The 144,179-nt window shown below is 42.8% G+C and overlaps 5 long non-coding RNA genes and 1 pseudogene across 6 annotated transcripts; all 6 read left to right on the top strand.

The window, feature by feature from the left end:
• Nucleotides 1-1,706: 1,706 nt before the first annotated feature.
• On the top strand, nucleotides 1,707-3,986 carry LOC311130530. The gene is made up of 3 exons (XR_014613360.1): nucleotides 1,707-1,773; nucleotides 3,111-3,323; nucleotides 3,615-3,986. It is a non-coding gene; the product is annotated as an uncharacterized lncRNA (long non-coding RNA).
• Nucleotides 3,987-13,853: 9,867 nt separating this feature from the next.
• LOC311130670 lies at nucleotides 13,854-16,280 on the top strand. Its single transcript, XR_014613376.1, has 3 exons — nucleotides 13,854-14,062; nucleotides 15,403-15,615; nucleotides 15,907-16,280. It is a non-coding gene; the product is annotated as an uncharacterized lncRNA (long non-coding RNA).
• A 13,795-nt stretch (nucleotides 16,281-30,075) lies between these two features.
• Nucleotides 30,076-33,321, top strand: LOC311130669. The gene is made up of 4 exons (XR_014613375.1): nucleotides 30,076-30,701; nucleotides 30,904-31,112; nucleotides 32,451-32,663; nucleotides 32,955-33,321. It is a non-coding gene; the product is annotated as an uncharacterized lncRNA (long non-coding RNA).
• Nucleotides 33,322-43,626: 10,305 nt separating this feature from the next.
• Nucleotides 43,627-46,009, top strand: LOC311130870. Its single transcript, XR_014613402.1, has 3 exons — nucleotides 43,627-43,693; nucleotides 45,042-45,254; nucleotides 45,525-46,009. It is a non-coding gene; the product is annotated as an uncharacterized lncRNA (long non-coding RNA).
• Nucleotides 46,010-47,181: 1,172 nt separating this feature from the next.
• LOC311130337 lies at nucleotides 47,182-103,794 on the top strand (annotated as a pseudogene). The gene is made up of 5 exons: nucleotides 47,182-47,196; nucleotides 49,693-49,836; nucleotides 51,500-51,664; nucleotides 103,470-103,735; nucleotides 103,777-103,794. The product of its transcript is annotated as an uncharacterized misc_RNA (transcript).
• A 110-nt stretch (nucleotides 103,795-103,904) lies between these two features.
• Nucleotides 103,905-106,367, top strand: LOC311131206. The gene is made up of 3 exons (XR_014613419.1): nucleotides 103,905-104,113; nucleotides 105,321-105,548; nucleotides 105,858-106,367. It is a non-coding gene; the product is annotated as an uncharacterized lncRNA (long non-coding RNA).
• The last annotated feature ends 37,812 nt before the right edge of the window (nucleotides 106,368-144,179 follow it).

The raw sequence follows: 144,179 nt of genomic DNA on the forward strand, positions 1-144,179 counted from the left end.
AATCTTAAATGAATCATCGTCTGGCCACTCTACCATAAAGGTCTAATTGGTGGAGTGCTGCAGAGATCGTTGTCCCTCTGGAAGGTTCTCCCACCTCCAAAGAGGAACTCTAGAAGTCTGTCAGAGTGACCATCGGGTTCTTGGTCACCTCCCTGACCAAGGCCTTTCTCCCCCGATTGCTCAGTTTGGCTGGGCGGCCAGCTCTCGGAAGAGTCTTGGTGGTTCCAAACTTCTTCCATTTAAGAATGATGGAGGCCACTGTGTTCTTGGGGACCTTCAATGCTGCATAAATGTTTTGGTACCCTTCCCCAGATCTGTGCCTCGACACAATCCTGTTTCGGAGCTCCACTTACAATTCCTTTGACCTCATGGCTTGGTTTTTGCTCTGCACTCTCAACTGTGGGACCTTATATAGACAGATATAGACTGGTGTGTGCTTTTCCAAATCATGTCCAATCAATTGAATGTACCACAGGTGGACTCCAACCAAGCTGTAGAAACATCTCAAGGATGATCAACAGAAACAGTATGCACCTGAGCTTAATTACGAGTCTCAGAGCAAAGGGTCTGAATACTTATGTTTTTTATTTGTAATACATTAGCAAAAATATCTAAAAACCTGTTTTCGCTTTGTCATTGTGGGGTATTGTGTGTAGATTGATGAGGAAGAAAAATAATTTCATCCATTTTAGAATAAGGCTGTAACGTAACAAAATGGGGAAAAGGGTCCTTGTCTGAATACTTTCCGAATGCACTGTATATTCATACAGTTTCTTGATTGTGTCTAGCTTGCTAATAATCACCAAAATGACAGTCAGGAATTATGGAAAATTCCCCAAACTAAAATGTAACCCATTTTCAGTGCTGCCCTCTGGACCTCGTTGAAGACCGAATGCTGCCCATGGGGCAAAATAAATTTCACACCACTGCTCTAGAGCCTACCCCGCTTTTCAATGTAGGAGGACACATGAAAATAAAAGATGAATGGTCAGAATAATCAGATCAGATTGTGCAGGCATACTGTGGGACAAAAACTCCATCCCACCTAAACAGACTGAAATTCCATTTTTGACTGCACTGCCCCTTTAACTTAGTAAAAAATTGTGAACTTCCCCTTTAATACAGTATGTCCCCTCTGCCCTCTTATCCCAGGTAAGATGCCCCATGCATGCCAGGTGTGTGGCAAAGCCTTCAGCCAGAGCTCCAACCTCATCACTAGCAGCTGTCAGCACAATGGCAACCAGCCCTACCACTGACCCCGCTGCCTCTTCTTCCAATGCAAACTGGACCTGAGACAGCATCAGGAGAACCAATGCACATAAATGTTCAGGCTTCCAGCTGATCTGAGATCAGTTTTAACAAGCAAGTGAACCACTGCACATAGATAGCAACTCAGAGACTCTCACATGGTTGCTAATTTTTTCATTCTTAGGCTGATCATCAAACTCCATTGATTGTCAGTGATTTACCTGTCAGTGGGTAGTTAAAGATATGGCCCTTTGAGATGAAATACGTTTTAGTGCTTGACTTATCTAAATGTATTGCTCTTGTGACACCCACGTAGCTTCTCTGGAACTGAGTCCTCCTCTTCAGTTCTCTGGAACATCAACATTTACCTGGAATGGATTGGGCTGAGAACTCCCCACCCACCCTTCCTCTCTCTGTCAGCGCTACCCTATAAAAGCAGAGACATCTCTCCACTCTGCACTAGAACACCTGATTACTACAACCTTCAAGCGCGCCACTGCACCGAGGAAGAACACACAGACACAGGTAAATACATTATTTTAAATACATGCTTTAGGTTTTCTTTATTTTTTACATTGTAGAATAATAGGGAAGACATCAAAACGATGAAATAACACATATGGAATCATGTAGTAACTGTATTAGGTTCCGACACAATAAAATATATTGATCTCCAGATACAATTTGGCAGCTTGAACAGATGTGTGTCTCATGGCTGGAACAGTTACTCTGTAGCTCAGCTGGTAGAGCATGGCTCTTGTAATGCCAAGGTAGTGGGTTCGATCCCCGGGACCACCCATACACAAAAAAAAATGTATGACTGTAAGACGCTTTGGATAAAAGCGTCTGCTAAACGGCATATTATTATTATTATTAAATAGTGATCATTTGGCAGAGTTGAAAGATTTTGGTCGATATTACTTAACAAGCAGAGCTTTGGTTCACACAACACAAATGATATATAACACATTGGACATGAAACAAAGATACAAATGTAACAGCACAACAAAGTAGGAAAACTATTTTTTTTTGCAGGTGCCTTTTCATTTTAAACACCGAATAGTGCTTTCTAACGGTCGTCACTAGTTACCACAGTCACAAAGTGATAAACCCTGCCAAATCATTTAAAGACTTACAATTAGCATAAGGACCAAGACATCGCAAAATACATGCAATGCCACTTAGTGCAATGGTGAGAAATAATGATAAATTGCAGAGATAAACTTTGCTTATCGAGATCTGTGCTTTATGTGGACAGTTTTGATGAGGAATATTCTTTAATTTAATCAGTGGTATGAAGTACTTAAGTAAAAATACTTTAAAGTACTACTTAAGACATTTTTTGGGGTATCTGTACTTTACTATTTATTTTGACAACTTTTACTTGACACCCAAAAGTACTAGCTACATTTTGAACGCTTAGCAGGACAGGAAAATTGTCAAACTCATACACTTGTCAAGAGAACATCCTGCTCCCTCTGATCTGGCGGACTCAATAAACACACATGCTTCGTTTGTAAATGTTTTCTGAGTGTTGGAGTGTGCCCCTGGCTATCTGTAAATTAAAATAACAAAATGGTGCCATTTGGTTTGCTTAATATGAGGAATTTGAAATGAATTTTACTTTTGATACATACGTATATTTGAGCAATTACATTTACTTTTGATACTTCAGGATATTTAAAACCAAATAATTTTACTCAAGTATTATTTTACTGGATGACTTTAACTTGAGTCATTTTCTATTAAGGTTTCTTTACTTTTCCTCAAGACAATTGGGTAATTTTTCCACCACTGAATTTAATCAACTTAACCCTTAATTATCCTCTTTCTCTCCCCCTCTCTTTTCTCTATCGTTGCAGCAATGGATTGTGCTTCACATACCAACAGCCAAAATGACTGCAATAAAAAAAAACCTGTTGCCAAATGTCCTACAAAACCAGGCCAAGACATATCATGCCAAGACATATCAGGCCAAACCATATCAGGCCAAACCATATCAGGCCAAACCATATCAGGCAGTGTGAGCGGCAATATTGCCATTGGCAGCCAGACCAATAACCCCAGTCATACCGGTATGTAACCCTATCCAGTGGGAGGGAATCTATATATGAATGAATAATAAATACATTCATATTTTATTGTTTTGTGGCCATTCAACATGGGAATATAACACACATTGATATTAGACATTTCAAAGCATAAAGTAATTACATTTCACAGCTCAGTTCCAGCACCTGCGTAAATATAGATACAAATAGAAAATTGTTTATTGTTGCTCATAGCAGTGTTCTCAGCAAACTTCTAATACTGACAACCACATTTATTTCAGCACTGTCCAATGACTCTCTCTCTCGTTCCCTTAGGTTAACAAAAAACTCCCAGAAAAACTGTCGCACCCAGCATCACCATAGCCAACATAACAGGTGGCAGAGTGGGTCTCTACTACAAGGCAGAGAAGATGGCTCTGTGACCTCATCAAGGGGAGTCAACTCAAGGGCGAATCCATCCTTATCCTGGAAGACACCTTTAAGAAGAACCCTCTTCCTCAGAACCTCGATTTCACTGGCTTCCAAGTAGAAAGTGACAATACACACAGATTAAACTACATACAAATTATTGATTACAAATAAACTGAATAAATCACAGATATGTGAAAAAGTGCTGAGTGTATGGTCGAAATCAGCAATATAATCACTGTAGGTTTTTGATCAAATAATAAATGTTACCAAACTGAGAAAATGTGTTCTGTAAGATGTTAGGAGTGTGTGTGGGATTACATTACATGATTGGGGTTGCCACCAGATATCCTACATACTCATACTAATTTTAACAAAGGTCAACAACACAAGATTGTAATCAAAGTTTTATTTCTAAGGTTGTAGTCATGTTATTTCAAGCATACAGGGTGATGGTGCAAGACACGTACAGGGAGCACAAATATATATAGCAGAGAAAAAATCTGCACATTTCCTCATTACACTGGATTTAAAAACCATGTGATCTAGAATGTTAGATGCATGCAGTGTTTCCCAACTAAAGGTTTGATGATTAGTTGAATCAAGTGTTAGTGCTAGGGTAAAAACTGAAATGTGCACCCGTTTGGGTCCCTAGGACCAGGATTGAGAAACAGTAGATTAATGCATCATAATGAATGAACAATACACCAGACAACTACTTTCAAGCACATGGCTCTGTCCACCAAACCTACAATTCTGGAAAGAAACCATACAAACTAATCCACCCTTTTGGGTCACAGCATTCCACTCTCCCCATCTCTCTGCCTTCTTGGAGATCATCAGTCAATTTTAATCACCTTAAATATCGCCAAGAAAACAATATTACTCAACTAGAAAAACAGAAACCAATTGTGTTTGTCTGTCATGTTGTATAATGATTTGAAGACAAGCGCAGGAATACATATTAGGGGTTTTATTTACTCCTCCCAACACAAACACGTCTATATATACAAAAGGGATGTAACCCAAACAAAGAGCGAGGTGTAACCTCAACACAATACACGGGACGAGACCCGTAAACAACAAGACCACAATACATGGTACTCACGAGACCAACGGACATGGGACAATAATCAACAAGGACAATGAGGAACAGAGGGCACATATATACACATACTAATCAGGGGGATTGGGAACCAGGTGTGCGTAATGAGACAAGACAGTCCGGGGTTGGTGGTAACGATCCATGTCAGTGACGCCTAGAAAGCCAGTGACGAAGACCTCCGGAACTGGTGAACGGAATGAGCAGCAGTACCGGGGGGATCCGTGACATTGTCAACAGATTAACCTTCTCACAGACCACATCACAATGGAAAAAATTACAGCATCCACCAAAGACTAATTCAATCCTTCAATGAAAACTGGACCCCACTCCTCAACTCCACCGCTGAGCTGATCCCACCCTAGTGTTTACTCTACCACCCAAGTTGCTATTACTATTTATTTGTATACATTATATAGAGCAGCAGTTGAAAGGTACAACGTTTGATAGTTGATAGATGTTGTACAGTCAGGTCCATAATTATTGGTACTCTTGAAAAAGGTTAGCAAAGAATACTGAGCTATATTGAATGCAATTTTGGGGTGGAAATTGTATTATTTTAAACTAATACAATTGTTCAGTTAAAGAGGTTTTGTTTAACAAGTAAGAAAAAAAAAAATATATGTATATATTATGGTAAAAATTATTGCCACCCTTGTTTTGAATACTCCAGCACACTCCCCTTGCAAGGTTAATGACACTGAGCCAATAAATAGAGAGAAAACACGTTGGGAGGGATTTTGCAAATGCAAATTAATTACTTTAAAAATCATACAATGTGATTTTCTGGATTTTTGTTTTAGATTCCGTCTCTCACAGTTGAAGTGTACCTATGATAAAAATTACAGACCACTACATGCTTTGTAAGTAGGAAAACCTGCAAAATCGGCAATGTATCTCCCCACTGTATATATATATATATATACAGTGGGGAGAACAAGTATTTCATACACTGCCGATTTTACAGGTTTTCCTACTTACAAAGCATGTAGAGGTCTGTCATTTTTATCATAGGTACACTTCAACTGTGAGAGACGGAATCTAAAACAAAAATCCAGAAAATCACATTGTATGATTTGTAAGTAATTAATCTGCATTTTATTGCATGACATAAGTATTTGATCACCTACCAACCAGTAAGAATTCCGGCTCTCACAGACCTGTTAGTTTTTCTTTAAGAAGCCCTCCTGTTCTCCACTCATTACCTGTATTAACTGCACCTGTTTGAACTTGTTACCTGTATAAAAGACACCTGTCCACACACTCAATCAAACAGACTCCAACCTCTCCACAATGGCCAAGACCAGAGAGCTGTGTAAGGACATCAGGGATAAAATTGTAGACCTGCACAAGGTTGGGATGGGCTACAGGTCAATAGGCAAGCAGCTTGGTGAGAAGGCAACAACTGTTGGCGCAATTATTAGAAAATGGAAGAAGTTCAAGATGACGGTCAATCACCCTCGGTCTGGGGCTCCATGCAAGATCTCACCTCGTGGGGCATCAATGATCATGAGGAAGGTGAGGGATCAGCCCAGAACTACACGGCAGGACCTGGTCAATGACCTGAAGAGAGCTGGGACCACAGTCTCAAAGAAAACCATTAGTAACACACTACGCCGTCATGGATTAAAATCCTGCAGCGCACGCAAGGTCCCCCTGCTCAAGCCAACGCATGTCCAGGCCCGTCTGAAGTTTGCCAATGGCCATCTGGATGATCCAGAGGAGGAATGGGAGAAGGTCTTGTGGTCTGATGAGACAAAAATTGAGCTTTTAAGTCTAAACTCCACACGCCGTGTTTGGAGGAAGAAGAAGGATGAGTACAACCCCTAGAACACCATCCCAACCGTGAAGCATGGAGGTGGAAACATCATTCTTTGGGGATGCTTTTATGCAAAGGGGACAGGACAACTGCACCGTATTGAGGGGAGGATGGATGGGGCCATGTATTGCGAGATCTTGGCCAACAACCTCCTTCCCTCAGTAAGAGCATTGAAGATGGGTCGTGGCTGGGTCTTCCAGCATGACAACGACCCGAAACACACAGCCAGGGCAACTAAGGAGTGGCTCCGTAAGAAGCATCTCAAGGTCCTGGAGTGGCCAAGCCAGTCTCCAGACCTGAACCCAATAGAACATCTTTGGAGGGAGCTGAAAGTCCGTATTGCCCAGCGACAGCCCCGAAACCTGAAGGATCTGTAGAAGGTCTGTATGGAGGAGTGGGCCAAAATCCCTGCTGCAGTGTGTGCAATCCTGGTCAAGACCTACAGGAAACGTATGATCTCTGTAATTGCAAACAAAGGTTTCTGTACCAAATATTAAGTTCTGCTTTTCTGATGTATCAAATACTTATGTCATGCAATAAAATGAAAATGAATTACTTAAAAATCATACAATGTGATTTTCTGGATTTTTGTTTTAGATTCCGTCTCTCACAGTTGAAGTGTACCAGTTGAAGATTACAGACCTCTACATGCTTTGTAAGTAGGAAAACCTGCAAAATCGGCAGTGTATCGAATACTTGTTCTCCCCACTGTATTTGGGACAAGTCTCTGAATGTCCTTGTGTGGCCCAGCCAGAGCCTGAATTTGAACCCGATCAAACATTTCTGTAGAGACCTGAAAATAGCTGTGCAGCGACGCTCCCCATCAAACCTGACAGAGCTTGAGAGGATCTGCAGAGAAGAAAGGGAGAAACTCCCCAAATACAGGTGTGCCAAGCTTGTAGCGTCATACCCAAGAATACGAGGCTGTAATTGCTGCCAAAGGTGTTTTAACAAAGTACTGAGTAAAGGGTCTGAATATTTATGTAAATCTGATATTTCCGTTTATTAGTTGTAATACATTTGCAACAATTACATCAAAAAATTGCTTTGTCATTATGGGATATTGTGTGTAGATTGATGAGGGAAAAAACTATTTAATCCATTTTAGAATAAGGCTGTAATGTAACAAAATGTGGAAAAAGTCAAGGGGTCTGAATACTTTCCGAATGCACTGTAAATGCAGTGTTTTCCAACACACATGAGTGATGATGAGTTGAATCAAGTGTGTTAGTGCTAGGACAAAAACAAAAATGTGCACCCCTTTGGGTCCCTTGGACCAGGACTGAGAAACTCTGTCCACCCACCCTACAATTCTGGAAAGAAACCATACACAAACTAATCCACCCTTTTGGGTCACAGCATTCCACTCTCCCCATCCTTCTGCCTTCTCGGAGATCATCAGTCCATTTTAATCGCCTTAAATATTGCCAAGAAAACAATATTACTCAACTACAAAAACAGAAACGAACAGTCTATTTTGTCAACGAGTTAACCTTCTCACAGACCACATCACAATGAAAAAATTACAGCATCCACCAAAGACAAAACTGGACTCCACACCTCAACTTCTTGCAGCTACCACTGATCCCACCCTAGTGTTTCCTCTACCACCCAAGTTGCTATTACTATTTATTTGTATACATTATATGGAGCAGCAGTTGAAAGGTACAAAGGTTGATAGTAACCAGCCACAATAGGGACGCCCCTCAGGGGAAACAACATCTTTGATACAGCAATGCCCTCAGGTAAAAGGAGACCAATCTGCCCCAAACATTATGGTAAACATATGGGGGAAGGACATTCCTATGTTGGTAGATACAGGTGCTAACACATATGGGATTTCCTGTTCCCTGGTAATACATTTTGAAACAAAACCCATGTCCTATTCCATAGGACCTATTAATGTTGAAAATTATTTCTGTATTCACCCACCTAACTGTGTAACTTGTTAGGTAGAAACTTGTTAACTAAACTTATTGCTACAATGTATTGTACCCCAGGTGGAGTTTTAGTTGATATCCCAAACGATTGGATATTAAACCAATCAGTAAGCAGGCAAATTGAACCACTCCCCCAGGAGGAGTGGGGGTCTGACACTGTTTCCCAGTCTATCCTGTTTCAGGAGCCAGACTCATCATGGACAGAACACTCCAATAACAGTAGACTTATATGCAGTGCTAGCCCAGTTATAATAAATGTTGATCCCTGAAAGAAACTCTAGTGTTGACAGCTACATTTAAAAAAGCCCCTGTCTGGGTTGGCGCCCCCCCCTTGGTTTGTGCTGTGGTGGAGACCTCTGTGGGCTATACTCGGCCTTGTCTCAGGATTGTAAGTTGGTGGTTGGGGATATCCCTCTAGTGGTGCGGGGGCTGTGCTTTGGCGGAGTGGGTGGGGTTATATCCTTCCTGTTTGGCCCTGTCCGGGGGTTTCTTCGGATGGGGCCACAGTGTCTCCGGACCGCTCCTGTCTCAGCCTCCAGTATTTATGCTGCAGTAGTTTATGTGTCGGGGGGCTGGGGTTAGTTGGTTATACCTGGAGTACTTCTCCTGTCTTATCCAGTGTCCTGTGTGAATTTAAGTATGCTCTCTCTAATTCTCTCGTTCTCTCTTTCTCTCTGAGAACCTGAGCCCTAGGACCATACGTCAGGACTACCGGGCATGATGACACCTTGCTGTCCCCAGTCCGCCTGGCCTTGCTGCTATTCCAGTTTCAACTGTTCTGCCTGCGGCTACGAAACCCCTACCTGTCCCAGACCTGCTGTTTTCAACTCTTAATGATCGGCTATGAAAAGCCAACTGAGAGACCTGAGCCCTAAGACCATACGTCGGGACTACCGGCCGTGGTGACTCCTTGCTGTCCCCAGTCCGCCTGGCCTTGCTGCTATTCCAGTTTAAACTGTTCTGCCTGCGGTTATGGAACCCCTACCTGTCCCAGACCTGCTGTTTTAAACTCTTAATGATCGGCTATGAAAAGCCAACTGAGATTTATTCCTGATTATTATTTGACCATGCTTGTCACTTATGAACATTTTTGAACATCTTGGCATGGTTCTGTTATAATCTCCACCCGGCACAGCCAGAAGAGGACTGGCCACCCCTCATAGCCTGGTTCCTCTCTAGGTTTCTTCCTAGGTTTTGCCTTTCTAGGGAGTTTTTCCTAGCCACCGTGCTTCTACACCTGCATTACTAGCTGTTTGGGGTTTTAGGCTGGGTTTCTGTACAGCACTTCGAGATATTAGCTGATGTAAGAAGGGCTATATAAAATAAAATTGATTGAAATTGATTGAAAAGGAAGCTCCCTCTCTCCCGTTCTGAATTGGCCGATGTATTTGATCATTTCAGCGCATTACATATTCATCTCAAAATAATAGACATTTAATGAGTGTGAAGCAGAAAGTGAATATCCTACAGAAATTGGTAATAAATATTAAGAGTAACATTGTTAGGGTAGACTAAAATGCAAACAATGCCTTCCAATAAGGATAAATGTTTGTTTAGTTTATTTTTCAAACTTACAATAGGGGTAAAAGTAGAACATTGTTTGAGGGTGATCCCAACCCACCCTCACTCTCTCTGTCAGCGCTACCCTATAAAAGTGCAACCAGTCATTGAGTGTAAGGGGGCAATTACTTTTTCACACAGGGGAATTGGGTGTTGCATAACTTTGTTAATAAAATAAATAAAATAAGTGTACCTTTTTTTTGTTATTTGTAAACTCAGGTTCCATTTGTATAATATTAGGTTTTGGTTGAAGATCTGATAACATTCAGTATCAAAAAGATAACATTCAGTATAAAAAATATGCAAAAGTAGACAAAATCAGAAAGGGGGCAAATGCTTTTTCACAACACTGTACATTAGTTTGTTTTGTTTGGTATATTTGTAAAAAATAAATATATTATTATACTTCACATGAAACTGTGATTGAAATCAATGTGAAAACCCACTAAATAAAATGTTCCACAAAATATGTAGCCTATATAGTATGATGTGTTCTCGTGTTTCAGGAGCGTACGTTTGGCTGTAAGGTGTGTGTGGGAAGTGTTTAAGTACCCTATCCACCCACCTGCTAAACTAATTTCACCAGAAGTCTGACATGAAGAAACACACCTTCATTCATACAGGTGAGTCAACATGTATTCTATTGGAATAGAGATATTGTCTTTGTCATGGTCACAGTCAAAATGTCCAGCCGGAGGGTCAACCTGGCAGGGCATTAAGCGCTGCGGAAATACCTGGAAGATGTCAATAACTCCAAATATTTTGTTTAATTTATTTCCCTGAGCCTCAATATACTTTAAAAGGACTAAACACAAATCAAAACTGTGTAGAAATGACAATGGACCTATATACATTCATACAGTTTCTTGACTGTGTCTAGCTCGCTAATAATCACCGAAATGAAATCTAGACAGTCAGGGATCATGGAAAATTCCCCAAACTACAATCTTACCCATTTTCTGAGCGGCCCTCCATGTCTCGTTGAAGACCGAAGGCTACCTCTGGGGCATAATGAGTTTGACACCACTGCTCTAGAGCCTACCCTGCTTACACCTTCAACATAGGAGGACACATATTAAAATAGAAGATGACTGATCATTGCAATTGCAAAAATCTCTGAAGCTGGAGACTCTTATCTCCCTCACTAACTTTAAGCATCAGTTGTCAGAGCACCTTACCGATCACTGCACCTGTACACAGCCCATCCGAAATTAGCCCAACCAACTACCTCATCCCTATATTGTTATTTATTTTGCTCATTTGCACCCCAGTATCTCTATTTGCACATAATCTCTTGCACATCTATCATTCCAGTGTTAATACTAATTGTAATTATTTTGCACTATAGCCTATTTATTGCCTTACCTCCATAACTTGCTACATTTGCACACACTCTATATATATTTTCTGTTGTACTTTTGACTTTATGTTTTGTTTTACCCCATATGTAATTCTGTGTTGTTGTTTTTATCGCATTGCTTTGCTTTATCTTGGCCAGGTCGCAGTTGTAAATGAGAACTTGTTCTCAACTGGCTTACCTGGTTAAATAAAGGTGAAATAAAATAAAAAAATAAAAATGGATCAGAAAAATCTGATCAGATTGTGATGTCATACTGTGGGACAAAAACTCCATCCCACCTGAACAGGCTGAAAGCTCCTACACTAAAAAGGCATTATCCTAATTTTCACAATCTCAGAGTGTTATTTTTATTTTGACAATATAATGTGGAAGGAAAATCACATTTTTGACTGCACTGCCCCTTTAACTTATAAAATAGTGAACTTCCCCTTTAATACAGTATGTCCTCTCTGTTTTTCTATCCCAGATGAGAAGCCCCATGCGTGCCAGGTGTGTGGCAAAGCCTTCAGCCAGAGCTCCAACTTCTTCACTCACAGCCTTCAGCACAGTGGCAACCAACCCTACTACATAAACAAATATGTGTGCATTTATCAAGGCCTATATGCCAACAGTTCGCAACAATGTCTAATTTATCAGAACCATTAAAGATAACAAATCCTAATTGCTAAAATGACCCATATACAGTGTCTTCGGAAAGTACACACAATACCCCATAATGTTGAAGCAAAAAAAGTTTTTAGAACTACAACTTTGTCCCGAAGCCACTTGTCGTGGAAATTCTACACAGTGGACACTCTGTGTAATCTTAAATGAATCATCGTCTGGCCACTCTACCATAAAGGCCTAATTGGTGGAGTGCTGCAGAGATCGTTGTCCCTCTGGAAGGTTCTCCCACCTCCAAAGAGGAACTCTAGAAGTCTGTCAGAGTGACCATCGGGTTCTTGGTCACCTCCCTGACCAAGGCCTTTCTCCCCCGATTGCTCAGTTTGGCTGGGCGGCCAGCTCTCGGAAGAGTCTTGGTGGTTCCAAACTTCTTCCATTTAAGAATGATGGAGGCCACTGTGTTCTTGGGGACCTTCAATGCTGCATAAATGTTTTGGTACCCTTCCCCAGATCTGTGCCTCGACACAATCCTGTTTCGGAGCTCCACTTACAATTCCTTTGACCTCATGGCTTGGTTTTTGCTCTGCACTCTCAACTGTGGGACCTTATATAGACAGATATAGACTGGTGTGTGCTTTTCCAAATCATGTCCAATCAATTGAATGTACCACAGGTGGACTCCAACCAAGCTGTAGAAACATCTCAAGGATGATCAACAGAAACAGTATGCACCTGAGCTTAATTACGAGTCTCAGAGCAAAGGGTCTGAATACTTATGTTTTTTATTTGTAATACATTAGCAAAAATATCTAAAAACCTGTTTTCGCTTTGTCATTGTGGGGTATTGTGTGTAGATTGATGAGGAAGAAAAATAATTTCATCCATTTTAGAATAAGGCTGTAACGTAACAAAATGGGGAAAAGGGTCCTTGTCTGAATACTTTCCGAATGCACTGTATATTCATACAGTTTCTTGATTGTGTCTAGCTTGCTAATAATCACCAAAATGACAGTCAGGAATTATGGAAAATTCCCCAAACTAAAATGTAACCCATTTTCAGTGCTGCCCTCTGGACCTCGTTGAAGACCGAATGCTGCCCATGGGGCAAAATAAATTTCACACCACTGCTCTAGAGCCTACCCCGCTTTTCAACGTAGGAGGACACATGAAAATAAAAGATGAATGGTCAGAATAATCAGATCAGATTGTGCAGGCATACTGTGGGACAAAAACTCCATCCCACCTAAACAGACTGAAATTCCATTTTTGACTGCACTGCCCCTTTAACTTAGTAAAAAATTGTGAACTTCCCCTTTAATACAGTATGTCCCCTCTGCCCTCTTATCCCAGGTAAGATGCCCCATGCATGCCAGGTGTGTGGCAAAGCCTTCAGCCAGAGCTCCAACCTCATCACTAGCAGCTGTCAGCACAATGGCAACCAGCCCTACCACTGACCCCGCTGCCTCTTCTTCCAATGCAAACTGGACCTGAGACAGCATCAGGAGAACCAATGCACATAAATTTTCAGGCTTCCAGCTGATCTGAGATCAGTTTTAACAAGCAAGTGAACCACTGCACATAGATAGCAACTCAGAGACTCTCACATGGTTGCTAATTTTTTCATTCTTAGGCTGATCATCAAACTACATTGATTGTCAGTGATTTACCTGTCAGTGGGTAGTTAAAGATATGGCCCTTTGAGATGAAATACGTTTTAGTGCTTGACTTATCTAAATGTATTGCTCTTGTGACACCCACGTAGCTTCTCTGGAACTGAGTCCTCCTCTTCAGTTCTCTGGAACATCAACATTTACCTGGAATGGATTGGGCTGAGAACTCCCCACCCACCCTTCCTCTCTCTGTCAGCGCTACCCTATAAAAGCAGAGACATCTCTCCACTCTGCACTAGAACACCTGATTACTACAACCTTCAAGCGCGCCACTGCACCGAGGAAGAACACACAGACACAGGTAAATACATTATTTTAAATACATGCTTTAGGTTTTCTTTATTTTTTACATTGTAGAATAATAGGGAAGACATCAAAACGATGAAATAACACATATGGAATCATGTAGTAACTGTATTAGGTTCCGACACAATAAAATATATTGATCTCCAGATACAATTTGGCAGCTTGAACAGATGTGTGTCTCATGGCTGGAACAGTTACTCTGTAGCTCAGCTGGTAGAGCATGGCTCTTGTAATGCCAAGGTAGTGGGTTCGATCCCCGGGACCACCCATACACAAAAAAAATGTATGACTGTAAGACGCTTTGGATAAAAGCGTCTGCTAAACAGCATATTATTATTATTATTAAATAGTGATCATTTGGCAGAGTTGAAAGATTTTGGTCGATATTACTTAACAAGCAGAGCTTTGGTTCACACAACACAAATGATATATAACACATTGGACATGAAACAAAGATACAAATGTAACAGCACAACAAAGTAGGAAAACTATTTTTTTTTGCAGGTGCCTTTTCATTTTAAACACCGAATAGTGCTTTCTAACGGTCGTCACTAGTTACCACAGTCACAAAGTGATAAACCCTGCCAAATCATTTAAAGACTTACAATTAGCATAAGGACCAAGACATCGCAAAATACATGCAATGCCACTTAGTGCAATGGTGAGAAATAATGATAAATTGCAGAGATAAACTTTGCGTATCGAGATCTGTGCTTTATGTGGACAGTTTGGATGAGGAATATTCTTTAATTTAATCAGTGGTATGAAGTACTTAAGTAAAAATACTTTAAAGTACTACTTAAGACATTTTTTGGGGTATCTGTACTTTACTATTTATTTATTTTGACAACTTTTACTTGACACCCAAAAGTACTAGCTACATTTTGAACGCTTAGCAGGACAGGAAAATTGTCAAACTCATACACTTGTCAAGAGAACATCCTGCTCCCTCTGATCTGGCGGACTCAATAAACACACATGCTTCGTTTGTAAATATTTTCTGAGTGTTGGAGTGTGCCCCTGGCTATCTGTAAATTAAAATAACAAAATGGTGCCATTTGGTTTGCTTAATATGAGGAATTTGAAATGAATTTTACTTTTGATACATACGTATATTTGAGCAATTACATTTACTTTTGATACTTCAGGATATTTAAAACCAAATAATTTTACTCAAGTATTATTTTACTGGATGACTTTAACTTGAGTCATTTTCTATTAAGGTTTCTTTACTTTTCCTCAAGACAATTGGGTAATTTTTCCACCACTGAATTTAATCAACTTAACCCTTAATTATCCTCTTTCTCTCCCCCTCTCTTTTCTCTATCGTTGCAGCAATGGATTGTGCTTCACATACCAACAGCCAAAATGACTGCAATAAAAAAAAACCTGTTGCCAAATGTCCTACAAAACCAGGCCAAGACATATCATGCCAAGACATATCAGGCCAAACCATATCAGGCCAAACCATATCAGGCCAAACCATATCAGGCAGTGTGAGCGGCAATATTGCCATTGGCAGCCAGACCAATAACCCCAGTCATACCGGTATGTAACCCTATCCAGTGGGAGGGAATCTATATATGAATGAATAATAAATACATTCATATTTTATTGTTTTGTGGCCATTCAACATGGGAATATAACACACATTGATATTAGACATTTCAAAGCATAAAGTAATTACATTTCACAGCTCAGTTCCAGCACCAGCGTAAATATAGATACAAATAGAAAATTGTTTATTGTTGCTCATAGCAGTGTTCTCAGCAAACTTCTAATACTGACAACCACATTTATTTCAGCACTGTCCAATGACTCTCTCTCTCGTTCCCTTAGGTTAACAAAAAACTCCCAGAAAAACTGTCGCACCCAGCATCACCATAGCCAACATAACAGGTGGCAGAGTGGGTCTCTACTACAAGGCAGAGAAGATGGCTCTCTGTGACCTCATCAAGGGGAGTCAACTCAAGGGCGAATCCATCCTTATCCTGGAAGACACCTTTAAGAAGACCCCTCTTCCTCAGAACCTCGATTTCACTGGCTTCCAAGTAGAAAGTGACAATACACACAGATTAAACTACATACAAATTATTGATTACAAATAAACGGAATAAATCACAGATATGTGAAAAAGTGCTGAGTGTATGGTCGAAATCAGCAATATAATCACTGTAGGTTTTTGATCAAATAATAAATGTTACCAAACTGAGAAAATGTGTTCTGTAAGATGTTAGGAGTGTGTGTGGGATTACATTACATGATTGGGGTTGCCACCAGATATCCTACATACTCATACTAATTTTAACAAAGGTCAACAACACAAGATTGTAATCAAAGTTTTATTTCTAAGGTTGTAGTCATGTTATTTCAAGCATACAGGGTGATGGTGCAAGACACGTACAGGGAGCACAAATATATATAGCAGAGAAAAAATCTGCACATTTCCTCATTACACTGGATTTAAAAACCATGTGATCTAGAATGTTAGATGCATGCAGTGTTTCCCAACTAAAGGTTTTGATGATTAGTTGAATCAAGTGTTAGTGCTAGGGTAAAAACTGAAATGTGCACCCGTTTGGGTCCCTAGGACCAGGACTGAGAAACAGTAGATTAATGCATCATAATGAATGAACAATACACCAGACAACTACTTTCAAGCACATGGCTCTGTCCACCAACCCTACAATTCTGGAAAGAAACCATACAAACTAATCCTCCCTTTTGGGTCACAGCATTCCACTCTCCCCATCTCTCTGCCTTCTTGGAGATCATCAGTCAATTTTAATCACCTTAAATATCGCCAAGAAAACAATATTACTCAACTAGAAAAACAGAAACCAACTGTGTTTGTCTGTCATGTTGTATAATGATTTGAAGACAAGCGCAGGAATACATATTAGGGGTTTTATTTACTCCTCCCAACACAAACACGTCTATATATACAAAAGGGATGTAACCCAAACAAAGAGCGAGGTGTAACCTCAACACAATACACGGGACGAGACCCGTAAACAACAAGACCACAATACATGGTACTCACGAGACCAACGGACATGGGACAATAATCGACAAGGACAATGAGGAACAGAGGGCACATATATACACATACTAATCAGGGGGATTGGGAACCAGGTGTGCGTAATGAGACAAGACAGTCCGGGGTTGGTGGTAACGATCCATGTCAGTGACGCCTAGAAAGCCAGTGACGAAGACCTCCGGAACTGGTGAACGGAATGAGCAGCAGTACCGGGGGGATCCGTGACATTGTCAACAGATTAACCTTCTCACAGACCACATCACAATGGAAAAAATTACAGCATCCACCAAAGACTAATTCAATCCTTCAATGAAAACTGGACCCCACTCCTCAACTCCACCGCTGAGCTGATCCCACCCTAGTGTTTACTCTACCACCCAAGTTGCTATTACTATTTATTTGTATACATTATATAGAGCAGCAGTTGAAAGGTACAACGTTTGATAGTTGATAGATGTTGTACAGTCAGGTCCATAATTATTGGTACTCTTGAAAAAGGTTAGCAAAGAATACTGAGCTATATTGAATGCAATTTTGGGGTGGAAATCGTATTATTTTAAACTAATACAATTGTGTCACGGTTCAGACAGACGACCAGAGGACCACAATTGCGTCACACCAGAAAGTTTATTAAACTTAAGGGAAAAGGGAAGTAGGGAGTGAATGAAGGCTCCAGGGGTAACAGGGGTCCCGTCCAATGCGCTGGGTCTGTGCCCCCCCCAGTGGCAGCGGTGCGTCCTATGAAGCCGGTGGTGGGTGGTCCAGAAGTCCTGGGGGGGGGAGACACAGACACAACAGGGCGGAATGAAACCAGGCAGCAGTACAGTTCAAGGGAAATCCAAAATACGTAGTAGCAAGGCAGAAGGCTGGTCAGAGTTACCGGGATTGAAGAGTAGTCAGGAGTCGTAATGGCAGAAGCAGGTCTGGATCTCCTGAGGCAGAAGAGTATCCAAAAAACAGGCAGGTCCGGGGTCACAAAACCAGGGTGAGCCAGAAGCGCGAGCAAACAGGTTCCGGGTGTGAGCTTTGCAGACGATCTGACACCGGAGAGCTGAAAGACAGGGCCTTAAATACTGGGAGAGGTAGTGGGTAATGCAGCGCAGCTGGCAGAGTAATTAGAGCAGAGCAGAGCAGGGACAGGTGGAGCTAGTTAGGCTGAGTAGAGAGAGTGGTGAGCAGAGTGGAAGAAAATTAAGGTGGTAACCCGGTGGAGTGAGAGGCCCATGACAGAACCCCCCCCCCAAGGGACGGCCCCAGAAGTCCCAAGAGCAACACCACGCCGGGCGGGAGGAGGGGAGCCGGAGGAGGGCTAGAACTCCTCCGAACGGTCCGAGTGAACGTCCTCATCCTCGGAGGAAGCCGGAGGGCCGTGGTCGGGAGATGGGACAGGTCCCGAGACAGGATCAGGCACAGGACAGGAAGCCGAGCGGGCCGGACGGTTAGGGACCCCTCTGGGGCGGCCCCTACGGATTGCAGGTTGATCAGGATGCCGTTGGTGGAAAGCGGTGATGAGAGTCCTATCCACAATCCGACTAGCTGGCACCCAGGTCCTTTCCTCAGGTCCATAGCCCTCCCAGTCAATGAGGTACTGGAGACCCCTACCCCTCCGTCTGGACCGAAGCAGGCGGCGGACGGTGTAAACCAGACCACCATCGACGAGCCGTGGAGGAGGAGGACCAGGCGCAGCAGGGACCAGCGGACTCTCATGGATGGGCTTAATCTTAGACACATGGAAAGTGGGGTGCACCCTCAGGGAATTAGGCAGTTGGAGCCGGACAGCAGTTGGGCTAATCACTCTTATGATAGGGAATGGGCCAATGAACCGAGGTGCCAGCTTCTGCGACTCCACCCTGAGTGGCAGGTTCTTCGATGACAACCACACCCTTTGACCAACATGGTAGGTGGGAGCAGGAATTCTCCGACGGTTGGCCCCGGTAGTGTAGCTGGCAACGGATCTGAGGAGTGTGGCTCGGGCTTGTGACCAGGTGCGGCGACATCGACGGGCAAAAGCAAGTGCAGATGGGCAAGTAACCTCCTCTTCCTGGCTGGCAAATAGAGGAGGCTGGTATCCATAAACACATTGGAAAGGGGACATACCGATGGCAGAGCAGGTCAGAGAATTGTGTGCGTACTCCACCCATGTCAATTGCTGCGACCAGGAGTGGGGGTTGCGTGAAGTCATGCATCGCAGTGCCTTCTCGAGCTCCTGATTAGCCCGCTCTGACTGCCCATTGGATTGGGGATGGAATCCGGAAGTCAGACTGACTGTGGCTCCCAGCAGGTGACAGAACTCCTTCCAAAAAGCGGAGGAGAATTGTGGACCACGGTCAGAAACTACATCCTTTGGCAGTCCGTGGATCCGGAAGACGTGTTCCAGGACCACCTGGGCGGTCTCCTTGGCGGTTGGGAGCTTGGGGAGGGGAATGAAGTGTGCCATCTTGCTGAAACGGTCAACGATGGTGAGAATGACGGTCATGCCACTTGAAGGGGGCAGCCCCGTGACAAAGTCAAGGGCGATGTGAGACCAGGGACGTCTGGGCACAGGCAGGGGCTGCAGCAATCCGGCTGGGGGCTGGCAGGACGACTTGTGTTGGTTGCAGATGGGGCAGGCTTGGACGAATTCCCGTACATCCTTCCTCAGAGAGGGCCACCAGAACCTCTGGGCGAGCAGGTTGTAAGTGCGGGTGGAGCCAGGGTGACAAGCTAGGCGGGAGTCATGTCCCCACTGAACGACCTGGGACCTCAGGTCTTCGGGGACAAAAAGGCGGTCAGCTGGGCAAGTGCTGGGACCTGGCTGGTTACGGAGAGCCTCCAGCACCTGTTCCTCAACAGCCCAGGTCAGAGCTGCAACGATGCAGGGACTTGGCAGAATCGACACAGGGTCCTTGGAGGGGGTGTCATCCTTCTGGAAGTGACGGGAGAGGGCGTCTGGCTTGGTGTTGCGTGATCCAGGCCGGTATGACAGAGTGAAATTAAACCTGGTGAAGAACAGGGCCCAGCGGGACTGCCTGGAGTTCAACCGTTTGGCCGTGCGGATGTACTCCAAGTTCTTATGATCGGTCCAAACGAGAAATGGAATGGTGGACCCCTCCAGCCAGTGACGCCACTCCTCCAAGGCAAGCTTCACAGCCAGCAGCTCACGGTTCCCTATGTCGTAATTGCACTCAGAGGGGGACAACCGACGTGAGAAAAAGGCACAGGGATGGAGCTTCCTATCCTCCGCAGCCCACTGAGAAATCACAGCACCAACTCCCACATCCGAGGCGTCCACCTCCACAATGAATTGCCGGTCCACATCAGGCATCTGGAGGATGGGAGCGGAGGTGAACCTCACCTTGAGGGTACTGAAGGCTTTGTCGGCTGCTGGGGTCCAGGTGAAGGGTTGCTTGGTGCTGGTTAGAGCAGTGAGAGGGGCAGCAACGGTACTGTAGTTCCGGATAAACTTCCTATAGAAGTTAGCAAACCCCAGAAACTGTTGCAGCTTCTTTCTGTTCTCCGGAACTGGCCATGAAGTGACTGCTGATACTTTGGCAGGATCCATTTGGATACTTCCCTCTGCCACTATGTACCCCAGGAAGGCCACTGTCTTGACGTGAAACTCACATTTCTCTGCCTTGGCGTAGAGGGAATTCTCCAGAAGACGATGAAGGACTTGCTGGACATGGCGGGTGTGTTCAGACAGGTTTCTGGAGTAGATTAAGATGTCATCCAGGTAAACGAAGACAAACTTGTTTAACATGTCCCGCAGTACATCATTCACTAGAGCCTGGAACACAGCAGGAGCATTGGTGAGGCCAAAAGGCATAACCAGATACTCGTAGTGGCCTGTTGGTGTATTGAATGCGGTTTTCCATTCATCTCCCTCCCGGATCCGCACTAGGTGGTAAGCGTTTCTGAGATCCAACTTGGTAAAAACAGTGGCTCCCTGGAGCAACTCAAAAGCAGAGGTGAGCAGAGGCAGAGGGTAACGGTTTTTCACTGTGATGTCGTTGAGTCCCCTGTAGTCGATGCAGGGGCGAAGAGATCCGTCCTTCTTCCCCACAAAGAAGAAGCCAGCACCAGCAGGAGATGAAGATGAACGGATTAATCCTGCGGACAGAGAGCCATTGATGTAGTCCTCCATGGACCTTCTTTCAGGAGCAGACAACGAATAAAGACGACCCTTTGGAGGAGCTGTTCCAGGGAGGAGGTCGATGGCACAGTCGTACGGTCGGTGAGGGGGCAGAGATGTGGCTCTTGCTTTGTTAAACACCTCTCTGAGACCATGGTAGCATTCTGGGACATTGGAGAGGTCAGGAGCGGAGTTAGTAGGTACTGGCCGAGGGGGTAGTGCGGCAGCAAGCAGGCAGGTTCGGTGGCAGTCCTCTCCCCACTCCCTGATCACCCCGGTCACCCAGTCGAGCTGAGGGTTGTGCCGGCGGAGCCATGGGTAACCCAGGATGAGGGGTTGGCCTGGAGAGGGGAGCAGGTGAAACTGGATAGTTTCTTGATGGTTTCCGGACAGACCCATCGAGACCGGGGCCGTGACATGAGTGACCGATCCGAGTAAGTGTCCGTCCAGTGCCCGGGCAGGAATAGGAGGTGTCAAACGGAGGTTCTCCAGTCCCAGTTGGCGTGCCAGCTTGATGTCCATTATGTTGGCTTCGGCGCCAGAATCCACCAGAGCAGCCAGGGTGTGAGTTGAGTCAGAGAGGCGGAGGTGAACTTGCAGCAGGGGTTTGCGGTCGGAGGACTGGATGGTCATTGAACTCAACCGGACTCCCCCTATGCCCGGTGAGCTTCGGCCCTTTAAAGGGCAGGTTACCACACGATGTCCATCACCTCCACAATAGAGGCAGAGGTTTGAGGTGAAGCGGCGCTGGCGCTCTGCAGGAGTGAGGGAGGCTCGCCCAATCTCCATAGGCTCAGACTGATCAAGCTGACCTGGGTGAGTGGCAGTAGATGACAGGAGCCCAGTCGGATCTCTCCGAATGCCGGTAGTAGGTGGACCTTGGCGCCCCCTCTCACGACGACGGGTCTGTATCCTTCTGTCGATCCTGACAGTCAGTGCGATGGCTTCATCAAGAGTGGAAGGCAGTTCATGGGAGACCAACTCGTCCTTGATATAGTCAGCCAAACTATGGAAGAACGCGTCCACCAACGATGGTGTGTTCCAAGAACTTCGTCTAGCCAGGGTTCGGAATTCGATGGAATGGTCTGCGACTGTACGTCTGCCTTGTCGAATACTGAACAGTTCACGAGACGCCTCTGCGGTGGGTGAATCCAGGTCAAACACCTTCAGCATCTCCTCAGCAAACAGGTCGAAGGTTGCACATGCGGGGGTTTGACGTTCGAACTCTGCTGTTCCCCAGAGTCGAGCTCGGCCCGTCAGGTGAGTGATGGCATACCCAACTTTAGCCCCCTCCGTGGCGAAGGTCCTTGGCTGCAAGGAGAACTGAAGTCGGCAGCTAGTCAGGAATGGCCGGACCTGGGTTGAATCGCCGTTGAACCGCTCGGGGTTTCCAATCTTGGGTTCCGGAGCAGCGGCTGCAATGACCGGGGCAGGTAACTCGGGGGCTGGGCTGGTGGGCAGACTGGCTGGGGTAAGGTTGGTGAGGAGTTGAATGATCATGGCGAGTTGTTGTTGCTGCTGCTGGAACTGCTGCTCATGCTCATCGGTTTCCATGTCGGGGAAAGTGTGCGCTGAGTCCATAATGGTCAGATCGTACTGTCACGGTTCAGACAGACGACCAGAGGACCACAATTGCGTCACACCAGAAAGTTTATTAAACTTAAGGGAAAAGGGAAGTAGGGAGTGAATGAAGGCTCCAGGGGTAACAGGGGTCCCGTCCAATGCGCTGGGTCTGTGCCCCCCCCAGTGGCAGCGGTGCGTCCTATGAAGCCGGTGGTGGGTGGTCCAGAAGTCCTGGGGGGGGGAGACACAGACACAACAGGGCGGAATGAAACCAGGCAGCAGTACAGTTCAAGGGAAATCCAAAATACGTAGTAGCAAGGCAGAAGGCTGGTCAGAGTTACCGGGATTGAAGAGTAGTCAGGAGTCGTAATGGCAGAAGCAGGTCTGGATCTCCTGAGGCAGAAGAGTATCCAAAAAACAGGCAGGTCCGGGGTCACAAAACCAGGGTGAGCCAGAAGCGCGAGCAAACAGGTTCCGGGTGTGAGCTTTGCAGACGATCTGACACCGGAGAGCTGAAAGACAGGGCCTTAAATACTGGGAGAGGTAGTGGGTAATGCAGCGCAGCTGGCAGAGTAATTAGAGCAGAGCAGAGCAGGGACAGGTGGAGCTAGTTAGGCTGAGTAGAGAGAGTGGTGAGCAGAGTGGAAGAAAATTAAGGTGGTAACCCGGTGGAGTGAGAGGCCCATGACACAATTGTTCAGTTAAAGAGGTTTTGTTTAACAAGTAAGAAAAAAAAAATATATATGTATATATTATGGTAAAAATTATTGCCACCCTTGTTTTGAATACTCCAGCACACTCCCCTTGCAAGGTTAATGACACTGAGCCAATAAATAGAGAGAAAACACGTTGGGAGGGATTTTGCAAATGCAAATTAATTACTTTAAAAATCATACAATGTGATTTTCTGGATTTTTGTTTTAGATTCCGTCTCTCACAGTTGAAGTGTACCTATGATAAAAATTACAGACCACTACATGCTTTGTAAGTAGGAAAACCTGCAATATCGGCAATGTATCTCCCCACTGTATATATATATATATACAGTGGGGAGAACAAGTATTTCATACACTGCCGATTTTACAGGTTTTCCTACTTACAAAGCATGTAGAGGTCTGTCATTTTTATCATAGGTACACTTCAACTGTGAGAGACGGAATCTAAAACAAAATTCCAGAAAATCACATTGTATGATTTGTAAGTAATTAATTTGCATTTTATTGCATGACATAAGTATTTGATCACCTACCAACCAGTAAGAATTCCGGCTCTCACAGACCTGTTAGTTTTTCTTTAAGAAGCCCTCCTGTTCTCCACTCATTACCTGTATTAACTGCACCTGTTTGAACTTGTTACCTGTATAAAAGACACCTGTCCACACACTCAATCAAACAGACTCCAACCTCTCCACAATGGCCAAGACCAGAGAGCTGTGTAAGGACATCAGGGATAAAATTGTAGACCTGCACAAGGTTGGGATGGGCTACAGGTCAATAGGCAAGCAGCTTGGTGAGAAGGCAACAACTGTTGCCGCAATTATTAGAAAATGGAAGAAGTTCAAGATGACGGTCAATCACCCTCGGTCTGGGGCTCCATGCAAGATCTCACCTCGTGGGGCATCAATGATCATGAGGAAGGTGAGGGATCAGCCCAGAACTACACGGCAGGACCTGGTCAATGACCTGAAGAGAGCTGGGACCACAGTCTCAAAGAAAACCATTAGTAACACACTACGCCGTCATGGATTAAAATCCTGCAGCGCACGCAAGGTCCCCCTGCTCAAGCCAACGCATGTCCAGGCCCGTCTGAAGTTTGCCAATGGCCATCTGGATGATCCAGAGGAGGAATGGGAGAAGGTCTTGTGGTCTGATGAGACAAAAATTGAGCTTTTTGGTCTAAACTCCACACGCCGTGTTTGGAGGAAGAAGAAGGATGAGTACAACCCCTAGAACACCATCCCAACCGTGAAGCATGGAGGTGGAAACATCATTCTTTGGGGATGCTTTTATGCAAAGGGGACAGGACAACTGCACCGTATTGAGGGGAGGATGGATGGGGCCATGTATTGCGAGATCTTGGCCAACAACCTCCTTCCCTCAGTAAGAGCATTGAAGATGGGTCGTGGCTGGGTCTTCCAGCATGACAACGACCCGAAACACACAGCCAGGGCAACTAAGGAGTGGCTCCGTAAGAAGCATCTCAAGGTCCTGGAGTGGCCAAGCCAGTCTCCAGACCTGAACCCAATAGAACATCTTTGGAGGGAGCTGAAAGTCCGTATTGCCCAGCGACAGCCCCGAAACCTGAAGGATCTGTAGAAGGTCTGTATGGAGGAGTGGGCCAAAATCCCTGCTGCAGTGTGTGCAATCCTGGTCAAGACCTACAGGAAACGTATGATCTCTGTAATTGCAAACAAAGGTTTCTGTACCAAATATTAAGTTCTGCTTTTCTGATGTATCAAATACTTATGTCATGCAATAAAATGAAAATGAATTACTTAAAAATCATACAATGTGATTTTCTGGATTTTTGTTTTAGATTCCGTCTCTCACAGTTGAAGTGTACCAGTTGAAGATTAAGCGCTCAGGACCTCAGATTCACCTTCCAACAGTACAACGACCCTAAGCACACAGCAAAGACAACGCAGGAGTGGCTTTGGGACAAGTCTCTGAATGTCCTTGAGTGGCTCAGCCAGAGCCTGAATTTGAACCCGATCAAACATTTCAGTAGAGACCTGAAAATAGCTGTGCAGCGACGCTCCCCATCAAACCTGACAGAGCTTGAGAGGATCTGCAGAGAAGAAAGGGTGAAACTCCCCAAATACAGGTGTGCCAAGCTTGTAGCGTCATACCCAAGAATACGAGGCTGTAATTGCTGCCAAAGGTGTTTCAACAAAGTACTGAGTAAAGGGTCTGAATATTTATGTAAATCTGATATTTCCGTTTATTAGTTGTAATACATTTGCAACAATTACATCAAAAAATTGCTTTGTCATTATGGGATATTGTGTGTAGATTGATGAGGGAAAAAACTATTTAATCCATTTTAGAATAAGGCTGTAATGTAACAAAATGTGGAAAAAGTCAAGGGGTCTGAATACTTTCCGAATGCACTGTAAATGCAGTGTTTTCCAACACACATGAGTGATGATGAGTTGAATCAAGTGTGTTAGTGCTAGGACAAAAACAAAAATGTGCACCCCTTTGGGTCCCTTGGACCAGGACTGAGAAACTCTGTCCACCCACCCTACAATTCTGGAAAGAAACCATACACAAACTAATCCACCCTTTTGGGTCACAGCATTCCACTCTCCCCATCCTTCTGCCTTCTCGGAGATCATCAGTCCATTTTAATCGCCTTAAATATTGCCAAGAAAACAATATTACTCAACTACAAAAACAGAAACGAACAGTCTATTTTGTCAACGAGTTAACCTTCTCACAGACCACATCACAATGAAAAAATTACAGCATCCACCAAAGACAAAACTGGACTCCACACCTCAACTTCTTGCAGCTACCACTGATCCCACCCTAGTGTTTCCTCTACCACCCAAGTTGCTATTACTATTTATTTGTATACATTATATGGAGCAGCAGTTGAAAGGTACAAAGGTTGATAGTAACCAGCCACAATAGGGACGCCCCTCAGGGGAAACAACATCTTTGATACAGCAATGCCCTCAGGTAAAAGGAGACCAATCTGCCCCAAACATTATGGTAAACATATGGGGGAAGGACATTCCTATGTTGGTAGATACAGGTGCTAACACATATGGGATTTCCTGTTCCCTGGTAATACATTTTGAAACAAAACCCATGTCCTATTCCATAGGACCTATTAATGTTGAAAATTATTTCTGTATTCACCCACCTAACTGTGTAACTTGTTAGGTAGAAACTTGTTAACTAAACTTATTGCTACAATGTATTGTACCCCAGGTGGAGTTTTAGTTGATATCCCAAATGATTGGATATTAAACCAATCAGTAAGCAGGCAAATTGAACCACTCCCCAGGAGGAGTGGGGGTCTGACACTGTTTCCCAGTCTATCCTGTTTCAGGAGCCAGACTCATCATGGACAGAACACTCCAATAACAGTAGACTTATATGCAGTGCTAGCCCAGTTATAATAAATGTTGATCCCTGAAAGAAACTCTAGTGTTGACAGCTACATTTAAAAAAGGAAGCTCCCTCTCTCCCGTTCTGAATTGGCCGATGTATTTGATCATTTCAGCGCATTACATATTCATCTCAAAATAATAGACATTTAATGAGTGTGAAGCAGAAAGTGAATATCCTACAGAAATTGGTAATAAATATTAAGAGTAACATTGTTAGGGTAGACTAAAATGCAAACAATGCCTTCCAATAAGGATAAATGTTTGTTTAGTTTATTTTTAAAACTTACAATAGGGGTAAAAGTAGAACATTGTTTGAGGGTGATCCCAACCCACCCTCACTCTCTCTGTCAGCGCTACCCTATAAAAGTGCAACCAGTCATTGAGTGTAAGGGGGCAATTACTTTTTCACACAGGGGAATTGGGTGTTGCATAACTTTGTTAATAAAATAAATAAAATAAGTGTACCTTTTTTTTGTTATTTGTAAACTCAGGTTCCATTTGTATAATATTAGGTTTTGGTTGAAGATCTGATAACATTCAGTATCAAAAAGATAACATTCAGTATAAAAAATATGCAAAAGTAGACAAAATCAGAAAGGGGGCAAATGCTTTTTCACAACACTGTACATTAGTTTGTTTTGTTTGGTATATTTGTAAAAAATAAATATATTATTATACTTCACATGAAACTGTGATTGAAATCAATGTGAAAACCCACTAAATAAAATGTTCCACAAAATATGTAGCCTATATATTATGATGTGTTCTCGTGTTTCAGGAGCGTACGTTTGGCTGTAAGGTGTGTGTGGGAAGTGTTTAAGTACCCTATCCACCCACCTGCTAAACTAATTTCACCAGAAGTCTGACATGAAGAAACACACCTTCATTCATACAGGTGAGTCAACATGTATTCTATTGGAATAGAGATATTGTCTTTGTCATGGTCACAGTCAAAATGTCCAGCCGGAGGATCAACCTGGCAGGGCATTAAGCGCTGCGGAAATACCTGGAAGATGTCAATAACTCCAAATATTTTGTTTAATTTATTTCCCTGAGCCTCAATATACTTTAAAAGGACTAAACACAAATCAAAACTGTGTAGAAATGACAATGGACCTATATACATTCATACAGTTTCTTGACTGTGTCTAGCTCGCTAATAATCACCGAAATGAAATCTAGACAGTCAGGGATCATGGAAAATTCCCCAAACTACAATCTTACCCATTTTCTGAGCGGCCCTCCATGTCTCGTTGAAGACCGAAGGCTACCTCTGGGGCATAATGAGTTTGACACCACTGCTCTAGAGCCTACCCTGCTTACACCTTCAACATAGGAGGACACATATTAAAATAGAAGATGACTGATCATTGCAATTGCAAAAATCTCTGAAGCTGGAGACTCTTATCTCCCTCACTAACTTTAAGCATCAGTTGTCAGAGCACCTTACCGATCACTGCACCTGTACACAGCCCATCCGAAATTAGCCCAACCAACTACCTCATCCCTATATTGTTATTTATTTTGCTCATTTGCACCCCAGTATCTCTATTTGCACATAATCTCTTGCACATCTATCATTCCAGTGTTAATACTAATTGTAATTATTTTGCACTATAGCCTATTTATTGCCTTACCTCCATAACTTGCTACATTTGCACACACTCTATATATATTTTCTGTTGTACTTTTGACTTTATGTTTTGTTTTACCCCATATGTAATTCTGTGTTGTTGTTTTTATCGCATTGCTTTGCTTTATCTTGGCCAGGTCGCAGTTGTAAATGAGAACTTGTTCTCAACTGGCTTACCTGGTTAAATAAAGGTGAAATAAAATAAAAAAATAAAAATGGATCAGAAAAATCTGATCAGATTGTGATGTCATACTGTGGGACAAAAACTCCATCCCACCTGAACAGGCTGAAAGCTCCTACACTAAAAAGGCATTATCCTAATTTTCACAATCTCAGAGTGTTATTTTTATTTTGACAATATAATGTGGAAGGAAAATCACATTTTTGACTGCACTGCCCCTTTAACTTATAAAATAGTGAACTTCCCCTTTAATACAGTATGTCCTCTCTGTTTTTCTATCCCAGATGAGAAGCCCCATGCGTGCCAGGTGTGTGGCAAAGCCTTCAGCCAGAGCTCCAACTTCTTCACTCACAGCCTTCAGCACAGTGGCAACCAACCCTACTACTGGCCATAAACAAATATGTGTGCATTTATCAAGGCCTATATGCCAACAGTTCGCAACAATGTCTAATTTATCAGAACCATTAAAGATAACAAATCCTAATTGCTAAAATGACCCATATACAGTGTCTTCGGAAAGTACACACAATACCCCATAATGTTGAAGCAAAAAAAGTTTTTAGAACTACAACTTTGTCCCGAAGCCACTTGTCGTGGAAATTCTACACAGTGGACACTCTGTGTAATCTTAAATGAATCATCGTCTGGCCACTCTACCATAAAGGCCTAATTGGTGGAGTGCTGCAGAGATCGTTGTCCCTCTGGAAGGTTCTCCCACCTCCAAAGAGGAACTCTAGAAGTCTGTCAGAGTGACCATCGGGTTCTTGGTCACCTCCCTGACCAAGGCCTTTCTCCCCCGATTGCTCAGTTTGGCTGGGCGGCCAGCTCTCGGAAGAGTCTTGGTGGTTCCAAACTTCTTCCATTTAAGAATGATGGAGGCCACTGTGTTCTTGGGGACCTTCAATGCTGCATAAATGTTTTGGTACCCTTCCCCAGATCTGTGCCTCGACACAATCCTGTTTCGGAGCTCCACTTACAATTCCTTTGACCTCATGGCTTGGTTTTTGCTCTGCACTCTCAACTGTGGGACCTTATATAGACAGATATAGACTGGTGTGTGCTTTTCCAAATCATGTCCAATCAATTGAATGTACCACAGGTGGACTCCAACCAAGCTGTAGAAACATCTCAAGGATGATCAACAGAAACAGTATGCACCTGAGCTTAATTACGAGTCTCAGAGCAAAGGGTCTGAATACTTATGTTTTTTATTTGTAATACATTAGCAAAAATATCTAAAAACCTGTTTTCGCTTTGTCATTGTGGGGTATTGTGTGTAGATTGATGAGGAAGAAAAATAATTTCATCCATTTTAGAATAAGGCTGTAACGTAACAAAATGGGGAAAAGGGTCCTTGTCTGAATACTTTCCGAATGCACTGTATATTCATACAGTTTCTTGATTGTGTCTAGCTTGCTAATAATCACCAAAATGACAGTCAGGAATTATGGAAAATTCCCCAAACTAAAATGTAACCCATTTTCAGTGCTGCCCTCTGGACCTCGTTGAAGACCGAATGCTGCCCATGGGGCAAAATAAATTTCACACCACTGCTCTAGAGCCTACCCCGCTTTTCAACGTAGGAGGACACATGAAAATAAAAGATGAATGGTCAGAATAATCAGATCAGATTGTGCAGGCATACTGTGGGACAAAAACTCCATCCCACCTAAACAGACTGAAATTCCATTTTTGACTGCACTGCCCCTTTAACTTAGTAAAAAATTGTGAACTTCCCCTTTAATACAGTATGTCCCCTCTGCCCTCTTATCCCAGGTAAGATGCCCCATGCATGCCAGGTGTGTGGCAAAGCCTTCAGCCAGAGCTCCAACCTCATCACTAGCAGCTGTCAGCACAATGGCAACCAGCCCTACCACTGACCCCGCTGCCTCTTCTTCCAATGCAAACTGGACCTGAGACAGCATCAGGAGAACCAATGCACATAAATTTTCAGGCTTCCAGCTGATCTGAGATCAGTTTTAACAAGCAAGTGAACCACTGCACATAGATAGCAACTCAGAGACTCTCACATGGTTGCTAATTTTTTCATTCTTAGGCTGATCATCAAACTACATTGATTGTCAGTGATTTACCTGTCAGTGGGTAGTTAAAGATATGGCCCTTTGAGATGAAATACGTTTTAGTGCTTGACTTATCTAAATGTATTGCTCTTGTGACACCCACGTAGCTTCTCTGGAACTGAGTCCTCCTCTTCAGTTCTCTGGAACATCAACATTTACCTGGAATGGATTGGGCTGAGAACTCCCCACCCACCCTTCCTCTCTCTGTCAGCGCTACCCTATAAAAGCAGAGACATCTCTCCACTCTGCACTAGAACACCTGATTACTACAACCTTCAAGCGCGCCACTGCACCGAGGAAGAACACACAGACACAGGTAAATACATTATTTTAAATACATGCTTTAGGTTTTCTTTATTTTTTACATTGTAGAATAATAGGGAAGACATCAAAACGATGAAATAACACATATGGAATCATGTAGTAACTGTATTAGGTTCCGACACAATAAAATATATTGATCTCCAGATACAATTTGGCAGCTTGAACAGATGTGTGTCTCATGGCTGGAACAGTTACTCTGTAGCTCAGCTGGTAGAGCATGGCTCTTGTAATGCCAAGGTAGTGGGTTCGATCCCCGGGACCACCCATACACAAAAAAAATGTATGACTGTAAGACGCTTTCGATAAAAGCGTCTGCTAAACGGCATATTATTATTATTATTAAATAGTGATCATTTGGCAGAGTTGAAAGATTTTGGTCGATATTACTTAACAAGCAGAGCTTTGGTTCACACAACACAAATGATATATAACACATTGGACATGAAACAAAGATACAAATGTAACAGCACAACAAAGTAGGAAAACTATTTTTTTTTGCAGGTGCCTTTTCATTTTAAACACCGAATAGTGCTTTCTAACGGTCGTCACTAGTTACCACAGTCACAAAGTGATAAACCCTGCCAAATCATTTAAAGACTTACAATTAGCATAAGGACCAAGACATCGCAAAATACATGCAATGCCACTTAGTGCAATGGTGAGAAATAATGATAAATTGCAGAGAAACTTTGCTTATCGAGATCTGTGCTTTATGTGGACAGTTTTGATGAGGAATATTCTTTAATTTAATCAGTGGTATGAAGTACTTAAGTAAAAATACTTTAAAGTACTACTTAAGACATTTTTTGGGGTATCTGTACTTTACTATTTATTTATTTTGACAACTTTTACTTGACACCCAAAAGTACTAGCTACATTTTGAACGCTTAGCAGGACAGGAAAATTGTCAAACTCATACACTTGTCAAGAGAACATCCTGCTCCCTCTGATCTGGCGGACTCAATAAACACACATGCTTCGTTTGTAAATGTTTTCTGAGTGTTGGAGTGTGCCCCTGGCTATCTGTAAATTAAAATAACAAAATGGTGCCATTTGGTTTGCTTAATATGAGGAATTTGAAATGAATTTTACTTTTGATACATACGTATATTTGAGCAATTACATTTACTTTTGATACTTCAGGATATTTAAAACCAAATAATTTTACTCAAGTATTATTTTACTGGATGACTTTAACTTGAGTCATTTTCTATTAAGGTTTCTTTACTTTTCCTCAAGACAATTGGGTAATTTTTCCACCACTGAATTTAATCAACTTAACCCTTAATTATCCTCTTTCTCTCCCCCTCTCTTTTCTCTATCGTTGCAGCAATGGATTGTGCTTCACATACCAACAGCCAAAATGACTGCAATAAAAAAAAACCTGTTGCCAAATGTCCTACAAAACCAGGCCAAGACATATCATGCCAAGACATATCAGGCCAAACCATATCAGGCCAAACCATATCAGGCCAAACCATATCAGGCAGTGTGAGCGGCAATATTGCCATTGGCAGCCAGACCAATAACCCCAGTCATACCGGTATGTAACCCTATCCAGTGGGAGGGAATCTATATATGAATGAATAATAAATACATTCATATTTTATTGTTTTGTGGCCATTCAACATGGGAATATAACACACATTGATATTAGACATTTCAAAGCATAAAGTAATTACATTTCACAGCTCAGTTCCAGCACCAGCGTAAATATAGATACAAATAGAAAATTGTTTATTGTTGCTCATAGCAGTGTTCTCAGCAAACTTCTAATACTGACAACCACATTTATTTCAGCACTGTCCAATGACTCTCTCTCTCGTTCCCTTAGGTTAACAAAAAACTCCCAGAAAAACTGTCGCACCCAGCATCACCATAGCCAACATAACAGGTGGCAGAGTGGGTCTCTACTACAAGGCAGAGAAGATGGCTCTCTGTGACCTCATCAAGGGGAGTCAACTCAAGGGCGAATCCATCCTTATCCTGGAAGACACCTTTAAGAAGACCCCTCTTCCTCAGAACCTCGATTTCACTGGCTTCCAAGTAGAAAGTGACAATACACACAGATTAAACTACATACAAATTATTGATTACAAATAAACGGAATAAATCACAGAAAAAGTGCTGAGTGTATGGTCGAAATCAGCAATATAATCACTGTAGGTTTTTGATCAAATAATAAATGTTACCAAACTGAGAAAATGTGTTCTGTAAGATGTTAGGAGTGTGTGTGGGATTACATTACATGATTGGGGTTGCCACCAGATATCCTACATACTCATACTAATTTTAACAAAGGTCAACAACACAAGATTGTAATCAAAGTTTTATTTCTAAGGTTGTAGTCATGTTATTTCAAGCATACAGGGTGATGGTGCAAGACACGTACAGGGAGCACAAATATATATAGCAGAGAAAAAATCTGCACATTTCCTCATTACACTGGATTTAAAAACCATGTGATCTAGAATGTTAGATGCATGCAGTGTTTCCCAACTAAAGGTTTGATGATTAGTTGAATCAAGTGTTAGTGCTAGGGTAAAAACTGAAATGTGCACCCGTTTGGGTCCCTAGGACCAGGATTGAGAAACAGTAGATTAATGCATCATAATGAATGAACAATACACCAGACAACTACTTTCAAGCACATGGCTCTGTCCACCAAACCTACAATTCTGGAAAGAAACCATACAAACTAATCTACCCTTTTGGGTCACAGCATTCCACTCTCCCCATCTCTCTGCCTTCTTGGAGATCATCAGTCAATTTTAATCACCTTAAATATCGCCAAGAAAACAATATTACTCAACTAGAAAAACAGAAACCAACTGTGTTTGTCTGTCATGTTGTATAATGATTTGAAGACAAGCGCAGGAATACATATTAGGGGTTTTATTTACTCCTCCCAACACAAACACGTCTATATATACAAAAGGGATGTAACCCAAACAAAGAGCGAGGTGTAACCTCAACACAATACACGGGACGAGACCCGTAAACAACAAGACCACAATACATGGTACTCACGAGACCAACGGACATGGGACAATAATCGACAAGGACAATGAGGAACAGAGGGCACATATATACACATACTAATCAGGGGGATTGGGAACCAGGTGTGCGTAATGAGACAAGACAGTCCGGGGTTGGTGGTAACGATCCATGTCAGTGACGCCTAGAAAGCCAGTGACGAAGACCTCCGGAACTGGTGAACGGAATGAGCAGCAGTACCGGGGGGATCCGTGACATTGTCAACAGATTAACCTTCTCACAGACCACATCACAATGGAAAAAATTACAGCATCCACCAAAGACTAATTCAATCCTTCAATGAAAACTGGACCCCACTCCTCAACTCCACCGCTGAGCTGATCCCACCCTAGTGTTTACTCTACCACCCAAGTTGCTATTACTATTTATTTGTATACATTATATAGAGCAGCAGTTGAAAGGTACAACGTTTGATAGTTGATAGATGTTGTACAGTCAGGTCCATAATTATTGGTACTCTTGAAAAAGGTTAGCAAAGAATACTGAGCTATATTGAATGCAATTTTGGGGTGGAAATCGTATTATTTTAAACTAATACAATTGTTCAGTTAAAGAGGTTTTGTTTAACAAGTAAGAAAAAAAAAATATATATGTATATATTATGGTAAAAATGATTGCCACCCTTGTTTTGAATACTCCAGCACACTCCCCTTGCAAGGTTAATGACACTGAGCCAATAAATAGAGAGAAAACACGTTGGGAGGGATTTTGCAAATGCAAATTAATTACTTTAAAAATCATACAATGTGATTTTCTGGATTTTTGTTTTAGATTCCGTCTCTCACAGTTGAAGTGTACCTATGATAAAAATTACAGACCACTACATGCTTTGTAAGTAGGAAAACCTGCAAAATCGGCAATGTATCTCCCCACTGTATATATATATATATATACAGTGGGGAGAACAAGTATTTCATACACTGCCGATTTTACAGGTTTTCCTACTTACAAAGCATGTAGAGGTCTGTAATTTTTATCATAGGTACACTTCAACTGTGAGAGACGGAATCTAAAACAAAAATCCAGAAAATCACATTGTATGATTTGTAAGTAATTAATTTGCATTTTATTGCATGACATAAGTATTTGATCACCTACCAACCAGTAAGAATTCCGGCTCTCACAGACCTGTTAGTTTTTCTTTAAGAAGCCCTCCTGTTCTCCACTCATTACCTGTATTAACTGCACCTGTTTGAACTTGTTACCTGTATAAAAGACACCTGTCCACACACTCAATCAAACAGACTCCAACCTCTCCACAATGGCCAAGACCAGAGAGCTGTGTAAGGACATCAGGGATAAAATTGTAGACCTGCACAAGGTTGGGATGGGCTACAGGACAATAGGCAAGCAGCTTGGTGAGAAGGCAACAACTGTTGGCGCAATTATTAGAAAATGGAAGAAGTTCAAGATGACGGTCAATCACCCTCGGTCTGGGGCTCCATGCAAGATCTCACCTCGTGGGGCATCAATGATCATGAGGAAGGTGAGGGATCAGCCCAGAACTACACGGCAGGACCTGGTCAAAAGACCTGAAGAGAGCTGGGACCACAGTCTCAAAGCAAACCATTAGTAACACACTACGCCGTCATGGATTAAAATCCTGCAGCGCACGCAAGGTCCCCCTGCTCAAGCCAACGCATGTCCAGGCCTGTCTGAAGTTTGCCAATGGCCATCTGGATGATCCAGAGGAGGAATGGGAGAAGGTCTTGTGGTCTGATGAGACAAAAATTGAGCTTTTTGGTCTAAACTCCACACGCCGTGTTTGGAGGAAGAAGAAGGATGAGTACAACCCCTAGAACACCATCCCAACCGTGAAGCATGGAGGTGGAAACATCATTCTTTGGGGATGCTTTTATGCAAAGGGGACAGGACAACTGCACCGTATTGAGGGGAGGATGGATGGGGCCATGTATTGCGAGATCTTGGCCAACAACCTCCTTCCCTCAGTAAGAGCATTGAAGATGGGTCGTGGCTGGGTCTTCCAGCATGACAACGACCCGAAACACACAGCCAGGGCAACTAAGGAGTGGCTCCGTAAGAAGCATCTCAAGGTCCTGGAGTGGCCTAGCCAGTCTCCAGACCTGAACCCAATAGAAAATCTTTGGAGGGAGCTGAAAGTCCGTATTGCCCAGCGACAGCCCCAACACCTGAAGGATCTGGAGAAGGTCTGTATGGAGGAGTGGGCCAAAATCCCTGCTGCAGTGTTTGCAAACCTGGTCAAGACCTACAGGAAACGTATGATCTCTGTAATTGCAAACAAAGGTTTCTGTCCCAAATATTAAATTCTGCTTTTCTGATGTATCAAATACTTATGTCATGCAATAAAATGCAAATTAATTACTTAAAAATCGTACAATGTGATTTTCTGGATTTTTGTTTTAGATTCCGTCTCTCACAGTTGAAGTGTACCTATGATAAAAATTACAGACCTCTACATGCTTTGTAAGTAGGAAAACCTGCAAAATCGGCAGTGTATCAAATACTTGTTCTCCCCACTGTATATGGTCCATAGACTACTTTCAGGGTGAGGAACTGCTAACCTTGTTATAAAAGAGTGAACTTCCCCTTTAATACAGTATGTCCCCTCTGCCCTGCTATCCTCCCATGTGTGCCTCAGTGTGGCAAAGCCTTTAGCCAGAGCTCCAACGTCATCACCCACAGCCGTCAGCACAGTAGCAACCAGCCCAACCGCTGCCCTCGCTGCCTCTACGGCTTCCAGCGTAAACTGGACCTGACACAGCAGCAGGAGAATCACTGTGCATAGACCTTCAGGCTAAGACCCTGGCTAAGATCTGAGCTCAGTTTCCAAAAATCGGGAGAACCGCTGTACATACATAGCAACTCAGAGACCATCACATGATCACAGCTGACCCCAGTAAATTTTTTCATTATAAGGGGCACCACTGCACAAGCTGAATAGAAGCTGGGGATGGATGAAGGGATGGATGCTCCACTCAAAATTCTAACAAACATTTACCTTGACTGTAGTCGAATCCCGAATATACACTTTGCCTACATATATATTTGTGTTTTTTCAGTGTCATCATACGGTCATATCTGAAAATATGTCTAAAACACCTTAGAAACACTCCAATCCAATTTACACTGAACAAAAATATAAACGCAACATGTAAAGTGCTGGTCCCATGTTTCATGAGCTGAAAAAAAGATTCCAGAAATGTATCATTCGCACAAAAAGCGTATTACTCTCAAATTTTGTGCACAAATTTGTTTATGTCCCTATTAGTGAGCATGTGATCCTTTGTCAAGATAATCCATCCACCTGACAGGTGTGGCTTAAACAGCATGATCATTACACAGGTGCACTTTGTGCTGGGGACAATAAAAGGCCACTCTAAAATGTGCCTTTTTGTCACGCAACACAATGGCACAGAAATGGGAGAGCCTTCCAGAAAGAGAACCATCTCTGCAGCACTCCACCAATCAGGCCTTTATGGTAGAGTGAAAGGCACATGACAGCCCACTTGGAGTTTGCCAAAAGACATCTAATCGACTCTCTGATGAATCCAAGATTTAACTCTTTGGCCTCAATGCCAAGCGTCACGTCTGGAGGAAAGCTGGCACCATCCTTACCGTGAAGCATGGTGGTGGCAGCATCATGCTGTGGGGATGTTTTTCAGTGGCAGGGACTGGGAGACTAGTCAAGATCGAGGGAAAGATGAACGGAGCAAAGTACAGAGAGATCCTTGATGAAAACCTGCTCCAGAGCGCTCAGGACCTCAGATTCACCTTCCAACAGTACAACGACCCTAAGCACACAGCAAAGACAACGCAGGAGTGGCTTTGGGACAAGTCTCTGAATGTCCTTGAGTGGCTCAGCCAGAGCCTGAATTTGAACCCGATCAAACATTTCAGTAGAGACCTGAAAATAGCTGTGCAGCGACGCTCCCCATCAAACCTGACAGAGCTTGAGAGGATCTGCAGAGAAGAAAGGGTGAAACTCCCCAAATACAGGTGTGCCAAGCTTGTAGCGTCATACCCAAGAATACGAGGCTGTAATTGCTGCCAAAGGTGTTTCAACAAAGTACTGAGTAAAGGGTCTGAATACTTATGTAAATCTGATATTTCCGTTTATTAGTTGTAATACATTTGCAACAATTACAACAAAAAATTGCTTTGTCATTATGGGATATTGTGTGTAGATTGATGAGGGGAAAAACTATTTAATCCATTTTAGAATAAGGCTGTAATGTAACAAAATGTGGAAAAAGTCAAGGGGTCTGAATACTTTCCGAATGCACTGTAAATGCAGTGTTTTCCAACACACATGAGTGATGATGAATTGAATCAAGTGTGTTAGTGCTAGGACAAAAACAAAAATGTGCACCCCTTTGGGTCCCTTGGACCAGGACTGAGAAACTCTGTCCACCCACCCTACAATTCTGGAAAGATACCATACACAAACTAATCCACCCTTTTGGGTCACAGCATTCCACTCTCCCCATCCTTCTGCCTTCTTGGAGATCATCAGTCCATTTTAATCGCCTTAAATATTGCCAAGAAAACAATATTACTCAACTACAAAAACAGAAACGAACAGTCTATTTTGTCAACGAGTTAACCTTCTCACAGACCACATCACAATGAAAAAATTACAGCATCCACCAAAGACAAAATTCAAACCTACAACGAAAACTGGACTCCACACCTCAACTTCTTGCAGCTACCACTGATCCCACCCTAGTGTTTCCTCTACCACCCAAGTTGCTATTACTATTTATTTGTATACATTATATGGAGCAGCAGTTGAAAGGTACAAAGGTTGATAGTAACCAGCCACAATAGGGACGCCCCTCAGGGGAAACAACATCTTTGATACAGCAATGCCCTCAGGTAAAAGGAGACCAATCTGCCCCAAATATTATGGTAAACATATAGGGGAAGGAAATTCCTATGTTGGTAGATACAGGTGCTAACACGTATGGGATTTCCTGTTCCCTGGTAATACATTTTGAAACAAAACCCATGTCCTATTCCATAGGACCTATTAATGTTGAAAATGATTTTCTGTATTCACCCACCCAACTGTGTAACTTGTTAGGTAGAGACTTGTTAACTAAACTTATTGCTACAATGTATTGTACCCCAGGTGGAGTTTTAGTTGATATCCCAAACGATGGGATATTAAACCAATCAGTAAGCAGGCAAATTGAACCACTCCCCCAGGAGGAGTGGGGGTCTGACACTGTTTCCCAGTCTATCCTGTTTCAGGAGCCAGACTCATCATGGACAGAACACTCCAATAACAGTAGACTTATATGCAGTGCTAGCCCAGTTATAATAAATGTTGATCCCTGAAAGAAACTCTAGTGTTGACAGCTACATTTAAAAAAGGAAGCTCCCTCTCTCCCGTTCTGAATTGGCCGATGTATTTGATCATTTCAGCGCATTACATATTCATCTCAAAATAATAGACATTTAACGAGTGTGAAGCAGAAAGTGAATTTCCTACAGAAAATTGTAATAAATATTAAGAGTAACATTGTTAGGGTAGACTAAAATGCAAACAATGCCTTCCAATAAGGATAAATGTTTGTTTTGTTTATTTTTAAAACTTACAATAGGGGTAAAAGTAGAACATTGTTTGAGGGTGATCCCAACCCACCCTCACTCTCTCTGTCAGCGCTACCCTATAAAAGTGCAACCAGTCATTGAGTGTAAGGGGGCAATTACTTTTTCACACAGGGGAATTGGGTGTTGCATAACTTTGTTAATAAAATAAATAAAATAAGTGTACCTTTTTTTTGTTATTTGTAAACTCAGGTTCCATTTGTATAATATTAGGTTTTGGTTGAAGATCTGATAACATTCAGTATCAAAAAGATAACATTCAGTATAAAAAATATGCAAAAGTAGACAAAATCAGAAAGGGGGCAAATGCTTTTTCACAACACTGTATATTAGTTTGTTTTGTTTGGTGTATTTGTAAAAAAATAAATATATTATTTAACTTCACATGAAACTGTGATTGAAATCAATGTGAAAACCCACTAAATAAAATGTTCCACAAAATATGTAGCCTATATAGTATGATGTGTTCTCGTGTTTCAGGAGCGTACGTTTGACTGTAAGGTGTGTGTGGGAAGTGTTTAAGTGCTCATAAACCCTATCCACCCACCTACTAAACTAATTTCACCAGAAGTCTGACATGAAGAAACACACCTTCATTCATACAGGTGAGTCAACATGTATTCTATTGGAATAGAGATCTTGTCTTTGTCATGGTCACAGTCAAAATGTCCAGCCGGAGGGTCAACCTGGCAGGGCATTAAGCGCTGCGGAAATACCTGGAAAATGTCAATAACTCCAAATATTTTGTTTAATTTATTTCCCTGAGCCTCAATATACTTTAAAAGGACTAAACACAAATCAAAACTGTGTAGAAATGACAATGGACCTATATACATTCATACAGTTTCTTGACTGTGTCTAGCTCGCTAATAATCACCGAAATGAAATCTAGACAGTCAGGGATCATGGAAAATTCCCCAAACTACAATCTTACCCATTTTCTGAGCGGCCCTCCATGTCTCATTGAAGACCGAAGGCTACCCCTGGGGCCTAATGAGTTTGACACCACTGCTCTAGAGCCTACCCTGCTTACACCTTCAACATAGGAGGACACATATTAAAATAGAAGATGACTGATCATTGCAATTGCAAAAATCTCTGAAGCTGGAGACTCTTATCTCCCTCACTAACTTTAAGCATCAGTTGTCAGAGCACCTTACCGATCACTGCACCTGTACACAGCCCATCCTAAATTAGCCCACCCAACTACCTCATCCCTATATTGTTATTTATTTTGCTCATTTGCACCCCAGTATCTCTATTTGCACATCATCTCTTGCACATCTATCATTCCAGTGTTAATACTAATTGTAATTATTTTGCACTATAGCCTATTTATTGCCTTACCTCCATAACTTGCTACATTTGCACACACTCTATATATATTTTCTGTTGTATTTTTGACTTTATGTTTTGTTTTACCCCATATGTAACTCTGTGTTGTTGTTTTTATCTCACTGCTTTGCTTTATCTTGGCCAGGTCGCAGTTGTAAATGAGAACTTGTTCTCAACTGGCTTACCTGGTTAAATAAAGGTGAAATAAAATAAAAAAATAAAAATGGATCAGAAAAATCTGATCAGATTGTGATGTCATACTGTGGGACAAAAACTCCATCCCACCTGAACAGGCTGAAAGCTCCTACACTAAAAAGGCATTATCCTAATTTTCACAATCTCAGAGTGTTATTTTTATTTTGACAATATAATGTGGAAGGAAAATCACATTTTTGACTGCACTGCCCCTTTAACTTATAAAATAGTGAACTTCCCCTTTAATACAGTATGTCCTCTCTGTTTTTCTATCCCAGATGAGAAGCCCCATGCGTGCCAGGTGTGTGGCAAAGCCTTCAGCCAGAGCTCCAACTTCTTCACTCACAGCCTTCAGCACAGTGGCAACCAACCCTACTACTGGCCATAAACAAATATGTGTGCATTTATCAAGGCCTATATGCCAACAGTTCGCAACAATGTCTAATTTATCAGAACCATTAAAGATAACAAATCCTAATTGCTAAAATGACCCATATACAGTGTCTTCGGAAAGTACACACAATACCCCATAATGTTGAAGCAAAAAAAGTTTTTAGAACTACAACTTTGTCCCGAAGCCACTTGTCGTGGAAATTCTACACAGTGGACACTCTGTGTAATCTTAAATGAATCATCGTCTGGCCACTCTACCATAAAGGCCTAATTGGTGGAGTGCTGCAGAGATCGTTGTCCCTCTGGAAGGTTCTCCCACCTCCAAAGAGGAACTCTAGAAGTCTGTCAGAGTGACCATCGGGTTCTTGGTCACCTCCCTGACCAAGGCCTTTCTCCCCCGATTGCTCAGTTTGGCTGGGCGGCCAGCTCTAGGAAGAGTCTTGGTGGTTCCAAACTTCTTCCATTTAAGAATGATGGAGGCCACTGTGTTCTTGGGGACCTTCGATGCTGCATAAATGTTTTGGTACCCTTCCCCAGATCTGTGCCTCGACACAATCCTGTTTCGGAGCTCCACTTACAATTCCTTTGACCTCATGGCTTGGTTTTTGCTCTGCACTCTCAACTGTGGGACCTTATATAGACAGATATAGACTGGTGTGTGCTTTTCCAAATCATGTCCAATCAATTGAATGTACCACAGGTGGACTCCAACCAAGCTGTAGAAACATCTCAAGGATGATCAACAGAAACAGTATGCACCTGAGCTTAATTACGAGTCTCAGAGCAAAGGGTCTGAATACTTATGTTTTTTATTTGTAATACATTAGCAAAAATATCTAAAAACCTGTTTTCGCTTTGTCATTGTGGGGTATTGTGTGTAGATTGATGAGGAAGAAAAATAATTTCATCCATTTTAGAATAAGGCTGTAACGTAACAAAATGGGGAAAAGGGTCCTTGTCTGAATACTTACCGAATGCACTGTATATTCATACAGTTTCTTGATTGTGTCTAGCTTGCTAATAATCACCAAAATGACAGTCAGGAATTATGGAAAATTCCCCAAACTAAAATGTAACCCATTTTCAGTGCTGCCCTCTGGACCTCGTTGAAGACCGAATGCTGCCCATGGGGCAAAATAAATTTCACACCACTGCTCTAGAGCCTACCCCGCTTTTCAACTTAGGAGGACACATGAAAATAAAAGATGAATGGTCAGAATAATCAGATCAGATTGTGCAGGCATACTGTGGGACAAAAACTCCATCCCACCTAAACAGACTGAAATTCCATTTTTGACTGCACTGCCCCTTTAACTTAGTAAAAAATTGTGAACTTCCCCTTTAATACAGTATGTCCCCTCTGCCCTCTTATCCCAGGTAAGATGCCCCATGCATGCCAGGTGTGTGGCAAAGCCTTCAGCGAGAGCTCCAACCTCATCACTAGCAGCTGTCAGCACAATGGCAACCAGCCCTACCACTGACCCCGCTGCCTCTTCTTCCAATGCAAACTGGACCTGAGACAGCATCAGGAGAACCAATGCACATAGATTTTCAGGCTTCCAGCTGATCTGAGATCAGTTTTAACAAGCAAGTGAACCACTGCACATAGATAGCAACTCAGAGACTCTCACATGGTTGCTAATTTTTTCATTCTTAGGCTGATCATCAAACTCCATTGATTGTCAGTGATTTACCTGTCAGTGGGTAGTTAAAGATATGGCCCTTTGAGATGAAATACGTTTTAGTGCTTGACTTATCTAAATGTATTGCTCTTGTGACACCCACGTAGCTTCTCTGGAACTGAGTCCTCCTCTTCAGTTCTCTGGAACATCAACATTTACCTGGAATGGATTGGGCTGAGAACTCCCCACCCACCCTTCCTCTCTCTGTCAGCGCTACCCTATAAAAGCAGAGACATCTCTCCACTCTGCACTAGAACACCTGATTACTACAACCTTCAAGCGCGCCACTGCACCGAGGAAGAACACACAGACACAGGTAAATACATTATTTTAAATACATGCTTTAGGTTTTCTTTATTTTTTACATTATAGAATAATAGGGAAGACATCAAAACGATGAAATAACACATATGGAATCATGTAGTAACTGTATTAGGTTCCGACACAATAAAATATATTGAACTCCAGATACAATTTGGCAGCTTGAACAGATGTGTGTCTCATGGCTGGAACAGTTACTCTGTAGCTCAGCTGGTAGAGCATGGCTCTTGTAATGCCAAGGTAGTGGGTTCGATCCCCGGGACCACCCATACACAAAAAAAATGTATGCACGCATGACTGTAAGACGCTTTGGATGAAAGCGTCTGCTAAATGGCATATTATTATTATTATTAAATAGTGATCATTTGGCAGAGTTGAAAGATATTGGTCGATATTACTTAACAAGCAGAGCTTTGGTTCACACAACACAAATGATATATAATACATTGGACATGAAACAAAGATACAAATGTAACAGCACAACAAAGTAGATAAACCATTTTTTGTTGCAGGTGCCTTTTCATTTTAAACACCGAATAGTGCTTTCTAACGGTCGTCACTAGTTACCACATTCACAAAGTGATAAACCCTGCCAAATCGTTTAAAGACTTACAATTAGCATAAGGACCAAGACATCGCAAAATACATGCAATGCCACTTAGTGCAATGGTGAGAAATAATGATAAATTGCAGAGATAAACTTTGCTTATCGAGATCTGTGCTTTATGTGGACAGTTTGGATGAGGAATATTCTTTAATTTAATCAGTGGTATAAAGTACTTAAGTAAAAATACTTTAAAGTACTACTTAAGACATTTTTTGGGGTATCTGTACTTTACTATTCATTTATTTTGACAACTTTTACTTGACACCCAAAAGTACTAGCTACATTTGGAACGCTTAGCAGGACAGGAAAATTGTCAAACTCATACACTTGTCAAGAGAACATCCTGCTCCCTCTGATCTGGCGGACTCAATAAACACACATGCTTCGTTTGTAAATGTTTTCTGAGTGTTGGAGTGTGCCCCTGGCTATCTGTAAATTTAAATAACAAAATGGTGCCATTTGGTTTGCTTAATATGAGGAATTTGAAATGAATTTTACTTTTGATACATACGTATATTTGAGCAATTACATTTACTTTTGATACTTCAGGATATTTAAAACCAAATAATTTTACTCAAGTAGTATTTTACTGGATGACTTTGACTTGAGTCATTTTCTATTAAGGTTTCTTTACTTTTACTCAAGACAATTGGGTAATTTTTCCACCACTGAATTTAATCAACTTAACCCTTAATTATCCTCTTTCTCTCCCCCTCTCTTTTCTCTATCGTTGCAGCAATGGATTGTGCTTCACATACCAACAGCCAAAATGACTGCAATAAAGAAAAACCTGTTGCCAAATGTCCTACAAAACCAGGCCAAGACATATCATGCCAAGACATATCACGCCAATCCATATCAGGCCAAACCATATCAGGCCAAACCATATCAGGCAGTGTGAGCGGCAATATTTCCTTTGGCAACCAGACCAATAAACCCAGTCATACCGGTAAGTAACCCTATCCAGTGGGTGGGAATCTATAAATTAATGAATAATAAATACATTCATATTTTATTGTTTTGTGGCCATTCAACATGGGAATATAACACACATTGATATTAGACATTTCACAGCTCAGTTCCAGAACCAGCGTAAATATAGATACAAATATAAAATTGTTTATTGTTGCTCATAGCAGTGTTCTCAGCAAACTTCTAATACTGACAACCACATTTATTTCAGCACGGTCCAATGACTCTCTCTCTTTCGTTCCCTTAGCTTAACAAAAAACTCCCAGAAAAACTGTCGCACCCAGCATCACCATAGCCAACATAACAGGTGGCAGAGTGGGTCTCTACTACAAGGCAGAGAAGATGGCTCTCTGTGACCTCATCAAGGGGAGTCAACTCAAGGGCGACTCCATCGTTATCCTGGACGACACCTTTAAGAAGACCCCTCTTCCTCAGAACCTCGATGTCACTGGCTTCCAAGTAGAAAGTGACAATACACACAGATTAAACTACATGCAAATTATTGATAAAAAATAAACAGAATAAATCACAGTTAAGTGGAAAAGTGCTGGGTGTATGGTCGAAATCAGCAATATAATCACTGTAGGTTTTTGACCAAATAATAAATGTTACCAAACTGAGAAAATGTGTTCTGTAAGATGTTAGGAGTGTGTGTGGGATTACATTACATGATTGGGGTTGCCACCAGATATCCTACATACTCATACTAATTTTAACAAAGGTCAACAACACAAGATTGTAATCAAAGTTTTATTTCTAAGGTTGTAGTCATGTTATTTCAAGCATACAGGGTGATGGTGCAAGACACGTACAGGGAGCACAAATATATATAGCAGAGAAAAAATCTGCACATTTCCTCATTACACTGGATTTAAAAAACATGTGAACTAGAATGTTAGATGCATGCAGTGTTTCCCAACTAAAGGTTTGATGATGAGTTGAATCAAGTGTGTTAGTGCTAGGGTAAAAACTGAAATGTGCACCCGTTTGGGTCCCTAGGACCAGGATTGAGAAACAGTAGATTAATGCATCATAATGAATGAACAATACACCAGACAACTACTTTCAAGCACATGGCTCTGTCCACCAACCCTACAATTCTGGAAAGAAACCATACAAACTAATCCACCTTTTTGGGTCACAGCATTCCACTCTCCCCATCCTTCTGCCTTCTTGGAGATCATCAGTCAATTTTAATCACCTTAAATATCGCCAAGGAAACAATATTACTCAACTAGAAAAACAGAAACCAACAGTGTTTGTCCGTCATGTTGTATAATGATTTGAAGACAAGCGCAGGAATATATATTAAGGGTTTTATTTACTCCTCCCAACACAAACACGTCTATATATACAAAAGGGATGTAACCCAAACAAAGAGCGAGGTGTAACCTCAACACAATACACGGGACGAGACCCGTAAACAACAAGACCACAATACATGGTACTCTCGAGACCAACGGACATGGGACAATAATCGACAAGGACAATGGGGAACAGAGGGCACATATATACACATACTAATCAGGGGGAATGGGAACCAGGTGTGCGTAATGAGACAAGACAGTCCGGGGTTGGTGGTAATGATCCATGTCAGTGACGCCTAGAAAGCCGGTGACGTAGATCTCCGGAACTGGTGAACGGAATGAGCAACAGTACCGGGGGGATCCGTGACATTGTCAACAGATTAACCTTCTCACAGATCACAACACAATGGAAAAAATTACAGCATCCACCAAAGACTAAATTCAATCCTTCAACGAAAACTGGACCCCACTCCTCAACTCACCCGCTGAGCTGATCCCACCCTAGTGTTTACTCTACCACCCAAGTTGCTATTACTATTTATTTGTATACATTATATGGAGCAGCAGTTGAAAGGTACAACGTTTGATAGTTGATAGATGTTGTACAGTCAGGTACATAATTATTGGTACTCTTGAAAAAGGTTTGCAAAGAGTACTGAGCTACATTGAGTACATTTTTTTGGGGGAAATTGTATTCTTTTAAACTAATACAATTGTTCAGTTAAAGAGGTTTTGTTTAACAAGTAAGAAAAAAAAATATATATATATTATGGTAAAAATTATTGCCACCCTTGTTTTGAATATTCCAGCACACTCCCCTTGCAAGGTTAATGACACTGAGCCATTAAAAAGAGAGAAAACACGTTGGGAGGGATTTTAGACAATTTCTTTGCAGATCTTTTATATCCTTTGTCTGCTCTTATGGACTGCCCTCTTCAATTAAAACCACAGGTTTTTAGGGGCTCAAGTCCAGAGACTGAGATCGCCATTGCAAAATGTTGATTTAGAGGACAATTCACAATTTCTTTGTGGATTTTGATTAGTGCTTGGGGTTATTGTCTTGCTGGAAGATCCACTTGCTGCCAAGTGTCAGCCTCCTGGCAGTGGCAACCAGGTTTTTGGCTAAAATGTCCTGGTACTTGGGGAATTTCATTATGCCGTTGACCTTAACAAGGGCTCCTGGACCATAGAAAGTAAAATAGCCCCATAACATCAAAGATCCACCCCTATTTTCTATCGTAGGTATGAGGTACTTTTCTGCATATGCTTCTGTTTTTCAACGTCAAACCCACCACTTGTGTGCGAGGCCAAAGAGTGCTATTTTCATGTCATCTGACCATAGCACTGGTTCCAATCCAAGTGTCAATGCCATTTATCAAACTCCAGGCAGTGCTATGGTCAGATGACAGAAGGCTATGGCCTTGTTATTCACAGAATAATTCCCGGGTTCTCATTCCTTATTGCTTAAGTATTTGTATTATTTATTTTATACAGTCATTTTGTTCTCATCTTTATCAAGGGTGCCAATAAGTATGGGTCTGACTGTATATACTGTAAATGTATTTGTATTGAACAGCGAAAGAGCAACGTATTGAACCCAGATCTCCAAGCCCAAAGGCAATCTCGCTTACCCATGCTCCAACTGGCAAGGGTTTCATTATCCCCTCCATCCAGGATAACGTGTCCCCACGCTTCACTATACCAAGTCCCTCATGTATACACACCTCTCCAATAGCCTCACAGACACCATCCCACTCTGACACCAATGTAGCGAACAACAGAGTAACAAGTTTTCCAGCCCGTAAGCTAACCCTTGCAACAATAAGGTTAATGCTATATATTTTTATCATTCTACAACATGGGGGATGGAAATGTCTAGTCATTTGAGGAAGTGAACGAGAACACAACTGGAGAGGACTACTCCAATGATATTGTTGCCAGAGCTAAATGGTACAGCAAGGCTGAAGGTAAATAAACCAGAACATTACAATTAAATGTGTTAACAACCGTTGTATGGTCTCTTTCAGCAGCCAGGTCACAAACAGTTGTTTTGTTTATATTCTGAGTTTGTGTTAACATGACAATACGTATTTTTGTCCTCTATGTGAAATATACAAAAAAAAATCATCACATTCCTGATCTTGTGTCTGGACCTCATTACTGTAGTCAATAGGCTACTACAAATATACCTTCAGAAATATTCACCCCCCTTGACTTCTCCCACATTTTGTTGAGTTACATTCTACATTTAAAATGTATTAAATTGAGATTTTCTGTCACTGGCCTACACACAATACCTCATATGTCAAAGTGAAATTATGTTTTTGGGACATTTTTACAAATTAATAAAATATGAAAATCTTGTATCTATAAATATTCAACCCCTTTGTTATGGCAAGCCTAATAAGCTCAGGAGTAAACATTTGCTGAACAAGTCACATAATAAGTTGCATGGACTCACACTGTGTGCAATATTAGTGTTTAACATGCATTTTAAATGACTAGGTCATCTCTGTACCCCATACATACAATTATATGTAAGGTCCCTCAGTCGAGCAGTGAATTTCAGACACAGATACAACTACAAAGACCAGGGAGGTTTTCCAATGCCTCACAAAGAAGGGCACCTATTGGTAGATGGGTAAAAACAGTTATTAATTACACATTGGATGTTATATCATTACACCAGTCACTACAAAGATACAGGAATCCGTCCTAACTCATTTGCCGGGGAGGAAGGAAACCGCTCAGGGATTTCACCATGAGGCCAATGGTGACTTCATAAAACAGTTACAGAAATGAATGGCTATGATATGAGAACATGAGGATGGATCCTTTTAGCAACAAGGCACTAAAGTAATTCTGCAAAACAATGTAGCAATTCCGACTCATTGGAATGTCACTGAGGTTGTTGGATAGACCTACACAAAGCCTTTTAATAACCAAAGGTCAAAAAGCAGCAACTGAAGTCTGACATTCTTTGATTCTCTATTCTGTTTTTGACTGGATGACCAGTGTGATGATTTCATTAAGATAAGAGGTAATTTGTATTTACTGCACTGCTCTCCTCTTCTGCAAATGACATTAAAGTATTTGTTTTCTTTTCAGAGTTTCTTTTCTTCCTCCAGTCTGGCGTACCATGTCCACAAGTCCCATGGTGGCAGACACAAGCAGTCATCATCAGCACACACCAAGACTGACAGTCAGCCATATGGCTATAGGCCAGACCTGGGTTTGAGCTACAGGGTCAAGGTAGGAATAACACACCTAATGATGCCAATAAAGGCCTGTCGCTTGCCATGGTACACACTAAATGGATAATAAAGGGTTTTAAAGAAGAGTTGAGGTCAATTCCATTTTTATTCAGTCACCAAAATGGAATTGACCTCAAAGTTCAAAGTAGATACTATGAGGGTTGTTCTTTAATTGTGGTGGCAATTGCGTCCCTCACCTTTGCACCCATGAAAAACACTTTAAAATTACAAATAGTTACACGTCATACATGTTTTGGTTTATATTGAATTTGGATCAATGATCAAACATAATGCAAGTCCTTTATATTGCAATAAGATATGTATATGCATTGTTTAAAGTACTTAGGGCAAGCAAATTGGCTTGTTCCAGTAGAGTTGTAGTGCCATGTTTTGGGGATTTAGAGATATCTATCTAGTACTTTGAATGCTAGAAAGTAAACCAAATTATGTAATATATTGTTGAGATCAATAAAAACAAATATAATATGTCCCTACATTTTATGTAATTGGTGATACCGCCTTGATAATCACTCATTACACAGATATAACAGATATACAAGGACCTTGAGCATTCCCACCAATGGGAAACCTAGCTATTAATGAAAAGTATTAGCTAATCTCACTCTTTTAGTATGTCAATAATTTGAGGATACCATTTGTTATTTGTTGAGTCTAAATAAAAAGTGTCATTGATGTTACTCAATTTGAATTAAGGGAAATTACATTGTGAGCAAATTGATTAATCATATTAATTCAGTAAATGAATTTAAAGCAGCAATCAGCAGTAGAAACAATAACAAAACGGACTCTCAACCCCTGGTTCGGTAAAAAGCTGAGGGATGGGGCTGGAGAAATGCAACCACTACAATTCATAGACAGAGCTATGGATGCAAGGACTGACCATCCATGATGTCAAAACTACACATTTAACTATGTTTTGAGGCTATATGTTCTTTGTTCACAAACATAGGAGTAAAACAAGCTTATATTTTGGGTTACAATGTGGTAAGACAGTTGAACTAAGCTCTTGAGGCATTTGTAAGTTTTATTCTTCAAGAATAAATGGGTACATATGATTAATTTATAAGTCCACAAACTGATGTAGCAACTTCTGATTTTGACATCATGGATGGTCAGTCCTTGCATCCATAGCTCTGTCTATGAATTGTAGTGGTTGCATGTCTCCAGCCCCATCCCTTAGCTTTTTAATGACCTTAGATTTGAGCATCTGAGTCCTCCATTCAAGAAAATCTTTAATGACCTAAAATGTGTCATTGGTGTTAACGTCATTAGTGTTACTACTTCTACTGGTGGCACAATGTTATCATAATGGTCAAAAAAATTTAAAGTCATTCAAAGCTGCCACCTTACTTGATTTAGAATAGGAAGATGTACTGAAATAAATGTAAATAAATAAAACATCTAGAAAAATCAACTTCATTTTCCCCAAAATGCCATGCCCAAACGCCAGTGCAATTCAAGAACGACCCATTAATGAAATACGGGATAGTGTGTGTTATGTATTATCACAAGGACTGTTTATCAAGGTTTTGGATGCTGTTCATAAACTATACTTGAGAAACACACCACAGTAGAACCTGTATGTGACTATATGGCTTATATGGTATACAGTATGTATGCTGTGTTGTCATGTGTCAGAGGAGAGTACGTTTGGATATATGTGAATAGGAAAGTGTTCAAGCGCTCCTCTACCCTGTCCACTCACTTGCTTATCCACTCTGACACGCTTCCTTATCCCTGTCAATACTGAGAAAGAGATTTCACCAGAAAACTGATATGATAAAAACCCACCTTCATTCACACAGGTGAGTCCATGACCAAGCTTTACTGCCTGATGTTCCATGTTCATTACTGCTGTTATTTCTGTATCACACCTTATTGGCTTTTTAAGGCATTTATTATACTTTGGTAAGATTTTAGATAAAATAAGCTTTGTTGTCTGTTTCCACTGAAATTCGCTCTGAGTCATTAAAACAAGCTCATTACAGGGCATCAAAATGTTCAATTACAGCTGTTAATGTACATTGAAATCTATCATTACTGGCAGGGCAATTTAAGGTATTTAAAAAAATTATGATGATGATTATTATTATATCATTTAAAAAAAATCTGGGATTATGTTTACTTTGAAATAATAATAACAAGCCTCGTGATCTTAGTCCAACTGTCCGACCGCATCAGAACCCAAAATATTTGCTTCATTCCATTGGCTTACTCCATTATTATTATTATTATTATTATTATTATTATTATTATTATTATTTGTATTATTTGTATTATTTGTATTATTTGTGTTTTTATGTTAATTTAATTTTTTTGTACACAAGGAAATACAAAACAATATGATCAGAGTTGAGAAGAAAAAACAAAATGAGCTTGTGCAGGAGAGGTAGAAAAACCCTGAGGCTTGTAAGGCACTCCGTCCTTTCAAATGATTATGGAATAAAAAACACTAAAAACTATCTTGGTTAAACAAACACTGTATAGCTTCAACACATAGTTAAAGCTATACTTTTTTATTGTCAGGCCTTGAATTCATATCTGTCACATCTGCTCCTGCAACGCCCTCTACTGCTCATCCTGTGTCTCCTTGACCTGTCTTGTCATCCTGCTACTCTGTCCTGGATTCCCCACTCTACTACTCCCTTGGATTCCCCTCCGGACCTGCTCACGCTGTCTCAACCCCCTCGCTTCAGCCGCAGCCTCCGCACCTGGTTTCCAGCAGTTTCCCCTGACCTGCACTCCATCTCCCCCCTGTGTCTCAAAAAATACCTTGGATACTTCATCCCAGTCTCCTCGTCTGAGACTGCTCTTGGGTTCCCCTGTTCCACTCCGCGTAACAATATCTCTGTCTATGACATTTAAGGTAGTATTCTCCATTTAACATGTGTTTTTATCCAATACCAGGCATAATCTGTTTTCCAAGAAACCGGCCCATACTGTATATCAATCTGATACAGATAGGTCACCCACAATATGTCCACTCTGCCCTCCTATCCCAGGTGAGAAGCCCAGTGCGTGCCAGGTGTGTGGCAAAGCCAACCTCCTCACCCACAGCTGTCAGCACAGTAGCAACCAGCCCTACCACAGCACCAGGAGATTCACTGCACATACGTTTTAGACCTTCAGGCTAAAACCCTGCTACCAGCTGATCTGAGTTCAGTTTATACCACCAGGAGCACTACTGCTGATAGGCTCACAAACAGCTACAGCTGCTGACCTCAGTTTAGTTTTCATTTGTCAATAGTTGAAGGATTATGTCACTGCTGCCCTGTTTGGCTACCAGCTGAACATTCAAACTGTTTCTATGCTGTTTTCACATTTGGACAAGGAAAGATATGTGTTGGACTTTAATACTGGCATGGTGATTTCAAGGTTAACCTGTTCAATATGCAACACTATGATACCGACTATTCTGAGCCCAGTATCTACAGTTGTTATTATTGATCATTTGTTTGATTCTTATTATTATTTTTGGATAATATTCTTCATATTAAACTGTCGAAACATATATGTTTTAGTCTAATCATGTTAAAGCCTATTTTGTAGGGTTGTTTTTCTTCCCACAACAGTGTAGCAGGCCTAGACCAGTGAAAACAGTGCACGGGCGGATGATACATCCGTATAGACAAAGACCTGCCCTCTGAGATTGGGGGTTCAATACAGGCCGGTGACAAACTGGAAACGACAGGAACGGTGACGATATCTAACCAAAATTGAATTCCAAACTGCAAGGATAAGGTCAGTAGTCTTTATTCGTAGATTTGGGGGGGAAGTGTTCTGAACTTGCAATAACATAGAAATACTGTTGTAATTCTTGTAAAGTACAGAGAATGATTACCAAAATCCAGTAAGACTTGCCATCGCGTTTTTAGACGTTTATGTAGAGAAAAACCCGCACCAGTATTCTAGATAAATATAAGATGCGAGTGGTATAGCACAGGAAGGAAGGGGGTCCGAAATTGACTCCAGGTAATAGGCCAATATCAAAATAAACTAGGTAATATTGAGATTGTACAAGATATATTCTTTACAATATAACCAGGGAATTAAAATAGCATGTGTGAGAAATAGAACATTAGTAAAGTCAAAAGTCACAAACAACCGTAGATTTTGCCGTAACTCTATCCGTTTCATGAAACTGGAGCCTTATAAACGCCGGGTTACCGATAGTGTTAACCAATAACCATTTAAGGTTGTATACGTGTGAGACCTAATATTTGCTCAAAAGTCACATCTATGAATAATTCCAGAAAAAGGGACTAAAATAGGTCGCGTGAGAAAGAATGGTTGTCCCATCCGTTTCATGAAACTGGGGTCTTAAAACACTCTGGGTTATGGGTTGAATAATTTAAATGGTTAATTACAAAAATTGATCATAACATTTGCTCAAAAGTCGCACCTAATAATAAGTTCAAAGAAGAATAATTATTGAGTGAATTATTACAAGATTTATTGAGTCCTGGGTTAGAAGGAATCTCCATTATGTGACTAGGTGAAGGGAGAGGTATGGTTTTGAGGGACGTCTGGACGCAGACAAACTCGAATCCATGGTAAAACAGATGCACAAGATGTGTGAAGGCAGAGTAGAGAGAGAGCGAGTGGAAGGGCTAGATACGGCCAGGGTGTGGCTCTCTGAGTCTAGAAAGTAAGAAAGGAAGGTCTAAGACAGAACCCACAGCTCCCCCTGTAGAACGGTCTGGATCCAGATTATACCCCTCCTTGGCAGACCAGGCCTGGAGGGAAAATCCAGACGATGAAGTAGTGGTGGTGAGGGGAAGGGTGCCACAGCAGGTTGCTGCTGTGGAGCCTCCACCCCCTTACCAGAACCAAGGGGAAGCTGAGGGAGGACAGGGAGTAGGTGAGGATAAGGGAAAGGAAGAAAGTACAATTGAGGTTCTTAAGAATCTTTTGGAACAACAGCAGCAAACCCAATTGGAATTGGAGAAATTAGAGAGAGAGAGTGAGAGAGAGACAGAAAGAGAAGGCTAAGAAAGTAACTAGAGTACTAGGGTACAATAGGGGGGTCAAGGGACCGAAGGGTGGAAGACCCAGGTCCCTGAGGAGACTTGAACCCCACAACAAAAGTCCAGTTAGGAGGGAAGAACAGGAGGATTCAGAGCTGAGCTCAGGAGGGAGTCAGTATGAGTCAGGAGATGAGAGAGTAGGAGGGGGCCAGTACCCAATGATAGCCTTACCTAATCCATTGGCAGGGAATGAAGGGGCCCCAGCAACCTTAGATGTATACAGGCCATGGACACAGAGGGACGTGGCCCGAGCGGTAGAAGGAATGACCCACCCCAAAACAGGAATAGAAGGGTTTAGAAGGGATTTGGAAGGCTTGGCAGCAAGTTTTAAGTTGAACACTGGGGAAATTGAGAGAGCAGTTAGACAGAGGGTGGGAAAGGATTGGGCTGCCGTTAGAGGGCAGTGGGTTCAAGGGGATGCCCAGAGGACACTTTTGCCATGGGCTGATCACGGAGAGTATTTCGGGAAAATAACTGAATTGTGTAATAGCCTCATGAAACATTACCATTGTCACGCAGACTTCTCTAAAGTACACGAGTGTAAACAAGAGGACAGTGAGACTGTTAGCCAATACATAGAGAGGTTTAAGGATGTGTTCAACGCAAACAGTGGCATACTCGAGCCAGACCAGGCACAGGGGAATGATACGCCCTACCATCAGCAATTCAAAATAGCATTCCTCAGTGGAATGAGACCAGAGATAAGCAGGACCATTATAATACTTTGATAGGGTGGGGAACGGCACCGCTAGCTGAGGTTAAAAGATATGCAATCCATCATGAGCAGAATAACAGACAGGACCGAGCCAAGAAAGAGCAGAAGGGAGCAGAGTACCTAATCACCACTCTGGGAGAGAGGTGATAGGGGTAGAAACCCAGGAAAGAGGGAGGGCTACAACAGAGGGAATAAGTGCTTTAACTGTAGCCAGGAAGTTCATTTTGCCAAAGAGTGTGAGGCGCCGTGCAAATACTGTAAGAGAACAGGCCACAACCATCGAGATTGCAGATAGTGGTAGGAAAGGATTGGGCAACTGTGAAGGGAGACTGGACCCCAGGAAGGGGGGACAGAGTTATTTTACAGTGGGCCGTAGACGGAGAGTATTGTGATAAACTTAATCAACTATGTAACAATCTCAGAGATTACTACCATAGACATGCTGATTTTTCTAAAATCCATGAGTGCAAACAAGTAGCAGATGGGCCATATCATCAACAATTAAAAATAGCTTTTTTAAGCGGAATGAGGCCTGAAATTTCTCAAACAATAAAAAATACCCTAATTGGCTGGGGCACAGCAACACTGATTGAGGTTAAAAGGTATGCCGTTCACCAAGAGCAGAATGGGAGAGAAAAGAGGAGTAAGAGAGATCTGAAGGGAGTGAGTATCTCATGCCATCTCTCGGGGAGATAGTAGGTCAGAACAAAGGGGCAGTGTCCTGGAAATCACAGTCTGTTTTTTTTTTTGTCAGTTCTGCAGGGAGTATATTTGATGAAGGGGATTTGTGTTGAATGAGAAGCTAGAGATTTCATAAAATAATAATTATATATTAACTTGCTCACCCAAACGTAGACATACGTCATGGGTGAGACATAATTAATATGGGTTTTCTGAATAAACTGACCAGAAGTAATGTGGTTAAAGACGTAAGTTATAATATTGTACAAAGACAATTTAGGGTTTCCATTAAGAAACGTCATTTTGTATCAGATGGTAAGACGACAAACCATTGTGATAGTAGTGGGATTTATTTGTCATTTTAATCACATAGAGTGAATAAATCTGTCTTTATGAGAGTGAATTACTTGTAGCCTACTTAGAAAGGACAGTTGCCTAGATCTGCTGTATTCTAAACGATGACAGATTGGGGGTTTCATAAGATGTGGCTATAATTTTAGTTGATAACAGAGGTAATAGGATGTATTTTACGACGCCTAGAGAAGGGAATGTCTTATATTCATGGGAAATGAAGTAAGGGAACTCAGAGAATAATAGGATTATTAAACAAACACTAAGAATAATGAAACAGTGTTGGAAGGAAGCAGAGTATGTAAGATAACATTGACTGACTGGTCTAATTGATACGTTTATACGAAAGAGATTGTCCTAGCACCACATAGCGGTTAGTATAACAGAGTAGTTTACGTTGCATCTCTGGGAATAGATGTTTTGTTTGTTTTGACTATAACTTAAAAATAATTGGTTATCTGTTAAAGTAATGTTAGATGGAAGACAGCGGTAGAGGATAGAGATTATACAGCGTTTCCTGCGTAAAAAAAAGGTAATAGAAATTGGGTGATGAGAAATTTTGAATTGCATTGTTTAAGCAAGAATGTTATAAAATTCATGCTTTCTAGTTATGTGTATACAAATATGTTATTAGTTTTTGGTGGTGTGTGTGGATAGAATTTACTAATGCCAGGATTTAGTAAACGAAGCAGAGGGTAATGTGAAGCGGATGTCTGAATAGTTTGTTTATACAACAGTGAGTTATGCAGACAGTTCACGTTGAACAATGGGAGATCGTTTTTACTATTAGGCTGATGGCGTAGTAAAAATGTAATTTGATAAAGTCACCGTTTTGATATGCGGAAATATTGATGCATGGGTAAAGTCATGTATCAACAGGGGGAATGGTAGAGCAGGTTAGGAAACACTTTGTGGCCTATGGTATAACAAACTAATAATAATAAAAAATGTTTTGTTCCAGATGTGTCATCTGTGCACAGAATAATCACCAAGGTAGAGAGAGCACCCCAGGGGGAATATCCCCTGGCAAAATATCCAGTCCAGCAATTGGAAATGGATTTTATAGAGTTATCGCGGAGTGAAGGGAAGAAATTGGGTACAATGTCTACCGATAGTAATAATCACCATTAGAGTAACCCCAGATAAGATGGGTTATCCCCCTTCGAGAAGGTATTTGGGAGACCATACAGAATGCCTGAGTTAGGCAGACTAGAGCAGGCAGACATAGAAGTACAAGACACGTTGGCAGAACATATGAGGAGACTGTTCGTTAACCAAACACGTATGTCAAAGATTTTGTGCCCCACAGGAGAACTAAAGGAGAAGGTAACCCACTCTATCCAACCACGTGACTGGGTGTGGATCCAATCCTTAAAGAAGAAAGACTGGAAGCAGCCCCGTTGGGAAGGTCCACATCAGGTCCTGTTGGTGATGGCCTTCGCTGTAAGAATTGCGGAAAGATCCACCTGGGTGCATGTCACACACTGCAAAAAGGTAAACCAACCACACCTGACGAACAAACACAGAGTTCGGAGAAAGAACCGATCACCACTAGGGCTCGGGGGTTGGCTCCTTAACGAAGATTCCCTTACTCTGTCTGATCATCCCTGTGTGAGTTCGATAGAAGGTAAAGCAATGGGTTGGCCTCTGGCGTCTGACGTGTTCGCAGGACGAGGGTGGGGATTTACATGTTTCCTGACGGTAGGTAGATGTCTGATTGTGGGAGCCATATTCCTAGCACACCCAAACCCGCCTGACCCGCCAGAAGTAGTAGTTAACCTAACTCAAATTAGTAAGAACATGCCCGGGGAAAGCAAAAGCAGGCAGAAAAGACAGCTTGACATAGGGAAATGGGAAGTACTAGTGACTGTAGGAAAGGACATCACCTTTGAGGTCTTTGCGGACCAGTTGGGGTCTCTCGAGCCAAGGCTGGCTGGTAGTGTTATAAAGGACGGGAGATATATATGTATGTCACCATGTACATCCTGGGACCATGTAGTCGCTCATACCGAGAGGGGGGGATATGTGAATCTCCATACACAGTCCCGACAGATGAAATATCCTCTTCAACTGGGGCACCCTATAGAGTAAACATTTCTGAGGGAGGGAGTGAGACTGGGGCCGTGGTGAAGATAGTGCAAACTATAGACCTGAAGGAGGTATTAGAGATGGAGTCTGGTTATAAGGACCCGAATCCATGGTCGGCAAGAACTATGTCCAAGGAGGACTGTTACGCCTGTGGAACAGCTAAACCTGGGTTAACCACTACTCCGTTCCCTTTGACGGGCTTTAACTCTCCGTCAGGTTTATCCTGCATGGTTAAATTGTTCAAGCCACTTGGGAATGTGGTGAATGAGTCTTGTGTTAACTTGCACTATTTGTATCCCCAAGTATCAAAGTCTCCTAGACCTAGATTACCCCCTTTTGAAGTATCAGTGGAGGCGTATTATTGCTTTTCTAGGATGGATAAGATAGGGTACGGGGTAGGGCATCTTAGCTCCTGCTCCCACACAGAGGATATCACAACTAAAGAGACCATGGCTAATCTCTCCTCTTTGTTGCAGCCAGAGGATTTTAGGAACCAAAACCAGGCCGCGCTGACATCTGGTGGTTTTGTGGTGGTAAGAGACTGTGGCCCAGACTACATGCGAATTGGACTGGAACCTGTGCTTTAGATCAGCTGGTAATGCCTTTCACTCTCATTAAACAATCTAACATGTTAGAGACTGGTGGGTTGTCACGTAAAAAGTGAGACCTCCTTCCGGGATCCTTTGATGAGAGGAATATATCGATGGGATAGGAGTACCTTGAGGGGTTCCAGAAGAATTCAAAGCTAGGAATCAGATCGCGCCTGGGTTTGAGTCAAGTCTTTTAAATTACATTTACTACAACCAGCAGAGATTTATTAACCACACTCGTGACGCAATAAATGGATTGGCTGAGCAGACAGCGACAACTAGCTTGATGGCATGGCAGAATAGGATAGCTTTAGATATGCTTTCGGCTGAGAGGGGCGAGGTTTGTGTTACGTTTGGATCTACAGTGAGGGAAAAAAGTATTTGATCCCCTGCTGATTTTGTACGTTTGCCCACTGACAAAGAAATGATCAGTCTATAATTTTAATAGTAGGTTTATTTGAACAGTGAGAGACAGAATAACAACAAACAAATCCAGAAAAACGCATGCCAAAAATGTTATGAATTGATTTGCATTTTAATGAGGGAAATAAGTATTTGACCCCTCTGCAAAACATGTCTTAGTACTTGGTGGCAAAACCCTTGTTGGCAATCAGAGGTCAGACGTTTCTTGTAGTTGGACACCAGGTTTGCACACATCTCAGGAAAGATTTTGTCCCACTCCTCTTTGCAGATCTTCTCCAAGTTATTAAGGTTTCGAGGCTGACGTTTGGCAACTCGAAACTTCAGCTCCCTCCACAGATTTTCTATGGGATTAAGGTCTGGAGACTGGCTAGGCCACTCCAGGAACTTAATGTGCTTCTTCTTGAGCCACTCCTTTGTTGCCTTGGCCGTGTGTTTTGGGTCATTGTCATGCTGGAATACCCATCTACGACCCATTTTATATGCCCTGGCTGAGGGAAGGAGGTTCTCACTCAAGATTTGATGGTACATGGCCCCGTCCATCGTCCCTTTGATGCGGTGAAGTTGTCCTCTCCCCTTAGCAGAAAAACACCCCCAAAGCATAATGTTTCCACCTCCATGTTTGATGGTGGGGATGGTGTTCTTGGGGTCATAGGCAGCATTCCTCCTCCTCCAAACACAGCGAGATGAGTTGATGCCAAAGAGCTCAATTTTGGTCTCATCTGACCACAACACTTTCACCCAGTTCTCCTCTGAATCATTCAGATGTTCATTGGCAAACTTCAGACGGGCATGTATATGTGCTTTCTTGAGCAGGGGGACCTTGCGGGCACTGCAGGATTTCAGTCCTTCACGGCGTAGTGTGTTACCAATTGTTTTCTTGGTGACTATGGTCCCAGCTGCCTTGAGATCATTGACAAGATCCTCCCGTGTAGTTCTGGGCTGATTCCTCACCGTTCTCATGATCATTGCAACTCCACGAGGTGAGATCTTGCATGGAGCCCCAGGCCGAGGGAGATTGACAGTTCTTTTGTGTTTCTTCCATTTGCGAATAATCACACCAACTGTTGTCACCTTCTCACCAAGCTGCTTGGCGATGGTCTTGTAGCCCATTCCAGCCTTGTGTAGGTGTACAATCTTGTCCCTGACATCCTTGGAGAGCTCTTTGGTCTTGGCCATGGTGGAGAATTTGGAATCTGATTGATTGATTGCTTCTGTGGACAGGCAACTTTTTTACAGGTAACAAGCTGAGATTAGGAGCACTACCTTTAAGAGTGTGCTCCTAATCTCAGCTCGTTACCTGTATAAAAGACACCTGTGAGCCAGAAATCATTCTGATTGAGGGGGTGTCAAATACTTATTACCCTCATTAAAATGCAAATCAATTTATAACAATTTTGACATGCGTTTTTCTGGATTTTTTTGTTGTTATTCTGTCTCTCACTGTTCAAATAAACCTACCATTAAAATTATAGACAGATAATTTCTTTGTCAGTGGGCAAATGTACAAAATCAGCAGGGGATAAAATACTTTTTTCGCTCACTGTATATGCTGTACTTTCATCCCCAATAATACAGCACCTGATGGGTCAGTGACCAAGGCTCTTCAGGGACTCACCACACTGGCGAACGAACTGGCTGAGAACTCTGGTATTGATAACTCTCTAACCTGTTGGTTTGATAACATGTTTGGAAAATGGAAAGCTATTGTTGCAACTTCATTAGGGGGGGCTCTGACTGGGATGTTCATGCTGGTGTTATGTGGATGTTGCCTAATCCCATGTGTGAGAGGTCTTGTGTTCAGGTCTCTGGAGAAAGCAGTGACCCAACAGATGGTGAGGTATGTATCCATTCCAGACTCAGAACAATGGAATGAACGCTACATGCCTCCCGCTCCGATGGAGGATGCAGACGATTTCAATCCTGATGAACCTGAATTGAATGAGATAATTTTTTATGTTTAGTATACTATCTTTTCAATGAAAGTTATAGTGAAAATCCTAACAAGGAAGGTTGTGGTTGGAAGCAACATTTGATAGTATGCTAGACAATTGTATTTTTAGAGTGTGTTTTGTACTAGTGATTCATTTAATATGCAAAACAAGTTGTATGCCTTGTTGTGTGTTTCATTTTATAAGAATGTATTTTAAATGTGTGTGTGAAATTTAGTCAAAGGGTGGATTGATAAAGAAATGTGTGAGTAAGATATGACTAAAATGTCACACCCTCAGTTAAACTAATAATGTATGACTATTAGTAGACTAGAGCTTAGAGAGTTAATCAAATGTGTTTATATAAGATGCATATTTGCCCAGCAACAGAGTATTAGTGTCTTGTAATTAGGCAAGCAGAAGGGCAAAACGATTGAAACCAATAACAGGAGACCGGTTCCCACACAGGGAAAGGGAGTGAAAGGCTTGCAGGATATTGTGAGAACAGCGATAACTATGTATGGGAATAGAGAAAAAATGCAGCCTGCCCGAGCAAGGAGTAGACTATGATAAGAACGTGTGTGTGTGTGTGTGTGTGTGTGTGTATGTGTGGCCTGATGGTCAGGAGAGCAGAGGATAACCACATGAGCTAAACCCAGGTGTGAGCTTACAAGATGTGTACAGTGGAAAAATACAGCCCGCCTAAAGCGGGGTGGGATTTTCCCTCTGACGTGTGTGCATAAAAAGATTGTACGTCCATTTTGTTGCAGAGCACTCTCATGAATAAACAGGCTGACCATTGCAGTAAGGGGTCTTTGTTTAATTTATTTAAATAGAGATTTACACCTCTGGGAATTATTCAAAGATTTAAGAAGTGTTTGACTTCAACCATTGAGATAACAAAATTATCATGACAATAACTTCATTTATTTTTGTTTTGAGCTGAATGTTTTTCATCTATGGATTTGAGTGTCATGTTAAATACAATTGTACTCATTCAAGTGATCTAAGACTATGCGCCGACATGGTTTCTGCCTGTGTTAGTTTTATGCCCTATGCTTTTCGTCTTCAGGGTGTACATCTAGTTGACCAGGGGGGGCAGTATGAAAATAATAATGTATGCACTAACTGTAAGTCGCTCTGGATAAGAGCGTCTGCTAAATGACGTAAATGTAAATGTATGTAAATTTAAAGCCAGTGTGCCATATCAGATGCAGCATGGGTTTTGTGCCCCATGTTTCTCTTCAGTGTCTCACTGCCATTCTCTCCCCCCTGTACAGTGCCTTGCAAAAGTATTCATCCCCCTTGGTGTTTTTCCTATTTTGTTGCATTACAACCTGTAATTTAAATGGATTTTAATTTGGATTTCATGTAATGGACATACACAAAATAGTCAAAATTGGTGAAGTGAAATGAAAAAAATAACTTGTTTCAAAAAAGTCTAAAAAAATAAATATTGGAAAAGTGGTGCGTGCATATGTATTCACCCCTTTTGCTATGAAGCCCCTAAATAAGATCTGGTGCAACCAATTACCTCCAGAAGTCACATAATTAGTTAAATAAAGTCCACCTGTGTGCAATCTAAGTGTCACATGATCTGTCACATGATCTCAGTATATATACACCTGTTCTAAAAGGCCCCAGAGTCTGCAACACCACTAAGCAAGGGGAACCACCAAGCAAGCTAGCAGTGGCGTACATCAATTAATATTGTTAAAAATTGATTGTAATTAATATAGAAAAGAGTCGGAGCAGTGGTGCGGGCGCTATTCTCCTTGCAGAGATCACGAAAAACGCAAACTTTAGGGCTGTCCCCAGGATGGGGACTACGAACGCTGTGAGGTTTGCATGGAGGGAGAAAGACATGGAGCCCTTTGGAAGGGAAACGTTTGGGAGGACAGTGTTGATGGGAGTGCTAAAGCTGGCGGTAAAGGACGTGATGTGCCTACAGGCGAACCCGTTGGAAGGAGCATACGATGTGGTTTTCAACACACAGAAGGGAAACACGGCAAGGTCATGAGAAGGGCGAGGGAGGTGGAGAAAGCAAGACCGATGTGCCACTACGAGGTGACAAGTTTGGCGAGGAACAGCTTTAGGGTAATTACGGTGAACATGTATAACCTGCATGTTATGGACGAGGAGGTGACGGCTTATCTGGGGAGATATGTGGACAACGTCTCCTCAGCAAGGCTCCTCAAGGATTCGCTAGGGTTTTGGAACGGGAGGAGGAGTTTCCAGGCTCTACTGAGGGAAGACCCAAAGGGCCTGGTGGGGTTACCTTCATCTTCCAGCTCTGTTCTCCCTGGGGGCTGACAGGGGGACGTTGTATTATGCCCGTCAGCCCCCATTCTGCAGAATATGCATGGCATATGGCCATATCTTCGCCTCGTGCGGTGTGAGGAAATGCAGGGTGTGTGGGTCGGAGGCACACGAGGTGAAGGACTGTGACGAGTCGAAGACGTGCCACGGGTGTGGTTCGTCAGCACACCTGTGGAGGGAATGTCCGGCTTGTCACAAGTCGTATGCAGCTGCAGCTGGTGGGGGAGCAGGGGCAGGAGTGGGGGATGGGGGAGAAAGAATTTGAGGAGGAGAATGAAGAGAGAGGAGAGGAAGTGGGGGCAGCATGCTGCTCGGGAGAGGTGGAAGGGAGGGTTAGTGTAGAGGGGTAGGGATTTAGGATTTGTGTGTGTGTTTTTAGCTGGGTATGAAGGGGGAGGGAAGGTGCTCCCCTGGGGTGTAATTTCTGTTATTGTTCGGTTTTGTGGGTGTTTGATATATATTGTGGTGGGTAGTTTTGTATTGTTATTTTTAGTGATGTTGGGGTTGGGAATTAATGGTGTGTGTAATGTGTATGATGATGTATGGGGTGGATTTTTGAACAAAAACGTTTAATCATTATCAGTGTCTGATCGCGGGACGTATGGACAGGTATGTGAGAAGTGTTCTCCCTGTTTATTTATTATTTCAGTCACAGTTAGTATTTCGTATTTTGGCTGTCAGCCTGTTTGGAGTCTTATTTGCTCCACTTCCTTTTTCGTGTTAAGTCCGTTATTTTGTATACTGGCTTCGGGACCATCAGTAAAGATCCTTGTTTTGCCATCTCTGCCTACTGCCTACTGTCTATCCTGCACCACACCTGGGTCACACCAACCCTTACAGATTACTGCATTGATGGGTTTAGAGCTCGCAAGAAAGGCATTTCATTGTACTTGTGCACGTGACATTAAAACTTAAACTGATCGGTTTAGCAAAAAGATGTCATGTTTTTTTCACCCTATTGTTAACCCAAATCAAATGACATGGTGACATTTTATCTTGATTTCACGTTGAATTCACGTTAGTTGACAACTCAAACAAATGTAAATTAAAACTAGACGTTGAACTGGGTGGGGTGGTGGTGGGATAACAGAAAACTGACATGCATAGTGAGTAACGCATGTTACAGCAACAGCATGTCACCAAGCAACAATGGCGCATAGCTTGCACGTGGCAGCCATCAGAGAATGTGTGTGCAGAACCTGGTCAAGTAAATAGACTGCCATATTAGTGTAGAGCAGGGGTGTCAAACGTCCGGCCCGCGGGCCAGATCAGACCCGCAAACGGGTTTAATCCGGCCCGCGAGATGATTTTGTAAAGTATAAAAATGAGCTGCAATTTTTCAATAAAAGAAACTGCTGTTCCAATTGTGTCCACTGGATGGCGCAATAGCAATTGTGTTAAGCAAGCAAACTGTTTATACCGGGGCAGAGCAAATAGGTCAAGCAAGTGCAGCCAGTCCGGATGAGCTACTTTGTTTTGCCCGCGATATTTATTACGGCTTCTACTTTTAACATTATGTGCTTTGGCACCCTCATTGCCCCAATATGTCTCTGTCAAAAAAGAGAAAAGTGGACGCAGAGTGCAGAGTGTTCCAAGAAAATTTGTCATCCTTCTATTTATTCACGGAATTGAATGGGAAAGCTGTATGTTTGGTGTGTTCACAGCATGTTGCAGTGCTGAAAGAATATAACCTTCGTCGCCACTATGTGAGTCTTCATGCCGACAAATATGACAACTTTCAAGGACAGCGGAGAAGAGAGAAGGTGAATGAACTGTTGGCGGGTCTGAAGAAACAGCAGTCTGTGTTTACTCACAGCCGAGACATCAGTGACGCTGCAGTGAAAGCTAGCTACCTCATTGCTAATGAAATCGCAGTGGCTTCAAAACCATTTAGTGAGGGTGAATTTGTAAAAACATGCATGATGAAGGCAGCGGAGATTGTGTGCCCTGAAAAGCACCAGGCATTTGCAAATATCAGCCTGACAAGAAACACAGTTGCAGACAGGATTTCCGATCTTTCAGTGGATTTGGACAGCCAGTTGAAGCAAAAAGTAAAGTAATTTATTGCGTTTTCGGTTGCAATTGATGAAAGCACGGACATTACAGATGTTGCACAACTGGCCATTTTCATCCGCAGAGTTGATGACACATTGACCGTCACCGAGGAGTTCGTGGAGTTGGTGCCGATGACAGATACAACGACAGCAGCTGATATTTTCACTGCACTCGTCAGCGCACTGGACAGGGTCGGAGTGGACTGGTCCCGCGCTGTCAGCCTGGCTACAGATGGTGCGCCCTCAATGATCGGGAAAAAAGCAGGCGTTGTGACAAGGTTCAGAGAGAAAGTGCAATCTGCAAATGGAGGACGTGATTTTAGGACTTTTCACTGTATTTTGCACCAGGAGGCTTTGTGTTGCAAGTCATTAAAGATGGATAACGTCATGAAGGTGGTTATTATTTTTATTATATTATTATTATATTATTATATTATATTATTATAATATTATTATTATATTATTATATTATATTATTATTATATTATTATTATATTATTATTATTATATTATCCAAACTGTTAATTTCATCCGATCCAGAAGCCTGAATCAACGTCAGTTTGACAGCCTTCTCAGAGAGAAAGACCACATCTATGGCCTGCCATACCACACTGAGGTAAGATGGTTAAGCCGAGGTGCTGTGCTGAGGCGTTTCTTTGATTTACGAGAAGAAATTGAACAGTTCATGGAAGAAAAGGGCAAACCAGTGTTAGAATTTCATTCCGCAGAATGGATGCAGGACCTTGCATTTATGGTGGATGTTACAGAGCACCTGAATAACTTGAACAAACAGCTGCAAGGGTGCAACAAAGTTGCCACGCAGTATTATGACAGCATACGTTCTTTCAAGTTGAAGCTGTCATTGTGGGAGACGCAACTCGCCGGTGGTGATGCAGCTCACTTCCCCTGTCAGAAAAATGTGTGCGCGACCCAACATGTGGCAGACATGAAGCGGTTCAAAGATAAAATAACGGGATTGTTAAGGGAGTTTGAGCAACGCTTTCAGATTTTTGGTGAACTGGAGAAAGACTTCAACGTTTTTTGTTCGCCATTAACCGTGAATCCCTCTGATCTGCCCGTCAGCATCCAACTTGAAATAATATACTTGCAGTGTGACTCGGATTTGAAGGGCAAATTTGCCGGAGCTGGCTTGGACACATTTTATCAGAATCTCTTGCCAGGTTACCCCAACTTGACAGCCCTCGCTGCAAAACTGTTGTGCATGTTTGGAACCACATATCTTTGTGAGCAAGTTCTCTGTAATGAGCATAAATAAAACAAAGCTGCGCTCAAGGCTCATGCACAAGCACTTGAATCACATCCTGAAGTTGGCTGCCACTCAGGATGTGACGCCTGATATTGATGCGCTGGTGAAAGCTAAAAGATGCCAGGTATCAGGAGTCAAATAAACTATGCAACCCCACTTAAAGTGCTGCATGAGACACCCTGATATAGTTCTGTGATCTGTGATATACTTCTGTGAATCACTGAGGCATTGTGTGTTTGTGTGTTGTTTGTCCTCAGAATTTCAAATAGCTTGAGGTGTTTTATGATTAATAGTGATGTTGTGCTTTTGGACACACTGTCCTCAGGCTCCAGCTTTATGTTTATATGTTTTTATGTTGATGTGCTATTGTTTTTAATTGATTTTATTTTATTTGTATATTTAACCTATTCTTGACTCTGTGGTTCTTGCACTTGTTTGGGGAACAGGATTTCATTATTTGTATCTGCATTTCTGCCTGAGAAATGACACACTGATATAGTTCTGTGATCTGTGAAACAGTTCTGTGAATCACTGAGGCATTGTGTGTTTGTGTGTTCTTTTTCTTTAGAATTTTCAAATAAACTTTAGGTGTTTTATGATTAATAGTGATGTTGTGCTTGTACTATTTTGGACACACTGTCCTCAGGCTCCAGCTTTATGTTTTATGTTGATAGTATTAAAACAAAGAAAACAATCTGAAGTTGTTGTTTTTAAGTTATATATACCATGATTTTACCGGTCCGGCCCACTTTGGAATAGATTTTCCTCCATGTGGCCCCTGAGCTAAAATGAGTTTGACACCCCTGGTGTAGAGTGATTAATCTAATTGGTGCAATTTGAGCTGATGCGAACACTCGGGTTTCCTGTCTGAACTCGCTTAGCTTTATTGATTTTGATTATATCAACGACAATCCCGGTCTATAATCTATAATTAATTATTATATAGAAATCTATGTACACCATATACACTGCCTTCAGAAAGTATTAACTTCCCTTTACTTTTTCCACATTTTGTTGTGTTACAGCCTGAATGTATATTTGGTCACTGGCCTAAACACACAATACTCCATAATGTCAAAGTGGAATTATGTATTTAGACATTTTTACAAATTAATAAAAAATGAAAAGCTGAAATGTCTTGAGTCAATAAGTATTCAACCCCTTTGATATGGCAAGCCTAAATAAGTTCAGGTGTAAACATGTGCTTAACAAGTCACATAAGTTGCAATGATTCACTCTGTGTGCAATAATAGTGTTTATCATGATTTTGATGATCATGATGATCTCTGTACCCCACACATACAATTATCTGAAAGGTCTGTCAGTCGAGCAGTGAATTTCAAACATAGATTCAACCACAAAGACCAGGGAGGTTTTCGAGATGCCTCGCAAAGAAGGGCACCTATTGGTAGATGGGTAAAAAAAAAGTGTATCAATACACCCAGTCACTACAAAGATACAGGCGTCCTTCCTAACTCAGTTGAAAAAAATGAGGCAAAGCAATTAACTTCTTTGTCCTGAATACAAAGTGTTATGTTTGGGGAAAATCCAATACAACACATTACTGAGTACCACTCTCCATATTTTCAAGCATAGTGGTGGCTGCATCATGTTATAGATATGTTTGTAATCGTTAAGGACTGGGGAGTTTTTCAGGAAAAAAATTGAATGGCGTTAAGCACAGGCAAAATCCTAGAGGAAAACCTGGTTCAGTCTGCTTTCCACCAGACACTGGGAGATTAATTCACCTTTCAGCGGTACAATTACCTAAAACACAAGGCCAAATTGATACTGGAGTTGCTTAACAAGAAGACAGTGAATATTTCTCTAGTGGCCGAGTTACAGTTTTGACATAAATCTGCTTCAAAATCTATGGCAAGACTTGAAATTGTTGCTTAGCAATGATCAACAACCAATTTGATAGAACTTGAAGGGGTTGACTTGGAGTGTCAACCCCTCTAAAGGGTTAATGAAATGTGTTATGAAATATTAGATTATAAAAGCCTCCTCTAAGGAGGCCTGTGTGTGTGTTAAAACATGTCTGAGTATCTTACCCTGCAGGCACTATCAGACAAGAGGACGCCCACGCATCTGCACCTGTGTCTGACTGACACTCTGGTTGTCTGGTTCTGTGAAAAGAGGACGCTGCTCCTAACCACAAGAAATATCCCCTCGAGGTGTGGCTTAAACAGCATGATCATTACACAGGTGCACCTTGTACTGGGGACAATAAAAGGCCACTCTAAAATGTGCTGTTTTGTCATGCAACACAATGCCACAGATGTCTCAAGTTTTGAGGGAGCGTGCAATTTGCATGCTGACTGCAGAAATGTCCACAAGAGCTGTTTGCAGATCATGTAATGTTAATTTCTCTACCATCAGCCGGCTCCAACGTTGTTTTAGAGAATTTAGCAGTACGTCCAACTGGCCTCACAACCGCAGACCACATGTAACCATGCCAGCCCAGAACCGCCACATCCGGCTTCTTCATTTGCAGGATAGGCCTGGCTCCCCAGTGAGTTGGAGGGCATAGGCCCACCCACTAGGGAGCCAGGCCCACCCATGGCTATGCCCCTGCCCAGTTATGTGAAATCCATAGATTAGAGCCTAATTTATTTATTTCAATTGACTGATTTCCTTATATTTACTGTAACTCAGCAAAATCATTGAAATGGTTGCAGTTTGCGTTTATATTTTTACTCAGTATATATTACAAAACTATCGCTTTAAGTGTGCATTAAAAACATGATTTTGTATGTTATCCACTTTCAGATTTGGATTACAACATTACTCATATTATAAAAGTGTTTTATTTAGGTGATCAAATGATGATGTACCTGTGTGGGTTGTTTTAAAGATAAACAAGGTTAAGACGTTTTTGTAGGTATCTGTACTTTACTATTTATATTTTTTTGACAACTTTTACTTGACTACATTTCTAAAGAAAAAAAATTACTTTTTACTCCATAAATTTTCCCCAACACCCAAATGTAAATTTTTTAAATGCTTAGCAGGACAGGAAAATTGTCCAATTCATACACTTGTAAAGAGAACATCCTGCTGCCTCTGATCTGGCGGATTCAATAAACACACATGCTTCGTTTGTAAATGTTGTCAGAGTGTTGGAGTGTAAATTAAAATAACAAAATGGTGCCATCTGGTTTGCTTAATATATGGAATTTGAAATGAATTATACTTGTACTTTTGATAGTTCAGTATATTTAAAACCAAATACTTTTAAAGTTTTACTCAAGTAGTATTTTACTGGGTGACTTTTACTTGAGTCATTTTCTATTAAGGTATCTTTACTTTTACTCAAGCATGACACTTAGGTACTTTTTCAACCACTGAATTTAATCAACTTAACCCTTAATTATCCTCTTTCTCTCCCCCTCTCTTTCTCTCCTCTCTCTATTGTAGCAGCAATGGGAGCGAATACTTCACATGATGGTCCTTCAAATGATGGTACTTCACATGCCAACAGCCATAAAGACAGCCATAATAACAGCCGTAACGACAACCATGTTGACAACAGTCAAAACATATCAGGCCAAAACATATCAGGCAGTGTGAGCGGCAATTTTTCCAGTGGCAACCAGACCAACACCACCAGTCATTCCGGTATGTAACCCAATCCAGCAGGAGGGAATCTATATATGAATGAATAAATAAATACATTCATATTTTATTGTTGTGCCACGTGGCATTATAACACACATTGATATTAGAAATGTCAAAGCATAAAGTAATTACATGTCCATATACTTACACATTTCACAGCTCAGTTCCAGCACCAGCGTAAAAACACATACAAATAAACAATTGTTCATTGTTGATTATAAACTGGGTGGTTAAAGCCCTGAATGCTGATTGGCTGACAGCAGTGGTATATGAGACCGTATACGACAGGTATGACAAACAATGTATTTTTACTGCTCTAATTACGTTGTTAACCAGTTTATGGTAGCAATAAGGTACCTTGGGGGTTTGTGATATATGGCCAATATACCACGCCTACAGGCTGTGTCTAGGCATGCCGCATTGCGTCGTCTGTAATAACAGCCCTTAGTCATGGTATATTGGCCATATTCCACACCTCCTCGGGCCTTATTGCTTAATCATAGCAGTGTTCTCAGCAAACTCCTAATACTGACAACCACATTTATTTCAGCACTGTCCAATGACTCTCTCTCGTTCTCTTAGCTTAACCAAATACTGTCGCACCCAGCATCACCATAGCCAACGCTCTGTGACCTCATCGAGGGGAGTCAACTCAAGAAGGGCGACTTCATCCTCATCCTGGAAGGCACCTTTAAGAAGACCCCACTCCCTCAGAACCTCTATGTCACTGGCTTCCAAGTAGAAAGTGGCAATACACATAGCTTCCCTGAGGAAAGCCCACTGAATGGGCTGAACAACCTCCTGGCAGAGAATGCTGAGGGTCACCCCAAATCCTACATCCTCACTGTCGACAAAGAGGTGAAGTTAGCTAAGAAAGGAGAGATCTGGGTAGATGAGGACAGGGTGGATCACAACCCCAAAAAGTAACGCCACCAGGGAACCTCCTGAATCTTAACACCCTTTATTAATCACAGATTTAACTACATACAAATGCTTGATAAAAAACAAATAGAGAATACATCACAGATAAGTGAAATAGTGCTTCAAGATACACTCTGGATGTATGGTAGAAATCAGCAATGTAATCACTGTAGTTTTGTGACAAATAAATACATGTTACCAAACTGAGAAAACGTTAGTATGTGTTCTGTAAGATGTTATTATGACAAGTACCTTAGTGTGTGTGTGTGTGTCTGTGTGTGATTACATTACGTGATTGGGGTTACCAACAGATATCCTACATACTGATACTTATTTTAACAGAGGTCAACAGCACAAGATTGTAATCCAAAGACAGTAGTCATGTTATTTCAAGCATACAGAGTGATGGTGCAATACACTTACAGGAAGCACAAACATATATAGCGGAGAAAAAGCCTGCACATTTCCTCATTACATTGGATTTGAAAATCATGTGAACTAGAATGTTAGATGCAGTGCATTCGGAAACTGTTCAGACCTCTTGACTTTTTCCACATTTTGTTACGTTACAGCCTTATTCTAAAATTGATTAAATACTTTTTCCCCTCGTCAATCTACACACAATACCTCATAATGACGAAGCAAAAACAGGTTTTTAGACATTTTTGCAAATTTAAATACAACTTATTTAGATAAGCATTCAGACCCTTTGATATGAGACTCGAAATTGAGCTCAGGTGCATCCTGTTAACATTGATCATCCTTGAGATGTTTCTATAACTTGATTGGAGTCCACCTCTGGTAACTTCAATTAATTGGACATGATTTGGAAAGGCACACACCTGTCTACAGTGAGGGGAAAAAAGTATTTGATCCCCTGCTGATTTTGTACGTTTGCCCACTGACAAAGACATGATCAGTCTATAATTTATTTGAACAGTGAGAGACAGAATAACAAAAAAAACAAACAGAAGAACGCATGTCAAAAATGTTATAAATTGATTTGCATTTTAATGAGGGAAATAAGTATCTGACCCCTCTGCAAAACATGACTTAGTACTTGGTGGCAAAACCCTTGTTGGCAATCATAGAGGTCAGGTGTTTCTTGTAGTTGGCCACCAGGTTTGCACACATCTCAGGAGGGAATTTGTCCTACTCCTCTTTGCAGATCTTCTCCAAGTCATTAAGGTTTCGAGGCTGACGTTTGGCAACTCAAACCTTCAGCTCCCTCCACAGATTTTCTATGGGATTAAGGTCTGGAGACTGGCCAGGCCACTCCAGGACCTTAATGTGCCTCTTCTTGAGCCACTCCTTTGTTGCCTTGGCCGTGTGTTTTGGGTCATTGTCATGCTGGAATTCCCATCCACGACACATTTTCAATGCTCTGGCTGAGGGAAGGAGGTTCTCACCCAAGATTTGACGATACATGGCGCCGTCCATCGTCCCTTTGATGCGGTGAAGTTGTCCTGTCCCGTTAGCAGAAAAACACCCCCAAAGCATAATGTTTCCACCTCCATGTTTGACGGTGGGGATGGTGTTCTTGGGGTCATAGGCAGCATTCCTCCTCTTCCAAACACGGCGAGTTGAGTTGATGCCAAAGAGCTCCATTTTGGTCTCATCTGATCACAACACTTTCACCCAGTTCTCCTCTGAATCATTCAGATGTTCATTGGCAAACTTCAGACGGGCCTGTATATGTGCTTTCTTGAGCAGGGGAACCTTGCGGGCGCTGCAGGATTTCAGTCCTTCACGGCGTAATGTGTTACCAATTGTTTTCTTGGTGACTATGGTCCCAGCTGCCTTGAGATCATTGACAAGATCCTCCCGTGTAGTTCTGGGCTGATTCCTCACCGTTCCCATGATCATTGCAACTCCAGGAGGTGAGATCTTGCATGGAGCCCCAGGCCGAGGGAGATTGACAGTTATTTTGTGTTTCTTCCATTTGCGAATAATCACACCAACTGTTGTCACCTTCTCACCAAGCTGCTTGGCGATGGTCTTGTAGCCCATTCCAGCCTTGTGTAGGTCTACAATCTTGTCCCTGACATCATTGGAGAGCTCTTTGGTCTTGGCCATGGTGGAGAGTTTGGAATCTGATTGATTGATTGCTTCTGTGGACAGGTGTCTTTTATACAGGTAACAAACTGAGATTAGGAGTACTCCCTTTAAGAGTGTGCTCCTAATCTCAGCTCGTTACCTGGGATATGCTTAACACCCCGGCCATCCTACAATCCAAACTAGATGCCCTCAATTTCACACAAATTATCAATGAACCTACCAGGTACAACCATAAATCCGTAAACATGGGCACCCTAGTAGATATCATCCTGACTAATTTACCCTCTAAATACACCTCCGCTGTCTTCAACCAGGATCTCAGCGATCACTGCCTTATTGCTTGCGTCCGTAACGGGTCCACGATCAAACGACCGCCCCTCATCACTGTCAAACGCTCCCTAAAACACTTTAGCAAGCAGGCCTTCCTAATTGGCCTGGCCCAGGTATCCTGGATGGATATCGATCTCATTCCGTCAGTAGAGGACGCCTGGTTGTTCTTTAAAAGTAATTTCCTCTCAATCTTAAATAAGCAGGCCCCATTCAAAAAATACAGAACTAAGAACAGATATAGCCCCTGGTTCTCCTCAGACTTGACTGCCCTTGACCAGCACAAAAACATCCTGTGGCGTACTGCATTAGCATCGAATAGCCCCCGCGATATGCAACTTTTCAGGGAAGTTAGGAACCAATATACACAAGCAGTTAGGAAAGCAAAGGCTAGCTTTTTCAAACAAAAATTTGCATCCTGTAGCACTAACTCCAAAACGTTTTGGGACACTGTAAAGTCCATGGAGAATAAGAACACCTCCTCCCAGCTGCCAACTGCACTGAGGCTAGGAAACACTATCACCACCGATAAATGTACAATAATCGGGAATTTCAACAAGCATTTTGCTACGGCTGGCAATACTTTCCACCTGGCTACCACTACCCTGGCCACCAGTTCTGCACCCTCCGCTGCAACTTGCCCATGTCGTCCGTCCGTCCCGTCCGTCCGTCCCGTCCCTCCGTCCGTCCCCCCCCCCCCCGCTTCTCCTTCACACAAAGTCAGACAGCTGATGTTCTGAAAGAGCTGCAAAATCTGGACCCCTACAAATCATCTGGGCTAGACAATCTGGACCCTTTCTTTCTAAAATTAGCCGCTGAAATTGTTGCAACCCCTATTACTAGCCTGTTCAATCTCTCTTTCGTAACATCTGAGATCCCCAGAGATTGGAAAGCTGCCGCGGTCATCCCCCTCTTCAAAGGGGGTGACACTCTAGATCCAAACTGTTACAGACCTATATCCATCCTGCCCTGCCCTTTAAAAGTTTTTGAAAGCCAAGTTAACAAAAAGATCACCGACCATTTCGAATCCCACCGTACCTTCTCCGCTATGCAATCCGGTTTCCGAGCTGGTCATGGGTGCACCTCAGCCACGCTCAAGTTCCTAAACGATATTATAACCACGATCGATAATAGACAGTACTGTGCAGCCGTCTTCATCGACCTGGCCAAGGCTTTCAACTCTGTCAACCACAGCATTCTTATTGGCAGACTAAATAGCCTTGGTTTCTCAAATGACTGCCTCGCCTGGTTCAACAACTACTTCTCAGATAGAGTTCAATGTGTCAAATCGGAGGGCCTGTTGTCTGGACCTATGGCAGTCTCTATGGGGGTGCCACAGGGTTCAATTCTTGGGCCGACTCTTTTCTCCGTGTATATCAATAATGTCGCTCTTGCTGCTGGTGACTCTCAGATCCACCACTACGCAGACGACACCATTTTGTATTCATCTGGCCCTTCATTGGACACTGTGTTAACAAACCTCCAAACGAGCTTCAATGCCATACAACACTCCTTCAGTAGCCTCCAACTGCTCTTAAACACTAGTAAAATTAAATGCATGCTCTTCAATCGAACGCTGCTGGCACCCGCCCACCCGAATCACTACTCTCGACAGGTCTGACGACCTAGAGTATGTGGACAACTACAAATGCCTAGGTGTCTGGTTAGACTTTAAACTCTCCTTCCAGACTCACATTAAGCATCTCCAATCCAAAGTTAAATCTAGAATTGGCTTCCTATTTTGCAACAAAGCCTCCTTCACTCATGCTGCCAAACATGCCCTCGTAAAACTGACTATCCTACCGATCCTTGACTTCGGCGATGTCATTTACAAAATAGCCTCCAACACTCTTCTCAGCAAATTGGATGTAGTCTATCACAGTGCCATCCGTTTTGTCACCAAAGCCCCATATACTACCCACCACTGTGACCTGTACGCTCTTGTTGGCTGGTCCTCACTACATATTCGTCGCCAAACCCACTGGCTCCAGGCCATCTATAAATCACTGCTAGGCAAATCCCCGCCTTATCTTAGCTCATTGGTCACCATAGCAAGACCCATCCGTAGTATGCGCTCCAGCAGGTATATCTCACTGGTCATCCCCAAAGCCAACACCTCCTTTGGCCGCAATTCCTTCCAGTTCTCTGCTGCCAATGACTGGAACGAATTGCAAAAATCTCTGAAGCTGGAGACTCTTATCTCCCTCACTAACTTTAAGCATCAGTTGTCAGAGCACCTTACCGATCACTGCACCTGTACACAGCCCATCTGAAATTAGCCCACCCAACTACCTCATCCTCATATTGTATTTATTTTGCTCATTTGCACCCCAGTATCTCTATTTGCACATCATCTCTTGCACATCTATCATTCCAGTGTTAATACTAATTGTAATTATTTTGCACTATGGCCTATTTATTGCCTTACCTCCATAACTTGCTACATTTGCACACACTGTATATATATTTTCATTTGTATTTTTGACTTTATATTTTGTTTTACCCCATATGTAACTCTGTGTTGTTGTTTTTATCGCACTGCTTATCTTGGCCAGGTCGCAGTTGTAAATGAGAACTTGTTCTCAACTGGCTTACCTGGTTAAATAAAGGTGAAAAAAAAAAAGACACCTGGGAGCCAGAAATCTTTCTGATTGAGAGGGGGTCAAATACGTATTTCCCCTCATTAAAATGCAAATCAATTTCTAACATTGTTTACATGCGTTTTTCTGGATTTTTTTGTTGTTATTCTGTCTCTCATGTTCAAATAAACCTACCATTAAAATTATAGACTGATCATGTCTTTGTCAGTGGGCAAACGTACAAAATCAGCAGGGGATCAAATACTTTTTTCCCTCACTGTATATAAGGTCCCACAGTTGACAATGCATGTCAGAGCATAAACCAAGTCGTGAGGTTGAAGGAATTGTCCGTAGAGCTCTGCAGCATTGAAGGTACACAAGAAAACAGTGGCCTCCATCATTCTTAAATGGAAGAAGTTTGGAACCACCAAGACCAAACTGAGCAATCCGGGGAGAAGGGCCTTGGTCAGGGAGGTGACCAAGAACCTGAAGGTCACTCTGACAGAGCTCCATAGTTCCTATGTGGAGATGGGAGAATCTTCCAGAAGGACAACCATCTCTGAATCACTCCACCAATCAGGCCTTTATGGTAGAGTGACCAGACAGAAGCCACTCATCACTAAAACGCATCTAAAGGACTCTCAGACCATGAGAAAAAAGATTATCTGGTCTGATGAATACAAGATTTAACTCTTTGGCCTGAATGCCAAGCATCACGTCTGGAGGAAACCTGGCACCATCCCTAAGGTGAAGCATTGTGGTGGCAGCATCATGCTGTTGTGATGTTTTTCAGCGGCAGGGACTGGGAGACTAGTCAGGATCGAGGGAAAGATGAACGGAGCAAAGTACAGAGAGATCCTTGATGAAAACCTGCTCCAGAGCGCTCAGGACCTTAGACTGGGGAGAACAACCCTAAGCACACAGCCAAGACAAAGCAGGAGTGGCTTCTGGACAAGTCTCTGAATGTCCTTGAGTGGACCAGCCAGAGCCCGGACTTGAACCCGACCTAACATTTCTGGAGAGACCTGAAAATAGCTGTGCAGTGACGCTCCCCATCCAACCTGACAGAGCTTGAGAGGATCTGCAGAGACGAATGGGAGAAACTCCCCAAATACAGATGTGCCAAGCTTGTAGCATCATACCGAATAAGTCTCGAGGCTGTAATCGCTGCCAAAGGTGTTTCAACAAAGTACTGAGTAAAGGGTCTGAATACTTATGTAAATGTGATATTTTTATTTGTAATACATTTGCTAAAATTACAACAACAACAAAATTGCTTTGTCATTATCGGGTATTGTGTGTAGATCGATAAGGGGAAAAAACGATTTAATCAAGTTTAGAATAAGGTTGTGTGGAAAAATTCAAGGGGTCTGAATACTTTCTGACTGTAAATGCAGTGTTTCCTAACACACATGAGTGAGGATGAGTTTAATCAAGTGTGTTAGTGCTAGGGCAGAAACAGAAATGTCCATCTCTTTGGGTCCCTAGGACCAGGATTAAGAAACAGTAGATGAATGCATCAAAATGAATGAACAACACTCCAAACAACTACTTACACACTGCCTGGCTCTGTCCACCCACCCTACAATTCTGGAAAGAAACCATACACAAACTAAACTCCATCCTTTTGGGTCACAGCATTCCACTCACCCTTCCCTCTACCTTCTTGGAGATGACCTACCACCCAGACATCATCAGTCCATTTTAATCATCTTAAATAAAGAACTGCGCTGCACCACCATTCTCGATCCCAGTTTAACCCCATCAGCCCTGCTGAGGAGGTGGACTATCCCCTTCTGGGGATAAATTCAAAACTTCAACGAAAACCGGACCCCACTCCTTAACTCCTTGAAGCTACTGCTGAGCTGATCCCACCCTAGTGTTTCCTCGACTACCCAAGTTGCTATTACTATTTATTTGTATACATTATATGGAGCAGCAGTTGAAAGGTACAAAATGTGATAGTTGATAGATGTTGTACAGTCAGGTCCATAATTATTGGTACTCTTGATAAAGGTTAGCAAAGAATACTGAATCTTTCAATTTCAATTATTATATACAATTCTTGCTACCAATAGAATGTTATTTATATGGGGGATACAATCTTCCCAGCTCTGCAGATTTTGCTGTGAAGAGACAGAATCATTAGATCATTTGTTTTGGTTCTGTCCATTTGTAGCTTGTTTTTGGACACAGGTCCAGGAATGGCTAAAGGATTGCAATATTTACCTGGAACTAACCTTGCAGATAGCATTACTGGGTGATCTGAAAAGTCATAGTCAATCAATCAATAATATAATGATACTTTTAGCAAAATTTTTTATTTTTAATTCACAATCTGTAGAAGCAATGAGAATAAAAAGGTTCAGAACTTTTGTAAAACATCACAGTACGGTTGAAATATATATGGCAAATAGAAATCCTATATGGATGGTGTTAAGAGATAGATGGGAGGTATTGAATAGAGTTGAAGGATGGGACTAATAACAAATAACAACAAATAATAACAAAGATAGCTAATAATGTAAGCATACTGTGTCCATAATAAGTATATAGGTTGTATGTTGGGAGCTTTTGGGAAAGAGCACAGTTAGAAAGATATGGCATATAGAAGCAAACCGGATGGACATCATGAAAATGATCGGAGAGGTTGAGAGTAGAAGAAGTTCAGGAGCAAAAAAATAAAATAATAAAAAAAATATATATATATACAGTGGGGAGAACAAGTATTTGATACACTGCCGATTTTGCAGGTTTTCCTACTTACAAAGCATGTAGAGGTCTGTAATTTTTATCATAGGTACACTTCAACTGTGAGAGACAGAATCTAAAACAAAAATCCAGAAAATCACATTGTATGATTTTTAAGTAATTCATTTGCATTTTATTGCATGACATAAGTATTTGATCACCTACCAACCAGTAAGAATTCCGGCTCTCACAGACCTGTTAGTTTTTATTTAAGAAGCCCTCCTGTTCTCCACTCATTACCTGTATTAACTGCACCTGTTTGAACTTGTTACCTGTATAAAAGACACCTGTCCACACACTCAATCAAACAGACTCCAACCTCTCCACAATGGCCAAGACCAGAGAGCTGTGTAAGGACATCAGGGATAAAATTGTAGACCTGCACAAGGCTGGGATGGGCTACAGGACAATAGGCAAGCAGCTTGGCGCAATTATTAGAAAATGGAAGAAGTTCAAGATGACGGTCAATCACCCTCGGTCTGGGGCTCCATGTAAGATCTCACCTCGTGGGGCATCAATGATCATGAGGAAGGTGAGGGATCAGCCCAGAACTACACGGCAGGACCTGGTCAATGACCTGAAGAGAGCTGGGACCACAGTCTCAAAGAAAACCATTAGTAACACACTACGCCGTCATGGATTAAAATCCTGCAGCGCACGCAAGGTCCCCCTGCTCAAGCCAGCGCATGTCCAGGCCCGTCTGAAGTTTGCCAACGACCATCTGGATGATCCAGAGGAGGAATTGGAGAAGGTCATGTGGTCTGATGAGACAAAAATAGAGCTTTTTGGTCTAAACTCCACTCGCCGTGTTTGGAGGAAGAAGAAGGATGAGTACAACCCCAAGAACACCATCCCAACCGTGAATCATGGAGGTGGAAACATCATTCTTTGGGGATGCTTTTCTGCAAAGGGGACAGGACGACTGCACCGTATTGAGGGGAGGATGGATGGGGCCATGTATCGCAAGATCTTGGCCAACAACCTCCTTCCCTCAGTAAAAGGATTGAAGATGGGTCGTGGCTGGGTCTTCCAGCATGACAACGACCCGAAACACACAGCCAGGGCAACTAAGGAGTGGCTCCGTAAGAAGCATCTCAAGGTCCTGGAGTGGCCTAGCCAGTCTCCAGACATGAACCCAATAGAAAATCTTTGGAGGGAGCTGAAAGTCCGTATTGCCCAGCGACAGCCCCGAAACCTGAAGGATCTGGTGAATGTCTGTATGGAGGAGTGGGCCAAAATCACTGCTGCAGTGTGTGCAGACCTGATCAAGACCTACTGGAAACGTATGATCTCTGTAATTGCAAACAAAGGTTTCTGTAACTAATATTAAGTTCTGCTTTTCTGATGTATCAAATACTTATGTCATGCAATAAAATGCAAATTAATTACTTAAAAATCATACAATGTGATTTTCTGGATTTTTGTTTTAGATTCCGCCTCTCATAGTTGAAGTGTACCTATGATAAAAATTACAGACCTCTACATGCTTTGTAAGTAGGAAAACCTGCAAAATCGGCAGTGTATCAAATACTTGTTCTCCCCACTGTATATATAATAGATTTATTGTAAAATTAACTCTGTCCATAAGGTGTAGATAGTAAGTATAGACCGGAAGTAGAGGCCTGGGCATTGTTGTTCACTAATTTACTCCAAGTAGGGAAAGGATGGTGGGGTTGAAAAGTAATAAAGGGGAGTATATATATAAAACAAAAAACAAAAAAAAACATGGGGGATTGGAAGTGATGCAGACAATTACATTGATAGAAGATACAATCTATCTGCAATATTAAGCTGATCCACCCCCCCCCCCCCCCAAAAAAAAATATATATATATATATTTAAAAAATATTTAAAAAAAAAATAAGAATACTGAGCTTTATTGAATACAATTTTTTGGGGGAAATTGTATTCTTTTAAACTAATACAATTGTTCAGCTAAAGAGGTTTTGTTTAACAAGAAAGAAAAAATATCTAAAATATATAATGTTAAAGATGATTGGCACCCCTGTTTTGAATACGCCAGCACACTCCCCTTGCAAGGTTAATTACTAGGAGCCATTAAAAAGAGAGAAAACACGATGAGAGGGATTTTAGACCATTTCTCCATACACAATCTTTGCAGATCCTTTATATCCTTTGTCTGCTCTTATGGACTGCCCTCTTCAATTATAACCACAGCTTTTAGGGGCTCAAGTCCAGAGACTGAGATCGCCATTGCAAAATGTTGATTTTGAGGACAATTCACAATTTCTTTGTGGATTTTGATTAGTGCTTGGGGTTATTGTCTTGCTGGAAGATCCACTTGCTGCCAAGTGTCAGCCTCCTGGCAGTGGCAACCAGGTTTTTGGCTAAAATGTCCTGATACTTGGTGAATTTCATTATGCCGTTGACCTTAACAAGGGCTCCTGGACCATAGAAAGCAAAATAGCCCCATAACATCAAAGATCCACCCCTATTTTCTATCGTAGGTATGAGGTACTTTTCTGCATATGCTTCTGTTTTTCAATGTCAAACCCACACTTGTGTGCGAGGCCAAAGAGCGCTATTTTCATGTCATCTGACCATAGCACTGGTTCCAATCCAAGTGGCAATGCCATTTATCAAACTCCAGGCAGTGCTATGGTCAGATGACAGAAGGCTATGGCCTTGTTATTCACAGAATAATTCCCGGGTTCTCATGCCTTATTGCTTAAGTATTTATATTATTTATTTTATACAGTCTTTTTGTTCTCATCTTTATCAAGGGTGCCAATAATTATGGGTCTGACTGTATATACTGTAAATGTATTTGTATTGAACAGTGAAAGAGCAACGTATTGAACCCAGATCTCCAAGCCCAAAGGCAATCTCGCTTGTCCATGCTCCAACTGGCAAGGGTTTCATTATCCCCTCCATCCAGGATAACGTGTCCCCACGCTTCACTATACCAAGTCCCTCACGTATACACACCTCTCCAATAGCCTCACAGACACCATCCCACTCTGACACCAATGTAGCGAACAACAGAGTAACACGTTTTCCAGCCCGTAAGCTAACCCTTGCAACAATAGGGTTATTGCTATATATTTTTAGCGTCCTATAACATGGGGGATGGAAATGTCTAGTCATTTGAGGAAGTGAACGAGAACATCACTGGAGAGGAATACTCCAATGATATTGTTGCCAGAGCTAAATGGTACAGCAAGGCTGAAGGTAAATAAACCAGAACATTACAATTAAATGTGTTAACAACCATTGTATGGTCTCTTTCAGCAGCCAGGTCACAAACAGTTTTTTTTTAGATTCTGAGTCTGTGTTAACATGACAATACGTATTTTGTGCTCTATGTGAAATATACAACGTTTTTAAATAACATTTCTGATCGTGTGTCTGGACCTCATTACTGTAGTCAATAGGATACTACAAATATACCTTCAGAAATATTCACCCCCCTTGACTTTTCCCACATTTTGTTGGGTTACAGGCTACATTTAAAATGTATTAAATTGAGATTTTCTGTCACTGGCCTACACACAATATCTCATATTGTCAGGTGTCGGTGTGCAGCGGTAGGACGGAGTCAGGCGCAGGACACAGAACTGAGTAATAGACAAACTTTACTCGAAAGCAACAAATCTAATTTCCACGCAGGGAAATACATCAGCTCATAGCAGTCATAAACACTAAACAAAGAACAATCACGCACAACACCATGAGGGAACCAGAGGGTTAAATAGGGAATTAATCATACGTGATGGGAACCAGGTGTGTACAATAAAGACAAAACAAATGGAAAACAGAAATGTAGATCGGTGGCAGCTAGAAAGCCGGTGACGACGACCGCCGATAGCCGCCCGCACAAGGAGAGGCACCACCGGCCTGAGGAGAGACACATGGAACGAGGGGTTAATACGGTAATCAGGGGGAGCTGTAACCTATAACATCTCGTTCAGTCTCCTCAGGACATTAAATGGCCCCACAAACCGCGGACCCAGCTTCCAGCAGGGCAGGCGAAGGGGCAGGTTTCGGGTCGAGAGCCTCACTGCGGTGGCGGTTGGCGCTCGCCTTCTGTCGCCTGATGGCCCTTTGCAGGCGCACATGGGCAGCGTCGCATGTCTCCTCCGAGCGCCGAAACCATTCCTCCACCGCAGGTGCCTCGATCTGGCTCTGATGCCACGGTGCCAGGACCGGCTGATAACCTAGTACACACTGAAACGGAGACAGGTTAGTGGAGGAGAGGCGAAGGGAGTTTTGGGCTATTTCTGCCCAGGGGATGAAAGCCGCCCACTCCCCCGGCCGGTCCTGGCAATAGGACCGCAGAAACCTACCCACATCCTGGTTAACTCTTTCCACCTGCCCATTACTCTCAGGGTGAAACCCTGAGGTCAGGCTGACCGAGACCCACAGACATTCCATGACCGCCCTCCAGACCCTCGTAGTGCCGGAAGACGTGGGTAAACAGAGCCTCCGCAGTCTGTAGGGCCATAGGGAGACCGGGCAAAGGAAGGAGACGGCAGGACTTAGAAAACCGATCCACAACGACCAGGATCGTGGTGTTTCCTTTTGATGGAGGAAGATCCGTCACGAAATCCACCGATAGGGGTGACCACGGCCATTGTGAAATGGGTAGGCGTTATAATTTCCCTCTGGGCAGGTGTCTAGGTGCCTTGAACTGAGCGCACACCGAGCAGGAGGAAACATAAACCCTCACGTCCTTAGCTAAAGTGAGCCACCAGTACTTCCCACTAAGACAGTGCACTGTCCGACCGATGCCAGGATGACCAGAGGAGGGTGACGTGTGGGCCCAACAGATCAATTGATCGCGGACATCAGACGGAACGTACATACGCCCAACTGGACACTGGGTGGGAGTGGGCTCCATACCATTACCTCCCATACCACCGGTGCCACCAGGCAAGAAGCCGGAAGTATGGGAGTGGACTGCTCCTCTGTGTCATACATCCGAGACAGAGCAACTGCCTTAAGGTTCTGGGAACCTGGTCTGTAGGATAGGGTGAAAACAAAACGGGTGAAAAACATGGCCCACCTTGCCTGGCGAGGGTTTAGTCTCCTCGCTGCCCGGATGTACTACAGATTGCGGTGGTCAGTCCAAACGAGGACAGGGTGTTTAGCCCCCTCAAGCCAATGTCTCCACGCCTTCAGAGCCTTGACAACCGCTAACAGCTCCCGGTCCCCCACATCATAGTTTCGCTCCGCCTGGCTGAGCTTCTTCGAAAAGAAAGCACAGGGGCGGAGCTTTGGTGGCATCTCCGGCACAGGGGCCGAGCTGGGCATCTCCGGCGCGGCTCACTCTTGGATTGCGTCCTACCTGACCGGTCACTCCTACCAAGTGGCGTGGCGAGAAGCTGTCTCCGCACCACGTGCTCTCACCACTGGTGTCCCCCAGGGCTCAGTTCTAGGCCCTCTCCTATTCTCACTATACACCAAGTCACTTGGCTCTGTCATATCCTCACATGGCCTCTCCTATCATTGCTACGCAGATGACACACAACTAATCTTCTCCTTTCCCCCTTCTGATAACCAGGTGGCGAATCGTATCTCTGCATGTCTGGCAGACATATCAGTATGGATGACGGATCACCACCTCAAGCTGAACCTTGGCAAGACGGAGCTGCTCTTCCTCCCGGGGAAGGACTGCCCGTTCCATGATCTCGCCATCACGGTTGACAACTCCATTGTGTCCTCCTCCCAGAGTGCGAAGAGCGTTGGCGTGACACTGGACAACACCCTGTCGTTCTCCGCTAACATCAAGGCGGTGACCCGATCCTGTAGGTTCATGCTCTACAACATTCGGAGAGTACGACCCTGCCTTACAAAGGAAGCGGCACAGGTCCTAATCTAGGCACTTGTCATCTCCCGTCTGGATTACTGCAACTCGCTATTGGCTGGGCTCCCTGCCTGTGCCATTAAACCCCTACAACTCATCCAGAATGCCGCAGCCCGTCTGGTGTTCAACCTTCCCAAGTTCTCTCACGTCACCCCGCTCCTCTGCACACTCCACTGGCTTCCAGTTGAAGCTTGCATCTGCTACAAGACCATGGTGCTTGCCTACGGAGCTGTGAGGGGAACGGCACCTCTGTACCTTCAGGCTCTGATCAGTCCCTACACCCAAACGAGGGCATTGCGTTCATCCACCTCTGGCCTGCTGGCTCCCCTACCTCTGCGGAAGCACAGTTCCCGCTCAGTCCAGTCAAAACTGTTCGCTGCTCTGGCACCCCAATGGTGGAACAAGCTCCCTCACGACGCCAGGACAGCGGAGTCACTCACCACCTTCCGGAGACATTTGAAACCCCACCTCTTTAAGGAATACAGTGAGGGAAACAAGTATTTGATCCCCTACTGATTTTGTACGTTTGTCCACTGACAAAGATATGATCCAACTATAATTTTAATGGTAGGTTTATTTGAACAGTGAGAGACAGAATAACAACAAAAAAATCCAGAAAAACGCATGTCAAAAATGTTCTACATTGATTTGCATTTTAATGAGGGAAATAAGTATTTGACCCCCTCTCAATCAGAAAGATTTCTGGCTCCCAGGTGTCTTTTATACAGGTAACGAGCTGAGATTAGGAGCACACTCTTAAAGGGAGTGCTCCTAATCTCAGTTTGTTACCTGTATAAAAGATACCTGTCCACAGAAGCAATCATTCAATCAGATTCCAAACTCTCCACCATGGCCAAGACCAAAGAGCTCTCCAAGGATGTCAGGGACAAGATTGTAGACCTACACAAGGCTGGAATGGGCTACAAGACCATCGCCAAGCAGCTTGGTGAGAAGGTGACAACAGTTGGTGTGATTATTCGCAAATTGAAGAAACACAAAATAACTGTCAATCTCCCTCAGCCTGGGGCTCCATGCAAGATCTCACCTCGTGGAGTTGCAATGATCATGAGAACGGTGAGGAATCAGCCCAGAACTACACGGGAGGATCTTGTCAATGATCTCAAGGCAGCTGGGACCATAGTCACCAAGAAAACAATTGGTAACACACTACGCCGTGAAGGACTGAAATCCTGCAGTGCCCGCAAGGTCCCCCTGCTCAAGAAAGCACAAATACATGCCCATCTGATGTTTGCCAATGAACATCTGAATGATTAAGAGGAGAACTGGGTGAAAGTGTTGTGGTCAAATGAGACCAAAATGGAGCTCTTTGGCATCAACTCAACTCGCCGTGTTTGGAGGAGGAGGAATGCTGTCTATGACCCCAAGAACACCATCCCCACCGTCAAACATGGAGGTGGAAACATTATGCTTTGGGGGTGTTTTTCTGCTAAGGGGAAAGGACAACTTCACCGCATCAAAGGGACAATGGACGGGGCCATGTACCGTCAAATCTTGGGTGAGAACCTCCTTCCCTCAGCCAGGGCATTGAAAATGGGTCGTGGATGGGTATTCCAGCATGACAATGACCCAAAACACACGGCCAAGGCAACAAAGGAGTGGCTCAAGAAGAAGCACATTAAGGTCCTGGAGTGGCCTAGCCAGTCTCCAGACCTTAATCCCATAGAAAATCTGTGGAGGGAGCTGAAGTTTCGAGTTGCCAAACGTCAGCCTCGAAAACCTTAATGACTTGGAGAAGATCTGCAAAGAGAGGTGGGACAAAATCCCTCTTGAGATGTGTGCAAACCTGGTGGCCAACTACAAGAAACGTCTGACTACTGTGATTGCCAACAAGGGTTTTGCCACCAAGTACTAAGTCATGTTTTGCAGAGGGGTCAAATACTTATTTCCCTCATTAAAATGCAAATAAATTTATAACATTTTTGACATGCGTTTTTTCTGGATTTTTTTGTTGTTATTCTGTCTCTCACTGTTCAAATAAACCTTTTATTATTATTATAGACTGATCATGTCTTTGTCAGTGGGCAAACATACAAAATCAGCAGGGGATCAAATACTTTTTTCCCTCACTGTACCTCGGATAGGATAAAGTAATCCTTCTACCCCCCCCTTACCCCACCCCACCCAACAACCCCCAAAAAAAAAAAAAATAATAATAATAATTGTAAAGTGTTTATCCCACTGGCTATAAGGTGAATGCACCAATTTGTAAGTCGCTCTGGATAAGAGCGTCTGCTAAATGACGTAAATGTAAATGTAAATGTGGCATACCCGAGCGCTGAGACAGCACAGCTCCTATCCCAGCCTCGGACATGTCCACCTCTACTATGAAGGCCAAGGAGGGATCAGGATAAGCCAGCACGGGAGCCGAGGTAAACAGAGCCTTCAGGTGACCAAAATCCCTGTCCGCCCCAGCTGACCACTGCAGTCGCATTAGTCCCCCCTTCAGCAAGGAGGTAATGGTAGCCGTTACCTGACCAAAGCCCCGGAAAAACCTCCGGTAGTAGTTGGCAAACCCTAAGAAACGCTGCACCTCCTTTACCGTTGTTGGAGTCGGCCAATTACGCACGGCTAAAATGTGGTCATTCTCCATCTCCACCCCTGACGCGGACTGGCGGTACCCTAGGAAGGAGACGGACTGTTGGAAGAACAGACATTTCTCAGCCTTGACGTACAGGTCATGTTCCAGGGACACATGCTCGGCGCGTGTAGCGGAGTATATTAGAATATCATCTATATACACCACTACACCCTGCCTGTGCAGTTCCCTGAAGATCTCGTCTACAAAGGATTGGAAGACTGATGGAGCATTCATCAACCCGTACGGCATGACAAGGTACTCATAGTGCCCAGAGGTGGTACTAAATGCCGTCTTCCACTCATCCCCCTCCCGGATACGCACCAGGTTGTACGCGCTCCTGAGATCCAATTTTGTGAAGAAGCGCGCCCCGTGCAATGACTCGGTCACACTGCCTATGAGAGGCAACGGGTAACTGTAACTGTGATCTGATTTATACCCCGATAGTCAATGCACGGGCGTAAACCTCTATCCTTCTTCATCACAAAAAAAGAAACTTGAGGAGGCAGCTGAAGTGGAAGGCTGAATGTATCCCTGTCCCAGAGATTTGGAGACATATGTTTCCATAGCCGCCGTCTCCTCCTGTGACAGAGGATACACGTGACTCCTAGGAAGTGCTGCGTCTACCTGGGGATTTATCACACAATCCCCCCGTCTATGGGGTGGTAATTGAGTCGCCTTCTTTTTACAGAAGGCGAGAGCCAAATCGGCATATTCGGGGGGGATGTGCATGGGAGAGACCTGGTTTGGACTCTCCACCGAAGTTGCACCTATGGAAACACCTACACACCTCCCTGAGCACTGACGTGACCATCCCTTCAGAGCCCTCTGTTGCCACGAAATAGTGGGATCATGATGGGCCAACCAGGGAAACCCCAACACCACAGGAAACGCAGGAGAATCGATCAGGAAGATATTAATACTTTCCTCATGACCCTCCTGCGTTATCATCCATAGTGGAGCTGTGACCTCCCGAATCAGGCCGACCCTAAAGGACGACTATCTTAGGCATGTACAGGAAAGAGCACATCAACAGGAACAATAGGGATCCGTAATCTAAGGGCAAATGAACGGTCAATAAAGTTCACAGCTGCGCCTGAATCTACTAGCGCCTTATGCTGGGAATGCGGGGAAAACTCAGGAAACTTTATACAGACACACATGTCCGCAACAGGGAGCTCTGTGTGAGCCGGGTGCCTACTCACCTGGGATGATCCACCAGTGCCCTGCCTGCTGCCTCGACTCCCTGGGGAACCTCCCCAACACCGACCAGCACTGTGCCCTCTGCGGCCACAGGTGGTGCAGGAAACGCCCCCCCCCCTCCCTCCGGTCACCCTTAGAGCAGCACCTCCGAGCTCCGTAGGTGTAGACTCGGAAGTGCTGGGGGATGGAACGGACGGACCCCAATCCGAGCGTCCGCAGGTGGCCAACAGGTTATCCAGTCGGATGGATAAATCCACACCTGGCTCTGCTCTGTTCATTCCAAAACATATCAATCGATACTTAAATATGGTTTAAACATAGCAGATCCATAACCCATTCTCAACCACATACATTTAAGACTTTCCTAATGCATTACCTCATACATACCAGTATAATCAATCAAGAGCCATCTCCTGACTCTGGTTCAGACTCCCTCCTTGTGTACCACTCGGTACCACACTCTCGATCACTAAGTTTTATTGCTTCATCCTCCGTACCTTTCTGTACCACACTCTGTCTTTATAATTAGCTATGTTTTAATCTTTATAGTCTAGAAAGATTTACCACTTTGAACCTATGATCTGACCTTGGGTACCACTATGTACCATGGCTCTGTATGGTCTACTGAAAAAATACCCAACACATCCACCAAAGACAAAATTAAAACCTTCAATGAAAATTGGACCCAACACCTCAACTTCTTGCGGCTACCACTGAGCTGATCCCACCATAGTGTTTCCTCTGCCACTGTCACGGTTTCGGCCGAGACTGCTCCTCCTCCTGGTTCGGGCAGGCTTCGGCGTTCGCCGTCCCCGGAGTACTAGCTGCCACCGTTATATGTTTCGTGGTGTGATTGCTTTAGTCTGTCTTGTACACCTGTGTCTGTTTGTGTGCTGATTACGTGTCCTATAAGTTCCCTGTTTTGTATTAGTTAGATTGTGTGTTGTTGTTTTGCCTGTCGTACGGAGCTGCGTGTTTGCGCTCTGTTAGTTTTGTTTATTGTTTTACGCATGTTGCGTAATTTCCTCGCCTCCATTTGTTTTCGAGGTCGTGTATTGTTTTGTTGCACTTTGGACTAGTAAAGTCTTTTGGACGAATCCTCTGTGTCCTGCGCCTGACTCCTCCACCACATCCACATCGGTTCTTTTGACAGAACAACACACCTAACTATGGAGTCAGCAGGAGCAGCGGCGGCACCCAAGTCGCTGGAAGAACGGATCAGCTATCAAGACACCATGATCCGGCAACTTGGGGCCGCTATGGACGAGGTGTCCAACACTCTGCGCCGGTTGGTGACTGGAGAGGTGCCCACGCCTTCTTACTCCATCCCATCGCCAACGGCCAGTCCTCCTCTCTCAGCACCGGAACCCAGTGGCATTCGGCTCTCGCTCCCGAGGGCATATGACGTTTCTGCAGCCGGGTGTCAGGGGTTCCTCCTGCAGGTGGAACTCTACCTGGCTACCATACACCCAGCGCCCTCGGGATACGAGAGCGTCTCCGCCCTCATCTCCTGTCTATCCGGCAAGGCGTTGGAGTGGGCCAACGCCGAATGGAGGGGAATAGACGCCGCTACCATCACCTACGCGGAGTTCTCCCGCCGCTTCAGGGCTGTCTTCGATCACCCACCTGAAGGGAAAGTGGCGGGGGAGCGTCTGTTCCACCTCCGACAGGGGAAGAGGAGCGCACAGGAGTTCGCACTGGAGTTCTGGACGCTAGCGGCGGATGTGGGGTGGAATGAGAGGGCCCTCATCGACCATTACCGGTGCAGCCTACGAGAGGACGTTCGTCGTGAGCTGGCCTGCAGGGACACCAACCTATCATTCGACCAGTTGGTGGACATCTCCATACGTCTCGACACCCTGCTGGCTACCCGCGGACGTCCCGAGTGGGGGCCGACCATTCCACCCTCCAGCACCTCCGAGCCGATTCCCATGGAGCTCGGGGGTGCTGGCGCTAGAGAGAGGAGGAGAGAGAACCCGAGGGGGGCCACCCCCTGCACCAACTGTGGCCGTGGAGGACACACCGCGGCCAGGTGCTGGGGAGGGTCTCCTGGGAGAGGGGACAACAGGTCACGCACTGGGGAGTCATTTCAGGTGAGTAGGCGCCCCACTTACCCAGAGCTTTCTGTTGGTCACATGAGTATTCCTGTGAGATTTCCACAGGTGGCACCTCATTCCCAGCATAAGGCGCTAGTAGATTCAGGCGCAGCTGGGAATTTTATTGATCTGGCATTTTGTTATAGGTTTGGAATTCCCCTTCGGCCGGTAGAAGCCCCCTTTCCTGTCCACGCCTTAGACAGCCGGCCGTTGGGGTCGGGGCTGATCAGAGAAGTCACAGCACTACTTACTATGACGACGCAGGGGGGTCATGAGGAGATCATTCAGTTTTATCTGTTTGACTCTCCTGCGTACCCCGTGGTGTTGGGGCTTCCCTGGTTAAGCACCCATGATCCTACCATTGCGTGGCAACAGAGGGCTCTTATGGAGTGGTCTGCCCAGTGTGTAGGGAGATGTCTAGGTGTTTCCTTAGGGGCGACCTCGGTTGAGAGTCCGAACCAAGTGCCCGCAATGCGCATTCCCCCTGAGTATGAGGACTTAGCACTCGTGTTCAGCAAAACGAGGGCAACACGGCTACCACCTCATAGACAGGGGGACTGTGCGATAAATCTCCAAACAGGAGCGGCTCTTCCGCGGAGCCGTGTGTATCCCCTGTCTCAAGAGGAGACAGCGGCTATGGAGACTTACATAGCCGAGTCCTTGGCACAGGGATACATACGGTCCTCCACTTCCCCGGTTTCCTCGAGTTTCTTCTTTGTGAAGAAGAAGGACGGGGGTTTACGCCCGTGTATTGATTACCGTAGTCTCAATCAGATCACGGTTAAGTACAGTTACCCTCTTCCACTGATTGCGACTATGACGGAGTCATTACGCGGAGCGCGGTTCTTCACAAAGTTGGATCTCAGGAGCGCGTACAATCTGGTGCGCATTAGGGAGGGGGATGAATGGAAAACGGCATTTAGCACCACCTCGGGTCATTACGAGTATCTCGTCATGCCATACGGGCTAATGAATGCTCCTTCAGTCTTCCAATCCTTTGTTGACGAGATTTTCCGGGACATGCATGGGCAGGGTGTGGTAGTGTACATCGACGACATCCTAGTGTACTCTTCTACACGAGCCGAGCATGTAGCCCTGGTGCGCCGAGTGTTGAGAAGACTGTTGGAGCATGACTTGTATGTCAAGGCAGAGAAATGCCTGTTCTTCCAGGAGTCCGTCTCCTTTTTGGGTTATTGGTTGTCCGCGTCTGGTGTGGAGATAGAGGTAGACCGTGTGTCGGCCGTGCGTAATTGGCAAACTCCAACCACTGTAAAAGAGGTGCAGCAGTTCTTGGGTTTTGCTAATTACTACCGGAGGTTTATTCGGGGCTTTGGACAGGTTGCAGCGCCCATTACGTCCCTGTTAAAGGGGGGTCCGGTTCGTCTGCAGTGGTCAGCTGAGGCGGACAGGGCATTTGTCAAACTGAAGAACCTGTTCACCTCGGCCCCGGTGCTGGCACATCCGGATCCCTCTTTACCATTCCAAGTAGAGGTAGACGCGTCCGAGACCGGTATTGGGGCAGTCCTGTCACAACGGTCCGGCACGCCACCTAAGCTCCGCCCCTGTGCGTTCTACTCTAAGAAACTCAGCTCGGCGGAGCGCAATTATGACGTTGGGGACAGGGAGCTGTTAGCTGTAGTCCAGGCCCTAAAGGTGTGGAGGCATTGGCTTGAGGGGGCTCAACACCCTTTCCTCATTCTGACCGATCACCGTAACCTGGAGTACATCCGGGCAGCTAGGAGATTGAACCCTCGTCAGGCTAGGTGGAACATGTTCCTGACCCGGTTTGTTTTTAAGATCACATACATCCCAGGGTCCCAGAACGGTAAGGCAGACGCCCTGTCCCGGCGGTATGACACAGAGGAGAGGTCCATTGAGCCCACTTCCATACTCCCCCCGAGTGTCCTGTGGGGCGGAAGTACGTTCCGCTCGAGGTTCGTGATCGTCTGATTTATTGGGCTCATACATCACCCTCCTCTGGACATCCAGGTATTGGCCGGACAGTGCACTGCCTTAGCGTGAAATACTGGTGGCCAACGTTAGCTAAGGATGTGAGGGTTTATGTCTCCTCCTGCTCGGTGTGCGCCCAGTGTAAGGCGCCTAGACATTTGCCCAGGGGTAAGTTACATCCCCTGCCCGTTCCACAACGACCATGGTCCCACCTCTCGGTGGATTTTGTGACCGACCTACCCCCTTCCCAGGGGAATACCACCATTTTGGTCGTTGTGGATCGGTTTTCCAAGGCCTGTCGTCTCCTCCCAATGCCGGGTCTCCCTACTGCCCTACAGACCGCCGAGGCCCTATTTACCCACGTGTTCCGGCACTATGGGGTCCCCGAGGATATTGTGTCTGACCGAGGTCCCCAGTTTACCTCCAGAGTCTGGGGGGCGTTCATGGAACGCTTGGGGGTCTCGGTGAGCCTTACCTCGGGGTACCACCCAGAGAGCAATGGGCAGGTTGAACGAGTCAACCAGGATGTGGGTAGGTTTTTGAGGTCCTATTGCCGGGACCGGCCGGAGGAGTGGTCCAGGTATATCCCCTGGGCAGAGATGGCCCAGAACTCTCTCCGCCACTCCTCCACCGGTTTAACACCTTTCCAGTGTGTTTTAGGGTATCAGCCGGTCCTGGCACCGTGGCACGAGAGCCAGATCGAGGCCCCTGCGGTGGACGAGTGGATTCGGCGCTCGGAGGAGACGTGGGACGCTGCCCATGTCCATCTGCAGCGGGCCATCCGTCAACAAAAGGCGAGCGCCGATCGCCACCGCAGTGAGGGACCGGTGTACGCACCGGGAGATCGAGTCTGGCTCTCGACTCGAAACCTGCCCCTCCGCCTGCCCTGCCGGAAGCTGGGTCGGCGGTTTGTGGGGCCCTTCAAAGTCCTGAGAAGATTGAACGAGGTGTGTTACAGGTTACAACTGCCTATTGAGTACAAAAATATTAACCCCTCGTTCCATGTGTCTCTTCTCAGGCCGGTGGTAGCTGGCCCACTCCAAGAAGATGAGATAGGAGAGACCCCTCCGCCCCCTTTGGACATCGAGGGGGCCCCGGCGTACAGGGTCCGGACCATCTTGGACTCGAGGCGCCGGATGAGTGGTCTCCAGTATCTCGTGGAGTGGGAGGGGTACGGTCCGGAGGAACGGTGCTGGGTGCCTAGGAGGGACATCCTCGATCCATCCCTCCTGACTGAGTTCCACCGTGGGCATCCCACGCGCCCAGGTCCGCGTCCTCCTGGCCGTCCCCGAGGCCGGGGTCGGCGCACGGCTGGAGCCGCGCGTCAAGGGGGGGGTACTGTCACGGTTTCGGCCGAGACTGCTCCTCCTCCTGGTTCGGGCAGGCTTCGGCGTTCGCCGTCCCCGGAGTACTAGCTGCCACCGTTATATGTTTCGTGGTGTGATTGCTTTAGTCTGTCTTGTACACCTGTGTCTGTTTGTGTGCTGATTACGTGTCCTATAAGTTCCCTGTTTTGTATTAGTTAGATTGTGTGTTGTTGTTTTGCCTGTCGTGCGGAGCTGCGTGTTTGCGCTCTGTTAGTTTTGTTTATTGTTTTACGCATGTTGCGTAATTCCCTCGCCTCCATTTGTTTTCGAGGTCGTGTATTGTTTTGTTGCACTTTGGACTAGTAAAGTCTTTTGGACGAATCCTCTGTGTCCTGCGCCTGACTCCTCCACCACATCCACATCGGTTCTTTTGACAGCCACCCAAGTTGCTATTACTATTTATTTGTATATATTATATGGAGCAGCAGTTGAAAGGTACAAAAGTTTGATAGTAACCAGCCATAATAGGGACGCCTCTCAGGGGAAACAACATCTTTGATACAGCAATGCCCTCAGGTAAAAGGAGACCAATCTGGCCCAAACATTATGGTAAACATATAGGGGAAGGGATTCCTATGTTGGTAGATACAGGTGCGTAAACGCTTATGGGATTTCCTCCACCCCGGTAATACATTTTGAAACAAAAACCCATGCCCTATTCCATAGGACCAATGAATGTGGAAAAGGATTTTCTGTATTCACCCATCCAACTAAACTTAATGCTACAATGTATTGTTCCCCAGGTGGAGATTTCGTTGATATCCCAAACGATGTGATAATAAACCAATGAGTAAGCAGGCAAATTGAACCACGCCCCCAGGAGGAGTGGGGGTCTGACACTGTTTCCCAGTCTATCCTGTCTCAGGAGCCAGACTCTTTATGGACAGAACACTCCAATGACAGTAGATTTATATGCAGTCCTAGCCCAGTTATAATAAATGTTGATCCCTGAAAGAAACTCTAGTGTTGACAGCTACCTTTTGAAAAGGAAGCTCCCTCTCTCCCGTTCTGAATTGGCCGATGTATTTTATCATTTCGGCACATTACATATTCATCTCAAAATAATAGACATTTAATGAGTGTGAAGCAGAAAGTGAATATCCAACAGAAATTGGTAATAATTATTAAGAGTAACATTGTTAGGGTAGACTAAAATGCAAACAATGCCTTCCAATAAGGATAAATGTTTGTTTTGTTTGTTTTTAAACCTTACAATAGGGGTAAAAGTAGAACATTGTTTGAGGGTGATCCCCACCCACCCTCACTCTCTCTGTCAGCGCTACACTATAAAAGTGCAACCAGTCATTGAGTGTAAGGGGGCAATTACTTTTTCACACAGGGGAATTGAGTGTTGAATAACTTTGTTAATAAAATAAATAAAATAAGTGTACCTTTTTTTTGTTATTAGTAAACTCAGGTTCCCTTTGTATAATATTAGGTTTTGGTTGAAGATCTGATAACATTCAGTATCAAAAATATGCAAAAGTAGAGAAAATCAGAAAGGGGGCAAATGCTTTTTCACAACACTGTATATTAGTTTGTTTTGTTTGGTGTATTTGTAAAAAATAAAAATAAATGAAACTGTGATTGAAATCAATTTGAAAACCCACTAAATAAAATGTTCCACAAAACATGTAGCCTATATAGTATGATGTGTGCTCGTATTTCAGGAGCGTACGTTTGGCTGTAAGGTGTGTGTGGGAAAGTGTTTAAGTGCTCATCAACCCTATCCACCACCTGCTAAACTAATTTCACCAGAAGTTTGACATGAAGAAACACACCTTCATTCACACAGGTGAGTCAACATGTATTCTATTGGAATAGAGATCTTGTCTTTGTCATGGTCACAGTCAAAATGTCCAGCCGGAGGGTCAACCTGGCAGGGCATTAAGCGCTGCGGAAATACCTGGAAAATGTCAATAACTCCAAATATTTTGTTTAATTTATTTCCCTGAGCCTCAATATACTTTAAAAGGACTAAACACAAATCAAAACTGTGTAGAAATGACAATGGACCTATATACATTCATACAGTTTCTTGACTGTGTCTAGCTCACTAATAATCACCGAAATGAAATCTAGACAGTCAAGGATCATGGAAAATTCCCCAAACTAAAATCTTACCCATTTTCTGAGTGGCCCTCCGTGTCTCGTTGAAGACTGAAGGATACCCCTGGGGCATAATGAGTTTGACACCACTGCTCTAGAGCCTACCCTGCTTACACCTTCAACATAGGAGGACACATATGAAAATAAAAGATGACTGAACATTGATCCGAAAAATCAGATCAGATTCTGATGTCATACTGTGGGACAAAAACTCCATCCCACCTGAACAGGCTGAAATTCCAGCCGTTTTGTTTTTTTGTTTTACAAAAAGCTCCTACACTAAAAGGGCATTATCCTAAATTTCACAATTTGAGAGTGTTATTTTGACCTCATAGTGTGGAATTATCATGTGGGAAAAAAACAGGAAAATCCCAATTTTGACTGCAGTCCCCCTTAAACGTATGAAATAGCGAGCTTCCCCTTTAATACAGTAAGTCCTCTCTGTTTTCCTCTCCCAGGTGAAACGCCCCATGCGTGCCAGGTGTGTGGCAAAGCCTTCAGCCAGAGCTCCAACCTCATCACTAGCAGCTGTCAGCACAATGGCAACCAGCCCTACCACTGACCCCGCTGCCTCTTCTTCCAACGCAAACTGGACCTGAGACAGCATCAGGAGAACCAATGCACAACAATTTTCAGGCTTCCAGCTGATCTGAGATCAGTTTTAACAAGCAAGTGAACCACTGCACATAGATAGCAACTCAGAGACTCTCACATGGTTGCTAATTTTTTCATTCTTAGGCTGATCATCAAACTCCCTTGATTGTCAGTGATTTACCTGTCAGGGGGTAGTTAAAGATATGGCCCTTTGAGATGAAATAAGTTTTAGTGCTCGACATATCTAAATGTATTGCTCTTGTGACACCCACGTAGCTTCTCTGGAACTGAGTCCTCCTCTTCAGTTCTCTGGAACATAAACATTTACCTGGAATGGATTGGGCCGAGAACTCCCCACCCACCCTCCCTCCCTCTGTCAGCACTACCCTCTAAAAGATTGATTTATTGTAACCATAATATCAACAGGTTATATCATATCGTGGAACACAATCTTCAAAAAAGGCAGTAACCTCAGTAGGTAGTAGCTTAATTGTAGAAGCCTAGGGCTGTGCCCTTATTACAGTTAAGACACACCTATTTTATAATAAAATAAACATAATGTTATATAACAGAATAAAATACAACATAATTTTTTTACAAATGAAAAATGTTGACAGTTTGAAGAGATGTGCATCTCTTGCCTGGAACAGTTATTCTCCAATAGTGATCATTTGAAATTCAAACTCAATTTGGTGAGTTGAACCACAATTTTTTCAGGGTTACAAACCAAAATCTGTCTTCTTTTCCATATACAGACGTTCGATATAGTTTATTCTGCCTGTTCTTTGGAATTTTCTAAAAGGACGATTCCACATTGAACACTGCATGGTGATGAATTACGGCCACAACATCTGTTTATTGAACACAACAAGTAGACAGGGCTTAATGATTCTGATGAAAATATGTTCTTTGTCTTTATCAAAATAATGTTTTTGCAAATTATCAGTGTGGATCCTGTCTATGTTTAGGGTGGTTATATCCTAGCCCTAGGATTCTAAATGGCACTAGCAGTTTGCAAATTAGCCAAAGCGGAAAATAGACAAAACTGAACGAGGGTGTCACTATAGACACTCTCGTTCAATTCCAGGCTGTATCATAACCGGCCGTGCTTGGGAGTCCCATAGGGTGGCGCACAATTGGCCCATCGTCGTCCGAGTTTGGCCGGTGTAGGCCGTCATTGTAAATAAGACTTGCCTAGTTAAATAAAAAATAAATGTCCTTACTTCAATCAACCGGTTCATTTTGAACTTGTGATAAAACTGTCTTCATTTGGCAAAGGATGTAGCTTGTGCATCAAATCAGTTAGATACGTTTTTATAGACATCTATTTCTGGAGACATAATGGGAGCTTGCTTGTGTGCGTACTTGGGACATGTGTAGAGGGAGTGGTAGAACACAATTGAGTGAGAGAGACAAGGAGGGGAAAGGGGATTTAGGGAGAAGATCTGATTGATGCTTGGCTTGGTTTAGTTTTTGTTGTGCCCTGCAAATACACGTTAGCCACTAGAGCCAAAGCAAATTATTGTTGTCTTCAAGACAAAATGTCATTTTTGTTCAAAGCATATTCCACCAAATAATAGTACAGTATTTATTATTTATTTGTAATATTTGGTTATAGATCGAATCTTGATGTCCGACAAGGATTTTTTTTTGTTTAAAGCACTGTCACAGTGCCACCATAAAATGTTTAAAACTTGTCTTAGCAGCATACTGGTGCATTCGCAAAGTATTCAGACCCCTTTATTTTTTCCATATAGTTTTACATTACAGCCTTATTCTAAAATGGATGAAATACATTTTTTCCTCATCAATCTACACACAATACCCCATAATGACAAAGCAAAAACAGCTTTTTCAAATTTTTTGAAAATGTATGAAAAATTAAAAACAGAAATGCCTTATTTACATAAGTATTCAGACCCTTTGCTATGAGACTCGAAATTGAGCTCAGGTGCATCCTGTTTCCATTGATTGTTGTGGAAATTCTACACCAGGGACACTAAAAGTCAATCTTAAATGAATCATTGTTTATCAACAGTTAACTGGAGAGGTTCCAACCAACTAAATCCACCAAGTAAACATGTCAATCAGGAGCTCCCGTTAGATCTCTTATATACTGCTTACACAGACAAGTTATATTTGCATGATTTAGCTTATTCATCATTCATCATTCATTCATCATTAACATTTGGTTCATTCATGTGACCAACCAATACTGGTTCATACATGTGACAGACACGATGGCTTCTTCTCTCAAAGCTGAGACCTTGAAACTGAGATATCCTTTTGTTCTCAAAACAAGGTTCTGGCTGTCCTGCCAAATTGCAGATACTGATATTGAGGATTCGTTCAATCAGTCACTTGCATGAACACGGAAATTGGTTATTAGAAAAGCTGCATTGATCTGATACACAAACATTTTCCATCACAGATAGAATAAGGCTGTAACGTAACACAATGTGGAAAAGTCAAGGGGTCTGAATACTTTCCAAATGCAGTGTAAATAGCGGAGAAAAAGCCAGCTTTGCACACTCTTGGCAAAGCATGCCATTCCATGAGCGCAGCATTTATTTTTCTACTCGAATCAATGAGCCCAATCAGTCCTCCATAACAACAAAATAAACAACAGAGTAGGGCTGGCTAATAAGTCCTTAGTTTTGGAATCATGCTCAGGTAAAACAATTTGACTAATCTATACCTCCATATTTCCAAGTCCTATTCTTGAAGGTCAAGGGGTATAACATTTATTGGAATGACTGGAATTCTGATAGACCTTTTAATGTAAATATATCATTTAATCGTATTATTATATGTAGTAGAAAGCGATGGGTTAGAAGAAGCCTACATAACCAACCCATGAAGTAAAATGTAACATCCATATATGGCCAGCTATGTAAACGTTAACATTGATTAACATACATTTTTGTCTTCTTCTAATGCCTCTTAAGGGGAAAGTAATCTAAAAGTAACAGAATGTAATCAGATTACGTTACTGAGTTTGGGTAATCCAAAAGTTACGTTACTGATTACAATTTTGGACAGGTAACTTGTAACTGTAACAGATTACATTTAGAAATTAACCTACCCAACACTGCAGACAACATCACTATGGAAAAAATTACAGTATCCACCCAGGACTAAATTCCATCCTTCAACAAAAACTGGACCCCACTCCTTAACTCCTTGCAGCTACCGCAGAGCTGATCCCACCCTAGTGTTTCCTCTACCACCCAAGTTACTATTACTATTTATTTGTATACATTTTATGGAGCAGCAGTTGAAAGGTACAAAGTTTGATAGATGATAGATGTACAGTCAGGCCCATAATTAATTAATTAATTCTGGCAGGCAAGGATGGGTGTTTATCCAAAGCTGTGCACTGTGGCACTGCATCTGGTTTCTGCCCCTGCATCCCAAGTGTTCGTGAAGATAATATTTAAATCAAATCTAATTTTGTTTGTCACATGCGCAGAATACAACACGTGTAGACCTTACCGTGAAATGCTTACTTACAAGCCCTTAACCAACAATGCAGAATATCTAAAAAGTAAATAAAACCTATACTGTGCTAAATGTGCTAAATAAACTATAGGAAAAATAGTAACACAATAAAATATCAATAACGAGGCTAAATACAAGGGGTAAATGTACCGGGTCAATGTGCAGGGGTACAGGTTAGTCAATGTAATTAAGGTAATATGTACATGTAGGTAGGGGTAAAGTCACTATGCATAGATAACAAACAAAGAGTAGCATCAGCATATGTAAAGAGTGTAAAGGAATGTGAATCTCTGTGTGTGTGTGGTTGTGGCATAAATATGCACGTGTGTGTGTTTTGTGTGTGTGTCCGTGTGTGTGTTTGTGTATTTGTGTTGGAGTCTCAGTGTAGTATTTGTGAGTGTGTGGTTAGAGTCCAGTGAGTGTACATCGAGCCTGTGCAAGAGAGTCAGTGCCAAAAATTATAATAAATAAGAATGAAATAAGGGGGTCAACGCAAATAGTCCGGGTAGCCATTTGATGAACTGTTCAGCAGTCTTATGGCTTGTGGGTAGAAGCTGTTAAGGTGCCTTTTGGTCCAAGACTTGGCACTCCTTTTTGAGGATCTGAGGTCCCATGCCAAATATTTTCAGCCTCCTTAGAATAGGCGTTGTCGTGCCTTCTTCACGACTGTGTTGGTGTGTTTGGACCATGATAGGTCCTTAGTGATGTGGACACTAATGAACTTGAAGCTCTCAACCCACTCCACTACAGCCCCCTCGATGTGAATGGGGGTGTGCTCTGCCCTCTTTTTCCTGTAGTCCAGGATCAGCTCCTTTGTGTTGCTTATGTTGAGGGAGAGGTTGTTGTCCTGGCACCACACTGCCAGGTCTCTGACCTCTTCCCTAAAGGCTGTATCATCGTCATTGGTGATCAGGCCTACCACCGTTGTGTCTTCGCATTAACTTAATGATGGTGTTGGAGTCGTGCATGGCCAAGCAGTCGTGGGTGAACAGGGAGTACAGGAGCGGACTAAGCACGCACCCTTGAGGGGTCCCCCGAGTTGAGGATCAGTGTGGCAGATGTGTTGTTGCTTACCCTCACCACCTGGGGGCGGCCTCTCAGGAAGTCCAGGATCCAGTTGCACAAGGAGGTGTTCAGTCCCAGGATCCTTATTAAGTGAAGAGCTTGGAGGGCACTATGGTGTTGAACGCTGAGCTGTAGTGAATAAACAGCATTCTCACGTAGGTGCTCCTTTTGTCCAGGTGGGAAAGGGCAGTGTGAAGTGCAATAGAGATTGTGTCATCTGTCGATCTTTTGGGCAGTATGCGAATTGGAGTGGTGGATCCAGGGTTTCTGGGATGATTGTGTTGACGTGAGCAGTGACCAGCATTTCAAAGCATTTTATGGCTACATATTTGAGTTCTACGGCGCAGCCATTTAGGCAGGTTACCATTGCGTTCATGGGCACAGGGACTATGGTGGTCTGCTTGAAACATGTAGGTATTTCAGACTGTAGCTTAGTATCCACTTCATTGGACAACTTTTATATTGAGCATGTCACTGGTACTTCCTGTTTGAGTTTTTGCTTGTCGTTTTAATGTAATTTTTTTAATCATTACTGTCTGTCTAGTAAATCACTGTATGTGTTTATTTAATGAAAATTACTCTAAATATTTTTTTCAATAATTGGTTTCACTTAGTCTCAATATACCTTAAAATGACTAAAGCCAAATTGAAACTTTGTAGAAATGACGATGGAAAGTATTCAGACCCTTTTACTTTTTCCACATTTTGTTAAATTACAGCCTTATTCTAAAAGTTATTCTCATCAATCTACGCACAATACCCCATAATAACGAAGCAAAAACAGGTTTTTAGATATTTTTGCAAATGTATTACAAATAATAAAATGAAATATGAAATTTACATAAGTATTCAGACCCTTTACCCAGTACTTGTTGAAGCACCTTTGGCAGTGATTATAGCCTCTGGGCTTCTTGACTATGACCCTACCAGCTTGGCACACCTGTATTTGGGGAGTTTCTCCCATGCCCCTGAGCTCAATTTCGAGTCTCATAGCAAAGGGTCTGGATAGCTCTGTTTTTTTTAGTTGTAATACATTAGCAAAAATATCTAAAAACCTGTTTTCGCTTTGTCATTGTGGGGTATTGTGTGTAGATTGATGAGGAAGAAAAATAATTTCATCCATTTTAGAATAAGGCTGTAACGTAACAAAATGGGGAAAAGGGTCCTTGTCTGAATACTTTCCGAATGCACTGTATATTCATAGAGTTTCTTGATTGTGTATAGCTTGCTAATAATCACCAAAATGAAAGCTAGACAGTCAGGAATTATGGAAAATTCCCTAAACTAAACTAAAATGTAGCCCATTTTCAGTGATGCCCTCCGGACCTCGTTGAAGACCGAATGCTGCCCATGGGGCAAAATGAGTTTCACACCACTGCTCTAGAGCCTACCCCGCTTACCTTTTCAACGTAGGAGGACACATGAAAATAAAAGATAGTCAGAATAATCAGATCAGATTGTGATGGCATGCTGTGGGACAAAAACTCCATCGCACCTGAACAGGCTGAAATTCAATTTTTGACTGCACTGCCCCTTTAACTTAGTAAAAAATAGTGAACTTCATATTTAATACAGTATGTCCCCTCTGCCCTCTTATCCCAGGTGAGATGCCCCATGCGTGCCAGGTGTGTGGCAAAGCCTTCAGCCAGAGCTCCAACCTCATCACTCGCAGCCGTCAGCACAGTGGCAACCAACCCTACTACTGACCCCGCTGCCTCTTCGGCTTCCAACGCAAACTGGACATGAGACAGCACCAGGAGAACCACATAGATTTTCAGGCTAAGACCCTGCTACCAGCTGATCTGAGATCAGTTTTAATAAGCAAGAGAACTGCTGCACATAGATATCAACTCAGAGACTCTCACATGGTCAGTAATTTTTTCATTCTATCATTGTTTTATTATTTTAGGTGATCAAACTCCCTTGATTGTCAGTTATGTACCTGTCAGGGGGTAGTTAAAGATATGTCCCTTTGAGATGAAATAAGTTTTAGTGCTCGACATATCTAAATATATTGCTCTTGTGACACCCACATAGCTTCTCTGGAACTGAGTCCTCCTCTTCAGTTCTCTGGAACATCAACATTTACCTGGAATGGATTGGGCTGAGAACTCCCCACCCACCCTTCCTCTCTCTGTCAGCGCTACCCTATAAAAGCAGAGACATCTCTCCACTCTGCACTAGAACACCTGATTACTACAACCTTCAAGCGCGCCACTGCACCGAGGAAGAACAAACAGACACAGGTAAATACATTATTTTAAATATATGCTTTAGGTTTTCTTTATTTTTTACATTTTTTACATTGTAGAATAATAGGGAAGACATCAAAACGATGAAATAACACATATGGAATCATGTAGTAACTGTATTAGGTTCCGACACAATAAAATATATTGAACTCCAGATACAATTTGGCAGCTTGAACAGATGTGTGTCTCATGGCTGGAACAGTTACTCTCAAATAGTGATCATTTAGCAGAGTTGAAAGATATTGGTCGATATTACTTAACAAGCAGAGCTTTGGTTCACACAACACAAATGATATATAACACATTGGACATGAAACAAAGATACAAATGTAACAGCACAACAAAGTAGATAAACCATTTCTTTTTGCAGGTGCCTTTTCATTTTAAACACCGAATAGTGCTTTCTAACGGTCGTCACTAGTTACCACAGTCACAAAGTGATAAACCCTGCCAAATCGTTTAAAGACTTACAATTAGCATAAGGACCAAGACATCGCAAAATACATGCAATGCCACTTAGTGCAATGGTGAGAAATAATGATAAATTGCAGAGATAAACTTTGCTTATCGAGATCTGTGCTTTATGTGGACAGTTTGGATGAGGAATATTCTTTAATTTAATCAGTGGTATAAAGTACTTAAGTAAAAATACTTTAAAGTACTACTTAAGACATTTTTTGGGGTATCTGTACTTTACTATTTATTTATTTAGACAACTTTTACTTGACACCCAAAAGTACTAGCTACATTTTGAACGCTTAGCAGGACAGGAAAATTGTCAAACTCATACACTTGTCAAGAGAACATCCTGCTCCCTCTGATCTGGCGGACTCAATAAACACACATGCTTCGTTTGTAAATGTTTTCTGAGTGTTGGAGTGTGCCCCTGGCTATCTGTAAATTAAAATAACAAAATGGTGCCATTTGGTTTGCTTAATATAAGGAATTTGAAATGAATTTTACTTTTGAGACATACGTATATTTGAGCAATTACATTTACTTTTGATATTTCAGGATTTTTAAAACCAAATACTTTTACTCAAGTAGTATTTTACTGGATGACTTTAACTTGAGTCATTTTCTATTAAGGTTTCTTTACTTTTACTCAAGACAATTGGGTAATTTTTCCACCACTGAATTTAATCAACTTAACCCTTAATTATCCTCTTTCTCTCCCCCTCTCTTTTCTCTATCGTTGCAGCAATGGATTGTGCTTCACATACCAACAGGCAAAATGACTGCAATAAAAAAAAACCTGTTGCCAAATGTCCTACAAAACCAGGCCAAGACATATCATGCCAAGTCATATCAGGCCAAACTACATCAGGCCAAACCATATCAGGCCAAACCATATCAGGCCAAACCATATCAGGCAGTGTGAGCGGCAATATTTCCATTGGCAACCAGACCAATAACCCCAGTCATACAGGTATGTAACCCTATCCAGTGGGAGGGAATCTATATATGAATGAATAATAAATACATTCATATTTTATTGTTTTGTGGCCATTCAACATGGGAATATAACACACATTGATATTAGACATTTCAAAGCATAAAGTAATTACATGTCCATATACATACACATTTCACAGTTCAGTTCCAGCACCAGCGTAAATATAGATACAAATAAAAAATGGTTTATTGTTGCTCATAGCAGTGTTCTCAGCAAACTTCTAATACTGACAACCACATTTATTTCAGCACTGTCCAATGACTCTCTCTCTCGTTCCCTTAGCTTAACAAAAAACTCCCAGAAAAACTGTCGCACCCAGCATCACCATAGCCAACATAACAGGTGGCAGAGTGGGTCTCTACTACAAGGCAGAGAAGATGGCTCTCTGTGACCTCATCGAGGGGAGTCAACTCAAGGGCGACTCCATCCTTATCCTGGAAGGCACCTTTAAGAAGACCCCTCTTCCTCAGAACCTCGATGTCACTGGCTTCCAAGTAGAAAGTGACAATACACACAGATTAAACTACATACAAATTATTGATTAAAAATAAACGGAATAAATCACAGATACGTGAAAAAGTGCTGAGTGTATGGTCGAAATCAGCAATATAATCACTGTAGGTTTTTGACCAAATAATAAATGTTACCAAACTGAGAAAATGTGTTCTGTAAGATGTTAGGAGTGTGTGTGGGATTACATTACATGATTGGGGTTGCCACCAGATATCCTACATACTCATACTAATTTTAACAAAGGTCAACAACACAAGATTGTAATCAAAGTTTTATTTCTAAGGCTGTAGTCATGTTATTTCAAGCATACAGGGTGATGGTGCAAGACACGTACAGGGAGCACAAATATATATAGCAGAGAAAAAATCTGCACATTTCCTCATTACACTGGATTTAAAAACCATGTGAACTAGAATGTTAGATGCATGCAGTGTTTCCCAACTAAAGGTTTGATGATGAGTTGAATCCACCCATCCTACAATTCTGGAAAGAAACCATACAAACTAATCCACCCTTTTGGGTCACAGCATTCCACTCTCCCCATCTCTCTGCCTTCTTGGAGATCATCAGTCAATTTTAATCACCTTAAATATTGCAAGAAAACAATTTTACTCAACAGGAAAAACAGAAACCAACTGTGTTTGCCTGTCATGTTGTATAATGATTTGAAGACAAGCGCAGGAATTCATATTAGGGGTTTTATTTACTCCTCCCAACACAAACACGTCTATATATACAAAAGGGATGTAACCCAAACAAAGAGCGAGGTGTAACCTCAACACAATACACGTGACGAGACCCGTAAACAACAAGACCACAATACATGGTACTCACGAGACCAACGGACATGGGACAATAATCGACAAGGACAATGGGGAACAGAGGGCACATATATACACATACTAATCAGGGGGAATGGGAACCAGGTGTGCGTAATGAGACAAGACAGTCCGGGGTTGGTGGTAATGATCCATGTCAGTGACACCTAGAAAGCCGGTGACGTAGATCTCCGGAACTGGTGAACGGAATGAGCAACAGTACCGGGGGGATCCGTGACATTGTCAACAGATTAACCTTCTCACAGACCACATCACAATGGAAAAAATTACAGCATCCACCAAAGACTAAATTCAATCCTTCAACGAAAACTGGACCCCACTCCTCAACTCACCCGCTGAGCTGATCCCACCCTAGTGTTTACTCTACCACCCAAGTTGCTATTACTATTTATTTGTATACATTATATGGAGCAGCAGTTGAAAGGTACAACGTTTGATAGTTGATAGATGTTGTACAGTCAGGTCCATAATTATTGGTACTCTTGAAAAAGGTTTGCAAAGAATATTGAGCTATATTGAATGCAATTTTTTGGGGGAAATTGTATTCTTTTAAACTAATACTATTGTTCAGTTAAAGATGTTTTGTTTAACAAGTAAGAAAAAAAAATATATACATACATATTATGGTAAAAATTGTTAATGACACTGAGCCATTTAAAAGAGAGAAAACACATTGGGAGGGATTTTAGACAATTTCTCCATACACAATATTTGCAGATCTTTTATATCCTTTGTCTGCTCTTATGGACTGCCCTCTTCAATTAAAACCACAGGTTTTTAGGGGCTCAAGTCCAGAGACTAAGATCGCCATTGCAAAATGTTGATTTTGAGGACTATTCACAACTTCTTTGTGGATTTTGATTAGTGCTTGGGGTTATTGTCTTGCTGGAAGATTAACTTGCTGCCAAGTGTCAGCCTCCTGGCAGTGGCAACCAGGTTTTTGGCTAAAATGTCCTGGTACTTGGTGAATTTCATTATGCCGTTGACCTTAACAAGGGCCCCTGGACCATAGAAAGCAAAATAGCCCCATAACATCAAAGATCCACCCCTATTTTCTATCGTAGGTATGAGGTACTTTTCTGCATATGCTTCTGTTTTTCAACGTCAAACCCACCACTTGTGTGCGAGGCCAAAGAGCGCTATTTTCATGTCATCTGACCATAGCACTGGTTCCAATCCAAGTGTCAATGCCATTTATCAAACTCCAGGCAGTGCTATGGTCAGATGACAGAAGGCTATGGCCTTGTTATTCACAGAATAATTCCCGGGTTCTCATGCCTTATTGCTTAAGTATTTATATTATTTATTTTATACAGTCTTTTTGTTCTCATCTTTATCAAGGGTGCCAATAATTATGGGTCTGACTGTATATACTGTAAATGTATTTGTATTGAACAGTGAAAGAGCAACCTATTGAACCCAGATCTCCAAGCCCAAAGGCAATCTCGCTTATCCATGCTCCAACTGGCAAGGGTTTCATTATCCCCTCCATCCAGGATAACGTGTCCCCACGCTTCACTATACCAAGTCCCTCACGTATACACACCTCTCCAATAGCCTCACAGACACCATCCCACTCTGACACCAACGTAGCGAACAACAGAGTAACACGTTTTCCAGCCCGTAAGCTAACCCTTGCAACAATAGGGTTAATGCTATATATTTTTAGCGTCCTATAACATGGGGGATGGAAATGTCTAGTCATTTGAGGAAGTGAACGAGAACACAACTGGAGAGGACTACTCCAATGATATTGTTGCCAGAGCTAAATGGTACAGCAAGGCTGAAGGTAAGTAAACCAGAACATTACAATTAAATGTGTTAACAACCGTTGTATGGTCTCTTTCAGCAGCCAGGTCACAAACAGTTGTTTTGTTTATAATCTGAGTCTGTGTTAACATGACAATACGTATTTTTGTCCTCTATGTGAAATATACAACATTTTTTCATCACATTCCTGATCTTGTGTCTGGACCTCATTACTGTAGTCAATAGGCTACTACAAATATACCTTCAGAAATATTCACCCCCCTTGACTTCTCCCACATTTTGTTGAGTTACATTCTACATTTAAAATGTATTAAATTGAGATTTTCTGTCACTGGCCTACACACAATACCTCATATGTCAAAGTGAAATTATGTTTTTGGGACATTTTTACAAATTAATAAAAGATGAAAATCTTGTATCTATAAATATTCAACCCCTTTGTTATGGCAAGCCTAATAAGCTCAGGAGTAAACATTTGCTGAACAAGTCACATAATAAGTTGCATGGACTCACACTGTGTGCAATATTAGTGTTTAACATGCATTTTAAATGACTAGGTCATCTCTGTACCCCATACATACAATTATATGTAAGGTCCCTCAGTCGAGCAGTGAATTTCAGACACAGATACAACTACAAAGACCAGGGAGGTTTTCCAATGCCTCACAAAGAAGGGCACCTATTGGTAGATGGGTAAAAACAGTTATTAATTACACATTGGATGTTATATCATTACACCAGTCACTACAAAGATACAGGAATCCGTCCTAACTCATTTGCCGGGGAGGAAGGAAACCGCTCAGGGATTTCACCATGAGGCCAATGGTGACTTCATAAAACAGTTACAGAAATGAATGGCTATGATATGAGAACATGAGGATGGATCCTTTTAGCAACAAGGCACTAAAGTAATTCTGCAAAACAATGTAGCAATTCCGACTCATTGGAATGTCACTGAGGTTGTTGGATAGACCTACACAAAGCCTTTTAATAACCAAAGGTCAAAAAGCAGCAACTGAAGTCTGACATTCTTTGATTCTCTATTCTGTTTTTGACTGGATGACCAGTGTGATGATTTCATTAAGATAAGAGGTAATTTGTATTTACTGCACTGCTCTCCTCTTCTGCAAATGACATTAAAGTATTTGTTTTCTTTTCAGAGTTTCTTTTCTTCCTCCAGTCTGGCGTACCATGTCCACAAGTCCCATGGTGGCAGACACAAGCAGTCATCATCAGCACACACCAAGACTGACAGTCAGCCATATGGCTATAGGCCAGACCTGGGTTTGAGCTACAGGGTCAAGGTAGGAATAACACACCTAATGATGCCAATAAAGGCCTGTCGCTTGCCATGGTACACACTAAATGGATAATAAAGGGTTTTAAAGAAGAGTTGAGGTCAATTCCATTTTTATTCAGTCACCAAAATGGAATTGACCTCAAAGTTCAAAGTAGATACTATGAGGGTTGTTCTTTAATTGTGGTGGCAATTCCGTCCCTCACCTTTGCACCCATGAAAAACCCTTTAAAATTACAAATAGTTACACGTCATAGATGTTTTGGTTTATATTGAATTTGGATCAATGATCAAACATAATGCAAGTCCTTTATATTGCAATAAGATATGTATATGCATTGTTTAAAGTACTTAGGGCAAGCAAATTGGCTTGTTCCAGTAGAGTTGTAGTGCCATGTTTTGGGGATTTAGAGATATCTATCTAGTACTTTGAATGCTAGAAAGTAAACCAAATTATGTAATATATTGTTGAGATCAATAAAAACAAATATAATATGTCCCTACATTTTATGTAATTGGTGATACCGCCTTGATAATCACATTACACAGATATAACAGATATACAAGGACCTTGAGCATTCCCACCAATGGGAAACCTAGCTATTCATGAAAAGTATTAGCTAATCTCACTCTTTTAGTATGTCAATCATTTGAGGATTCCATTTGTTATTTGTTGAGTCTAAATAAAAAGTGTCATTGATGTTACTCAATTTGAATTAAGGGAAATTACATTGTGAGCAAATTGATTAATCATATTAATTCAGTAAATGAATTTAAAGCAGCAATCAGCAGTAGAAACAATAACAAAACGGACTCTCAACCCCTGGTTCGGTAAAAAGCTGAGGGATGGGGCTGGAGAAATGCAACCACTACAATTCATAGACAGAGCTATGGATGCAAGGACTGACCATACATGATGTCAAAATTACAGTTTTAACTATGTTTTGAGGCTATATGTTCTTTGTTCACAAACATAGGAGTAAAACAAGCTTATATTTTGGGTTACAATGTGGTAAGACAGTTGAACTAAGCTCTTGAGGCATTTGTAAGTTTTATTCTTCAAGAATAAATGGGTACATATGATTAATTTATAAGTCCACAAACTGATGTAGCAACTTCTGATTTTGACATCATGGATGGTCAGTCCTTGCATCCATAGCTCTGTCTATGAATTGTAGTGGTTGCATTTCTCCAGCCCCATCCCTCAGCTTTTTAATGACCTCAGATTAGAGCATCTGAGGCCTCCATTCAATAAAATCTTTAATGACCTAAAATGTGTCATTGGTGTTAACGTCATTGGTGTTACTACTTCTACTGGTGGCACAATGTTATCATAATGGTAAAAAATATTTAAAGTCATTCAAAGCTGCCACATTACTTGATTTAGAATAGGAAGATGTACTGAAATACATTTAAATAAATAAAACATCTAGAAAAATGAACTTAATTTTCCCCAAAATGCCATGCCCAAACGTCAGCGAAATTCAAGAACGACCCATTAATGAAATATGGGATAGTATGTGTTATGTATTATCACAAGGACTGTTTATCAAGGTTTTGGATGCCATTCATAAACTATACTTGAGAAACACACCACAGTAGAACCTGTATGTGACTATATGGCTTATATGGTATACAGTATGTATGCTGTGTTGTCATGTGTCAGAGGAGAGTACGTTTGGCTATATGTGAATAGGAAAGTGTTCATGCGCTCCTCTACCCTGTCCACTCACTTGCTTATCCACTCTGACACGCTTCCTTATCCCTGTCAATACTGAGAAAGAGATTTCACCAGAAAACTGATATGATAAAAACCCACCTTCATTCACACAGGTGAGTCCATGACCAAGCTTTACTGCCTGATGTTCCATGTTCATTACTGCTGTTATTTCTGTATCACACCTTATTGGCTTTTTAAGGCATTTATTATACTTTGTAAGATTTTAGATAAAATAAGCTTTGTTGTCTGTTTCCACTGAAATTCGCTCTGAGTCATTAAAACAAGCTCATTACAGGGCATCAAAATGTTCAATTACAGCTGTTAATTTACATTGAAATCTATCATTACTGGCAGGGCAATTTAAGGTATTTAAAAAAATTATGATGATGATTATTATTATATAATTTAAAAAAAATCTGGGATTATGTTTACTTTGAAATAATAATAACAAGCCTCATGATCTTAGTCCAACTGTCCGACTGCATCAGAACCCAAAATATTTGCTTCATTCCATTGGCTTACTCCATTATTATTATTATTATTATTTGTATTATTAGTGTTTTTATGTTAATTTAATTTTTTTGTACACAAGGAAATACAAAACAATATGATCAGAGTTGAGAAGAAAAAACAAAATGAGCTTGTGCAGGAGAGGTAGAAAAACCCTGAGGCTTGTAAGGCACTCCGTCCTTTCAAATGATTATGGAATAAAAAACACAAAAAACTACCTTGGTTAAACAAACACTGTATAGCTTCAACACATAGTTAAAGCTATACTTTTCTTATTGTCAGGCCTTGAATCCATATCTGTCACATCTGCTCCTGCAACGCCCTCTACTGCTCATCCTGTGTCTCCTAAACAAAAATAAAACAAATTGACCTGTCTTGTCATCCTGCTACTCTGTCCTGGATTCCCCACTCTACTACTCCCTTGGATTCCCCTCCGGACCTGCTCACGCTGTCTCAACCCCCTCGCTTCAGCCGCAGCCTCCGCACCTGGTTTCCAGCAGTTTCCCCTGACCTGCACTCCATCTCCCCCCTGTGTCTCAAAAAATACCTTGGATACTTCATCCCAGTCTCCTCGTCTGAGACTGCTTTTGGGTTCCCCTTTTCCACTCCGCGTAACAATATCTCTGTCTATGACATTTAAGGTAGTATTCTCCATTTAACATGTGTTTTTATCCAATACCAGGCATAATCTGTTTTCCAAGAAACCGGCCCATACTGTATATCAATCTGATACAGATAGGTCACCCACAATATGTCCCCTCTGCCCTCCTATCCCAGGTGAGAAGCCCAGTGCGTGCCAGGTGTGTGGCAAAGCCAACCTCCTCACCCACAGCTGTCAGCACAGTAGCAACCAGCCCTACCACAGCACCAGGAGATTCACTGCACATACGTTTTAGACCTTCAGGCTAAAACCCTGCTACCAGCTGATCTGAGTTCAGTTTATACCACCAGGAGCACTACTGCTGATAGGCTCACAAACAGCTACAGCTGCTGACCTCAGTTTAGTTTTCATTCGTCAATAGTTGAAGGATTATGTCACTGCTGCCCTGTTTGGCTACCAGCTGAACATTCAAACTGTTTCTATGCTGTCTTCACATTTGGACAAGGAAAGATATGTGTTGGACTTTAATACTGGCATGGTGATTTCAAGGTTAACCTGTTCAATATGCAACACTATGATACCGACTATTATGAGCCCAGTATCTACAGTTGTTATTATTGATCATTTGTTTGATTCTTATTTTTGGATAATATTCTTCATATTAAACTGTCGAAACATATATGTTTTAGTCTAATCATGCTAAAGCCTATTTTGTAGAGTTGTTTTTCTTCCCACAACAGTGTAGCAGGCCTAGACCAGTGAAAACAGTGCACGGGCGGATGATACATCCATATAGACAAAGACCTGCCCTCTGAGATTGGGGGTTCAATACAGGCCGGTGACAAACTGGAAACGACAGGAACGGTGACGATATCTAACCAAAATTGAATCCCAAACTGCAAGGATAAGGCCAGTAGTCTTTATTCATGGATTTGGGGGGGAAGTGATCTGAACTTGCAATAGCATAGAAATACTGTTGTAATTATTGTAAAGGACAGAGAATGATTACCAAAATCCAGTAAGACTTGCCATCGCGTTTTTAGACGTTTATGTAGAGAAAAACCCGCACCAGTATTCTAGATAAATATAAGATGCGAGTGGTATAGCACAGGAAGGAAGGGGGTCCGAAATTGTCTCCAGGTAATAGGCCAATATCAAAATAAACTAGGTAATATTGAGATTGTACAAGGTATATTCTTTACAATATAACCAGGGAATTAAAATAGCATGTGTGAGAAATGTGTGAGAAATAGAACTCTTGTTTTGGGATTAAATCTCTCTTTTTTTCTGTGGTTACTGTTTTTGTGGGATGAATCTTACCTGTTTATTGTAATATACTTCCTCCAGCAGGCCTGCAGAGTCTGAAAATAAAGGCTGCTTCTACAGAATTCCTTTGAAGATAATTAAAATAATTATGCTTTATTAGGTACATTATGCACAGGCATTTACAGTATGCCAAAATGAATATCTCCTAAGATTACCTTAGTGGGACCATAAGTGAACTCAGGAATGCTCCCAACCCTATCCATGGTCAGAGGGGGACAAAATGCAGCGCTATAGATATACGGGATGCTGTAGAGATAACAGGAATGACTTAAAGTCGCGAATGATCAATGCCTGTGGAGTCGTCCAATATGCTGCGCTGAGAATTTAGTTGTAGGCGATATTTGGTTATGTTTGGCGCAATATACATGTTTACATTCTATTGCCATGGAGAAATTGAGTTTCTAGAACCTGTTTTCTTCTATGTCTTTATTTCGTGAAAGATTAAGCTCTTTATTTTGTCATAATGTGTATATGAGGACGTTGGAGCCCGTTCTGATTCATGACGCGGTTATCCAGGTGCATGTTGCATAGACCTACTAATCCAACCTTGGCTTACAAGTTAAATTAAATGAGTATATATGCCTATACAAATCTATTGACCACATCCATTTAAATCAATGATTGTCAATTTAAAATGTGGTTGTTGTGTTATCCTGTTGTGCGTGTCAGGGGTCCTCTTCAGACCCGTCGCCAGACCTCAGTCTTAAGGGGGGCATATGAAATGCATGGGAGGGCAGGGCACAATTATTATTAGCCTACAGTACGTATATTTATAATAATCTTATACTCTATTTGCGCAGCACGTTATCATCACATTAAACATAACCAAAAGCAATATGACCAGGTAGCCTATAGCCTACACCACATTACATAGAAGCAATGTTATGAATATCCATAAAACACTTGACTATACAACATATTAGATGTAACACCAGAAGCATCTCTCAAACATTGCATTTTAAAGCAGTCAACAGAGGGATATGCATTGCCATGAGACACACACACACACACACACACACACGCACGCATATACACACACAGAGACTTTGAACCTACCGGTACTTACAGCGGGAGGCGGCGTTTCTCCGAGCAGAACCTCCTCATCAAAGTATCCTTCCACTAGGACTTAAACTTGTGAGTGAGGTCCTTTTCAAAAGCAAGCTGAATCAGCTGGGCCTTGCGTCTGTGCAGCATACTGCGCCGATGCTCTGAGAAGACGCTTTTGAGCGTGGAAAATGAGTTTTCACACATTGCTGTGGAAGCTCCGAGGTTAGGGCAAGTGTGTAGGCTGTGAAAACAGTCGACATAGCCTGGAGTGCACAGTTGAATGTGCTGAGGATGTTGGCGATTGTCCATTTTCCATCTTCGGGGGGAACCGGGGTGTCAGTCATTTTCTTCACCAGGCACTAACGAGCCACAGTATATTCAGATTCAACCACATCAGTTCCAGCTAATACCAGGAGAGGGGTTACCTTTGATGGGTCCAGGAAATTATCCTCGGCCTCTGGGTTCAAAGCAGCCAGTGCGCCAATGAGCTCGCTACTGCGCTCTCCAAAACGCGCATTCATCTCTCCTTGCACAGCATCGACAACACTGTTAAACAATCTCATGAACTCAGTCTTTTCATCCATGTCACTTTGTGGCTGACCAACTGTTTCTTCAACTGCAAATCCGCGGAGGTTCTCATTAATTGTGCGTCTTCTCTTGCTTGGACCAAGGTCGGTCACCGGCACAGCCTCGGTGGCCGATGCTGGAGGAGCGCAGAGATCCCACAGTGCAGAAAACTCGTTTTCTGCGCGCATTGTCTTCACGCAGTCAGAAGCGCTGTTCACAAGTGTCACCGCAGTGAACAAGTCCATATCTTCGGCCTGTAGTAGTCTGTTAGGGGGCTCGAAAAGTGACAACAGTTTTATAACAAGGTGCGCAATGAAAAGAAAACTGCGCTGCGTAATGGCACGAAGCAGCCCCGTAGCCTTGACGCGCACCTCCGCTCCAAGGCCTCGTGTGTTTTCCACCTCGGTCAGTAATGTGGATATGTCGTGAAAACTCTTCACCACAACTTTGACCGTTGCCAAGTGGCCAGTCCATCTCTGGTTCAAGAGACGTTTCAGGGTATCGCCTTTGTACAGAATAGCCACGGTTGGCTTCCTGATGAAGTTGTACAGCATGTTGCATACTCCAAAAAAATCATCGACAGCTGCTTCACTGGACATGGCATGAATCACAACCAGATGAAGTTGGTGATTAAAGCAGTGAATATATGGTATGTTACGATCCAGCTTGTTTTGGAGCAATTTCTGCACACCACCATGCCTGCCAGACATGAGTGATGCGCCATCATAAACTTGACTCAGGATTTTGTCCGTGCTGAGTCCGGCGCTGGTGAGCTCATCAATGATGACACCTGTCAGAGCCTCTGCATCACTTTTCTCAGATGTGGTATTACCAAGAGGCGCTCACACAGACCATAGTTTTTGTCAACAAAACGCACAACTACAGATATGTTTTCTTGGCTTAAAGGATCCCGTGTGCCATCCACTTTAATTAAATACCAGCTATCGCCGACTTGTCTCACTATCTCCTCTGTCACGAGTTTGCTCATCATTTCGAGAATCTCGTTTTGTATCTGTGGGCTGGTATAGCGTGCATTCTGTGGGATTGTTTTTGTAATCCGTGTCAGTTCAGGATCTTTGCGCATGGTGTACTCAAAGAGAGACAAAAACAGCCCCATTGAGCTATTATCATCTAGCACACTGGCAAAACCAGCATTATCTCCACGTAACGGCAATTGATTCACCACTAAAAACTCCAGCATATCAATTACAGCTGACATGTAGTATCTGTTGCGAGCCAGTTGCTCTAAATTTAAGAGTGGAAATCTCTTTTCCTGTCTCTCTACGTTTTTCTGAATCTCTCCACATTGCTTCACAGGCTAAATGTTCTTTTGAAGCTGCATGCTTATTTAAGCCCTTGCCTGTTCCAATTGCATGCTTCCAATCATTAAATCCCTTAATGGAGAAGTTGGCGTCCGATGATACAGATTATAATTTCCTGCACGCATAACAAAGTGCGGAGTCCTTTTCCACCGAGTACTCAAGCCAGTCCCTGTTCAGATACCAGCTAGAGGAAAATGATCGTTTTTTTTAACCAAACATTTTGACTGAATATTTCCTCAACACAACCTGTTTGGGTTTGTCCATGTCGAGGTCACTCATACCCACTGATTCAACAGGCAGTTGTGGCCCAAATGCTGCCCCGGACTCCATGGAGCTACTAGCATCAGGCTCAGACTGTCGTCCAGGGTCTCCTTCTCCAACTACAACATCAGGAGGCGTCGGTGTCGTATCCAATTTGGCAGAGGAGACTGTTGGTGGGCTTTTCAACCACTTACGGATATATATGACGAACTGAAGCGAGTAATCCGGCGAAAACTCATCCAGCTTTCAACAATGCGCGGTAAATATTGAGCGGCTACACTGACGTAGGCTACGTCACGTACGTAGCCTAACTTTCTTTTTATTAAGGCCGTGATAGGCTGTTGCAGTGTAGATTCCCATCAATCAAACAAAATCACACCATTGTTTCTTTATATTTTAAATGTTTTAATGATAAAGAATGCAACATTAATGCAACACAAAATTAGCAACTATTATAATATATATATATATATATATTTTTTTTTTTACATTTACATTTACGTCATTTAGCAGAGGCTCTTATCCAGAGCGACTTACAAAATTGGTGCATTCACCTTACAGCCAGTGGGATAACCACTTTACAACAATTGTTTTATTTTTAATTTTTTTTGTGGGGTGAGGTAAGGGGGGGTAGAATGATTACTTTATCCTATCCCAGGTATTCCTTAAAGAGGTGGGGTTTCAAGTGTCTCCGGAAGGTGGTGAGTGACTCCGCCGTCCTGGCGTCGTGAGGGAGCTTGTTCCACCATTGGGGTGCCAGAGCAGCGAACAGTTTTGACTGGGCTGAGCGGGAACTGTGCTTCCGCAGAGGTAGGGGGGCCAGCAGGCCAGAGGTGGATGAACGCAATGCCCTCGTTTGGGTGTAGGGACTGATCAGAGCCTGAAGGTACGGAGGTGCCTTCACAGCTCCGTAGGCAAGCACCATGGTCTTGTAGCAGATGCGAGCTTCAACTGGAAGCCAGTGGAGTGTGCGGAGGAGCAGGGTGACGTGAGAGAACTTGGGAAGGTTGAACACCAGACGGGCTGCGGCATTCTGGATGAGTTGTAGGGGTTTAATGGCACAGGCAGGGAGCCCAGCCAACAGCGAGTTGCAGTAATCCAGACGGGAGATGACAAGTGCCTGGATTAGGACCTGTGCCGCTTCCTGTGTAAGGCAGGGTCGTACTCTCCAAATGTAGTAGAGCATGAACCTACAGGATCTGGTCACCGCCTTGATGTTAGCGGAGAACGACAGGGTGTTGTCCAGGGTCACGCCAAGGCTTTTTGCACTCTGGGAGGAGGACACAACAGAGTTGTCAACCGTGATGGCGAGATCATGGAACAGGCAGTCCTTCCCCGGGAGGTTCAGCTTGAGGTGGTGATCCGTCATCCACACTGATATGTCTGCCAGACATGCAGAGATGCGATTCGCAACCTGGTTATCAGAAGGGGGAAAGGAGAAGATTAGTTTTGTGTCGTCTATGATAGGAGAGGCCATGTGAGGATATGACAGAGCCAAGTGACTTGGTGTATAGCGAGAATAGAAGAGGGCCTAGAACTGAGCCCTGGGGGACACCAGTGGTGAGAGCACGTGGTGCGGAGACAGATTCTCGCCACACCACTTGGTAGGAGCGACCTGTCAGGTAGGACGCAATCCAAGAGTGAGCCGCGCCGGAGATGCCCAACTCGGAGAGGGTGGAGAGGAGGATCTGATGGTTCACAGTATCAAAGGCAGCAGACAGGTCTAGAAGGACAAGAGCAGATGAGAGAGAGTTAGCTTTGGCAGTGCGGAGAGCCTCCGTGACACAGAGAAGAGCAGTCTCAGTTGAATGACCAGTCTTGAAACCTGACTGGTTTGGATCAAGAAGGTCATTCTGAGAGAGATAGCAAGAGAGTTGCCTAAAGACGGCACGCTCAAGAGTTTTGGAGAGAAAAGAAAGAAGGGATACTGGTCTGTAGTTGTTGACATCGGAGGGATCGAGTGTAGGTTTTTTGAGAAGGGGTGCAACTCTCGCTCTCTTGAAGACGGAAGGGACATAGCCAGCGGTCAAGGATGAGTTGATGAGCGAGGTGAGGTAAGGGAGAAGGTCTCCGGAAATGGTCTGGAGAAGAGAGGAGGGGATAGGGTCAAGCGGGCAGGTTGTAGGGCGGCCGGCCGTCACAAGTTGCAAGATTTCATCTGGAGAGAGAGGGGAGAAAGAAGTCAAAGCATAGGGTAGGGCAGTGTGAGCAGGACCAGCAGTGTCATTTGACTTAACAAACGAGGATCGGATTTTGTCAACCTTCTTTTCAAAATGGAGTCAGCAGGGAGGTGAAGGTGGTAAAGAGCTTCCTAGGGTTAGAGGCAGATGCTTGGAATTTAGAGTGGTAGAAAGTGGCTTTAGCAGCAGAAACAGAGGAAGAAAATGTAGAGAGGAGGGAGTGAAAAGATGCCAAACCCGCAGGGAGTCTAGTTTTCCTCCATTTCCGCTCGGCTGCCCGGAGCCCTGTTCTTTGAGCTCGCAATAAGTCGTCATGCCACGGAGCTGGAGGGGAGGACCGAGCCGGCCGGGAGGATAGGGGACATAGAGAGTCAAAGGATGCAGAAAGGGAGGAGAGGAGGGTTGAGGAGGCAGAATCAGGAGATTGGAGGGAGAAGGATTGAGCAGAGGGAAGAGATGATAGGATGGAGGAGGAGAGAGTAGCGGGAGAGAGAGAGCGAAGGTTGCGACGGCACATTACCATCTGAGTAGGGGCAGAGTGAGTAGTGTTGGAGGAGAGCGAGAGAGAAAAGGATACAAAGTAGTGGTCGGAGACATGGAGGGGAGTTGCAGTGAGATTAGTAGAAGAACAGCATCTAGTAAAGATGAGGTCAAGCGTATTGCCTGCCTTGTGAGTAGGGGGGGGGGACGGTGAGAGGGTGAGGTCAAAAGAGGAGAGGAGTGGAAAGAAGGAGGCAGAGAGAAATGCGTCAAAGGTTGACGTAGGGAGGTTAAAGTCACCCAGAACTGTGAGGGGTGAGCCATCCTCATGAAAGGAACTTATCAAGGCGTCAAGCTCATTGATGAACTCTCCAAGGGAACCTGGAGGGCGATAAATGATAAGGATGTTAAGCTTGAATGGGCTAGTGACTGTGACAGCATGGAATTCAAATGAGGAGATAGACAGATGGGTCAGGGGAAAAAGAGAGAATGTCCACTTGGGAGAGATGAGGATTCCTGTGCCACCACCCCGCTGACCAGATGCTCTTGGGGTATGCAAGAACACATGGTCAGACGAGGAGAGAGCAGTACGAGTAGCAGTGTTTTCAGTGGTAATCCATGTTTCTGTCAGCGCCAAGAAGTCGAGGGACTGGAGGGTAGCATAGGCTGAGATGAACTCTGCCTTGTTGGCCGCAGAACGGCAGTTCCAGATGCTGCCGGAGACCTGGAACTCCACGTGGGTCGTGCGCGCAGGGACCACCAGGTTAGAGTGGCAGCAGCCACGCGGTGTGAGGCGTTTGTATAGCCTGTGCGGAGAGGAGAGAACAGGGATAGACAGACGCATAGTTGACAGGCTACAGAAAATGGCTACAATAGTGCAAAGGAGATCGGAATGAAATGAACTAAACATCTGGGAAAGCGAGAGAGCGGGGCCTCCTTCACTTACGTTTCACTGAAATATAACTCTCCCAAATTCCACCTCAGAAAGTTCCACCTCACTTTTTAAGAGATCTGTGCCTCAAGTGGGGAATGCCAAGCATTTTTGGGGGCGGGCCCGGCCACCTATGGCCCGCCCATAGCGACGGGTGTGGTCCTCTTAAGCACGTTATTTCAATATTTCCTAGCTCTGAATTGACGCAGGTTACACTTATGCAAAACTACTCGGTTAAAAATAAGAGCATGAATGACAATAAAGGTATGACTTGAATTATATGCATAATGATGTAGTAAACAATATCGCTGTGTGGGAACTTTTGGTGGGGGGGGGAGTAGCCTTTATAAGTCTCCATGGCGGGTAAAGACCATCACTTCGTTGTCTTGTTGGGAATAGTAATAATTCGTGACAGTACGCATTGTATTAGTCTAAGAGTTGTTTTTCATTTTATTTCTCACATTAAACAGACATTTGAGAAGGATTTGAGAAGCGAATTGCTTGCAGTTGTACCTATGACGCACAGACACACTAAAGCTGTACAGTGTAGTTAGAAAAGTCAGTTTACATTATTTGCAGATGTGTTTCCTTTTATTTACAAATCGAAAAATGTAACATTTGAAATGAATGTGGCAGAACAGTTAAGCCAAGAGTTCCTGTGGGAGTCTTCTCCTTCAGTCTTTTTGCCTCCTATGCCTCGTTTCCCATTAGATGGGATTTTCCCAATGCCAACTTCACCTAAGACAGCCGCTATCCAGTGTCATGTGTTGCTGAATTACAGATCTCGCTATCCCAATGTCGCTGCTGTCCATTGTGCTGAAATATCCAATCTCGGCTATTTGCATACATAGGACCATCCACACTTGACACCACACACACAAGTTAATGCTTTTTCTCTCACACACGTTTGTACATTGCACAACCTGCAACAAGACACTGAAACAACACTTAATTTCAAGTTTGTTTGTTTCTGAATAAAGATGAAATCAATGTGTGGAAGGAGATTGGACAATGTATAGGCATTCCCTATAGCTGTTTTTGACTGGAGCATGATCAGATTGCTTTGTTTGAGCCAGAATGGAAATTTGGTGTGAGAAACGACGCCCATTATAGCATGAATATTTCAGACAGAATTCACTTTATGTTATATGTAAAAATATAAATAAGGCAATGTTTATATGACCCCCTTTCAAACAGTCACTTATTTATCACTTTCTTGCAGATATACAGTGCATTCAGAAAGTATTCATACCCCTTAACTTATTCCACATGTTGTTTTCTTACAGCCTGAATTCAAAATGGATTCAATTATAATATTTTCTCTCACGCAGCTACACACAATACCCCATAATGACAAATTGAAAACACGCTTTTGAAATTTCTGCAAATGTATTGGAAATTACATACAGAAATATCTCATTTACATAAGTATTCACACCCCTGAGTCGATTAAAGCTGTGTCTTACTTGGTAAATCTCCAAGAGCTTTGCACAACTGGATTGTAAAACATATGCAATATACATTATATAGACAGCCATTTTTTTTTTGCCATAGGTTTTCAAGCCGAATTAAGTCAAAACTGTAACTAAGCCACTCAGAAACATTCAATGTCGTCTTGGTAAGCAACTCCAGTGAATATTTGGCCTTGTGTTTTAGGTTATTGTCCTGCTGAAGAGGGAATTTGTCTCCCAGTGTCTGTTGGAAAGCAGACTGAACCAGGTTTTCCTCTAGGAATCTGCCTGTACTTAGCTCTATGCCGTTTATTTTTATCCTAAAAAAGTATCTAGTCCTTGCCAATGACATGCATACCCATAACATGATGCAGCCACCACCATGCTTGGAAATATGAAGAGTGGTACTCAGTGATGTGTTGTGTTGGATTTGCCCCAAACATTACGCTTTGTATTCAGGGCATAAAGTTCATTTCTTTGCCACATTATTTGCAGTTTTACTTTAGTGCAAACACAATGCATGTACAGGTTTCCTTCTTTTACATTTACATTTTAGTCATTTAGCAGACGCTCTTATCCAGAGCGACTTACAGTTAGTGAGTGCATACTCTGTCAATTAGGTTAGTATTGTGGAGTAACTACAATGTTGATGATTCATCCTCAGTTTTTTCCTATCAAAGCATTAAACTTTCTAACTGTTTTAAAGTCACCATTGGCCTCATGGTGAAATCCCTGAGCGTTTTCCTTCCTCTCTGGCAGCTGAGTTAGGATGGACACCTGTATTTTTGTGGTGACTGGGTGTATTGATACACCATCCAAAGCGTAATTAATACCTTCACCATGCTCAAAGGAATATTCAATGTCTGCTTTATTTGTACCCATCTACCAAAAGGTGCCCTTCTTTGCGAGGCATTGGAAAACCTCCCTGGTCTTCATGGTTGAATCTATGTTTGAAATTCACTGCTCGACTGAGGGACCTTATAGATAATTGTATGTGTGGGGTACAGAGATTATGTAGTCGTTCAAAAATCACTATTATTGCACACATAGTGAGTCCATCTAACTGATTATGTGACTTGTTAAGCACATTTTTACTCCTGAGCTTATTTAGGCTTGCCATAACAAAGGGGTTGAAAACTAATTGATTAGATTACTAGATACTAGACTCTGTCAATATGTTTTTGGAAGTGGCTCTGCATTTCTTGCATACATATCATATTTATTTAAGGATTATGACGACTTTCTAAAAGGACAAAGCTGTTTCTGTGTGCTCCCTTGTCTCCACATCCCTCGATGCGTGCAAACAGAGCATCTATATCAGGGATGGGCAACTCCAGTCCTCGGGACCTGATTGGTGTTACACTTTTTCCCCAGCCCCAGCTAACACGTTTGACTCTAATAATCAAGTTCTCATGGGTTTCAGTTTAGAATGCAATAAGTTTAATCATCTGTGTTTGCTAGGGATGGGGAAAAAGTGTGACACCCCTCCGACCCCCAAGGACTGGAATTGTCCATCCCTGATCTATATGGTAGGAGCAGTACCAGACCTTAATGAATGTGTCTGTTTTGAATATTCACAGAGACAGAATGATGTGGTTGATAGCAGAGACGTCATGCCCAAAGGGTCACAGGGTCACTTGCCCCCTCAGATTTGTGATGTTTAAATTTGTCTTGTTATTTTTTCTCTGTCATACTACTAACCATGAAGTTGGCTTTAGCTAGCCCAGATAGGATCTCAATCTCCCAACCTAATAACTACACTGAACAAAAATATAAACGCAACATGTAAAGTGTTGGTCCCATGTTTCATGAGCTGAAATAAAAAAAGTCAGTTTACATTATTTGCAGATGTGTTTCCTTTTATTTACAAATCGAAAAATGTAACATTTGAAATGAATGTGGCAGAACAGTTAAGCATAGAGTTCCTGTGGGAGTGATTGCTTTGTTTGAGCCAGAATGAAAATTTGGTCTGAGAAACTATGCCCATTATAGCATGACTATTTCAGACAGAATTCACTTTATGTTATCTGTAAAAATATAAATAAGGCAATGTTTATATGACCCCATTTCAAACAGTCACTTATTTATCACTTTCTTGCAGATATACAGTGCATTCAGAACGTTTTCATACCCCTTAACTTATTCCACATGTTGTTTTCTTACAGCCTGAATTCAAAATGGATTCAATTATAATATTTTATCTCACGCAGCTACACACAATACCCCATAATGACAAAGTGAAAACACGTTTTTGAAATTTTTGCAAATGTATTGGAAATGAAATACAGAAATATCTCATTTACATAAGTATTCACACCCCTGAGTCGATTAAAGCTGTGTCTTTCTGGGTAAGTCTCCAAGAGCTTTGCACAACTGGATTGTAAAATATATGCAATATACATTATATAGACAGACATTATTTTTTTGCCATAGGTTTTCAAGCCGAATTAAGTCAAAACTGTAACTAAGCCACTCAGGAACATTCAATGTCGTCTTGGTAAGCAACTCCAGTGAATATTTGGCCTTGTGTTTTAGGTTAATGTCCTGCTGAAGGGTGAACTTGTCTCCCAGTGTCTGTTGGAAAGCAGACTGAACCAGGTTTTCCTCTAGGATTATGCCTGTACTTAGCTCTATTTGTGGTCCTCAGTAGCTCAGCTGGTAGAGCACGGCGCTTGTAACGCCAGGGTAGTGTGGTCGATCCCCGGGACCACCCATACGTAAAAATGTATGCACGCATGACTGTAAGTCGCTTTGGATAAAAGCGTCTGCTAAATGGCATATTTATATTTATTTATAAAGTGTTGGTCCCATTTTTCATGAGCTGAAATAAAAATCCCAGAAATGTTCCATTCGCACAAAAAGCTTATTTCTCTCAAATTGTGTACACACATTTGTTTTCATCCCTGTAAGCGAGCATTTCTCCTTTGCCAAGATAATCCATCCACCTGACAAATGTGGCATATCAAGAAGCTGATTAAACAGCATGATAATTACACAGGTGCACCTTGTGCTGAGGACAATAAAATGCTACTCTAAAATGTGCAGTTTTGTCACACAACACAATGCCACAGATGCTTCAAGTTTTGAGGCAGCGTGCAATTGGCTTACTGACTGTAGGAATGTCCACCAGAGCTGTTGCCAGATACGTTTATGTTAATTTCTCAACCATAAGCCAAGGCGGCTTTAGAGAATTTGGCAGTACTTCTAACTGGCCTCACGACTTCAGACCACTTGTAAAGCAGCGTATGGGCGAGCTGTTGGCTGATGTCAACGTTGTGAATGCTCCATGGTGGCAGTGGGGTTATGGTATGGGCAGGCATAAGCTACGGACAATGAATACAATTGCATTTTATCGATGACAATTTGAATGCACAGAGATACCGTGGGATAGTGTACGTGCACAAAGTGAGTTTGTAACATGTATATCATTCTTGCTTGTTGTTCTTTATAGTTACTACCATTGCCTATTGTAAGTTGCCTCTCTGTGTTTACTGTGTTGTGTAATACTCCGCAGGTAGCATTATGCCATTATCAAATCAAATCAAATCAAATCAAATTTTATTGGTCACATGCGCCGAATACAACCGGTGCAGACATTACAGTGAAATGCTTACTTACAGCCATTAACCAACAGTGCATTTATTTTAAACAAAAAAGTAAGAATAAAACAACAACAAAAAAAGTGTTGAGAAAAAAAGAGCAGAAGTAAAATAAAGTGACAGTAGGGAGGCTATACATACAGTAAAATAAAGTGACAGTAGGGAGGCTATATATACAGGGGGGTACCGTTGCATAGTCAATGTGCGGGGGCACCGGCTAGTTGAGGTAGTTGAGGTAATATGTACATGTGGGTAGAGTTAAAGTGACTATGCATAAATACTTAACAGAGTAGCAGCAGCGTAAAAAGGATGGGGTGGGGGGGCAGTGCAAATAGTCCGGGTAGCCATGATTAGCTGTTCAGGAGTCTTATGGCTTGGGGGTAGAAGCTGTTGAGAAGTCTTTTGGACCTAGACTTGGCACTCCGGTACCGCTTGCCGTGCGGTAGCAGAGAGAACAGTCTATGACTAGGGTGGCTGGAGTCTTTGACAATTTTGAGGGCCTTCCTCTGACACCGCCTGGTATAGAGGTCCTGGATGGCAGGGAGCTTTTCCCCGGTGATGTACTGGGCCGTACGCACTACCCTCTGTAGTGCCTTGCGGTCAGAGGCCAAGCAGTTGCCATACCAGGCGGTGATGCAACCAGTCAGGATGCTCTCGATGGTGCAGCTGTAGAATTTTTTGAGGATCTGAGGACCCATGCCAAATCTTTTTAGTCTCCTGAGGGGGAATAGGCTTTGTCGTGCCCTCTTCACGACTGTCTTGGTGTGTTTGGACCATGATAGTTCGTTGGTGATGTGGACACCAAGGAACTTGAAGCTCTCAACCTGTTCCACTACAGCCCCGTCGATGAGAATGGGGGCGTGCTCAGTCCTCTTTTTTTTCCTGTAGTCCACAATCATCTCCTTTGTCTTGGTCACGTTGAGGGAGAGGTTGTTGTCCTGGCACCACACGGCCAGATCTCTGACCTCCTCCCTATAGGCTGTCTCATCGTTGTCGGTGATCAGGCCTACCACTGTTGTGTCGTCGGCAAACTTAATGATGGTGTTGGAGTCGTGCCTGGCCATGCAGTCATGGGTGAACAGAGAGTACAGGAGGGGACTGAGCACGCACCCCTGAGGGGCCCCCGTGTTGAGGATCAGTGTGGCAGATGTGTTGTTACCTACCCTTACCACCTGGGGGCGGCCCGTCAGGAAGTCCAGGATCCAGTTGCAGAGGGAGGTGTTTAGTCCCAGGATCCTTAGCTTAGTGATGAGCTTAGAGGGCACTATGGTGTTGAATGCTGAGCTGTAGTCAATGAATAGCATTCTCACGTAGGTGTTCCTCTTGTCCAGGTGGGAAAGGGCAGTGTGGAGTGCGATAGAGATTGCATCATCTGTGGATCTGTTGGGGCGGTATGCAAATTGGAGTGGGTCTAGGGTTTCTGGGATTATGCTGTTGATGTGAGCCATGACCAGTCTTTCAAAGCACTTCATGGCTACAGACGTCAGTGCTACGGGTCGGTAGTCATGTAGGCAGGTTATCTTAGAGTTCTTGGGCACGGGGACTATGGTGGTCTGCTTGAAACATGTTGGTATTACAGACTCAGTCAGGGACATGTTGAAAATGTCAGTGAAGACACTTGCCAGTTGGTCAGCACATGCTCGGAGTACACGTCCTGGTAATCCGTCTGGCCCTGCGGCCTTGTGAATGTTGACCTGCTTAAAAGTCTTACTCACATCGGCTACGGAAAGCGTGATCACATAGTCGTCCGGAACAGCTGGTGCTCTCATGCATGCTTCAGTGTTGCTTGCCTCGAAGCGAGCATAGAAGTGGTTTAGCTCGTCTGGTAGGCTTGTGTCACTGGCAGCTCGCGGCTGTGCTTCCCTTTGTAGTCTGTAATAGTTTTCAAGCCCTGCCACATCCGACGAGCGTCAGAGCCAGTGTAGTATGATTCAATCTTAGACCTGTATTGACTCTTTGCCTGTTTGATGGTTCGTCGGAGGTCATAGCGGGATTTCTTATAAGCGTCCGGGTTAGAGTCCCGTTCCTTGAAAGCGGCAGCTCTACCCTTTAGCTCAGTGCGGATGTTTCCTGTAATCCATGGCTTCTGGTTGGGGGTATGTACGTACGGTCACTGTGGGGACGACATCATCGATGCACTTATTGATGAAGCCAGTGACTGATGTGGTGTACTCCTCAATGCTGTCTGAAGAATCCCGGAACATGTTCCAGTCTGTGCTAGCAAAACAGTCCTGTAGCTTAGCATCTGCGTCATCTGACCACTTTTTTATTAGCCGAATCACTGGTGCTTCCTGCTTCAGTTTTTGCTTATAAGCAGGAATCAGGAGGATAGAGTTATGGTCAGATTTGCCAAATGGAGGGCGAGGGAGAGCTTTGTATGCGTCTCTGTGTGTGGAGTAAAGGTGGTCTAGAGTTTTTTCCCCTCTGGTTGCACATTTAACATGCTGGTAGAAATGAGGTAGAACGGATTTAAGTTTCCCTGCATTAAAGTCCCCGGCTACTAGGAGCGCTGCATCTGGATGAGCGTTTTCCTGTTGATTAATGGCCTTGTACAACTCATTCAGTGCAATCTTAATGCCAGCATTGGTTTGTGGTGGTAAATAGACAGCTATGAAAAAAGCCCTTCCTTTGTTAATAGCGTTGTTGCTCTACTTGTGCTATCAGTTATTGTGCATATTCATTACCCCTGTTATCTGTCCATTACAGGACCACTATCATTCCACTACCTTTCCATATCCATTTCATCCGTGTGTGTCAATAAAGTATCCTACAGTGAGGGAAAAAAGTATTTGATCCCCTTCTGATTTTGTACGTTTGCCCACTGACAAAGACATGATCAGTCTATACATTTCATGGTAGGTTTATTTGAACAGTGAGAAACAGAATAACAACAAAAAAATGTCAAAAATGTTATAAATTGATTTGCATTTTAATGAGGGAAATACGTATTTGACCCCTCTGCAAATCATGACATGGCAAAACCGTTGTTGGCAATCACAGAGGTCAGACGTTTCTTGTAGTTGGCCACCAGGTTTGCACACATCTCAGCAGGGATTTTGTTCCACGCCTCTTTGCAGATCTTCTCCAAGTCATTAACCCTCCCGTTGTCCTGGTATTCTGTACACACGCCGTGCCCTCCGGGTCGAACTGTCCCCCTCTCACTAAAGGCCCAATTGGAACATGTGGGACAGTATGCGTGCGAACAGCCTTTGCAGATGTATTTGTTACACCTGGTGCACACCGTGTGTGTTTTACAGTCCTTCTTTGTGGGGCAGACCTGACACCTCTTCCTCTTACTGGGTTGTGCGGGATTGGGTGCTTGGGCCGGTGCGTGGTCCGGTGCTGCGGGGGCGTGATCCCGGGGCTGATCACAATACGTAGCCTTCTGAACAGCTTTGACGAGCGCCGCAGAGGCTTCGGTGCGAGGGAGACGGGCCCTTCTTTGTATGAATGGAGTCACTAGTGCCTTTCCCAGCTGCTCGAGGAACACCCTCCTCTTGTTTCGCTTACCAGGCATCCAAGTAGGGTTGAGCTCTCGCCATATGACAAAAGCGTTGTAAGCCCGGCACACCTCTGATAGGGACCAGTTGCTCGTCCACCGTCACGTCGGGCCCGGGGTTGTAGAGGAGTGGCAGCCTCTCTACCCACTTGTCCCAGACCTCTCTCACGGCCGCAAATTTGTCACCGCCGCCTGCTGCGCGTCTCTCGGCTCTGGTCTGGCGGTCGTCGAAGCGAAGGAGTCTCGAGTAAGCGTGAAAGACTTTGAGCGGCATGGTTGCGCGGAAAATGGTACTTCCGCTCTCGGCGTCCCAGAGACTAGAGGCTGCTTCGCCTCGGGACCTGTACACGCCGGCTAGGATGAGCAGCCCTACGTAGGCTCGCAGGTCTGTGGAGTCCATCAATTTCCAGCGGCCGCCGCAGTCGCGGTCGTGGTCTTCGTGGTCGTCGGCGTAGTAGCGGTGGTCGTCGCCTCGGGCTCCGTATTTTCGAACGCCCTCCAGATTGGTCATCTCCAGGATGATGTCTTCTATCTCCGGTGTGAAAAACAAGCGGAACGTGGAGAGGATGTCGCGGGCTTGGCCTACGGCCTGCCTAGTAGGCCCGGGCCTCATGTCCTCCGGCACCTCAGCAACCGGCCTGTTACTTTTTGCCGCTGCGGCGGCCCCTCCGACGCCCCGATTGTTGTCACAGGGCACCGAGCACCATTGGATTTGGCCGTTTCTCGACACGAATGTCTCTCTTTCCACTCGAGGGATATCGTGTTGTGTTCGGGGGCTGATGCGGCGGCGGCAGCGGCGGCGGTCTCCTTGCTCTCCTTCACCTTCACCTTCCCCTTCTTCTTCTTCTTCTTCTTCTTCTTCTTGTTGGTCGTTGTCGTCGTCGTTGTGGTCGTCTTCGTTGTCATCGTCGTCATCGTCTCGTTCGTCTTCTACGCCTTGACCTTCTTCTACTTGGACATCGTCCTCGTCCTCGTCGGCGGCGGTGGCTGCGGCGTCGTGGTCGTCGTCGTCGTCGTCCTCTGTGGTCTCCTCGTCCTCTGGGTTGTATTCCTCCCCGTCTTCTTCTTCGGACGCTTCCTCGTCCGCTTCCTCGTCGCAGTCAGAGTCATTGGAAAATATATGTTCTAGGACCTGTTTGGCCGTGAAACGCACAGCACTCATAATAGCTTCGGCACCCAGGCTGGGGAAGTCCCCAAGACCTCTCTCTTCGGGACGTGTCCGGACATGCCACGGAAGCAATATTAGTAGTAGTAGTAGTAGTAGTAGTAGTAGTAGTAGTAGTAGTAGTAGTAGTAGTAGTAGTTGTAGTAGTTGTAGTAGCTGTAGTAGTTGTAGTAGTTGTAGTTGTAGTAGTTGTAGTAGTAGTTGTAGTAGTTGTAGTAGTAGTTGTAGTAGTAGTTGTAGTTGTTCTTGGTGTTGGTGTTTGTTTACGGCTTACCTAGTACCTCTGGCTCAGAGCTTATGCCTCTAACGTGTAGCCTGGGTCGTTTTGACCCCGGACAATGCTAGGGGTTATACAGCCACTCGCTCTAACACTCTAACACGTAGCCTGGGTCTTTTTGACCCGGACAGGACAGCGGGAGGAGATATACAGCCACTCGCTCTAACACATAGGTACTGACACGTAGCCTGGGTCTTTTTGACCCCGGACAAGACAGGACAACGCTAGGGGTTATACAGCCACTCGCTCTAACACCTAGGCTCTGACACGTAGCCTGGGTCATTTTGACCCCGGACAGGACAGGACAACGCTAGGGGATATACAGCCACTCACTCTAACACGTAGCCTGGGTCTTTTAGACCCGGACAGGACAACGCTAGGGGATATACAGCCACTCGCTCTAACACCTAGGCTCTGACACGTAGCCTGGGTCATTTTGACCCCGGACAGGACAGGACAACGCTAGGGGATATACAGCCACTCACTCTAACACGTAGCCTGGGTCTTTTTGACCCGGACAGGACAATGCTAGGGGCTATACAGCCACTCGCTCTAACACCTAGGCTCTAACACCTAGGCTCTGACACGTAGCCTGGGTCATTTTGACCCCGGTCAGGACAGGACAACGCTAGGGGTTATACAGCCACTCACTCTAACACGTAGCCTGGGTCTTTTTGACCCGGACAGGACAACGCTAGGGGCTATACAGCCACTCGCTCTAACACATAGGCTCTAACACCTAGGCTCTGACACGTAGCCTGGGTCATTTTGACCCCGGTCAGGACAGGACAACGCTAGGGGTTATACAGCCACTCACTCTAACACGTAGCCTGGGTCTTTTTGACCCGGACAGGACAACGGGAGGGTTATGTGAAGAGCTTGGAGGGCACTATGGTGTTGAACGCTGAGCTGTAGTGAATAAACAGCATTCTCACGTAGGTGCTCCTTTTGTCCAGGTGGGAAAGGGCAGTGTGAAGTGCAATAGAGATTGTGTCATCTGTCGATCTTTTGGGCAGTATGCGAATTGGAGTGGTGGATCCAGGGTTTCTGGGATGATTGTGTTGACGTGAGCAGTGACCAGCATTTCAAAGCATTTTATGGCTACATATTTGAGTTCTACGGCGCAGTCATTTAGGCAGGTTACCATTGCGTTCATGGGCACAGGGACTATGGTGGTCTGCTTGAAACATGTAGGTATTTAAGACTGTAGCTTAGCATCCACTTCATTGGAAAACTTTTATATTGAGCATGTCACTGGTACTTCCTGTTTGAGTTTTTGCTTGTCGTTTTAATGTAATTTTTAAATCATTACTGTCCAGTGGCGGCTCCTGAAAAAATTCTCAGGAGGGGCAATTTTTCTGATGATTTAGGTGACCTACACACATTTTAAAAAAGATATGTCCAGCAACAACATGAAGACAGGGGCAGCATATAAGTCAATACCAGAAGCATTTATTGACTGATCTGGGGAGATGGATTCCAGTTTCTGTGACAGATTATAAATAATCTCTGATGCCTTTGTTATATTAGCTTTTGGTTGAATGTACTGTCGTAGTAAATATATAATGTTATAGCTTGGTCTGACTAAAATCTTGTGCATGACCCATTTTGTGTTAGGCGTTTGTTTTCAATCAATGCTGTTCCTATCCTATAACAATGGACAAAAGAGTCCTATCTTGTCAGCCTTGTCAGCAGGTGGCCAAGGACAACACCCACGCCATAGGTCTCTCAGTTCTTCCAACTCACGAGTTCTTGCTCTGAGGACACACACACACACACACACACACACACACATCATCCCTGATAACACACACACACACACACACATCATCACTGTTAAACACACACACACACACACACAAAAATCCCCTCTCTTTAGGCTGAACATTTGAAGACAGAGAACCCGACTCAGAGCCAATGCAACAGTGGAGGGGACCTCGCCCAACTCATCAGGACCAATCAGAAGATCAGAACTACTAGATTCAACCTACATCATTTATTGTATAAAATGTCTGCACACAATGTTTTCGGGACTCTCTTCTCCCTAAGAGTTTGACGAACGAGTCCGTGCACGCGATTCCAGATATCTTTACCTCTGAATAAACTGCCTTTATTATACCATATCCACCCTGTCCAAAGTCTCTACTTGGTCTCAGTTCTCCAGTAAACTTGTGATTATCAACAGTACACAACGGTAACAAACAATTGGGGGAACTCACGGGGCAGATAGTAAGGTCGCAATGACACAGAAAGCAGTTCAATGTCGGGGTACAGAGTCGCTCTCTTACCAGGATCGCGGTCCGCTCTGACCAGGGTGAAGCCGGCCGGCTCCACTTCTCTGTCCGGGACTCTGTCATCCAGCCAAGTCTCCCAGCTGTATTGGATTCCGCTGCCAGCAGCGTTTTCATTATTTAGTCCGTTCGTAGCGGGTATGTACACGATCAACAAGATCAGTCCAAAACCCAACACTGGAAATCCATGGTTGGCAGAATGTTTGTAAACTAAGTCTACAAATTAAAAACATAAAATAACGCCACACTGCAGGTCGCAACAGAGACGCTGCTAGCCGCTATTGTCTTAGTTACGTTCATGGTTACGTCACGTATGACGAAAGCGCGTAAGTGCAAGCCCACAGACACCCATAGAGAATTTATTGAAAGCTTTGAAATGTGAAAAAAATTGATTTTACATGACAGGCTATGAGAGACTTCTGGGCGATTTTCAACCTGACTGAAATCGCCCCAAAAACGGGCGGGGCCATTTGAAGCACGACTTTAGCCTGATTTGACATTTAGTGGCTGGCAGATCAGACGTGAACACTGATAACTACTGTTGCCGTGATATAATTGATTAGAAAAAAAATCCCTTCCTTTTCCCGTTTGGCAGTGCGTCGCCCATATCGCCCTATTGAACAGGCCGTCCCTGTTACTGTCTAGTAAATCACTGTATGTGTTTATTTAATGAAAATTACTCTAAATATTTTTTTCAATAATTGGTTTCACTTAGTCTCAATATACCTTAAAATGACTAAAGCCAAATCGAAACTTTGTAGAAATGACGATGGAAAGTATTCAGACCCTTTTACTTTTTCCACATTTTGTTAAATTACAGCCTTATTCTAAAAGTTATTCTCATCAATCTACACACAATACCCCATAATAACAAAGCAAAAACAGTTTTTTAGATATTTTTGCAAATGTATTACAAATATTAAAATGAAATATGAAACTTACATAAGTATTCAGACCCTTTACCCAGTACTTGTTGAAGCACCTTTGGCAGTGATTATAGCCTCTGGGCTTCTTGACTATGACCCTAACAGCTTGGCACACCTGTATTTGGGGAGTTTCTCCCATGCCCCTTAGCTCAATTTCAAGTCTCATAGCAAAGGGTCTGAATACTTCTGTTTTTTTTTAGTTGTAATACATTAGCAAAAATATCTAAAAACCTGTTTTCGCTTTGTCATTGTGGGGTATTGTGTGTAGATTGATGAGGAAGAAAAATAATTTCATCCATTTTAGAATAAGGCTGTAACGTAACAAAATGGGGAAAAGGGTCCTTGTCTGAATACTTTCCGAATGCACTGTATATTCATAGAGTTTCTTGATTGTGTCTAGCTTGCTAATAATCACCAAAATGAAAGCTAGACAGTCAGGAATTATGGAAAATTCCCCAAACTAAAATGTAACCCATTTTCAGTGCTGCCCTCCGGACTTTGTTGAAGACCGAATGCTGCACATGGGGCAAAATGAGTGTCACACCACTGCTCTAGAGCCTACCCCGCTTACCTTTTCAACGTAGGAGGACACATGAAAATAAAAGATAGTCAGAATAATCAGATCAGATTGTGATGGCATGCTGTGGGACAAAAACTCCATCCCACCTGAACAGGCTGAAATTCCATTTTTGACTGCACTGCCCCTTTAACTTAGTAAAAAATAGTGAACTTCATCTTTAATACAGTATGTCCCCTCTGCCCTCTTATCCCAGGTGAGATGCCCCATGCGTGCCAGGTGTGTGGCAAAGCCTTCAGCCAGAGCTCCAACCTCATCACTCGCAGCCGTCAGCACAGTGGCAACCAACCCTACTACTGACCCCGCTGCCTCTTCGGCTTCCAACGCAAACTGGACATGAGACAGCACCAGGAGAACCACATAGACTTTCAGGCTAAGATCCTGCTACCAGCTGATCTGAGATCAGTTTTAATAAGCAAGGAACTGCTGCACATAGATAGCAACTCAGAGACTCTCACATGGTTAGTAATTTTTTCATTCTATCATTGTTTTATTATTTTAGGTGATCAAACTCCCTTGATTGTCAGTTATTTACCTGTCAGGGGGTAGTTAAAGATATATCCCTTTGAGATGAAATAAGTTTTAGTGCTCGACATATCTAAATATATTGCTCTTGTGACACCCACGTAGCTTCTCTGGAACTGAGTCCTCCTCTTCAGTTTACATTTACATTTACGTCATTTAGCAGACGCTCTTATCCAGAGCGACTTACAGTTAGCACATACATTATTTTATCGAACCCACAACCCTGGTGTTGCAAACGCCATGCTCTACCAACTGAGCTACATTTCCTCTCTGGAACATCAACATTTACCTGGAATGGATTGGGCTGAGAACTCCCCACCCTTCCTCTCTCTGTCAGCGCTACCCTATAAAAGCAGAGACATCTCTCCACTCTGCACTAGAACACCTGATTACAACAACCTTCAAGCGCGCCACTGCACTGAGGAAGAACACACAGACACAGATAAATACATAATTTTAAATACATGCTTTAGGTTTTCTTTATTTTTTACATTTTTTACATTGTAGAATAATAGTGAAGACATCAAAACGATGAAATAACACATATGGAATCATGTAGCAACTGTATTAGGTTCCGACACAATAAAATATATTGAACTCCAGATACAATTTGGCAGCTTGAACAGATGTGTGTCTCATGCCTGGAACAGTTACTCTCAAATAGTGATCATTTGGCAGAGTTGAAAGATATTGGTCGATATTACTTAACAAGCAGAGCTTTGGTGCAGACAACACAAATGATATATAACAACACATTGGACATGAAACAAAGATACAAATGTAACAGCACAACAAAGTAGATAAACCTTTTTTTTTTTGCAGGTGCCTTTTCATTTTAAACACCGAATAGTGCTTTCTAACGGTCGTCACTAGTTACCACAGTCACAACGTGATAAACCCTGCCAAATTCTACAATTTATCTTCTTAAAATCTGATTTTAAACTTTACCCTAACCTCAACCTTAACCTTAACCACACTGCTAACCTTATGCCTAACCTTTACCTTAAATTAGGACCAAAAAGCTCATTTTTGTTTCTATGAATATTTACAAAATTGACAACAATCACGGATTACAAAGAGAAACCCAGCCGTGAGCTGCCCAGTGACGCAAGTCTACCAGATGAGCTAAATGCCTTCTATGCTAGCTTCGAGGCAAGCAACACTGAACCATGCATGAGAGCACCAGTGGTGCACGGGAGGGAAGCAAAACCATTAATCTTGAGGCAACAGGGAAGGGGGTGTGAAATGCAATCCATTCATTATTATGTAATATAAAAAATGGACATATCTATTTTAATACAGACTAGCTCAAAACATTACTAATAATTGAAAATGACAAATTACCCAATGGGGATCATGATCCTTTTCTGGTAAGAAATTGGTGATGCAAAAACATACGTTTGTACCCCTATTTTGAAAGTGGGGATGCAGCTGCTTCTCTTGCTCCATTGCTCAGGCACCTATAGTGACATACCTGAGCAAGGATGACTAAGGGGCCTTACAGATACGTTGTGTGTATGGGGTACAGTACAGAGATGTATTAGATTTTTTAAGTCAATGTTTTCCCCTGAACTAAGCTTGCCACAGCAAAGGGGTTGAACACTTATCTAACATTTGTCTAAGAGGTTTTGTTTTTAAATGTTTACATTTTCTTCTTTTTTTTATTACTTTGACATTATGGAGTATTTTGTGTAGATCACTCAAAATCCCTATTAAATCAAACGTGAATACTTACTATAGGCACTGTAATGAAACTGAACCTCAAGAGACTGTTGAAGCCACCAGTTCTCAGAATCCCACAACTACTGACTAGTTCTCAAGCTAGTTTTATTTTATTTTATTGTAAAACAACAGTGTTGTTTCTTTGAATAATTGAATAGTGCCTTATTTCAATTATTGTTACAGCTGTTGAATTTACATGCATATCTCTTTTGAAGTTGACAGAATACAACATAGCTGGAAGGGAGGAGTTGTTACGTATGATATGTGATACCGTTATATAGAATTTATCCTAGGCACTACTTTGTTGTTACTGTGGAACCTAGAGCATTGATACTACTTGAGTACTGCGCCTGCGCATGAATGTTCTGTGGTTGAACTTGAGTTTGATCGATAAACTAAAGTTAACATTACCTCAGTTTCAAGTAGTATTATTACTGTTTGTGTAGTAGTAAGAACACAACACCTAATGCCGATAAAATAACAAAACAGTAACAGAGAATAATGTACAATATGGCGAACTTAACAAACTAGGCATTTGTGGTAAGTACATGGGGGCTGCCATCTTCATGCACCTTCACCATTCTCAAAAAAATTCTGAATTGACACCAACCCTTGTCTCGTTTAAAGACTTACAATTAGCATAAGGACCAAGACATCGCAAAAGACATGCAATGCCACTTAGTGCAATGGTGACAAATAATGATAAATTGCACAGATAAACTTTGCTTATCGAGATCTGTGCTTTATGTGGACAGTTTGGATGAGGAATATTCTTTAATTTAATCAGTGGTATAAAGTACTTAAGTAAAAATACTTTAAAGTACTACTTAAGAAATGTTTTGGGGTATCTGTACTTTACTATATATTTATTTTGACAACTTTTACTTGACACCCAAAAGTACTAGCTACATTTTGAATGCTTAGCAGGACAGGAAAATTGTCAAACATACACTTGTCAAAAGAACATCCTGCTGCCTCTGATCTGGTGGACTCACTAAACACACATGCTTCGTTTGTAAATGTTTTCTGATTGTTTCAGTGTGCCCCTGGCTATCTGTAAATTTAAATAACAAAATGGTGCCATCTGGTTTGCTTAATATGAGGAATTTGAAATGAATTATACTTTTACTTTTGATACATACGCATATTTGAGCAATTCCATTTACTTTTGATACTTCAGGATATTTAAAACCAAATACTTTTACTCAAGTAGTATTTTACTGGATGACTTTAACTTGAGTCATTTTCTATTAAGGTATCTTTACTTTTACTCAAGACAATTGGGTAATTTTTCCACCACTGAATTTAATCAACTTAACCCTTAATTATCCTCTTTCTCTCCCCCTCTCTTTTCTCTATCGTTGCAGCAATGGATTGTGCTTCACATACCAACAGCCAAAATGACTGCAATAAAAAAAACTTGTTGCCAAATGTCCTACAAAACCAGGCCAAGACATATCATGCCAAGACATATCAGGCCAATCCATATCAGGCCAAACCATATCAGGCCAAAACATATCAGGCAGTGTGAGCGGCAATATTTCCATTGGCAGCCAGACCAATAACCCCAGTCATACCGGTATGTAACCCTATCCAGTGGGAAAGAATCTATATATGAATGAATAATATATACATTCATATTTTATTGTTTTGTGGCCATTCAACATGGGAATATAACACACATTGATATTAGACATTTCAAAGCATAAAGTAATTACATGTCCATATACATACACATTTCACAGTTCAGTTCCAGCACCAGCGTAAATATAGATACAAATAAAAAATGGTTTATTGTTGCTCATAGCAGTGTTCTCAGCAAACTTCTAATACTGACAACCACATTTATTTCAGCACTGTCCAATGACTCTCTCTCTTGTTCCCTTAGCTTAACAAAAAACTCCCAGAAAAACTGTCGCACCCAGCATCACCATAGCCAACATAACAGGTGGCAGAGTGGGTCTCTACTACAAGGCAGAGAAGATGGCTCTCTGTGACCTCATCAAGGGGAGTCAACTCAAGGGCGAATCCATCCTTATCCTGGAAGACACCTTTAAGAAGACCCCTCTTCCTCAGAACCTCGATTTCACTGGCTTCCAAGTAGAAAGTGACAATACACACAGATTAAACTACATAAACATTATTGATTAAAAATAAACGGAATAAATCACAGATATGTGAAAAAGTGCTGAGTGTATGGTCGAAATCAGCAATATAATCACTGTAGGTTTTTGACCAAATAATAAATGTTACCAAACTGAGAAAATGTGTTCTGTAAGATGTTAGGAGTGTGTGTGGGATTACATTACATGATTGGGGTTGCCACCAGATATCCTACATACTCATACTAATTTTAACAAAGGTCAACAACACAAGATTGTAATCAAAGTTTTATTTCTAAGGTTGTAGTCATGTTATTTCAAGCATACAGGGTGATGGTGCAAGACACGTACAGGGAGCACAAATATATATAGCAGAGAAAGAATCTGCACATTTCCTCATTACACTGGATTTAAAAACCATGTGAACTAGAATGTTAGATGCATGCAGTGTTTCCCAACTAAAGGTTTGATGATTAGTTGAATCAAGTGTGTTAGTGCTAGGGTAAAAACTGAAATGTGCACCCGTTTGGGTCCCTAGGACCAGGATTGAGAAACAGTAGATTAGTGCATCATAATGAATGAACAATACACCAGACAACTACTTTCAAGCACATGGCTCTGTCCACCAACCCTACAATTCTGGAAAGAAACCATACAAACTAATCTACCCTTTTGGGTCACAGCATTCCACTCTCCCCATCTCTCTGCCTTCTTGGAGGCAATCAGTCAATTTTAATCACCTTAAATATCGCCAAGAAAACAATATTACTCAACTAGAAAAACAGAAACCAACTGTGTTTGTCTGTCATGTTGTATAATGATTTGAAGACAAGCGCAGGAATACATATTAGGGGTTTTATTTACTCCTCCCAACACAAACACGTCTATATATACAAAAGGGATGTAACCCAAACAAAGAGCGAGGTGTAACCTCAACACAATACACGGGACGAGACCCGTAAACAACAAGACCACAATACATGGTACTCTCGAGACCAACGGACATGGGACAATAATCGACAAGGACAATGGGGAACAGAGGGCACATATATACACATACTAATCAGGGGGAATGGGAACCAGGTGTGCGTAATGAGACAAGATAGTCCGGGGTTGGTGGTAACGATCCATGTCAGTGACGCCTAGAAAGCCAGTGACGTAGACCTCCGGAACTGGTGAACGGAATGAGCAGCAGTACCGGGGGGATCCGTGACATTGTCAACAGATTAACCTTCTCACAGACCACATCACAATGGAAAAAATTACAGCATCCACCAAAGACTAAATTCAATCCTTCAACGAAAACTGGACCCCACTCCTCAACTCCACCGCTGAGCTGATCCCACCCTAGTGTTTCCTCTACCACCCAAGTTGCTATTACTATTTATTTGTATACATTATATGGAGCAGCAGTTGAAAGGTACAACATTTGATAGTTGATAGATGTTGTACAGTCAGGTCCATAATTATTGGTACTCTTGAAAAAGGTTAGCAAAGAATACTGAGCTATATTGAATGCAATTTTTTGGGGGAAATTGTATTCTTTTAAACTAATACAATTGTTCAGTTAAATAGGTTTTGTTTAACAAGTAAGAAAAAAATAAAAAAAAAAAAATATATATATATATATATATATATATATATATATATATATTATGGTAAAAATTATTACCACCCTTGTTTTGAATACTCCAGCACACTCCCCTTGCAAGGTTAATGACACTGAGCCAATAAAAAGAGAGAAAACACGTTGGGAGGATTTTGCAAATGCAAATTAATTACTTAAAAATCATACAATGTGATTTTCTGGATTTTTGTTTTAGATTCCGTCTCTCACAGTTGAAGTGTACCTATGATAAAAATTACAGACCACTACATGCTTTGTAAGTAGGAAAACCTGCAAAATCGGCAATGTATCAAATACTTGTTCTCCCCACTGTATATATATATATATATATATATATATATATATATATATATATATATATATGGTCCATAGACTACTTTCAGGGTGAGGAACTGCTAACCTTGTTATAAAAGAGTGAACTTCCCCTTTAATACAGTATGTCCCCTCTGCCCTGCTATCCCCCCATGTGTGCCTCAGTGTGGCAAAACCTTCAGCCAGAGCTCCAACGTCATCACCCACAGCCGTCAGCACAGTAGCAACCAGCCCAACCGCTGCCCTCGCTGCCTCTACGGCTTCCAGCGCAAACTGGACCTGAGACAGCACCAGGAGAACCACTGTGCATATGTAACAGGTCAAAGAATTACAGATTTTTGCAACCGTTCATTTTCTATTTTTTATTTTATTTTGTGAGTTGATTTCACCAAAATATTGTATTGTTCAGCATTTCGTGTAGTTTACAGATATTGGGAGAGTTAGTTGTGTAAGTGCGCCCTCTAGAGTGTTGGTTTGGTTATATGCGGAGTTGTCTCATGCTTTTCTCAGTCTGCATTCTACTCGACTGAGAGAGGTATGTGTTCACTTCGGCATGATATAAACTGGATATACCTGTTAAAACTAAAACGTTTCAGTGCACATAGTAACTTGTATGTATATTATATGATGAGTGTACGTACATTTAATCAAGCTGTGTCGTGAATTTAGCTATTTTTGAGAGTTTGAGAAATTGCTAACTTAGCTAACCTCGTGTTTTGTTTAGCTGTAAGTTAGCAATCGTCATTCTATCCTCTTGTGTTGAAGCCCACGTTTCAGTTTTTTTTTTATTGTTAGGCGGATTCTGGTCGAGGGTAGAATTTTGAACATTTTCTCTCCTTGATGTTGAACAGGTATGTATTCCCTATATCAGGTTAAAAATATGTGTTCATTTAAAATGTTTTCATGTATTGATTAGTGTTTAATGGCACTGAAAAGCTCAAATGTGAAGGATTACATGTTGCTTCGTGCATATTACTGTATGTATTACCTATTTGAAAGATGGTTTATGTCATGTTGCACAGTATTAATGTAAAGGCTAAAAGCTCAGAGTGTTTGGCAGAGATAACATGCAATATGACACATACATAAGATATACACCAGATGCGATGTTTTTTTCCAATTATGTTGTATTTTATTCCTTGGATTTTTGAATGTGATTATACTCAGTCTGCATTCTACTCGACTGAGAGAGGCGGATTCTGGTCGAGGGTAGAGTTTTTAACATTTTCTCTCCTTGATGTTGAACAGATTGAGAGAGTTGTACACAATAAAGTGCCTTCACGTACGCCAGTGTCTTGTCTTTAGTGCACCGGAACACAACGCAGTAGTCGGCAACGAGCAGACCGCGCCGGCTACATTGGTGCCGTGACCCGGATATCTTCGCTTCAGATCATCGCCAGGGTGATCGCCGGTGGTTGCTGTGACGAGTAGGAACCTCTTCGGAACGTTGACAAGTATAAGGGCAAACATTAATGTGTAAATTGTAGCTCTTAATTGCTTACCTCAGCTACTTCTATCATTTTACAATTTTTTTTCATATTCACATGTTCTGGTGATTCACATATCATTACCATAGTCTATTACAACTTTCTATTAAAAAAAAAAAAATTACTGATGGTAAGGATGCGCAGACACCATTTAGTGTTGGAGATGCTGCAGGGGTAAGCCTGGGGAGGGGCACGTTTATGAGTAGGGTGGAGAGCACGCCGGTTAGGGGTGCTGGTATACTAGGCAGACCTGTACTCTCGTCCACACGCTTACGCACTGATGAATATTCCCCCGCACCACACATGCGTAGCTTAAGAGATGATCCAGACATTGCAAGCAGCGTTAGTTCAGTGGGCCGTCCTGCATTTTCATACACTCACACCCAAACAGATGAACATTCTCCACGTCAGCCAGTGTCTAGTTCACATGTGAGTTCTGCAGACCTAGGGAGTCTCATCACACAGTTAGCTCATGAAATAGGAGAGAACATTGCTAGCCAATTACAGAGATCTGTTGGTAGTGCAGATAACCAAACCACTCCTACGCCTAGCCTGAACTTAGGATATGGACAGTCTGATTTGAACATGACAGGAGTAAAGTTAGTCATGAAGACAGATGTCAAAGAGCCGCCGTACTTCAGGGGTGATGGAACAGACAAACACACAGTGCATGAGTGGGAAGAGATTATGAGCGTTTACCTGAATAAGAGGGGTGTACACCCGCAAGAGCACTCCCAGGAGATAATGTCAAGACTAATGGGAAAGGCTAGAGACATTGTTAAAGTTACCCTGCGCAGTATGCCATCGCTGCAGCCAGCTGAGAACTCCAAGCTCGTCTTTGATATTCTGAAACAACATTTCAGTGAGTTAACCTACTCCTCTATGCCTTTAGCAGATTTCTATAACACACTTCCTCTGGCCGGAGAAAGTCCCATGGACTATTGGATACGCTTGAACAAGGCTGTGGATGTCGCAGATGAGTGTCTGAGAAGGCAGGGGCGAAACATTGAGGACCCCTCTCACGAAGTCACAATGATGCTGGTGAAACACTGTCCCGACCCCGCTCTTGCAAGTGTCCTAAAGTGCAAAACAGCTGAAAAGTGGACAGCAAATGAGATTCAGGAACAGCTCGTTGAACATCAGAGAGAGGCTAGAACAATGTGTCAAGCCAAATCTTATCGGCCAAAGAACATTGGTGCACATGCTCAGGCATTAACCACAGAGACAGTCGCTGCTGAAAACCCAACAGACCTTACTGGTTACCCAAAGGCAATGGGGCTTCCATCCTCTCCTCAGACAGAGAGCATCTGCATGCAGTCTCTCATTGGCTTGCTGAACCGTGTACTAGAGCAGACGGCACACACAACAGCAGTCGTGCCAAGAATTAACGCTCAGCCACAGTTAGCGCACACACCACCTAACTCTGAGCAAGGTGGAGCCAGTTTAAACTAGATAGCTTACATACGGAAAGGGGATGTGTGAGCGTTGAAGATTCAACCCTTGAAGAAAGTGAAGAATTGAAGGAGATGTATGTCAATGTCTGTAAAGCAATGTCTGATAATTGCACGGTAATTGTTCAGAATATTCACAGAGTTGAGACGTTCAGTGAGTTATTTCACGCATCGGTGACAGTTAATGGCTGTGCTCAGTTGCAAGGGCTCCTCGATACAGGCTCAATGG

This window comes from Coregonus lavaretus (assembly GCF_964263955.1).
Source record: "Coregonus lavaretus genome assembly, chromosome: 6".
NCBI lineage: Eukaryota > Metazoa > Chordata > Actinopteri > Salmoniformes > Salmonidae > Coregonus > Coregonus lavaretus.